Source organism: Anabrus simplex, chromosome 8 (assembly GCF_040414725.1).
Source record: "Anabrus simplex isolate iqAnaSimp1 chromosome 8, ASM4041472v1, whole genome shotgun sequence".
Taxonomy (NCBI): Eukaryota; Metazoa; Arthropoda; class Insecta; order Orthoptera; family Tettigoniidae; genus Anabrus; species Anabrus simplex.
In genome coordinates, this window is record NC_090272.1 from 185,210,315 (window position 1) to 185,354,493 (window position 144,179).

Here is a 144,179-nt window from a genome sequence, read left to right on the forward strand (position 1 = left end):
CGAGTAATTATATCACTTCTACAAGGCTCACGCGTTGTCAGTAGAATTCCCTAAGTGTGTAACGTCCGCACCGGACATTTTAAAATTGAACTAACGAATATAGTCATATGTAACGAGTAGCCTAGTTGAGGCGATGTCCTATGAATAAGAGACAGGGATGTCAGCAATACAATTGCTGCTGCACTCTAGTACAGTGGCTCCTAATTATATAAGTACTGTGTCCACCATTTCATTTCCGAAGGTCTGCTACGGAACCCATAATATTTAATAGGGATATTTATAATTTATAAAAGAGTAAATCTGTACAAACCTTTATTTATACGGTAACAAATTAGAGTTTAAACATTAACTTCTTCATTTAAATATCGTGGACACCGAGCTCGATAGCTGCTGTCGCTTAAGTGCGGCCAGTATCCAATATTCGGGAGATAGTAGGTTCGAACCCCACTGTCGGCAGCCCTGAAAATGGTTTTCCGTGGTTTCCCATTTTCACACCAGGCAAATGCTGGGGCTGTACCTTAATTAAGGCCACGGCCGCTTCCTTCCCACTACTAGTCCTTTCCTGTCCCATCGTCGCCATAAGACCTATCTGTGTTGGTGCGACGTAAAACAACTAGCAAAAAAAATATCGTGGGTGAAATCGTATGAAATTTTGTTTCAAATTAATTCCTTCATTGCATGGTTATACAAGCTGAGCGGCTCAGACAGTTGAGGCACTGTCCTTCTGACGCCAACTTGGCAGGTTCGATCCTGGCTCAGTCTGGTGGTATTTGAAGGTGTTCAGATACGTCAGCCTGATTTACTAGCAACTAAAAGAACTCCTGTGGAACTAAATTCTGGCCCCTCGGCGTCTCCGAAAACCGTAGAAGTAGTTAGTGGAATTTAAAACCATAGTACATATCCGACATTTAACCTTAAATCAGGATAAAAATGGAGACAATTTCTACGCTACTTGCTTAGATAACAAAGTACTGAAAAATACCTATATGTCGGACAAAACGTAACTAGGCATTTCTAAGCTTTCTCACCTACTTCCTTACCTAGAAACTATGAAATGTACACTATTTAAAAAAGAAAAAAATCCTTAAGTGATTCTTCAGTGATTACTTCAACAAATTCATTTTGCCCTTTCTGTTCTTTTGGTATTTCTTGCAGAAGTCTTAATATATTAGAAAGAGTTTCTGTCTCGCTGCAGTCTCCATGGCAGCAGCGAATTGTTTTACTACCTCTACCCGGGCTGTTCGGGCGTCGTAAGACATGTCCAGGGTGTTCAACCATTCCGATTATGAAAGGCCGTTCCTGTTACTTACCCAGCTATTCAGTTCAGGACAATGCTACATGTTCATGTTAAATCATCTTATTATATTAGTCTAGTATTTCTGTTATTAATATTATGTATTTCATTTCCAAAAGTTGTGTTACAATGTAAGGATGGGAGACGAAGAAAGATTATTTGCATTTTCATCTCCGTGAATGAACCGGGAGTGATTAAGTTATTTATTACAAACACTGTTTACATATCTGTAAAGTCTTCAGCTTGTAGGTTGCTTGGGTCCTCAAATAGCATCACCAAAGATTATACATTTAGCGATAAACCGCAAATACAAATGACAGCATCATAATGAGCCGTACAGAGTTTCATGAGGAATGAGGTAGTTTGTCTTCCTCCTATTCGCATTATTATTATTATTATTATTATTATTATTATTATTATTATTATTATTATTATTATTATTATTATTATTATTATTATTATTATTATTTACAAGTACAATGAATTGATCTAACATGTCTCTTCCTCTCTTTCATACTCTCTCACTCACACACACACATGCTCTCTTTGTCTTCACACAACATAAAACATAGTCTGTTTCACTCTATCCCACAGTCATCTCTTTGCGGCGAATCTCATGTGGAGTTAGTTGTTTAATTTCAGCTGAAGGCTCCCAAAGCCGAGCAGACCAAGAGTAAACTCCTGAAAGGTATTGCGTTGTTGGGGGAGAGGTATTCACCTTGCCTTTGTGTGCTAAGATAACTGGGGGAGAGTTCAATTAGTTTGTCCAGAGATTTACGGAGACATGTCGTGTCTATTTGTCTGCGTAGGTGTTTTAGGCGTGGTAGAGGCCTCGTACCTTTGTTACCTGATTTATTCGTTAGGGCCCATGCTCGTCTATGAACTCCTTCCAGCTTACTTATGACACCTCTACAATGGCGATGAGTCAAACAGCACAATAAAAGGCCCCTGGGATTCCAGCTACCCCATCAGTTATGGGTCCGATTAAACTGGATACGCACTAATCATGGATGTTGTGCTGCCATGGCATATAAATGAGGTTGGAAACCATCAGCTGCCTGCGACTGTGCGGAATGACAGTCAGACAATCTACCATGTCACCTTCGAGTGTCCTATCAGGTGTTACCCAGGCGAGAGACAAGATTTTATTGATGTGACACCTGATGTAGTTGAATGGCTCAAGAACCTGGACTGTAATTTATAACGGACTGCTGGGAAGTGTCCATCATGAACTTGTTTTTCTTTTCTTTGTTTATGTAAGTCATACGCTAAATAATAAATAATAACATAATGACTTAGAAATGAAAGCAGCTAGAAGGGAACGACTCTTGGATCACTAAAGACTCTGATGGGTAAAGCCTTGCACCTTATTTTCTCCGTGCAATGTACGTTCCTCTACAGATGATTGCAGATGGATAATTTTAACAATTTTAACGATAGAAACACGAAAAGGCAGTTACCCTTCAATGTGAGACTATGAAAAGCAGGCAGTCTGAATCTAGTGAACAAGTATATATATACCAAATTATTTTCAGGACTTTTTCCCTACACAAACTAGTTGAAATTTTATCTTAGAAAACACAAGGGGCAAGGAGAATACGTCTCCCATAACAGCGGAATACCTTACAGGATTTTGATGTCGGTCTGCAATGTTTTGTGTCATTGTGATTTCTGATCACGTAGGAGAATACGCAGTTCTGGCACATGAAATGACGGTTTTTAGGGACGAAATGATTTTCACATTATGCAGTCGTACTACAGAGTGTCAGGGTGCTGAGTGTCTCTTGGACAAACCCTACGTAAGAGTGTGATGGCATTAAGATGTAATCCTATAGACAGCCTCCCTCCAGAGGTATATGTTTTGGGTACGGTGACTTGCTTTGTGTAGACTCAATCAATCAATCAATCAATCAATCAATCAATCAATCAATCAATCAATCAATCAATCAATCAATCAATCAATCAATCAATCAATCAATCAATCAATCAATCAATCAATCAATCAATCAATCAATCAATCAATCAATACCGATCTGCATTTAGGGCAGTCGCCCAGGTGGCAGATTCCCTATCTGTTGCTTTCCTAGCCTTTTCCGAAATGATTTCAAAGAAATTGGAAATTTATTGAACATCTCCCTTGGTAAGTTATTCCAATCCCTAACTCCCCTTCCTATAAATGAATATTTGCCCCAGTTTGTCCTCTTGAATTCCAACTTTATCTTCATATTGTGATCTTTCCTACTTTTATAAACGCCATTCAAACTTATTCGTCTACTAATGTCATTCCACGCCATCTCTCCGCTGACAGCTCGGAACATACCACTTAGTCGAGCAGCTCTTCTTCTTTCTCTCAATTCTTCCCAACCCAAACATTGCAACATTTTTGTAACGCTACTCTTTTGTCGGAAATCACCCAGAACAAATCGAGCTGCTTTTCTTTGGATTTTTTCCAGTTCTTGAATCAGGTAATCCTGGTGAGGGTCCCATACACTGGAACCATACTCTAGTTGGGGTCTTACCAGAGACTTATATGCCCTCTCCTTTACATCCTTACTACAACCCCTAAACACCCTCATAACCATGTGCAGAGATCTGTACCCTTTATTTACAATCCCATTTATGTGATTACCCCAATGGAGATCTTTCCTTATATTAACACCGAGATACTTACAATGATCCCCAAAAGGAACTTTCACCCCATCAACGCAGTAATTAAAACTGAGAGGACTTTTCCTATTTGTGAAACTCACAACCTGACTTTTAACCCCGTTTATCAACATACCATTGCCTGCTGTCCATCTCACAACATTTTCGAGGTCACGTTGCAGTTGCTCACAATTTCAGTTAGTCTATTGATATCGCCCATCCATCATAATGGTTACGTCCTCTGGGTTTTCGTCCCTCTATGATGAAGCGTTTCACTACCCTTAATCTCCTGGCAATGTGACAAAATTATTGTAGTTATTCTCGCAGATAATGGTCGACAATCTTGTCCTGATGCCAATCTGTGTTCGGAGTGAAATACTATTTAAAGCACCACATATTTAGGGCATCAATTCTCCGGCATCAGCCATTCTCATCCTATACGTTTCCGATAGATAATTCGCAACAGAGAACGAGGATGTGTTTCGTCTTGATGGTGATAGAGATGTCCATCCAAATGTGACTAAGATAAGCTGTTGAATTCCTCCCTATCACAATGTGCCAAAGGATGTCAGGGTCACACAGTCTCTGGTATTTGTAGCAACAGATCCCAGTTACTAGAAGCGACTGGCAGCCTCATGATCGGCAATTATCGAGGTGCCATTTCTGTGGTTATTGGAGCCTCCTACAGTCATTGATTTGGTCATGTTGTTGATTTCAAGATCAGACACTCAAATCCGTTCATCTAGCATTCACATGATGTTTTCTATTTTAAGTTCATCTGTTGCTGTGATTAGTATGTTGTCCATCAAGCTCCATCCGCCAATTGTGATGCCTATTGTTACTGATCTTGGCCACAAATGTCAAAAAAGGGGAGAACAAACAATCTGAATTTTCCCGAAGTGTAGGAGTAAGTTGGTCAGCATTCATGAAGTTCGGATTTGTTTCGGTTAACATGAATATTCTAGTTATCATAATCAACGACGCGGACATTTTTCGAGTGAAAACCTACAACTAGGAAATGTGACCAAAGGAGGCAATCATTCGTTCACTACAAGAAACCTAACGAGCGATGGAGAGATGATACTGGATATTAGCCTGAGGGACAAGAAAAGATACGTAACAGACTAACTAAACCTAACTAACCCCGTGGCACTACACGGCCCTGAAAGGCCTTGGCCTACAAGCGACCGCTGCTCAACCCGAATGCCTGTAGATTACGAGGTATCGTGTGGTCAGCACGACGAATTGTCTCGGCTGTTATTCTTGGCTTTCTAGACCGAGACCACTACCTCATTGTCAGATAGCTCCTCAATTCTAATCGACGTAACAGACATCCTGTTAAATTAAAATGGAAGTGCCTGGACTTGTAGCGTGGCACGGATTGTTCACTTAGACCAAGTAACTGTAAATGGAATACTAAGAGAGACTTCAAAATACATGCCTAAATGGAATCAGGCAGTTACGACGTTAAAATGTCATGTAGCTAGGATCAGGAATGATTAGAAAAAATATGGAAGAGGCCTATATTCAGAAGTGGATGGTTGAGTTTAATAATAATAATAATAATAATAATAATAATAATAATAATAATAATAATGAAGAAAATCAAACTTTTAACAACGATATGAGCGGCTGTCAACTTGCATTCGAAAGAATGTAGGTTCGAACGCCGCTCTCTGAAGGAAGTTGACTTACCTGGCTTTTTCCCCTTGTTGCTTGCTGCTTGTTGTTTTAAGGGGCCTAACATCGAAGGTCATCGGCCCAGGCTTTTTCCCCTTGAACCTTCTAATATAGTGTGGAGTTGTTAGCAGAAGTATCATCAAAGAATTCGTGGGTAATTGTAGTAACTGAGCTGTCGACTTCAAGGTGGAGAGAAAAAATGACAGGCACTCCAGGTGAGTATGAACCCCTCCTACTTGTACCTGGGAGTTACCCTCAAGGAGAGGTACCAGGAATTAAACGTCATTCTGCTAGCCAATGCTCTCGAGAATTCTAAGAGGAAGTTCACTGCTTTTTTGAAAAACTTCAGGAATAGTCGAATAGACATTACACATTACAGTCATAAACCGGAAGGAAACAGAAGCTGAAACCCACGCCTTGACCTTTCCATCTCGCAGCTTTTGAATGTGAATAAAGGGGAAAGAAACATATCCGAAGTTACGTTTCAATTCTTCTGGGTGCAAGAGGAGCCAATATACATATTTGTTCAACGACCAGAAATCAACAAACTGGTAAGATATTCAGGACTAAATATTAACATAACTAAATATTAAGTAACAATAGTTAGCAGTCACTTATATGCTCTAGGCGGCCTGTGGTATAATACTGACGTGTTTACATTTTCGTGCTTGAAAAGGGTTGGCCACGGCTCCACCGTGGCTCTGCGCCTCTGTATTCGGGAGACGGAAAGAGACTGGTCCACACCGTCGGCTTCCTGAGAGTGGTTTTCCGTGGTTTTCCATTTTCCTGCACTGAGGCGAATGCCGGGACAGTGCCTAGTAGAGGCCACGGCCGCCAACCCTCTCATCTTCTCCACACATTTCCTTCTTCGATGCAAATCTCCTGGCCTGAGAGATGACGTCACCGTCTAGGAGGCCCGCCTCCTCCTTCAGGGGAGGAATGAAAATAGTTAGTAGCAGTTCCGTGCTTCATCAGCGGATAGAGAGTCGGCTTCGGCCGTAACGGTAGCCATGGCTCTACTACGGCTCTTCAGCTCTGCATTCGGGAGACGGCGAGGGGTAGTCTCCACCGTTGGCTGTCATAAGAATGGTGTTTCATGGTTCCCCATTCTCCTGCACTAAGGCGAATGCGGGGACATTTCCTAGTATAGGCCGCGGCCGCCAACTCGCTCATCTTCACCAAACATCGCCTTCGCGCCCCAAATCTCCTTGGCTCGAGAGAGGGCGTACCGGTAACCCTCTAGCAGGCCCACCAGGGTACGGAATGGAAACGATTTAATACAGGGTGATTAATTTAAAGCTCAGTATTTTCATTTGATGCTTTTCTTTCTTGCAAAAATTGTACAAGTAACGTGTTAGTGTGTTTTACATGTACAGAATATCTGGGAGAAAATCTTCGGTCCGTCTGTAGGCACAGCTGGACACGTTATTCCATCGTCATTCCATGCTTTTAGCAGTTTGCTGGAGCGTTTCGTTGTCAACACCGTTGATTTCACGTGTAATATTCTTCTTAAATCATCCAAAGTCCGAGGGCATGTAGCTTAGAATCTTTCCTTTAGGTAACACCACACGAAAAAGTCTGGTGAGATCAAGTTCGGTGATCTTGGTGGCCAAAAGTTGCTGGAGATTATGCGGTCATCGACAAATGGATCAAAGCTTACTGCACCTTCACTGACAATGGCAAGGCAATAATTGAGCCTGACGCGATCAAACGACAATGACAATGAACAACTGCAATTTGCAACTCCAACTGCGCGATCTGTTGACAAATGCTGGAAATCACGCGCGCAATGCAGTCAAAACTCCAAGACCTTCCGCGTCATTTGATAGGCAAATGAAACATTTCGGCGTATTCCTATTAAAATAATGGACGAAAAATTAGCATGACTGTTATATGAATCATCTTGTAGGAGTGATTCTTACAACGTAAAAATACCTCATTCGTTGTATTTAATCTATATATCTTTATTTTCCTTGTTGATATAAATCTGTCCTGGAGCTGGGGCTCACCGGAAAATTCCCCCTGTGAATGAGGGCTGTAGAATTACACCCATGGTATCCCCTGCCTGCCTTAAGAGGTGATTGAACGGGCTCTAAGGGCTCTTAATTGGGAGCGTGAGTTGGCGACCACGGGGCCCTTAGCTGAGTCCTGACATTGCTTCCACTCACTTGTACCAGGCTTTCATATATCATATCCGATCTCCCTTTGTCGACACTTGTTATTTTCTGACCCCGACGGTATTACGTATTGTGGCCTAGGAAGTTTTACATTTTCATGCCCTTACGTGGTCCTGGCCTTCTTTGGCCGATATCTTCATTTTTCGAAGTGTCGGATCCCTTCCAATTTTTTCCTCTCTAATTAGTGTTATATATAGGATGGTTGCCTGGTCTGTTGTACTTTCTCTTAAAACAACAATCACCACCATCAGAAAATTTGTATATCGAAACAGTGTCATGTAACAACATGTGTGACGTGGTGTTACCCAGCAACAGTAACTTGAGAGCGATACAGGCCATGGATCTGTATGTCATGGCTATCCATCAATACTTCACATCACAGCCTGCACGATTGTTAGATAACATCGCGTCACATACTTTATGATTTTCCCAAAGGGATACTTAATTACCTTTCTTTAAAAGTAGCTTTGTAAGTCATTGTTGCTGTTCATTGCAGGGTAAATAACTTATTGTGGGCGGCGTTCTTCAACAGGAAAGTTCTATATATTTGGCTCAGTGTGTGAGAAGGATCAGTGGGTAGCTACAGAAATTCGAGAGCAGCGCTCAGTCGTGAATGACATCATTTCTTCACAGGATCGTGTTCTCTGCGGAGAGAAGTTGCAAGGAGCATGGCTTGGAATTCTTAGGAAATTGCCGCTATGAAGTTCGCAGCTTTTACCTCGTGAGACGTGGAGCGTAATATTTCCACACTCAAGCGGATTTCAACAGATAACAGAAGAGGTTCTACTCCTGAACAGTTGTGCAATTTTTTTTCCTGTGTCACGTTAGGAGAAGGAATTAAACAGAGTTTTGTGGTTGTAGTAATTTAATAAGGCTGCAGCTTTGTAAAAATTATAATAATAGTAATGATTATTTTTCGACGTCCCACTAATTATTTCCGAAGGTTTTCGCAGACGCCGAGGTGCTGAACGTTTGTCCCGTAGGTGTTCATGCACGTGCCAGGCTTACGTATTTGAGCACCCTCAAATACCACCGGACTGAGCCAGGATCAAACATACCAAGCTGGGGTCAGGACGCCGGCGCCTCAAATGTCTGAGCCACTCAACCCTGCTGCAGCTTTGTAAACAAACATACTACTGCTATATTAATATTGCCAATGACTCCCATCATCACCACCTCTATTTACACCCTTATGTTGTAATAAAGGACGGGAGGGCGTGGTTTGCTCAGTGGCGTAGCTGTTGGCTTTCCACCGGAAGTATGAGGTTCGAATCGCGGTCGATCCTGGATGGAAATTTTTATCTCAAAAATCATGTGGTGTCTGAAATAGTATCTGGCCTTAAAACCACATCCAAAACCAAAATAAACCTGGATGACTAAAATAATAATAATAACGGCTATTTCATTTTTCTTCTTTTATTCTTGTTAATCTCCCTATTCTTCTTATTATTATACAATCTGCGTTAAATCCCACAGGCACACGAAGGTCTTAATTGTGATAATGGTATAGGAAAAGACTAGGAGTGGAAAGAAAGCGTCCGCGCCTTTGAATAAAGTACACCTTTCCCCAACATTTGCCTGGTATGAAAATGGGAAAGCACGGAAAACCATCTTCAAGGCTGCCGACAGTGGGGTTCGAACCCACGATCTCCCGAAGGCAAGCACACACCTATGTGACTTAAACCGCGCAGCCTCTCGTTTGGTCATTTCAATTTTAGCCCTGTTATTGCAGTAGGTATGTTAACGATATGATGACCGGCTCCATGGCTAAATGGTTAGCGTGCTGGCCTTTGGTCACAGGGTTCACGGGTTCGATTCCCGGCAGGGTCGGGAATTTTAACCATCACTGGTTAATTTCACTGGCACGGGGGCTGGGTGTATGTGTCGTCTTCATCACCATTTCATCCTCATCACGATGCGCAGGTCGCCTACGGGGGTCAAATCAAAAGAACTGCACCTGGCGAGCCGAACATGTCTTCGGACACTCCCGGCACTAAAAGCCATACGCCATTTCATTTCAACAGTATTATACTTTCCTTCCCGTTCTTCCAAATTAGAAGATTAACAATCCCCAGACAATTTTAAAAAATGGGTGAAAGAACGTCTGTTTAAAGAATTAAGCATCCGAGGCTTAGAATTAACATAGGCATTGATGTGTAAATTTGCATCAGTTTTGTTATGAGAAATCTCTTCTGCATTCACAAAATTAAAGTTACAATTTTGATGTCGTTACAAGAGTAAATGTCTTCCCTTAGTTTATTACTTTGGAAGATAGTGTCATCAGTTTGCACATCCGAAGGAATCGCTGGTGGTCTGTCGGACGGCAGCGGTTCCAGATGAATGTGCGCTCACAAACTATGGAGCCCCGCCCCTGCTTTCAGCGCACCCGATAGGATTCAACATAGAAAGGGCGGCCACCTACAAGAATATTTGACGTGATTTCAAACCAAACACGAAAGAGAAAAGGGTATTCCAGTTGATGCCAGAGGTATTATCACTATTAGAATGATTGCTGTGCTAACGACTAGCAAGACAGAAATAACGACTTGTGATCAATGTGGAAATACGCTGGGTAGAAGTACTGATTACACATGCTTGAATTTCGTCTAACGGATCTCTTTATGGTATTTATACAAACGAGCTAAACGGATACCTTCTTCCACAAGCATGGATTGAGACAATCTCATTATGATTGGTAGACAGATAAATAATGAAAATGAAAATCCACAGCCTGTTTCCAGTCATTCGACCGGGTCAGGAATGGAATGAATGAAGCCCCATCTAGCAGCGAGGATAGAAAATGTGCCGGCTGCCGAAGCCTGTCGCACTCCTCTGGGGCAGTGATAAATGACTGAGAGATGAAATGAAATGTTAATGGAGAGTGTTGCTGGAATGAAGGATGACAGGGTAAACCAGAGTACTCGGAGGAAAACCTGTTCCGCCTCCGCTTTGTCCAGCACAAATCTCACATGGAGTGACCGGGATTTGAACCACGGTATCCAGCGGTGAGAGGCCGGCGCGCTATCGCCTGAGCCACGGAGGCTTAAACAGATAAATAATACAAAATCAAATTATTATTATTATTATTATTATTATTATTATTATTATTATTATTATTATTATTATTAAATGTAAAATTTATGGATGAAATATCCAAACCATTCAGAATAAATACAGGTGTAAAGCACGGTATTGGTTTATCTTCACTCCTCTTCAACTGCGTCCTGGAAAAAAATATAAGAATTTGGAATGAAAAGCTGAAATAGCACAAGCTAGCACCATTAACACTGAAAAGAAATAACAGAGGTGTTGAAATAAACTGTCTAGCATTTGCAGATGATTTCGCCACACTTTCAGAAATCCTAAAAGGTGCAGAAATGCAAGACAATATCTTGGAAGAGAGAGCCAACAGAACATGTTGAAAAATTTATGTAGAAAAATAAAACTTATGACAAATATAGAAAATGCTCCAGAATTTCTAATGAAATAAATTGGTCGAATAAGGGAGGTAAATAAATTCTGATATTTGGGAGAAACATTTGAATAAATCGGTTTGGAAAAATGCGCTGTAGATTAAAGGATACATAATTTGGAAAGAGCATATTATGGTATAACTAGGAATATATACAACAAAATGTGTTTATCTAAAGAGCTCAAAATACAACACTAAAATACAGTAGTCAGACCGAAATATCTACACGCGAGCGAATATCTAGTACTGAGTTGCAAGATGAATAAATTAGTACTGAAAAGAAGAATTTTAGGAAAAATACTCGGTACCGCTAACAACTACTACAGAACTCTGGAAATCAAGAAGTAATGAAGAAATGTATCGGAATACAGAAAACATAACGGAAGAGGCGATTTATATCCTTTGGACATTTATACGGAGTGGTTAACCAAACAGATCTTCAAATATATTTGGAACAAGAAGTCAACAACAACCTGGATTCATGAAGTCAAGAAAGGTTTGTAAAGAAACAATATAAAGGAAGAAGAAGCAACAGAGAGAGAGAGAGAGAGAGAGAGAGAGAGAGAGAGAGAGAGATACTTTTAGAAAGAAAGTGTTAAAAATGAAGGTAAAGAAACCAGGCTTAAAATGGTTCGAGAAAAGGGAAAAAAAACCTAATGAGAAGATGGAGAATTGGAGGAAGCTAAAAGACATGCAATTTAAAAAATCATATTCACTACGTGTAAAGTAATTTACTGTGATATCCGTATATAATGTACATTTGCTACTATAATACCATCAGTTATACATCCCAATATGTACAGAATTCTCTCTTCCTTCCTTGAGTGATTACTGGTTGATTGTAGTCAATCGGATTTGACTTCTCTATTACCAATAAAAAGAGAATTAAATACTCCGATCAAACGCGATGGGATAATTAAAAGGTGGAAAATGGAACCCATTCTAGAAAAAAACTATTTCTAATCGATTCTGTAATTTCGTAAAATGTCTACATAGTGAAGGAAATCAAATCTAGAAGATTGTAAGTTTGTAGAACGCTTATCCTTCGACATTTAGTGAGTGAGCGAGTGGAAGAAGGAATCTAATCCCGGTTGTTGAAGTGACTAAAAGAAATTAAGAATTCAGTTATATTAATGCCCATCTGACATACCGACATTTGCTCACAGTCGTCTTCAACTTTACCAATAAATAATTATTTTGTGGTGCTATCTGAAGCCATTTGTTTTTAATTTTAAATTAATTTATTACTGTTAAGTTCTTCATTCTGTTGAAACTAATTAATTAGTAAATAAAATTTCGAAAATACCTGGAAAAGGAACAATTTAATTAAAATGGAATGGCATATTTCGTCTTTCAAAGAATATCATCAGATTCTACCAATCCACAGTTCTTTTACAAATAACTTACGGACTGACCAATATTATTGAGAAGTCTAAACCATTTATGTCAAGACCTTTGTCCACTCTTCCAATAATTGTTTAAATGTTATAACTGATATTTATTTATTCATTTATTTATTTATTATCCACGAAAACTCCCTACTTTGTCTAGCATATTAGGGCTGTAGGTTATAACTAGTTACCTTAAATAGTACAAAAATATAATACAAAATTTTCGAAGTGAGTGATTACTCACACAAATTTTATAAACTGGGAGTAAAGGAAAACTATTCTTAAATTATATAATTAAAATCAATGAAGCATTGTAAGTCACACATAACTTCAATCATTCAAATCCGTAACAATGCAGTTTTCAGTAGATTGAGGGGTACTATGACTTACTATGACTTGCAGTTAGTGTCGCGCAGCTGTAAGCTTGGGTTCGGAAGATGGTGGGTTTGATCCCCGCTGTCGGCAGCCCTGAAGATGGCTTTCCCTGGTTTACAATTTTAATTAAAGTCACGACTCTTTCCTATCCCATCGTCGCTATAAGACAAGTCTGTGTCGGTGCGACGTTAAGCAATTTAAAAAAAGAAAAAAGTGTTTTCTTAAATTATGTAATTCTGAATCTTGAGAACTACAGCCTTCTCCATTTTAATGTATTGTGACAATTAAGCGTGACATTTCAGTGGTCAGTGGAAGGCTTCAATGCTGGCGCTGTAGTGGCAACTTGTGTGGGAGCAGCTGCGAGCAGACCAATACTGCTAGCGAGTTGCTGAGCCTCGCGATAAGGACGCTTGTATATAGTTAGAAGCTGGTCAACATTAAGAAGGCAGTGGAAACTACGAGAATTTTCCACAGGTCTATATGAAGAGTGTAGCTCTGTGTAGTGCGGAGTCAGTCCAGAGTTGGTCGCGAAACGATCACGAGTCCGTGATGAGTCACTCAGAGAGGAGTGAGTCCGTCAGACGACTATGCGGAGTTCAACGAGGCTTGTTAGTTGCGAAGTGAACTATTCTGCAACGATAATCTGCAGTGAGAGGGCGTGTTGGAGGGGAGGATTTTGATGCGCCAAATGACTGTATGTCCAATTACATTCGTGAGTAAAAACTGTGATTAGTTGGGAAACTCAAACGCGATTGAAATTTTAAATAACTGTGAACAGTTATATAAAAGTTATTTAAAATAGTAAAATATGCTACGTCTCTGAGTAGCGTTCATAGTTCTGAGGACCCTGACAACTCGCCACTATATCATCACTTTGCTTCTCAAGTAAGCCTCTAGTAAATGAAATATGGAGTCTGTAGGATTGATATGATATTATATAGTAGTCTGCCCTCAAGTTCCCTTCATTCGTGTCCTGCAGCGATGGCACAGTTCCTTTAGGTTCCTGTCTTTGTGGAGCTTCTGTAATAGATTCAAGACTCGTTCGTAACGAGGAGAGAACGCTGAGTCTTGTGGCCCCAATTGACCCCCCCGGTATTCATATCAGTGTTTCACTTGCCAGGCACGTTCACTCGTAGCTATTGTTAACTGTACCATTATCTACATATCTACTTCAGACACAAAAACAGTGTAATTGTGTTCACAGACTCCTTCCTTCTTGTTTTATATATGGAGAGACGGGCGACAAATTGAATTAGAGCCGATGATTCGAATACGATTTGGTGCTGCGCGTGTGCAAGGAAGGTCAAACGAAAGCGCCACAGGGACGTGCTTGGCCTGCACTTTGGTAGGTCCAAGTGTGTGAGGGTGGCTAACGCATACGTGATTTTCACTTTATCTGACGACACAACACAGATGAAAAAATTCGAACGTTGCTGTGTCAGGAGCACGGCCGAAAGTTTTGACGTACAGTGCGAACCGCGTCGTAAGTACTATGTAGAAATGAAATATCTAGTCATTGTGGGTTTGAAATTTTCTTTAATATGTTAATATTAATATTTTACAAAATGGAGTAACTGAATATATTTGCAATAAATCAAAATTTACAAAGCTATAATTTTGCGCAAGTAAATGGCTGAAGGTTACGTAATTCCGATGTAATCCTCAGTAGAACAACAAAGAAAAGGAAAAAGGGATATTAGCGGGTGTATTGGAAAAGTTTGATAATTTTCACGCAGACAGTTTCTGTTTTGATACCATATATTCCTATAAGGTAGGGCAAAAAGCAAAGAAAATTCACATCTCCGTACAGGCCATGAAGGCCCTTGGATGGGTAGAAGGTAAAGGATTCCACTATCCGTAACTTCAGTACGCCATGGGGTAGTGGGGTTAGCTCTACGCCTGGCCACCCTTGCCCCCAGGAATTAACCTGGTACTCATTTTCGGTGTAGGCTGAGTGAAAGTAAGGACCATGAGCACCTCCGGAAGTGGAAATTTCGTTTCTTAAATTTTGCGACTTCCTGACGGGGATTCGAACCCACGTTCTTCCGGGCGAGCCGAGCACGCCTGTACCGCCCCGGCCAGGCAGCCCCTATAAGGTGGGGCTCGGATACTTAAGTAATTATATAATCCATACATTTACTTGTAAATAACTGAAAATGAAGACTATCGACGAATTGTGGTTCTGAAAGGGTTATACCGGTGTTTCAGTTTACAAATTTTTATTAATATTACATACTTTTACATATGCATGTTCAGTCTTCAGTCCTAAGGCTGGGTGAATCCTCAACAGCTCCGCCATCGGCTGTCGTAGATGGCCTAGGCATCGCTGAAGGGGCGTACTAGGGAAATGAGGAGTGAGTTAGTTTCCCGTTGCTTTCCTCACTTTTTACATATGAGGAAAATATAATATTTTTTGTACTTATTTAGGTAATTATTAAAAATTGAAAATTCTGTCGGCTCGTTTAATTTTCAGACTCTACTAAAATAATTGGCGAATTTCATCCCATATATAATATATTTCGTCCGCCTCTGTGGTGTAGTGGTTAGCGTGATTAGCTGCCACCCCCGGAGGTCCGGGTTCGATTCCCGGCTCTGCCACGAAATTTGAAAAGTGGTACGAGGGCTGGAACGGGAGCCACTCAGCCTCGGGAGGTCAAGTGAATAGAGGTAGGTTTGATTCTTACCTCAGCCATCCTGGAAGTGGTTTTCCATGGTTTCCCACTTCTCCTCCAGGCAAATGCCGGGATGGTACCTCACTTAAGGCCACGGCCGCTTCCTTCCCTCTTCTTTGCCTATCCCTTCCAATCTTCCCATCCCTCCACCAGGCCCCTGTTTAGCATAACAGGTGAGGCCACCTGGGCGAGGTACTGGTCATTCTCCCCAGTTGTATCCCCCGATCCAAAGTCTGAAGCTCCAGGACACTGTCTTGAGGCGGTAGAGGTGGGATCCCTCGCTGAGTCCGAGGGAAAAGCCAACCCTGGAGGGTAAACAGATTAAGATAGATAGATAGATATAATATATTTCAATCGGTAAAGTTGGCTTTAAAATTCCTTAAAATTAGGATTTCGTACCCTTTGTCTCTGAAATACTGTAAATCCGAGTGCCTCAACTGCAAACCGCAGCACGTCATCCTTTCTCAGAATCAGGGATGCCTAGGTGCCTTTCACTGGTCAGTGTCTAACAAACTCCCATCTGTGTCGGTGCGACGTAAAAAAAAAAAAAATTCCATGCTGTCTTGAAACGAAATCTCACAGTTATTCAAGCTCTGTGTATGTCTGCAAGATCATTAGTCGCGAACAAGAAGAGCCCCTTGGAAGATATTTCACCCAGCTAGTTTTATTTTTTTAAATATGCACCGGTGACTTCTCGCGATGTTCGAACGGTCCTTCTCAGCCTACAAATTAATTTTATTGGATCAGCGCCTAAACACCACAATGTAAAACAAAGGGAAGTACTTAATTACACACTGCACAACACGATAAAAATGTTACCGTACTATTTGTGGTGCTTAATAGGGGTTTAAAAACAGATTCTATATTAACTTTATTTAGTAACATTTATTTGTTTCATTTTCAGGGCATGAGGGCATCAGGGAATTAAGCTACAACAATACATGTTGTGATATACTCCGGGATTTGAAGTGCAAAACATCATATTTTATTCATAAAAATGTCTCCCAATGGTGGATTTTGATTGTGCCTTTAATTTTATTATTTAATACTGTCAGAATTAGAAATCAGTAGACGACTTTGTCATACAACATGGAGGTATTTCAAACAATTTTGTCTCGTATCGTAATCATTACTCATAATAAAAGGAATATACGAATATTTTTGTAACTTTAGTTCATTAATAATTATATTACCGAGCTCGATAGCTGCAGTCGCTTAAGTGCGGCCAGTACCCAGTATTCGGGAGATAGTGGGTTCGAAACCCACTGTCGGCAGCTCTGAAGATGGTTTTCCGTGGTTTCCAATTTACACACCAGGCAAATGCTTGGGCTGTACCTTAATTAAGGCCACGACCACTTCCTTCCAACTCGTAGACCTTTCCTATCCCATCGTCGTCATAAGACCTATCTGTGTTGGTCCGACGTAAAACAAAATGTAAAAAAAAAAAAAAAAAAAAAAAAATTATTTAATTTCTTTAAGTTTGAAGAGTGTGTCCCATTAAGGAAGATTTTGTCAATAGTTTGGAACAAGTTATCAGAACTGGCCGGCCCCGCGGTGTAGGGGTAGCGTGCCTGCCTCTTACTCGGAGGTCCTGGGTTCGATTCCCGGCCAGGTCAAGTCAAGGAATTTTACCTGCATGTGAGAGCTGGTTCGAGGTCCAGTCAGCCTACGTAATTACAATTGAGGAGCTGTCTGGCGGTGAGATGGCGGTCCCGGTCTAGAAAGCCAAGAATAACGGCCGAGAGGATCCGTCGTGCTGACCACACGAACCTCGTAATCTGCAGGCCTTTGCCTGAGCAGCGGTCGCTATGGCACTTCGGGGCTGTTGCACATGGAGGAGGGGGGCGTATCAGAACCGCGTGACTCCTATCTTGCCTGCCACGCCAACTAGATTCCTTTATAACCTCCAACGGAGCAGTTCCGTAAATAGGTGCCAATGAGTTAATTCTATACAAATTAACACATCTTCAGGACCATGAACTCTAAATTATTTACCCCCCCACTGGGACAGTCGATGTGATTGTCACTTTATGGAGTTCCTGTAAGTCAATATCCTCTCGAATCCGTTTTCGATAACTTTGAAGCTATGTATAGTACGTAGGTCTTGACATGTTGTGAAAGAAAGAAATACTTTTGGAATTGAAACCAACTTTCAACCTATTAGGTCGTGTTCCGCACGTTTAGTACGTGCTGAAGAGATGTTAAGTACAGAACAAAAATGGCCAACCGGACATCAGTGGGATCCGAACCCACAACCTCCCGATTTCACGTCGGTTGCTCTACCAATTGAGCTATGGTGGCCTAAGCCATCTTTGTTCTGTTGGAAAGGATCTAAGCTACAGGTCTGGTACTATTACCATCACACTGCAGAGTGCGTTTAAGTTGCCCGTTGAGGGCCAAATCAAAATTCAATATTCATTGACTCTTGCAATTCTTCACACCACAATTTGATCTAATATTCACTACACCGCTGTTTACGAGAGTTTAATCCTAAGGTAAACACATAGGCGGAGCACCTTGCCTTCACACGCGGACACATACGTAGTCGATTGGAGAAGCAACCGTCGCACTCACTCGACTGTATGCGAGCTCGACGAAAAGTAGTACCTGATATTAATTTTATTTTAGTTTAGTTTATTACATTTAGAGAGTCTGGAAGAGTACGTAATCAAATTAAAATATGGTTGTCATATATACCGGTACATACATATACTTCTTTTAGAAAATACTGATTAAATAACGAGAAATGAAGACACAAGGCGTGGTGTAATACAGGAAGTCCCCTCGTAGCGGGGGAAAGTCCCAAGCTGTACAGTGCGGAGATAAGGTGTTTCATCTTCCAATAGTTAGTGATTCGGTTTTCTTAGTGAGAGAAATGGAGCAAGAGGTAGGACCATCGCGTGTAGTGAAGCACAAAAGAGGAAAACCGCGTGGAGGTCGGTACTACACGCTCAGCAAATCACAACTCTTTCTTTGGCAGAGGCGTGAACATACCATGTTTATATCAGGATTAAACTCTCGTGAAAAGACGTATATTTGAATTTGTTTCACCATATAGTCATACGAGAGCTATAAATAAAGCTATGGCAATATTTACAGAACGGATCCTGTAATGAACGAACAAGTACAATTGCATTCCATTCCTTCAATGCAGTCATCCGAAAAGTCTATTACCTTTCTCCAAATGTCGGGAAGCCGTTGGAGACAGTTGGTAAAGCGTTCTCTGTTGATGACAGCGACAGAGTGCCGTACTGCGCGGGGTTCAGATGCCTCTACGGGTAATTCTCGGACAGTCCATCGATAGTCTACGGAAACGAGACCACTCAAGATATTAATCTGATCTCTGGAATGGACGGCCGAGCTGTGCGGTGAAAATCTGCAGTCTCATTCCGACTCGCACGAAACCCATCGTGCAACAATCTTATACGGTAATGCATTCTCACCATAGGCTTCACTTAGTCCTCGATAACATTCTGATGCATTTTTGTCGCGGGAACCTCGATTTTAATCCACGAACGCTGATCACCTTTTGCTTTAGTGCGGTGAAAACGATACTCTTCACTTCTACGCCACACAGCAACATCACACCCAACTAGATGCCCGTCAAATGCACATCACACATCGACAAGTGCGCCACCTGACCGCTCCCACATGCCCGATCTCCTGCGAATGTCTGAACTACGTTGGCACTAATTTGTTTACAACCCTCGTAGAACTCGCCGAGATGAATCAAACGACATCTCACACGGCGTCCTACCACACTGGTAGAACTACACTAATTGTTAGCCGCGCGGACCTGTGATTTTATTACCCAAAGTTGGTAGCGCTGGTACATCATCAGGTGACGACACACTGACGTCAGAATTTCTTACTAGATACATTGTTCCTTCTTCGTTACAATGAAAGCCACCTGCTGTCTAGAAATTATTCCGATTCGAAAATTTCCATGATTGTATAACGCTCAACGGCCGAACTTCGTTCGTAATCTGCTTACCCTCCAGGGTCGGTTTCGCCCTCGGACTCAGCGAGGGATCCCACCTCTACCGCCTCAAGGGCAGTGTCCTGGAGATTCAGACTTTGGGTCCTGGATACAACTGGGGAGAATGAACAGTACCTCGCCCAGGCGACCTCACCTGCTATGCTGAACAGGGGCCTTGTGGGGGGATGGGAAGATTGGATGGGACAGGCAAGGAAGAGGGAAGGAAGCGGTCGTGGCCTTAAGTTAGGTACCATCCCGGCATTTGCCTGGAGGAGAAGTGGGAAACCACGGAAAACCACTTCCAGGATGGCTGAGGTGGGAATTGTACCCACCTCTACTCAGTTGACCTCCCGAGGCTGAGTGGACCCCGTTCCAGCTCTCGTACCACTTTTCAAATTTCGTGGCAGAGCCTGGAATCGAACCCGGACCTCCGAGGGGTGGCGGCTAATCACGCTAACCACTACACCACAGAGGCGGACAACGGCCGAAGTGAAAAGTTTATGTCGAAAACATACCAAATACAAAAGTGAAATTTTACAGAAGGGGGGAAAACCGCTCAGAGTGCACAATTCAAACTGAAAATTCAATTTTTTCACTTTTATTATCTTCAGACAGAAAAATACATTAGCCTACTATGCAAATTACGAGGTTAAATCAATAAGTACCTGCAATTTTGGTCTAAATGTCTTTAGGTTGGCTCTATGGCGTAGTGTGCTCACCAGCCACTAGATGACACCGTTGTGGTATATTTCGGCGTTATCAGATCAGTACAGCTTGCACTGTTGCGACCTAAATATGGCCGCGCCACTCTCTGTTTGCACCAAGGAAAAACAGCGTTCCGTAATTATTTTTTTTTGTGATCTGAAGGTGTACCAGGAGCGGACATCCATAGAACAGTCACTCCTCTGTTATTCAGGATCATATCACGCACTGGTTCATTAATGGCATCAGTTACGATTGCCGATGTTTGGCCCCGCGGTGTAGGGGGCAATGCATCCACATGTCACCCATCGGCCGCAGGTTAGATTCCCGGCCGGGTCAGGGGTTTTTAGTTGTAAGTAACTAATATCCCTGGTCTGGGGACTGGGTGTTTGTGTCGTCCCTTAATGTTCCTTTCCTCACATTCAACACTTTACACTCCCGCCATTTCCAAATAAACGCAGCTTCACAACGTATGGTGCAAAGTGGGGCAAAAGATCATCTTTGGTCGACGCTCCGAATAAATAGCATTTTAATATTATTACGCCTGCAGATGGACGCCCGGATTTTTCTTCATCCTTGACGCTCGTGCGAACTGCTCAATCCACTGGTAAACACTTCGCTGTGGCAAAACATTGTCCCCGTATTGTTCTGAAAGTCTTCCATGATTTCATAAATTAACCCTTCTAAACAATGACTGATTCAATTCTTAACTTGCGAGGTTTTAAAGAACATATTAATTTGGTTTTCACTAATCAACTGTGAACATTTCCCGGCATAAGTGGTGAAAGAGAGGTCCAACAAGTAGATGGACGGAGTGTTCTCTTGTGTGCCTGTGACGTGTGGACGTCTCTCTTTTTTCACTCTGGAGGATTGTAAAGACTCCGTCCCTGGAAGTGACTTCTCGTGAAATATCGCCGTAGTTACCCCAAGTGCCGACAGATCTAAGAGTACACCTTGTTAAAAACTTCTGGCTCATTTAAAGTACTGGTCTCCAGTGAGATTGATACTCTCGTATTTGTACCGACATTCTGTGTTTACTGTGGCGTGGCGGATCTCCTCTCCGTAGATAACACCTGTGTGATCACCGCGCGCAACTCATTTTCTCCATTTTCCTTCTTTCTTCTTTCACTGCTGCTTCGTTCTCAGCCGCAGAGCTTTGACGTTACAGTCTTGGAGAAATGAGCCCATTAAAGCTGAAAATAGAACATGTTCGTGAGGCCGCTTTTAGGTGCATCCAATTTCTTCCGGAAGGACAAAGTAAATAATAAACGATAACACTGGATGATATCAACATTTCTACCCTGCAAGACTGAGTGATAAGTAAATGTACAACATGAATTATCAGATTTATAAGTATGGTGCAAAAGTCACTACTTTCTTTCATGAAGATTCTTAGTCTGCTGCATCGGTATTTGATATCTTTATTTCTCTACGTACACAAAACTCACTGTCTGTCTGTCTGTCTGTCTGTCTGAATGAATGTGTTCCACGTTTTGGTGTTCCTTTACAACGCAGACAGTTTAGATAGATTCTTAAGTGCGGTTTTCGTTGTTGACTAGACACTAGAACAGGGCCTCTCAAACGCCCTAAATCTCACGCGTGCAAATCGAGGCGCAAGAGCTCCGTGCACTGTGCATCGTTCGCGCTCGGCTTGTCTGGGACCAACGCTTCGTCTCTGGGCTACTCGGCTAAGCTCGGCTCTACTCGGCGCAACTCAGCTCGGATTTGGAGCGCTACGGGGCAAGTGTGGAAGAGGGAGACACGGGGAGCGAGCAAGACAGGCGTGAGGAAAGAGAGAGTAAGCGCTATTGCTCCAAATCGAGGAGTGGGGGGAGGGGTCTGCACTCTGGTCAACCAAGCGAAGTCGTCTTTTGCACCAAGCGCATGCACCCTGAGAGGCCCTGCACTACAGAATGGCCAGAGGGACGTTTTCGTATGTTAAATACCGTATTGAAATGTTATGAAATTTTTTCTTTCAATTTACTTTCGGTCGGACCACCACAGGTAGGAGAGGAAAAGGCTAAGAGTGGGAAGGAAGCGTCCATGGCCTTAATTAAGGTAGGCTACCACCCCAGCATTTGCATTGTTTGAAAATGGAAAAACACGGAAAACCATCCTCAGGGCTGCCGACAGTGAGATTCCAACCCATTCAGAATGAAAGCTCACAGCTGCGCGACCCTAACCGCACGGCCAACTCGCTCAGTTGTTATGAAATAAAGCCAAGCTGTAACGGTTTCTGCGAAACAAATCGGATAAAGTGGCTATATGTGATCACTTTCTCGGCTTACGATGCCTAACCGTAAACGATATCCACAAACTTTGTGCGTAAGATGTACATCCTTCGAATATTTTTTTCACAAAACAGCTTCAGACAATCGCTATTTTGCTTAACGTCGCACCAACACAGATAGGTCTTATGGCGACGATGGGAGAGGAAAGGCCTAGGAATGGGAAGGAAGCGGACGTGGCCTTAATTAAGGTGCAGCCCCAGCATTTGCCTGGTCTGAAAATGGGAACCCACGGAAAACCATTTTCAGGGCTGCCGAAAGTGGGGTTTGAACCCACTATCTTCCGCATGCGAGCTCACGTCTGCGCGCTCCTAACCGCACGGCCAACACGCAACTCCACGAAGCCGTTTCCTTACGTGCTCCCGGACAAAGTAACCATCGATACACACAAATATAAATTAACAAAACATTTATTCTACGCAGGTTATCAGTACGCATACATTGACATATACATGGAAATTTTTTCATCAACTTTCAAGGACGCACATTTGACCCCAGAACTGTGGAAATTTTTCATTGAAGACAGTAAGGTATGTCATCATCTGTGAATCTCTCACTGAGGTATGGTGCAAAATTCTGGGCTGAGTTGCACAGACTGTTGAAGCGCTGGCCTTCTGACGTCAACTTGGCAGGTTCGATCCTGGCTCAGTCCATGATTTTTTTGAAGGTACTCAAAAACGTCAGCCTCGTGTCGGTAGATTTACTGGCACGTAAAAGAACTCCTGCGGGACTAAATTCTGGCACCTCGGCGTCTCCGAAAACCGCGAAAAATATTAGTGGGATGTAAAACCAATAGTATTATTATTATTATTATTATTATTATTATTATTATTATTATTATTATTATTATAGTAGTAGTAGTTTTGTTTCTTTTGCCATATCATCTACCATTTCAGAGAGTTTAGAAGCAACATGATTGCATTTTTTGACGGCTCTGAAATAACTGAGCGCTTCATTTTTGAAGGTTTATGTGATAGTATACCTACGGTGGCAGTGAAATTTGCAGGGAATCGGATAAAAAGACAGTAGATGAAAGAAGTGAGTGTAATCATAATGAACATGATGTCCCACAAGTCAGAAACATTTTCGACAGTTTTGTGGATGAGTGGGCAGCTGGTAGTTCTGACGGACAACAAAAATAATAATAAGTAGTGATATTTGGAAGGAGTACCAGAAAATATTGATCGGGAAAGTTGACATGTGGTTAGGGGCGCGTAGCTGTGAGCTTGCACCCGAGATATAGTGGGTTAGAGCCCCACTGTCGGAAGCCCTGAAGATAGATTTCCGTGTTTCCCATTTTCACACCGGGCAAATGCTGGGGCTGGACCTTAATTAAGACCACGGCCGCTTCCTTCCCACTCCTAGATCTTTCCTGTCCCTTCGTCGCCATTAGACCTATCTGTGTCGGTGCGACTCAAAACAAATTGTAAAGAAAAAAGGAAATACTGAAACTCAACAATGGACATGAAAGACCTAAGATTCGAAAAATCATGTTTAAAGAATCAGTTTTTCTCTGAAAATTCCATTTTGCGTGGGCTAGTTAATAATTTTTGAATTCAATAAACATTAATTTCATGTTATTAAAGTATTTTTGTTACTTCGCCATAATATTGAAGCCTTTCACACTTCTGTCGGACCGAGATGAGTAGCTCAGACGGGGGAGTGCTGTCCATCTGAGCCCAGCTTGGCAAGCCCGATCCTGGCTCACTCCGGTGGTATTTGTGGGTGCTCAAATACGCCAGTCTGGTGTCAACAGACTTACTCGCACGAAAGAAACTTCTGCGAGACAAAATTCCGGCACCTTATCGTTCCTGAAAACGTTAAAATATGTAGAAATAAACCATTTCAGAACAAGTGGTGATTGAATGTGTACCTGAGGTACACCAACTCCGTACATTCAAACTAAGCGCCTTTTAAAAGGCCATCTGTAATGCAAACAGTGAAACAGTGGAAGAAGTTTGAAAGTTTATCGTCAGATGTCTCTACTGTCGATTCACGTGCCCCCTCTGGTTCGACGATAAACAATTAGTTTCCAAAGTAATTTTGTTGTGTCAAGGTTTTCAAAACGGAATTGTTTGTAGATTGTTTTTTGTGTTCTAAAGTTACTAGCACTTCTATAATTTCCCGCCTGCTCAAAATTTTAGCCAATCAAGAATTTTTGACATGTAATGAATCAACCAATAGAAATTGTGGGTGTGTGCAGGGCTTCGACTCAGAGAATTCTGGAGCCTTCATCTTCGCCATCTAAGCTGGGACCTTTTGGGCCATATTGTTTTTCGATCGCTCCAGTCAGGAGGTTTAGAGTGTGTTCATAGAAGAGGCAGGGGGCTTGCCTCGTCCAAATCCGGAAGTCCAACCAGCTCAAGGTGATGGCAGACATCTTTTAATCATGTAATAGTCTCAGAAAGCTAACTTGAGGGGAAGGTTTTAAAATTATTTCTTAATGTAAATCTTAACATCATCTTTTCAACGTAAATTTTCAAACAAGTCTAAAGAACTTAGACTAACTTAGGAGAAAGAAAGAGTGTGAATCCTGTTTTATTCCCTTTGAAATTGGTATTGAGGTGACTATGATTTTGTAAACTTTAAAATTTATCTCTTCCTTTTGTAATTTAAATTTTCTATTCATCCAATCATCTCCGTAGTATAGGCTTAGCCTCTGTAATTCTGGGCCATAAGCACACATAGGGTTTTATGAATTTCAAGTGAACTTGAAAGGAAGGCAAGAGTTCGCCTCCCCACACTTTGATTTACAGCCATTAAGTTCAATCTTTTCTTTTCCCACTAAGGCCAGGTAGAATGGGCATTTATTGCCCCAATTTAAATGTAACTTAGACTGTTGAACGGGTAAGACAGTGGAAAGTGTTTGTATTGACCTTATGTTAAAGTTAACACCCAAGGAGGATTGTACTAATCTAGTAGGAAGTGCCTTTCTTGTGTATAAAGATGAAGCAGAAATGTATTTTAAGACTATGAAACTTTCCTCCCAGTGTTCCATTTTTCAAGCAGAACTTGCTATAAAATATGCAGTTCAGTGGATAAAAGAAAGAATGTTTAGTGCATGTATACATAGTGACTCGCAAGCAGCTCTGAAATCTATAAGTAACAAATATAATTTAAATTCTTTGGCATGTAGCATTAGAACAGATCTCTCACAGTATGGATAACATATCTGTTTTAAGTGGGTTAAAGGGCATGAAGGTCTATTAGGTAATGAAAGAGCTGATGAGTTTGCTAAACTTGCAGCATTTAGTAACAATGAAACTGTATACAAAAGAGCCCCTATATCAAAAGTGAAACATGAATTATATAAATTCACAATCAATGAATGGTCAAAGCTGTGGAACTCAAGTAATAAGGGTGAAGTTAAAAGAACAATCTTTTTTCCTACGATACAGGACCGTTTGGACTACAGTTTATTGAAACCAAACTTCACCAGCACTCAGTTCCTTTCGGGTCATGGAAAATTTAAATTTTATTTGCATAAATTCAAAATTAGTAGTAATAACAGTTCTGTTTGTGGAGATGAAGAAACTGCAAATCATCTTATATTTCGATTGTCCAATCTTCAGCAAATCTAGATATATTTTGGAACAACACTTAAATAGTTGTACAGTAATGTTAGTCAAACCTATTTTTAGGATATTTCACAAGATCTGTTGTTTCAATGAATTTTGAAGTTTATGCAGTTTATTTTAGAAAACATTTAAGAATAGTTTTCCTTTTCTCCCAGTTTAATTTGTGTGTGTAATCACTCACTTCAAAAAATTTTGTAGTATATGTTTGTACTATTTAAGGTAACTAGTTATAACCTACAGCCCTAATATGCTGGACGAAGTAGGGATTTTTCATGGATAATAAATAAATAAATAAATAAATAAATAAATAAATAAATAAATAAATAAATAAATAAATAAATAAAGTTAAATTGTGCCTTGGAGAGACTTGAATCTTGTAAAATTTTGGGAGAGTAGCCTCCTAGGAATTTAAGTGTAAAGAACAAAGACGCTCTTTTGGATGTATTAAATCTTGTAGCTCAGTTTCCTGGAGAAGTAATTGAATTTGTAATCTACTCAATCAGGATTGTGTTATCAGGTGCATATGACGTCAAGCTGTCGCTTGGAGTTACCTTTTATAAATACAGTTTATTTCCAATATAATATATTCCTTTAATTAGATCTATCATAAGATTGTATATAATGAAAGTTTAGGAATACTTTTTCCCGTTGTTTTGTGCTGTATACGTATTTAATGTACGACGGTGAATAACGGAGATGTTTACGATGTATTTTTAGTCCAATTGCCGAGGAGCTCTTGGAGCATTTCACTTCAAGATGGGTTAACGGGATGAACTGGAGGGCCATTTTACTGTTTTCGATAGAACAGATAATACATTAGGTCAGGGCCTCTCAGGGTGCATGCGCGTGGTGCATGCACTGTGCACGGTGCAAAAGACGACTTGGCTTGGTTGACCTGAGTGCAGACCCCCCACTCCTCGATTTGGAGCAATAGCGCTAACTCTCTCTTTCCTTACGCCTGTCTCGCTCGCTCCGCCTGTCTCCCTCTCCCCCACTTGCTCCGTAGCGCTCCAAATCCGGGCTGAGTTGAGCCGAGTAGCCCAGAGACGAAGCGTTGATCCGAGCCATACCGAGCGGCACCGATGCACAGTGCACGGAGCTCTTCCGCCTCGCTCTGCACGCGTGAGATTTTGGGCGTTTGAGAGGCCCTGCATTAGGTTATAATCAATGGTGTGCTTTATGAGTCCTCAGCCACAGAGCATCTCCAGCGGTCAGAGAAATAACAATATGTAACCGAGAAACACGAAGAATTTCGTACTCCGTAAAATAAACTCTCTAATCGTCCTAATTCTGTCTCGACTTTGCTGATTTTTATCTTACATCAGGATAATGCTACTTGCGTTCGTAGGAAAATATGAGTTAACATGCTGTGTTAAACGTTTCAATGAAGGCATGCAAATTTTCCTGTACTAATGAAGGAAATCATTTAAAAATTTCCTTGCGAAGAACGGGTATAATTGGTAGCTCAAAATAAATTAATGATTTATGTTCTTCGGGTTTGTGAATGGAGGTTTCAGAAAGATGCTCGAGATATTTATTCGATACCTCAAAACTTATACACGTGACATAGAAGTTTTCCTTTTGCAGCTTATTTTTTCAAAAACACATTTCCCGTATCTGACTTACTGCTTAAGTCCTTGCCGGCTTACAAGTAAGTTTTAATTTCTTAGGAAGTCTTTTTCCTTACAGTATATACGGAAATAGCTGCTCCTTTCCGTGTTTTTCTAACCCAAACTTTGTGTTAAGCTGGGAAGTGAATGTACGTGTGTGTGTGTGTGTGTTCTTGCTACACTAGTCCACCAGAAAAAAGAGGACTGTCACTTGCCAGTATTTTAGCGGTCTTCTTGAGTCGACAACTCTTTCCTCTCCACGTTCGCAGGCTTTCCATCTTCCTTTTCACCAATCCCCTCCCCCTACTTTTATTGAGATTGTCCCTCCTCCTCCTCCTCCTCCTCCTCACAACTCACTGGTCAACTGTGCGGTCCTCTTTTATCGCAAAACTCTGGCGACGAATATTTCAAGCTCGGCATTAGTCTCTCCTTCTTACCCTAGTCTTCTTCTCCCTCGCAGATATACAGCCATATCCGAACGGTCTAACGGCGGAAACATATAAGCCCTCTTTTCTTGTGCCAGAGTTAACATAACTAAAAAATAAGCCACGGATATATTCTTTTAAGAAATAAGTTCTGATGTGCTGTGGGAATGTTACAGCGTTCTCAGTAACATCTAGATTAGGCCTGCCCAGCATACGACCCACAGCCGCATGCAAAGTGCAATGATCTTTATTTTTTCCCGTCTGCCTGATTGAAAATATCAATGACCGAAAACGAAAGGGTTACAATTCAAAATTCATGTTTGTTTTTTTTCGGAGGAGAGTTTAACGTTTAAGCAGTTTGCATCACTTTCTTTCTAAAATACACTTTTTACGCAATTTTTATGAAATTGGTGTGTACATACTTCTTACATCAATCATTTAATAAAATCTGGAAAAGAGTTACAACTCAAAACGTTCATTCTTTCATATCCTAAAGGCAAGGCCTTGTCGCTTCAACCACATTTGTCTTTCCTCTTCTGAGTGTTTCAGGTCAACATATTTTTTCCAATTCAGCCTGTCCATCACGGAATCCACATACTTATTCCTCGACCTTCCTCTTCCCTTCTTACAAAGAACTTTTCCTTCCAGTATAGTCGTGAGGAGTGTATTGTGTCGAAGTTTGTGGGCAAGAAATTTGGTTTTCCTCTTTTCTACAGTGTTGATCAATTCCCTTGTTTCATCTGTTTCCTCAAGGATACTATTGTTTGACTTTTTCTCAGTTTAACTTATTTTCAGTATCCTCCTCCATATTCACATTTCCATTGCTTCCAGACGTTTCATATGCTGCTTTGATAAGTCTCATATTTCGCAACCATACAACAAAACACTCCGCACAAACATTCTGGCAAATTCTTTCCTAATTTTAATGTTAATGTTCTTGGTTTTCAGAAGCTGTTTCTTGTTACTGGAGACTTGTTTAGCTAGTGCAATCCTCCTCCCGATTTATGTGGTGCATCTGTTGTTCTGAGTGATAATGCCTCCCAAGTAGCAAAATTGACTTACTTGTTGTACAGTTTCATCACCTATTTTAATGTGACCTTAATCTTAACGTACCCTTCCCAATTAAGCAAACTGACTAATATCAGAACTTTGAAATTCGCCAGAAGCGCTTCTAGGCATGAATATATTAGATTCCATGTTGTAACACTTTCGGAGGTTGTAAAGGCAGAAATAAGCTATAAATTGATGGTAAAATCTCTGCCGACTTGGGTTCAGAAGGCCAGCGCCTTAATCGTCTGAGCCACTAGGCCCGGCAAGTTTTAATACAAAAATCAAATTGGCCTAATTGAGTGTCCCCTATACGCTCATGCAATTTCTGTCACAATCATATTTCTTTCAACTGGATAAAATATTACAATCGGAGTTACTCCCACTGTTGTATTAAATACAATATCATACAGTAATTCCTTAGAAGTTTAGGTGGCGCTGGTGTTGCTGCGGAGAAATTCAAAATTAAGTCTCCGCCGGCACGGCCGACTGGATCCCTCGCTGCGCTGAGCTAGCTAGAGCGACGCATCAAGTCGGCCGTGCCGCCGTAATCACGAACGGCTTGTCTTTTACAAACGAGAACGAATTATAATACGAAAAGTTGGCCGTTCTTGGCTGACTTTGGCAGTGCAGTGGTTGGTTGTAGCTGGAGCAGTTCATTACAGAACTGTTGTCTTAACCTGGACTACTGTAGGTTCGTCATCGTTATACTTCGTAACTAATATTGTCTATCTCGACAAAATGACCGTAAATAGAAAGCGTAAAATACATTCAGAACACCGAATATTTAAACCGTTTCGAAGAACGAAATTAATATCGAATGTGTAAAAGTTGTTCCATTGTATATTTTTCTCAAGATGCGTCATATTGCAATTTTTCCTTAACTCGTCGATTTAGCCAAGTCTCCCCTAGTATGTGTACCTGATGAGCTAGATCGTGTTTGTTACTTTCAACGACCTGCCTCACAATTCTTTATGCAGCTGGTCCTTGTGACAAAAATGTGAAACTGTGTATTATAAGCCGGTCCTGTGGTGTAGGGGTACCGTGCCTGCCTCTTACCCGGAGGCCCCGGGTTCGATTTTCGGCCAGGATAGCGATTTTTACTCGGACCTGGGGGTTGGTTCGAGGTCCACTCAGCCTACGTGATTAGAGTTGAGGAGCTATCTGACGGTGAGATAGCGGCCCCGGTCTAGAAAGCCAAGCATAACGGCCGAGAGGATTCCTCGTGTTGACCACATGACACCTCGTAATCTGCAGGCCTTCGGGCTGAGCAGCGGTCGCTTCAAGGGCTGTAGTGCCATGGGAAATGTATTATAAGGAAGGTCAGTTTGTACATCTCAATGCGTTTGGCAGACTAGTAATATAATTTACTGAGGAAAGCAATGAGGCACTACCACAACCCTCCTTTCCCTCCTAGGCTTCGTAAGTTTTGTTCAGTATGTCTGATACCTACTGATGAAACTTTTTTTTTTTGCTAGGGCTTTACGTCGCACCGACACAGATAGGTCTTATGGCGACGATGGGATAGGAAAGGCCTAGGAGTTGGAAGGAAGCAGCCGTGGCCTTAATTAAGGTACAGCCCCAGCATTTGCCTGGTGTGAAAATGGGAAACCACGGAAAACCATCTTCAGGGCTGCCGATAGTGGGATTCGAACCTACTATCTCCCGGATGCAAGCTCACAGCCGCGCGCCTCTACGCGCACGGCCAACTCGCCCGGTACTGATGAAACTGATGGGGATCTAACCTGCCTTCGTGCTGAAAAATTAACTAACAAAGAAGCAAACAAACACCATAAAACAAATTAACAAAATTACAAACGGACAAGCTAGGGCACAAACACACAATTAAACAAACACTGTGCAAACAAACAAACAAACAAACAAACAAACAGTCAAACAACATATACTGTATACATCAAACAATACAAAATTTTCGTACGTGAAAATAAATTTGTAAATAATACATGAAGATAACATAATTTTACATTTTAATATTTGATATACTTAAATTATTTATCTTTTAGCACCTATATTTTCTTCACGTTTGTGTATGGATATCGTTTATTTTTATGAATATAAAACGAATAACAATAAGCTCAAAAATGCACAAACTACTTTACATATCTCTATATAATCAAGTATCCTTTGAGACTCGTAGTGTACCGTGCTCGACTAAGCTCTTTGACGCAAATTGTAATTGTTGTTAATACGTTATTTCTTGTAAACTGAACATGATTAACAGCCCAAATCTTAAAGCTATTATTGAATAAAACGATGAATGACATATTTCTTAGAGAAGACTCTTATGGAATAAAAGGTGAAGGGAAGGTGGCGTAGCACATGTTCAGCCTACGAGCCTTGCACACTCTAAACCCCGCTCTGGGCTGAGTGGACCTCGAACAAGTCCTCATATCCGAGAAAAAAATCCCTGATCTTGCCGTAAATCGAACCCAAGACCTCTGGATAAAGGAAATGATGGCTAATCCTAGACTGCAGGATCAGCTAACCTTTAACACTTTGGGTGCTGTTAGAAGACACATGCTTCGAAAACGCCGTGGTGTAGAACACACTTGCTGACTCGCATGGAGCATTATCCTTGACATCCCAAAGCACAAACTCATGGGCCTAATTTGTAACTTAAATGTGATTTAATCTCCCCCCTCCCCCAGCTGTAAGACTGTCTAATAAGCGTGCTCTGTCAGAGCGTCTTGACCCCGGGCGGCGAGGCGGTAGGTGGGGTTGACAGCCGTGATGAGGACAGCGTTCACAGTGATTACAGTTCACAGTCTGAGAATATCTCAACAAGAAGGGTTTAAGATTAGAGGAAAAGTAAAGTAAGAACAAATTACCTGTTTCGTTTGAAATTCGTGGTGTCATTTTTATCTCTACTACAATTTCAGCAATTATTTCACCATCAGAAATCTATGTCATCGTACTAGCAGATGCAGAGTGGGTCTCGGACTACAGGTGGCCACGGCTGGTCCGTTGTCCAACAGCCCTGCACTCCGACCAGCCAACCGAGCAGAAAAAGGACCTAGTCTCTACCGTTGGCTGTCCTGAGAATGGTTTTCCGTGGTTTACCATTCTCATTCAATTAAGCGAACGCTGGGACAGTTCCCAGTATAGGCCACGGCAACTAACTCCCTCACCTTCTCCGAGCATCTCCTTCATCGTAACAAATTTTCTGGCCTGAGAGACGGTGGAAAAGTATGGTTTCCTAGTTGTACTTGCTCTTAAAAGACAATAATCACCGTCTCCTGAGAAACGGCGTCTCCGTCTAAGAGACCCGCCTCCCCCTTTAGGGGAGGAATGGAAACATTTTAGTTGCGGTTGTAATAGCTTATCGGGAGAGCAGGAAGTTAAAATGTTGATCAAGTCGGAAAAATTGAGCTTTTGCTGCCTTCAGAAGTGAAAACTCTACCTGAGCAGTTAGTCTTATTAAAGAATGGAACACATCAAGTGTACTTAGAATTCAGTTTTGTACTGATAAGGCTCATACACATTTTCTTCCCTACTCCAGTAGTTGTGTAGTAAAAGCTATTTTCTTTGTTTTAGTGGATGCTTTGCCCTATGAAATCCAAAATAACCGGTGAAGTGTTAGTCATTCAGATAAAACAGGGACACACAAATTATTTAGAATTAATATTCCTATCAAAACATCTTTAAGCAATTTGTTCATAACTCTAATGGTTTCATGCTTTTGCTTGTTAAAGTAGCATTTTGAATATGAGGTTGAGGACGGTTACATGTCCAGCGCGGAGTCTGAAAATATGTAGGTAAAACTGACGGCTTAAACTTGCAGGAACGTCCAAGATATTCTGAAAATAAGCTACACCGTATGTAATGGAATTTAATTGCGTTCAGTAACATATATTTTGATCAGTCCTATTGTTCTTTTCCGGATCCTTGGCTAAATGGTTAGTGTAGAGGTGTTGAGTTCGAAGGGGTCCAAATTCGATTCCCGGCTGCTTCCGGAATTTTAACTTCACGTGGTTAATTTCTCCAGCTCCGGCACTGGCTTCTGAGTTCGTCTTAATATAAGTTTTGATTTGCATACAGCACACCACGGAAACGCGCAACAGTGAATACATCCTTCCACTTAGGGTTGGCGTCAGAAAATGCATCACTAAACCTCCTTGCATTTCCCTCAGCTATGTGTCTGAGAGTTTGTCATAAGTGTAGCTTTGCCAGCTACGCACCTACTGTCAAGATTTGTACGTTGTTCACTAATAATTGAATAATGCCTTTTTTTTTTTTTTTTTTTTGCTAGTTGCTTTACGTCGCTCCGACACAGATAGGTCTTATGGCGACGATGGGACAGGAAATGGCTAGGAGTGGGAAGGGAGAGGCCGTGGCCTTAATTAAGGTACAGCCCCAGCATTTGCCTGGTGTGAAAATGGGAAACCACGGAAAACCATTTTCAGGGCTGCCGACAGTGGGGTTCGAACCCACTATCTCCCGAATACTGGATACTGGCCGCACTTAAGCGACTGCAGCTATCGAGCTCGGTAATGCCTTGTTGAAAGGGCGTAAGTCCATAGAACCTAATTTTAAGAGATATAAACACTTTATTTATCAACCGGTTAATTTTGTTCTTGTAAACTGCACTATTCTCATGATTCGGTCTGTAATGTATAACATGTAGTATATAAGTTCTTTAATTTTAATGCAATTTTACATATAGATTAAGGTGTTTAAAGTACATGGACGTAAATCGTTTTGACAACTGACGCTTGAATACAGTTAGTATATGACATAGTTCGAAACCATACAATGTAAATTGTTTCATTACGTCTGTTTTTTAAAATATTAATACCACTGAACTGACATAGACACACCTTTTACAGGCATGTGACAAATGGTAAAAGTACTTATTATTACCGGGCGAGTTGGTCGTGCGGTTTGAGGTGCGCCGCTGTGAGCTTGCATTCGGGAGATAGTGGGTTCGAATCCCACTGTCGGCAGCCCTGAAGATGGTTTTCCGTAGTTTCCCATTTTCACACTAGGCAAATGCTGGAGCTGTACCTTAACTAAGGCCATGGCCGCTTCCTCCCCATTCCTAGGCCTTTCCTATCCCATCGTCGCCATAAGACCTGTCTGTGTCGGTGCGACGTAAAATAAAATAGCCAAAAAAGTGCTTATTAAGGTTCGTATAAAATGTTGTCATTTGCAAGGTATTAAGACATCAAAGGCTAACTACTTGAGAAGTCATGAGACTGACAATATTATTTCATTAGTCTTCGCCACTAACATCACTCCCTCTGTCTTCATTGTTCCACCGTAGAATCTCCTGGTAAAATATTCTTCTTCTGTACCACAAGCAATGTACGCTAGCACCTGTTGAATATCAGCTAGTTTTATTTGTGTTGATGGAAACACTAACCTGTGGGTATGGTTAAGTCTTTGGAAAAATGTACTGTTCTCCTGGCTGTGCAAGTCTGAAAGTATGACTGCTGATGTATGGAGAAGTAACTATACAACCTTTCATATCTGCAGAGTATTTGAGCTCTGTACTCTGGAAGCTTATTTTCTCGGAATGTGAGACAGAACGTTTCATGTTTTCCAGTAATAGTGTTGTTTTCTTAAATCCTATTAACACTTCATCTCAGAAAAGCATCTTCAATATTATGCTGCAGGATTCCAGGACTAAAGTTGTTTTAACGTAACATTGTGTACTTGTATTGATTCTTAACTCAAAATCGCTGAAAACTGGACTTAAACCCTTTTAACAAAAATGATTCAATTATCAACACTAGATCAGGAGTTTCAAGGAGTGGAATCAACCTACAGATTGATGATCCAGCTACGTATAAATGCAACTCTCTTGGCTTCACTGGACTCATGAACTAACTAAAAGCTACCCCAGGCACTCGAATGAATACTGCTTTCTTCGATGTCAGTCGCATGTTACAGCGGATGTTAAAATCAGCGCGCTCTTTTATTCTTCAGTTAAAACCACCGCAAGCTCTCTGATGTACATTAAAATCCAGAACGGTAGTGTTGCATTATATTCACAAAGCATGACCTCAGGGATGGGCTGGTTAGATTCAAAACCACTTTTAATACGTTTCTTTTTTTTTCTATCACATTTACGGAGCGCTATACAAGATTACAGAACAGTAACTTAAGTCCAAATACGGGATAGAAGATTTTCATAGCAAGCATCTCGCACTTTCAGGAGCAACTACCGAGTCTTATATTCCTGCAAGTTACTCGTGTAAGGCTCCACTGAGTGCTACAGTTGCTTTGGCATTCATCCTTATGTTCAGTTTCGTGAATTCTTACGTCATTACAGTCGACTAGAATATAAGAATTGTAACTTGTCCACCAGAATTAATGTAAAGTGAATTTAGAACCATTTATTTAAAAATTTTGCAAATTTAACGTCTACTAGCAGCTGTAAACGTTCTTCGCACAGGAATTTGCAAAGGATTACATGTTTTCTTCGTGAATTTATGCGAAGTTACATGCCTGTATTCACAAGTTTATCTATTGTTATTATTATTATTGTTGTTGTTGTTGTTGTTATTATTGTTATTATTATTTGCTATTTGCTTTACGTCGCACTGATATAGATACGTCTTATGGCGACGATGACACAGCAAAGGACTAGGAATAAGAAGGAAGCGGCCGTGGTCTTAATTAAGGCGTGAAAATAGGAAACCACGGAAAACCATCTTCAGGGTTGCCAACAGTGGGATTCGAACCTACTATATCCCGGATGCGAGCTCACAGCTGCTGCGCGCCCCTAACCGGACGGCCAACTCGCCCCGTATTCACAAGTTTTTTTGTTTGTTTTGCTGTTTGCTTTACGTCGCGCCGACACAGATACGTCTTATGGCGACGATGGAACAGGAAAGGCCTGGGAATGGGGAGGAAGCAGCCATGGCTTCAATTAAGGTACAGCCCCAGCATTTGCCTGGCGTGAAAATGGGGAAACCAGGAAAACCATCTTCAGGGATGCCGACAATGGGATTCGAACCCACTATCTCCCAGATGCGAGTTCACAGTTGCGCGCTCCTAACCGCACGGCCAACTCGCCCGGTATTTACAAGTTTAATACAGCATGTTAAACTGATATTTCTCTACGGAAGCAGGTGACAGTAACGTGAAGTACGATAAAGATGAACAAAGCAGTGACAGAACGAGAACGATTAGAGAGTTTATTGTACGGAACAGCTCCTGGTCCGAAGTTGTGCGAAATTCTCGGTTACATATTTTCGTTTCTCTGACCACTGGAGTGGCGCTGTGGCTGTAGGCTCATGAAAGCCATTGTTGATGATAATGTGACGGCCGATTTGCTATAGGTTAGGATAATGATACGCAGTGACCGTCGGTTATATTTTGATACAGTTAGATTCAGTTAATGATAGTATATTTTTTTTTGCTAGGGGCTTTACGTCGCACCGACACAGATAGGTCTTATGGCGACGATGGGATAGGAAAGGCCTAGGAGTTGGAAGGAAGCGGCCGTGGCCTTAATTAAGGTACAGCCCCAGCATTTGCCTGGTGTGAAAATGGGAAACCACGGAAAACCATTTTCAGGGCTGCCGATAGTGGGATTCGAACCTACTATCTCCCGGATGCAAGCTCACAGCCGCGCGCCTCTACGCGCACGGCCAACTCGCCCGGTTTAATGATAGTTACGATATACAGTGTTACTCTGCCACGGTTAGGTTTATATAAATACACAGTGCCGGTTAGGATTCCACCAGCACTAGTTGGGTTAATGATCAAACTTGAACATGTTGGGCACGGGAACATAAAAACATTTATAAACACTGTAAGGTGCCAGGTTAGAAAACATACCACATGAAACTCAGAGGAACTCCCTAGTTAATAATCCTTTTAGCGTAGAGAGGTGCCCAAGCAAAACAATTAACATACACTCATTTAAAACATAGTACCAAAGTAACGTAGTAGGCAACAGCCAGTTGACAGTTCAATAGCAGTAAGAAACCCAGTGCACACCGATTATCCAAGATTGTGCACCCAGTAAATCCAAATAAATTACCACGTAGAGGCACCACGCAGAAGCAGTTAATGCAATAAGTAAATACAAGTAAAAGGTAAGACAACTTACCTCAAAGGTGAGAATGTGGAAGGTGCCTTAGGATCGTTGCTATCGTGGCCTTTATAAAAAATTTCAAAGTAAACCTTAGATATTAGTGCACGACCTTTATCATGAAAGGATAAGCCGAGGATTTTTAGAGATATCGGAATTTATTTATTTATTTTTTTTTTTTTGCTATTTGCTTTACGTCGCACTGACACAGATATGTCTTACGGCGACAATGGGATAGGAAAGGCCTAGGAATTGGAAGGAAGCGGCCGTGGCCTTAATTAAGGTACAGCCCCGGCATTTGCCTGGTGTGAAAATGGGAAACCACGGAAAACCATCTTCAGGGCTGCCGACAGTGGGGTTCGAACCCACTATCTCCCGATTACTGGATACTGGCCGCACTTAAGCGACTGCAGCTATCGAGCTCGGTGGAATTTAATTAAAACGCAAAATGAACATTACACGACGTCAAATAAAAGAAGAATAAGTCAAGGTTTTTTTGAAACCAAAGATCAAAGCATGGAGCAAATAGATAATTAATTACTTTAAATCGCAACCACCAAGAAGAGAAATGAAACCAATCTCTAGCACGGTGTTATTCAAGAACAACCTGCATTAATTAACAGCCAACCCCGAAAATCAAATCAATGGAAATACACTAATACACGGAACCGGCCTGGTACAATACCAAATAGGTTGGCACGAAGAAACAGCTAAATTCAGAATTAGGAAATAAATCACAGGAAATTCCACCATCGACACCACCGAGGCAGTGGAGTCCAGGTAAGGGGTAATTCGGCAATACAATCAGAACACTTCAGGAGCATAACAGGGCAAGCAGATATTTCTGCTAAATATAATATTCATTACATAAAATCATAGGCCAAAAATCCAGAATGGCATTACAAGCACTGAGAAATAGTTACCGTAAAGGTCCACACCAACTCAGTAAGAGCTTTCCTGAATACGTAGAAGTTTCAGCCGAATTCAATATTTCACGCACAGAAATCACCAGGAGAGATGACACGGATCCCCCAAAAACAATCAGATTCCGGGCAAAGAATTAAGCAAAACCAATAATAATAATAATAATAATAATAATAATAATAATAATAATAATAATAATAATAATAATTCCCCAAAGTTCCAAGTCAAGCTCAGAACAACCAATTCCAACCGTAATCCGTGCCATTCTCCAACCAACTCACCAGTCATCGCGTAAAATCAACAATCTCCATCAATAGCATTAACAAGACTGGTCGCCAAGACGACCGCAAATTAAAATTTAAAACAGACAGTCAACGAGTGACAAAAAACCGTTGAACGGATTGGTATTCATTTTTCTCAGCTCCTTTTAAAATAATTAATAACAATTTACCACCCAGGGTGGTTGGTGATGAAGATTAACCTTACAGAACCGTTAGGCATATTTAGCTATTGCCAAGTCTTTAAAATGATGCAGAACTACTTTTTATCAAAACACAAGTTTGATGAGCCTCAGAATGGCAGGTCTAAATTAACATAACTGACGTTTTGAAAAATAAATACAAGAACCAGCAGAAATGTGTTTTAGGAAAGGGGTCAGTTATGGACGAATGATCAAATAAGTTCCTATCACTAGCGATAATGCCAGGTTGGGAAGAGAATCCAGAATGATAATAATAACGGTACAAGCACAATTTACGTTAACAGATTCAAGAAATGATAAAAACATACCAAAATTTCACCCCCAAAAGGGGTGGAAAACCAGCGTAAACCCTGGAAAAATGCAATCTCTTACATGACGCGTCTGTCTGGTACAAAGACAGGAATAAAACAGCAAGATGGCTTCTCCAACAACGGTCAAGGCCCCAGCGTTCTCGCTAGTAATAGGGAGCGAGGGGGAGGGGGAAACAATACAGAAGTACACATACAATGGTATGTATACCTCTGCTGACATCAAAAGGAGGACGAGGTTCAAGGAGATTAAACTTTAGGTAACAACCTTACAATAACCTTCATTATTATCCGTTCAAATAGTAAAATGGCTCTTAGTCCCTCCCGTCAACCCACCTTGAAGTGATATGCACCAAATATTCCATGGGACTTCGACAAAAAAAAAAAAAAAAAATCCAATTTTTTGAAAGAACCTCCATTGTTTACAGTCGTAGGCTACGATAAATAGGCCTACTTATATGACATAAACTAGAGGAAATAACATATATTTAATAGTTTTTTATATACAGACTTTTGACAGACCTAATGTAACAAGTATATATTAAGGTCGGTCATGTATACGCCGTGGGAGTGTAAAATCACTGTTTCGATTCTCCTATAAACCCTAGCCTATTCAGGGATTTAGAAATAAATTTGGCCCTAATACCTACCCAAGGACAGGCAGATTCTAAATATGAAGTTTGGTAGATATATTATCCGCGCACTTTTTAGTGATAGATTTTTGTACTCGTTGGAGAAGTAAGAAGGGTTCCGTTAATACTGCCAACTGAATGGAAATGAAATCTGAATTGAATCGATAATATGATCGATCGATATGAATTTTTATAAACCTTTATTATTTTAAGCAAACAACTGTGTAACACACACAATATTTAATACTATATAACATTTCCCGTTGCGAAACGTGTTCCTAGCATGAATTCTATAGTTTGGCTTTGTTGTGTAAACAACAACCACGGCCGACTGGATACCTCGCTGCGCTCCTTATACCGGCCTTGACAATCGCTTGTGAAGCCCAGCATAAAGCTGTAATTGGAAAGTTTCACCATAATGCCGCTGGAGCGCTGGCCTACTACCCACTGACAGGAAGCTGTATACCGCAAATTGCCGCATTTCCAGTTTTATTTTTTGGTTTTGCTGTCGTAAATGTTGGCAATGTGTTCGCAATGAGGTGCTTGTTGGCTTGATAATGAAATCTGATAGTTATGCGCTAGTGAGTTTATTTTTTATTGTATAGTGTGTTGATTATATTTTTTAAATTGTGTTTACAAATCTTGGAATTTGAGACATTCTTGTGCACCTTTTCGTACTTCGAGCAGAAATTTTATGGAAACAAAAACAAAGTGATTTCTCGCTGTAACTTCGTCCTGAACAAGGATTTTAATTTATGTGCTAATTCGTTTTCTAATGGTGTGTTGATTTGCTTTTCTTTAACTGTGTTAGGAAATATTCGAATATATATTGCTGTGTGCCTTTTTTGTATTCCGAACAGGAAAAAAAAGCAAAGGGACACTATCATTTCACGAATTCTCTGTAGACCAGGACAAAACTACGGAGTGGCTAAAAGCAGGTAACACTCTCGTCTTAGTTTTCCGTTTCTATGTCGGGTATTTACCTTCGTTCTTTCTTTCTCTTTTCTTACTCTGTTTACCCCTCCAGCGTTGGCTTTTCTCTCGGACTCAGTGAGGGATCCCACCTCTACCACCTCAAGGGTAGTATCCTGGAGCGTGAGACTGCGGGTCGGGGGATACAACTGGCAAGGATGACCAGTACCTCGCCCAGGCGGCCGCAACTTCTATGCTGAACAGGGGCCTTGTGCCGGGGATGGGAAGATTGGAAGGCGTATCCAAGGAAGAGGGAAGGAAGCAGCCATGGCCTCAAGTTAGTTACCATCCCGGCATTTGCTTCGAGGAGAAGTGGGAAACTATGGAAAACCACTTCGAGGATGTCTGAGGTGGGAATCGATACCACCCTCTACACAGTTGACCTCCCAAGGCTAAGTGGACCCCGTTTCAGCCTTCGTACCACTTTTGAAATTTCGTGGCAGGGCCAGGAATCGAACCCGGACCTCCGTGAGTGGCCGCTAATCACGCTAATAAGGTATTTTACCCATGAATTTTCTTTCATAGAATAGTCCTTTAGGCGGTGTCGTATTTGCCATATGACAGCAACACAACACATTTTTGTTCAAGATAATCTGAACTTTAACATTTAAACATTGACAAGTAAGAATCACTACTGCTATGACGGTAAGGCCAGCGTATGAAGTGTTGTTACCTGAGCAATAGGGCCGATGACCTAGATGTTAGGCCTCTTTAGACAACAAGCATCATCATCATCGAGCAGAGAACAGTTTACATTTTATTTACTCAAAATACTTTTCTCTCACTGAATTTTTATTTAAAATTCTTCTTCTTTCGCTATTTGTTTTACGTCGCACCGACACAGATAGGTCTTATGCCGCCGGTGGAATAGGAAGGATCGGCCGTGGCCTTAATTGAGGTACAGCCTGATGTGAAAATGGGAAACCGCGGAAAACCATCTCCAGAGCTGCCGACAGTGGGGTTCGAACCCACTATCTCCCGGATGCAAGCTCACAGCTCCACGCCGCGCGGCCAACTTGTTCCACCCTACTGCATTTCAAGTAAAATTTATTTTCTGAATTTAGCATAACCAGTTTGCCCGGTTTTTAATATTCTTTTTTTTTTTTTTTTTTGCTACGGGCTTTACGTCGCACCGACACAGATAGGTCTTATGGCGACGATGGGATAGGAAAGGCCTAGGAGTTGGAAGGAAACGGCCGTGGCCTTAATTAAGGTACAGCCCCAGCATTTGCCTGGTGTGAAAATGGGAAACCACGGAAAACCATCTTCAGGGCTGCCGATAGTGGGATTCGAACCTACTATCTTCCGGATGCAAGCTCACAGCCGCGCGCCTCTACACGCACGGCCAACTCGCCCGGTTTAAAATATTCTAGTGAAATGTATGAATGGAATGTAATCTGAAACTATATATATTGAAATTAACATTTAAACATGTTTGAGTCAAAATATTTATGTTCTGCATACAACGAATATGGAAAAAGTAAGACTTTTATGTTTTGTCCAGCCCCCTTCCTGAGAGCAGCGCTTGAAGAATTTTAAAACTCTAATTGAACAATGACTCTTAATCTCAATATTAACATCATAAGACAAAAGTATCGTGGTAAGTTCTGCTATGTATCTAAATGCCATGATAATAAAAACGATTACTATTATTCCTCACAATTAATTAACGTCAGTTGAACTACTCCATCCTCCGCAGTTTCATTTCACGACGTTGTTTTGGCACATATCAATGAAAGTAGCCTTTAGGATTAATCATTTTAACAATATTAGTCAATGTAACACACTATTTTATTCCCTAAATTAAGATACATCGGCAACTAGAGTCAATATCAGAACGTCAGCTGGACTAAGTCATCTCCCCCCAGTTTCATTTCACGACATCATTTTGGCAAATATCAACGAAAGTAACCTTCAAGATTAATCATTTTAACAGTATTAACCCATGTAATATTCTCCATAGCTCTAAATTACGATAAATCGGCAACCAAAGTCAATATATTTTCCATAAAGAAGTATGCATTTCTACCGAAAATAGGTCGGCCGCCAGCGCCACGTGTCGAGTTGTGTAACTACTCCGATTACAGTGCTTGGACCCGATTGTCAAGGCCGGTAAGGAGCTAGCTAGAGCGACGCATCAAGTCGGCCGTGCAACAACAGTACGAGTACTTAAAGTGTACGCCAGATGGCGCACAGCGATGATAAGCGATTCTTGGTTTGTGTTTCAAAGGTTGCCAATACGAATCTCGAAGATAACCAAAGTCGACCGCTTCAGCACTAGGGTGTAAATCTATCACTAAAAAGTGCGCAGATAATATATCTGGTAGTTTTCTATTAAAATGACTCAAACAGGCAAACAGTTACTAAAGCTAAGAAAACAGATGGTCATTATTGGAGCTAAAACAGATAACTGCACGAAAATTTCGCCAAAATATTCAATGTACAGACAAACTGTCGTTAGGATAGTATTTATATAGATAAATACAGATTGTAATTAATAGTATTTCAAATCTAAGTGTTATTTATGTATTTATTTATTATTTATTTATTTATTTATTTATTTATTTATTTATTCATACATAGGGTGGTCGTAAATAACGTATATGAGCGTTATAGGTTTAGTCATACTGATAAATGAATTTGAAAAATGTAATTCGATATCTCGTGCCATTGCCATTTTATCAGCCGTTAAGGCTAGCCAATGCCTTCGCTTCGGGGGTGAATTAAAGTGTACTTTGTGAGGCGGTGTTGCTATACTTGTGCGTGGCTTAAAACCAATCGAAAAACAAAACCTCGCCAGGGGAGGGATTTGAACACGCACCTCCGAGCTGGCAGGATCGCGCCTTAGCAAGTCCGCTACGGTGACAGCGTCTGAACCCCACGTTGTCTTTATGTTTGATGCAGACTTCTCTGAAGCTGATTTTAAACCACGTGCAGATTTTGGGAACACCGCCTCGGAAAGCCTATTTGAATTCACCCGCGAAGCGATCTGATTGGCTAAATTCAGCACCTGATAAAATAACAACGGCGCGAGATTTCAAACTATGTTTCTTCAAATTATTTATCAAGCCTCTAACGCTCATATACCCGGTTCATGTTGTTTCCGATCATCCTGTATGTATCTCCAATTTCACGTGGAATACGTACCATAGGGGCGTGATAAAAAAAAAAGTTACATTGATGGGTTTCGAATCGCATTATCTTGGTGAAAAAGCGAATCATATGACGTTACTCAGTCACCACGTCTCTCAAACGTTCGTGAAATGACATTGGTGAATCCTATGCTTACATTATCTTACGTGATGCAAACCATCCGGTTCTCGTTCGATCACCGCAGTTAAGCAACATTGGGCGTGGTCAATGCTTGGATGGGTGACCGCTCGGGAACACCACGCGCCGTTGGCTCACTTCCATTTGTTCGGCTACACTGTGTGGGGGGCAATGCGTCCGCCTGTCATCCGGCAGCCGCGGGTTCGATTTCCGGCCGGGTCAGGAGTTTTTAATAGTAAGTTATTAATATCCCTGGCCTGGGGACTGGGTGTTTGTGTCGTCCTTAATATTCCTTTCCTCACATTCAACACTTTACACTTCCGCCATTTCCAAATACACGCAGGTTAACAACATATGGTGCAAAGTGGGGGCAAAAAATCTTCTTAGGTCGACGCCCCGAATAAATAGCATTTTAAAAAGAAGCCATATAATCAACGGCATTGTAAATGGCCATTCCTGGCTACCTATTAAACCCTTCCTGCAGGAGCAAAGTGTAAACCAGACAGTTATAAAGAAAGGGAGGTACAACTTTCCTGCAGTAGGTATGGGTAATATATTATGGCATGTTTCATTTCAGAACACCGAGTACTCTTATATGACGAACAAAACCGGTTCTTTATTTTGGTCCCATAAAAATCTACAGTTTCTCTGAATCCAAATATATATATCTTGTTGGAGTTTTGACACCTGTAATACCGGGCGAGTTGGCCGTGCGTGTAGAGGCGCGCGGCTGTGAGCTTGCATCCGGGAGATAGTAGGTTCGAATCCCACTATCGGCAGCCCTGAAAATGGTTTTCCGTGGTTTCCCATTTTCACACCAGGCAAATGCTGGGGCTGTGCCTTAATTAAGGCCACGGCCGCTTCCTTCCAACTCCTAGGCCTTTCCTATCCCATCGTCGCCATAAGACCTATCTGTGTCGGTGCGACGTAAAGCCCCTAGCAAAAAAAAAAAAAAAAAAAAAGACACCTGTAATATCTTTCAGTGACAATTTAAAAATGGTATATCATGTGCCGCACCCATATTAAATGTCTCCACAGATAACCAGCCAGTTCATGAACTCTGCCTGTGGTGTGGTTACCGAAAAGGACTGGTATCAAACATTCACTTCATGAGGCAGTAATGCTTGTCATTAAACCAATTTACAAGGATCTGGGTGATGTAAAAGTCCTATCCAAATGCTTACATGGGGGGCACTCAGAATCCCAATGAGTGTTATAATCACTGTATTTGGGGGAGGATACCAAAAACTGTTCTTGTAGGACTAGATACTCACAAGATGGGTGTGTTTGAAGCAGTAATCAGCTTCAATTGTGAAGCAACAACTGAGATCAATGTTTTGAAGAACTTGGGAATAAAATGTGAACCCAGCATGGAAAATTCTCTCTTAACTATTAACAAGATGCGTGTACGGGAAGCAGAAAAGTTCACTGAAGTGATAACTAAGGAGGCCAGTAGCAGAAAAAGGAACTTGAAGAGGATAAGGGAAGAAACAGAATCACATAAAGATGTAGATTGTCCACTTGGGATGTTCTGTAGCTAAGTAGCTACGTAAAAGGTATGTTATCTTTGCCAGTTTCCAGTAACCATGCATTTTGAATATTTATTTACCTATGACTCTGCAACCATTTGAGTTGGAGCACTAATATTTTCTACATGGACTTATATAATACGTTTCTTGAATGTTAACCTAAAATAATTTCAAAAATTTGGTAACAGGCTGAGAAGAAAACGATTCAATTCACAAAATGTAAAAAAGGAGAAGTTGAGAAGGAATAATATTTTTCTTAGACACCATTGTAATTCTAATAAAACAAAAAGGTTACTAAGATGATATTATCCATTATAATTATGTGCAACAATCTAGAGAGCATTTGGTTGAAAAACAACTGAGATAATGTTTCCTGAATGAACAAAGGTTACTTATTCTGTGCTTTTTTATTTTTTAAAATTTGTATTTATTTTCCAGATTTCATAACCCCAAATACCATAACATGGCCATCATCCACCTCAGCGTAAAGTGTTTTTTACATGTTACGAGAATCTTAGTTATAGCCTTATCACAAACCGAGAAAATGCTTAGTATAATGATGCTTGTCCGCCTCTGTGGTGTAGTGGTTAGCGTGATTAGCTGCCACCCCCGGAGGCCCGGGTTCGATTCCCGGCTCTGCCACGAAATTTGAAAAGTGGTACGAGGGCTGGAACGGGGTCCACTCAGCCTCGGGAGGTCAACTGAGTAGAGGTGGGTTCGATTCCCACCTCAGCCATCCTGGAAGTGGTTTTCCGTGGTTTCCCACTTCTCCTCCAGGCGAATGCCGGGATGGTACCTAACTTAAGGCCACGGCCGCTTCCTTCCCTCTTCCTTGCTTATCCCCTCCAATCTTCCCATCCCTTCACAAGGCCCCTGTTCAGCAAAGCAGGTGAGGCCGCCTGGGCGAGGTACTGGTCATACTCCCCAGTTGTATCCCCCGACCAAGAGTCTGAAGCTCCAGGACACTGCCCTTGAGGCGGTAGAGGTGGGATCCCTCGCTATGTCCGAGGGGAAAACCGAACCTGGAGGGTAAACAGATGATGATGATGATGATGATGATAATGATGCTTGCTGATGTACATAATTCACATGTTCTTGAGTACCCAGTGTCCTTCTATATCTGTATATCTAGTGGAAATGGAATTGATCGTGTTTGCAGAAAGTGTATTTCTAATATAGATTGTGTTATTAAGATTTTGAAAACTTCACACATAGTTAAAACAAAAAATTAACAGCCTGTTTCCGGATCCGGATTGGAATTAATGAAGCCCCATATTGTGTCAGCTGCTGAAGCTTGTCGCACCCCTCTGGAACAATGATTAATGACTGACAGATGAAATGATATTGGGAAGCTTTGCTGTAATGGAAGATGACAGGGTAAACCCGAGTACCCGGAGAATAACCTGCCCCTTCTCCGCTTTGTCCATCACAAAATATCTCACATGGAGTGAAGGGGATTTGAACCATGGAACCCAGCGGTGAGAGGCCGGCGCGCTGCCGCCTGAGCCATCGGGGCTCTCAATTTCTTGACAAAATGTTAAAATAATATATTTTGCTTTCAATAAGTATTTTCCTGATAATTTTCATAGATCTATGGATATTGAAGTGGTTGTTATTTCAAATTGTTTGAAATACGTGTGTTAACAATGTGTTCTGAAGTCATTACATATCTTGGGAGATAATATTTTTATTTGATTTTAAATCATTGCTTTTTGCATTTTAATAATAATTGATGACCTCATAAATCACGACTAAAAATGCAACAGTAACAATTATAAACAATTATACGTGTCCGCATGCGTCTGTGGTGTAGTGGTTAGTTTCCCGGCTCTACCACGAAATTTGAAAAATGGTACGAGGGTTGGAACTGGACCCATTCAGCCTCGGGAGGTCAACTGAGTAGAAGGGGGATGGATTCCCTCCTCAGCCATCCTCGTAGTGGCCTCCTCAGCCATCCTCGTAGTGGTTTTCCGTGGTTTCCCACTTCTCCTCCAGGCCAATGGCGGGATGGTACCTACCTTAAGGCCACGACCACTTCCTTCCCTCTTCCTTGTCTATTCTTTCCGATCTTCTCATCCACCACAAGGCCCCTGTTCTGAATAGTGGGTGAGGCCGCCAGGGCGAGGGACTGGTTCTTACTCTCAGTTTCATTCCCGACGCAAAATATTACTCTCCAGGACACTGCCCTTGAGGCTGTCGGGGTTGGATGCCTCACTGAGCACGAGTGAAAAACCATCTCTGGAGTGTAGATGTATTAAGAAAGAAAGAAAGAAAGAAAGAAAGAAAGAAAGAAAAAAAGAACAGTTATACTTACTATATATTGTTAACCCAGATATGATGTCTACTTCTACCTCTCACTCAGTTTAACAACTGCGTTTGGACTCAGTTATTGACACTTCGTAATTATATTATTTCCAATAGCAACCATTCATTTTAAATTGTAGTAACCTTATGTGGCACATAATTTGGAAGACGAATAACACAATTATTTCTCTCAAATATTTCGGAATTACGACCATAAACATTTGGAGTTCGTGCAGTAGAGTAGAAATGAATTAACTTGAAATACTTAAGTGAACGGTCATAAGATTAATTTATAAATACAACATTTTGAAACGCTCCATTGAGATGTACAGAGAGGCGAACATCTTACCTGTCATAATGCATTAGGCATACTATGGAACACTGCTCATGTACCATTTTAAAATTGGTATCATCTCCTAAAACACAGAAATTAGGTACAGGAAATGAGTTCATAACTATCAAACTAGGTCAATAGATCAGACATACACTCTTCTTCAAGGCATGAAATAAAAATTAGAGCATATTCTGCCACGGTGTATCATATGACAAATTTCTAACTGATGTAAGGAGTATTAGAAACTTCTCACTATTTACGAGGTCTTTTTTTAATAGATTTTTACAAAAATTATAGAGAAGTATTAATTATTATCGTCATAAATAATATAATTGTTAATTATCTCCAGTGTAATGCCAATATTGTTGTGATCAACCACCATGTAATAACGTCGATTGCTCAAGCCTTGAGACAGCGAGGATGGGAGGTGCACGAAGAGGTTCACTGAATCTCTGCCGATGACTCTAAACGGAGAGCAGTTATCATAGCCATCAACAGAAGGAAGAGTAAAGCAATGGTCTTAGATCCCACCATTCACTTTGAAAGAGACTGAAATCAGGTTCGGGATGTGGACCTAGAAAAGCAAGCTATTTACGTTCAACGCTTGTCTTAACTGTTAGCAAAGTATGAGATAAATATCGATCGGTGGATTGTCAGAGGCCTGTTATTGGGAGCAAGAGGAAACCTCCCTAGTCAGACATCGACCATACTACAAAATTTGAAAGTTCCATTCTGCGAAATAGAAAAATTAGTAATCACTCATTTACACCTATACCTGAGAACGTGATTAACATTCCTACCTTACTAATCCTCAAAAAGAAGAAGATAAGAACTGCATTAAGAATTACATTTCCACTTTTTGATGTTTCTAAAGTCCGTTGAAATTGTAGAGTGATTGTATTCCGGATCTCAGTGGTCGCCCTCATTGGAGGACAGATGATTTATTTCGTTAATAAATCTCTCTCTCTCTATGAATATTAAACATTTCTCCATGTTTTCCTCCCTAGAGTAGCTCATTGGTACAATACTCGGAAATAAATAAATAAATAAATAAATAAATAAATAAATAAATAAATAAATAAATAAATAAATAAATGCCAATTCGTTTGTGGAAATTATCAGGCAAATGCTCCATAACTACATAAAAGAATTAAAGTATTAAAACATACTTTGGCATAGGAGTGACATTTAAAAATGATTAAAAATGCACTCCAAATCAAAGTACACTTCCTACAAACATGTTAAATTCCGTTTCTACAGGATATGTAGTTGATGATACTGGGATATTAATCATAGCTCCTATGTGTATCTATTTGAAGAAGAGTGGGTTTTTAATGCCACCCATGTAGCGGTAATGTACTCGAACGATACTTAACCCATGTTTAAAGGACATGACGGGGTCGTGGCGTGAACCAAACTGGAGCGCTTTGGCTTTAGCTGCGGAGTGCTGATTGCAAGGCACGGTGTGGCACTGACAGGCGTGAAGAGGATCAGTCTGTTTGCTCGCGGACCGGGACTATCGCCTCAGCGGTCTAGGAAAATCTCGTCTGCTTTGTGGAACAAATCCTCGACACGAAAGCCTGGTGATGGGCACTCACCAGAATAGAATTATATATATCATATCATTTTAGATGATTAATCTCTTTGTGAATGTTACGGACACTGTGATACCACCACCACCATCATCATCATGACCATCATCATCATCATCATCATCATCATCATCATCAATATCCTGTCATTGGTTGACGGGCGAATAATTCTTTACGCTCCTTCATTAACTGTCCAGCTCCATGGCTAAGTGGTTAGCATGTAGGGCCTTGGTCCATGGGGTACCTGATTCGATTCCCGGTTGGGTTGGGGGTTTTAACTTTCATTTACTTAATTCCTATGGCTCAAGGTCTTAGTGTTCGTGACGTTTCTAGCATTAGATTTCATTTAAGATAGGGCCCCATCCTCATACACTGACTGACAGAGCAAATGCAGCACCAAGAAGGAGTGGTTCGAAAGGGATGAAAGTTGGGGAAAAAACAGAGACGGCACGGACGAATAATTGATGTTTATTTCAAACCGATATGCAGGTTACACAATGCGCACGGCATCGACTCAGTAGGATGTAGGACCACCGCGAGCGGCGATGCACGCAGAAACACGTCGAGGTACAGAGTCAATAGGAGTGCGGATGGTGTCCTGAGGGATGGTTCTCCATTCTCTGTCAACCATTTGCCACAGTTGGTCGTCCGTACGAGGCTGGGGTAGAGTTTGCAAACGGCGTCCAATGAGATCCCACACGTGTTCGATTGGTGAGAGATCCGGAGAGTACGCTGGCCACGGAAGCATCTGTACATCTCGTAGAGCCTGTTGGGAGATGCGAGCAGTGTGTAGGCGGGCATTATCCTGCTGAAACAGAGCATTGGGCACCCCCTGAAGGTACGGGAGTGCCACCGGCCGCAGCACATGCTGCACGTAGCGGTGGGCATTTAACGTGCCTTGAATTCGCACTAGAGGTGACGTGGAATCATACGCAATACCGCCCCAAACCATGATGCCGCGTTGTCTAGCGGTAGGGCGCTCCACAGTTACTGCCAGATTTGACCTTTCTCCACGCCGACGCCACACTCGTCTGCGGTGACTATCACTGACAGGACAGAAGCGTGACTCATCGGAGAACACGACGTTCCGCCATTCCCTCATCCAAGTCGCTCTAGCCCGGCACCATGCCAGGCGTGCACGTCTATGCTGTGGAGTCAATGGTAGTCTTCTGAGCGGACGCCGGGAGTGCAGGCCTCCTTCAACCAATCGACGGGAAATTGTTCTGGTCGATATTGGAACAGCCAGGGTGTCTTGCACATGCTGAAGAATGGCGGTTGACGTGGCGTGCGGGGCTGCCACCGCTTGGCGGCGGATGCGCCGATCCTCGCGTGCTGACGTCACTCGGGCTGCGCCTGGACCCCTCGCACGTGCCACATGTCCCTGCGCCAACCATCTTCGCCACAGGCGCTGCACCGTGGACACATCCCTATGGGTATCGGCTGCGATTTGACGAAGCGACCAACCTGCCCTTCTCAGCCCGATCACCATACCCCTCGTAAAGTCGTCTGTCTGCTGGAAATGCCTCCGTTGACGGCGGCCTGGCATTCTTAGCTATACACGTGTCCTGTGGCACACGACAACACGTTCTACAATGACTGTCGGCTGAGAAATCACGGTACGAAGTGGGCCATTCGTCAACGCCGTGTTCCATTTATCGTTCGCTACGTGCGCAGCCAGCGGCGCATTTCACATCATGAGCATACCCCAGTGACGTCAGTCTACCCGGCAATTGGCATAAAGTTCTGACCACTCCTTCTTGGTGTTGCATTTGCTCTGTCAGTCAGTGTAGATGCGCACGTCGTCTATACGGCGTCAACTTGAAAGACCTGCACTAGGCCACACGCTATTATTATTATTATTATTATTATTATTATTATTATTATTATTATTATTATTAATTAACTAATTAATTAATTAATCAATTAATTTACCGTTACGGCCATGTTTTGTTTACGTTTGCACAATCTACTCGCCCTTAGTTCACTCAGACTTACAATATTTTCTTTGCTCTTTCCGCAAAGGTCCTAAAATACTTGATTTCTGCTTTCCCACTCTTCAACAGAGGAGTTTTGTGGCTTGGCAAGCTGTTTCTCTGGGTTCCCCCTAATTCCGCAGTTTTCTTTTCTTTTTTCTCTCTCTCTTCGACACTCACTTATTTTCTTTGTGCATCTCCTTCAACCACAGTGCTTGGCTTTTGCAGGGTCAGTATCGTGTGAGCCACTCGCCACTCTCTCTCCTCTTGGTGTATCTATAAAAAGCTACTCTACTTTTCCTCGTGAAAATGAAAATCCAAAGTCTGTTTCCAATCATTCGACCTGGTCAGGAATGGAATGAATGAAGCCCTCATCTAGCGGCGAGGACAGGATCTCTCCCGGCTGCCCAGGCCTGTCGCACTCCTTTGGGGCAATGATTAATGACAAACAGATGGAATGGTATTGGAGTGTTGCTGCAATGAAAGATGACAGGGAAAACCGGAGTACCCGGAAATAAATCTGTCCCGACTCCGCTTTGTCCAGCACAAATCTCACATGGAGTGACGAGATTTGAACCACGGAACCCTGCGGTGAGAGGCCGTCCTGCTTCCGCCTAAGCCACGGAGGCTCCACATATCAGTTGTTAATTTCTCAATGTCATAAATCTCCTTATTTTATCGTAGAGACACTCCTTTCTGACTACCGTACAATAATGCTTTAATTTAACTTAAATGAAGATGCACTTGAATTTATAAGTTCCCTGACGTAATTTGAAATCCATCTTTCATTAACCTCACCCTTTCTCGTAGCGCCTCTCTTTCATTCTTCATAGAGCGTGGTCATTTATCCTAGGGATTTCGAATTCTGGTCAAAGTGGATCTTCCAAAACTTGATTTCAGTTCTGTTCTTTGGACTCACTTTGTCAGAGTCTCTTCATTGTTAAACCTTTAAATCACATTATATTTATTATTATTATTATTATTATTATTATTATTATTATTATTATTATTTTACTAGCAGTTTCCCGCTGGCTCCGCTCGCAATGTACAAAGTATGGTGTTGTTCGTTACTATCCTCACGGATGTATTTACAACTTTCGCGTTAATGAAATAAAGCACATGATCTGCTGTGGTAATACGATGTAATATTATGTCAACAAAACACTTAAAAATACATCACACAAAGAAATTGAATTAAACATTCCTTGGAACAACACTACGCGCCGAACTGTTAAAAACTCCTTCAATGATCTTCGTCATGGAGACAAATGTACTCATAACTTTTCTCAGAATCTACCAATTTAAGTAGTTATTACCTAAAAAAAGCGCTAATCCACTGAGTGTTTTTAAATCAAAACGAACTGCGTACCTCAATTAGAACGAAAGGTATGATTGTTTCAATGAGGAAAAATGTTGAAGAAATGAGACGTCAAATTGAATGTGCACTCATAACTTTCCTCAGAATCAACCAATTTGAATAGTTAAGAGCTGAAATGAAAGAGATTGATCCATTGAGTGTTCGTAGGCCAAGAAAACTCCGTACCTCAGTTAGAACCAAATATATGATTGCTTCAACAAAAAATTGAAAGAATCAAATAATTTGTGGAAGGCAGAAGTTGAGTGATTTATAGTACCTGATGAAAAATCTGTGCATGAATGCCTTTCAGTTAAAAAATAAGGAAGGAAATCGACCGAATAGAATGGCCAGACTGACTGACTTTAGTTTTCATAATTTTTTTATATATATATAGATGAGGATTTAACCAAACTGTACAAGCTTATTATACTGGGAGGTGTCTGGGACGGCACATAATATGGACCCGCATTTTAAACTGTCGACGATAGAGCGAAATAGCCTAGGTTTATAGTCACACATTAAGACAGTTTTACAGCCTCCAGAAATAACAGGAACAGTGGAGAGTTCTTGAACAACATTCGCTATTCTGATCATACCGTGGTGACTCGCTGATCTCCAGTTGTTGTTATACGGAATCCGGGCTTCAAGTGAATATTATCGTTTGGATTTTAACATCAAGAAAATGAAGTAGTCGTCAGCAGAACTACAGATTTGTGGTAGGAATACAATAAATTTACGGAGTAAATTGCATTATCTACTTAAGAAATAATGTAAATCAGAACTGAGCCCGAGGGACTGAGAGCAGAATGAGGACAAGGATAATATTATTGATTATATTTCACATTAACTACTTTTACGATTTTTAGAGACGCTTAGGTGCCGGAATTTAGTTCTGTAGTAGTTTTTTTTTCATGCTAGTAAATCTACCGACACGAGGCTGACGTATATGAGCACCTTCAAATACCACTGGACTGAGCCAGGATCGAACCTGCCAAGTTAGGCTCAGAAGGCCAGCGCTCTACCATCCGAGCTACTCAGCCTGATATAAGGACAAAAATCCAAGATCCAACTATACAAAAAAGGAGGCCGTTTTGAGGCCTAACACTCTCCACAAACTCCTACGTCAAACTATAATCACAAGCATCCTGTCAAGACTATGATCACCACTACCACTACCCTATTGAGACATAAGTCACCAACAACACACTATTAATACAATAATGGCCACCATCCTCTTCCAGGACTCAATGACTCAGGAGGTTAAAGCGCTGGCTTTCCGAGCCCAATTTGGCAGGTTTGATCCTGGCTCAGTCCGGTGGTATTTGAAGGCGCTCAAATACGCTAGCCTCGTGTCGGTAGATTACCGGCACGTAAAAGAACTCCCGCGAGACGAACTTTCTGCACCTGGATGTCTCCGAAAACAGTAAAAAGTAGTTAGTGGGACGTACAACCACTAAAGTTATTATCATACCACCACCCTCATCAAACAATCACTACCTCCATACCCTCTTACTCCCTATGTGGTTGGTGGTAGAATATATATACGGTACCCCTGCCTGAAAGGCGGACCAGGATCTCTGATGTTTGAAGCGTGGGTTGGTGACATGATTCCCCCACCTGAGTCTGGAATTCGTTCCACTTTCTTGCATCAGGCTCTTCGGTTTCACCTTTCCTGACCGATCTCCCTTGTTGAACTCTTGTTTTATGCTGACCCCAAAGGTATTAGGTTTATGTGGCCTAGGGAGTCTTTCATTTTCACTCCCTTCGTGGCTCTTCACTTCCCTTGGCCGATACCTTCATTTTTCGAATTGTAGGTCCTCTTCCATTTTTTCCTTCTGATTAGTTTTAATAGAGGATCGTTGCCAAGATGTACTTTTCCTTAACACAGTAATCATCACCACCCCTCACTACTCTCTTTATACAATAATCAACACCTCTATACCCGCTTTAAAGTAATCACTACCACCCTTTTTATACAATAATAACCATCGCAAAACTACAATGTGATTTCATTCCTTTAAGGGGGAACGAACACATTTGACCGACCAAAAAATGCGATTTTTCAATTTGCTTCGTTTAAACCTGAACATTCCTCTTTATAACAGTGCAACATTTTTGTTAATAACTCCAATATTTTCGGAGTTATGTCCAAAAACGTGAACCACTGTCACCCAGTCAAGCCTTTTATCGGTAAGTTGATGGGTCGTTTCCCGTAACTTTGTTTTTCAGAGCAGTTTCCCTGATAACTCTGAAGTTTTTAAGATATTAAGATGAAGTTTCGCATGCATGTATATTTCATAAAGAAGAAGATATGATGGAATTTTTGAGCTAGCTTTAAAGGTTAACTTTAAAAAATATTTTCAAATGAAAAATTGAGAAAATTGAGTACTTGTACATAACTTCATTAAAAAAAATATTTATACTGTATGGACTTCACTGATTCTAGAAAATAAAATCTAAACCAAACCCCATGGCACTACAGCCCTTGAAGGGCCTTGGCCTACCAAGCGACCGCTGCTCAGCCTGAAGGCCTGCAGATTACGAGGTGTCATGTGGTCAGCACGACGAATCTCGGCCGTTATTCTTGGCTTTCTAGATTGGGGCCGCTATCTCACCGTCAGATAGCTCCTCAATTCTAATCACGTAGGCTGAGTGGACCTCGAACCAGACCTCAGGTCCAGGTAAAAATCCCTGACCTGGCTGGGAATCGAACCCGGGGCCTCCGAGTAAGAGGCAGGCACGCTATCCCTACACCACGGGGGCCGGCGATTCTAGTAAATACTGTAGCTATAACAATACTAATCATGATAAAAAGTAATGATAAAACATATTCATGCGTTTGGAAATTATCAGAGAAACGGTAAAATCGTGGCTATGATACACGGCCATTTTGAATAATTAATTATGTATAATGGCATGGGTTTATATCATTTCTAAATATGTAGACATATTATTAAGGAATAATGTATTTGTCATAATAATTTTCCTTTTAGTATTCACTTTCATTCCTGCAGAAACAAATATTTAATACACCCCGTTTTTCTATGTCCAAAGGTATAGGTTAAACGGCTGTCCCATATTGGAGATCGTGATCACAATTGGTATGGTAGTTTTATCATTATGACAATGAGACATTAATCACGATGTTAAAACACGGACATTATCTTTTCTGCGTGTCCACTCGGCCTGTTAATTACGTGTAGCACGCCGTATGTATGCTCGGCACGACTGAGTGTCGAGATGGTGTAATGTCAGGGCACATTACCTCGCTAACTTTCTCGACATGATGTGAGAGCCTGGCCAGCATAAATTATACTCTCTTGTCAGACTGCAAAATTACTTCGTTTACATGTCCTCAGGCACAGGTTCCTTTAGCCCACAGTTTAAGGAGGATTACATTCAGTTACGCATCTTCAAATTATGTACAGCATGAAGCCAGGAATGAGGATTCATGTTGGATTATGCATGAACTCTACAATGATGGCCAGTGCTGTTAAATATGAGCACAGGATTGATCTGAAAGGCACGCCTTAGAGGTTCGAAGCCATAGGGACACGCTGGAAGAGATCGAAAGAGGAATCTGGCATCGAAGATCAAAACTTCTACCTTAGAACAATTCATTCTTTATAATGACGAACGTTAGCTTTCTACTACCATATTGTACACAGGTTGAATCTGTCCTCTATAGGAACAGTGAAGAGGATGGAAATAAACCAAGAAGTATGGTCTACTACTCTAATGTTACCAATGTTCAGGTGTGGAAATAGAGAACTAAGATAACGAATATATCTGTAGGTAATGAATAGAGCCCGGAATTGTATGCACTAATAGGTTAGAATGCAAACTTACTGAAGCGAGAAGCAAGTATAGTCTACCTTCACAACGATTATGCTATGGGGTTTGCATAAACATTAGGGTTACGGCCCATCAGAACCCCTATATTTTATGTTACTCTTTCTACATTATGGAACAGCGGGTGGCCGGCATTTCCTACTAACCAAATTAGTTTGCAATCTAACCTATTACTGCATGAAAATCCGGGCTTTAGTAATGAATGTCACCTGTTTCTCGAAACGGTTTCGCATCCTGAATTTGATGAGATGTGGGATCTTCTAGGTATTTTCTGTGAAAATGCACTGTCATCTTAATCATTTCGTAAGTCATAAATATGAGTTGGTTTGCTGCTTGCACATTTCGTATTCTTTCCGTCTGAAGTATGGATTACGGCATCAAAGGTTTTTCACGTGCCAGTTTTCGAATCTTATCCATATTCGTAATTGAATATAAACTATCGCATAATTTTCATGTCAAAACATCCACTATCTTGGCTTTTCCTCACATGATTGTCTCCCATTTTGTCACATTTTAAACATTGAACGCACTGACCTTCCGTTACAATTGAAAGCACGGCTACATTACTGCATGCTTGGTACGCCTATCGAGTATACCAGGAGCAAGGAATACCAGTGTCATCTGCATCAGACTCCCATACTTGTGGAATTACAGCGTGAACTCGCAGCCTTACGTCCCGTTAGACTTACAACTGGTAGCAGGGTTACTCGTGAACTAACAACACCTCGGTTCCCAGTGTAGGCAACCCGAAACACAGTACTTGTACTTCCTCCGTCTCTGCTAATCTCTGCTCGCTGAAGCTGCTACTGTTCTGTCATCCTGCTCTGAAATTCCACGCTAGACCAGCCATTTTATGTCATCAACCTGGAAGTTGATGGAATCCTCCAACAGGATCACCAGAGGGAAATAGCAGAAACCATTCTTGGCGAGGTGAACTAGATAAATGCGAAATTAGGTAGTTTGGCATTGCTTCCTCACTGGGCCATAAAGAGCTATTACAGCACGATTGACACCATGAGCAGCAACTTTTATAACACTCAGATGCACTGGTCGTGCTCGAATATAATTGCTCGGTACTAACAATACCTGAGCAGCTTTCATAATGTCACAGACTTAACTGGGGCGAAACAAATGTGACACGGGCCTAACTGCCAAAATAAAAATTCGTGTCCCCTCAAACAAAGCGTAAAGCCCATGAATAACTAAGCAATTAGAACTAATGCAATATAATGTCAAATTATATGAACAAAGGGATTATTCATTACTGTAATCTTATTAAAACATAGTTTAATAGGTTTTATTTGTCTACCACCGAGCGAGTTGTCCGTGCGGTTAGGGGCGCGCAGCTATGAGCTGGCATTCGAGAGATAGTGCGTTCGGGACCCACTGTTGGCGTCCCTGAAGATGGCTTTCCGTGGTTTCCCATTTTCACACCAGGCAAATTCTGGGGTTGGACCTTAATGAAGGCCACGGCCGATTCCTTCAAACTCCTAGGTACCGAGCTCGATAGCTGTAGTCACTTAAGTGCGGCCAGTATCCAGTATTCGGGAGATAGTAGGTTCGAACCCCACTGTCGGCAGCCCTGAAAATGGTTTTCCGTGGTTTTCCATTTTCACACCAGGCAAATGCTGGGGCTGTACCTTAATTAAGGCCACGGCCGCTTCCTTCCCAGTCCTAGCCGTTTCCTGTCCCATCGTCGCCATAAGACCTATCTGTGTCGGTGCGACGTAAAGCAACTAGCAAAAAAATTCCTACCCCTTTCCTGTCCCACCGTCGCCGTAAGACCTGTCTGTGTCGGTGCGACGTTAAGGCAATTGTTAAAAAGGAGATTTGTCTGCCCCGGTGGCTTAACTTCCACCGTACACCACTTAGATATTCGTAGGTGCTTGAAATTGGTTTCCTTTTTCAGTAACTAGAATACTACACTCTGTTACCGATACGCAAGTCTTAGTTACAACAACTTATCCGATTACAACCCAGAAAAAGAATGGAAAATATTAAATAGAAAACTGTTCAAATAATGTTTGAAATGTATCAATCCTACCTTCGCGCAAAGGGAGATTGCTCGAAACTGAGTTGATTGATTGTAACCACACCAAGTTATTGTTGGAATTATACACTTTTGTCGAAGAAATGTGTGAAAAATCTTAGGCTAAAATGATAAGCAAACGTTGCGCACAATACGATCTCAGGTACACTACACATTAAGAAAGTATCATTTTTCTTCTTCTTCTTCTTCTTCTTCTCCTTAATCCGTTTACCCTCCAGGGTCGGTTTTTCCGTCAGACTTAGCGAGGGATCCCACCTCTGCCGCCTCAAGGGCATCGTCCTGGTGTGTGAGACTTAGGGTGGAGGGATAAAACTGGGTAGGATGATCAGTACCCCGCCCAGGCGGCCTCACATGCTATGCTGAGTGGGGGGTCTTGCAGGGGGGGGACATTGGAAGGGATAGACAAGGAAGAGGGAAGGAAGTGGCCGTGGCCTTAAGTTAAGTTCCATCCCGGCATTTGCATGGAGGAGAAGTGAGAAGCCACGGGAAACCACTTCCCGGATGGCTGAGGTGGGAATCGAGCCCACCTCTACTCAGTTGACCTCCCGAGGCTGAGTAAACCCCGTTCCAGCCCTCGTACCACTTTTCAAATTTCGTGGCAGATCCGGGAATCGAACCCAGGCCTCCGAGGGTGGCTGCTAATCACGCTAACCACTACACCACAGACGCGGGCCATGGCAATTCCTCTACGTACAAATTGTAAAAACAAGCTATTTCGCGCGAACTGATCTTCTGACCATCTCGGTGCAGAATGTCATTAGACTAGATACACATATTTTTTTACGAGGCGCCTGTGGGGCCCCTTAAAGGCCCGGGAACCCCTGCACTGCAAGCTCTGTAGGCCCTAGCGTTACGCCCCTGAGACTTAAGTAGCTCCTTCTGTGGATCAGTGGGGAAGAGTTCTTCGCCTTTTGGTGCCTTATCTGGTCCGAATGAAGGCGATCACCATAGCTCTCTGACTTCGTTGACGTCCCTTCTGAAGAGCTCCACGAATGTCAGCCCGAACCGCGGACGGAGGTTTCTCAACCGCGGAATGAGACGGCGACTATTCTTCCAGCCATAAATGAGACTGGAACTTTCGTGAAAGTTACACTTCACTCTGTCGTGTGCCAAAAGGTAGATGCAAAATTACTAGATCCATAAAGAAATACTAACATGCAGGTTGTCTCTGATAGAAATTCATGGCACGGTAATATTTTAGAAAATAGAACTCAGAGAATTAGAGTAAAGATCTTTTCTTTGCAAGTTGCTTTACGTCGCACCGGCACAGTTAGGTCTTATGGCAACGATGGGACAGGAAAGGGCTAGAAGTGGGAAGGAAGCGGCCGTGGCCTTCTTTAAGGTACAGCCCCAGCATTTTCCTGGTGTGAAAATGGGAAACCACGGAAAACCATCTTCAGGGCTGCCGACGGTGGGGCTCGAACCCAGTATCTTCCGAATACTGGATACTGGCCGCACTTAAGCGACTGCAGCTATCGAGCTCGGTGAGTAAAGATCTGGAATCATAGATAAGGATATTTGTGGATATTGTTATTCTGTACAGAGTAGTAAATGAGTTGCACGACTGAAGGGGGACTTAAACAATGTAGTGAGATGGATGAATGTAAATGGGGTGCTAAGTCGAGTTGTAAGTTGTAAGACGAAAAGTTCCCTCAGATTTAATTATTGTGTTGATGGGGTGATATTACTTCATGGGGAAGAAAGTCAATACCTAGGTGTTCATTAGGGTAATGTCCGGTTCCATGGCTAAATGGTTAGCGTGCTGGTATTTGGTCACAGAGGTCCCGGGTTCGATTCCCGGCAGGGTCGGGAATTTCAACCATGATTGGTTAATTTCGCTGACACGGGGGCTGGGTGTATGTGTCGTATTCATCATCATTTCATCCTCATCACGACGCGCAGGTCGCCTACGGGAGTCAAATTAAAAGACCTGCATCTGGCGAGCCGAACTTGTCCTCGGACAGTCCCGGCACTAAAAGTCATTTCATTTTTCATTAGGGTAATAATTTTAACGATGTAGTTAAGAAAGGTTACAGATCTCTTCAACATGGTTGTGACAGTACTTAGGGATTGTAGTAAGGATGTAAAGGGGAGGGCGGATAATTGTCTGGTAAGATCGTAGTTACAGTAAGGCTCCAGTGTATGGGACCCTCACCAGGACTACTTGATACGAGAAATGGAAATAATTCAGAAAAGCAGCGCGATTTGTTCTGGGTGATTTCTGACAAAGGAGTAGTGTTACTAAAATGTTGCTAACTTTGGGCTGAGAAGACTTGGAAGTAAGGAGACGACATGATCAACTACGTGGTATGTTTCAAGCTGTCAGTGGTGAGTTGGCGTGGAATGACATAAGTGGAAGTATAAGCTTGAGCGGAGCTTTTAAACGCAGGAAAGATCATAATAATTATGAAAATACAAGTTAGAATTCGAGAGGACCCATTGGGACAAATTTTGATTTTTAGGACGAAGAAGAAGGGATTGGAATACATTATCAAGGGAAACGTTTGATAATTTTCCATGTTCGTTGAAAATATTTTTTAAAAAGCTAGGTAAACAACTGATAGGGAATCTGCCACATGGGAGACCATCCTAAATGCCTATCATTGATGATTTATGAATTATTCAAAAATATTTAGTCAAAATAATATTTACTTTCTTTATTTCCCTCCTGTTTGAAATACGGTACGCTTGTCAAGCAAAATAGAGGGACTATGAACATAAATGAAACTCAGTAGAATCACATTCAAGAACTGATAAATCTCTAGATAACATATGCATAGAGCAGGGAACATTTCGGGTTTTAAAATGTTATTCTCTCCCCCTATACATCTGCTCTGGTATAAAATATTCATTTTGTCTGGAGCGCCTCTCTTCTCAAAGTAAATGCAATGTTGACAAATGAAAATTACACGCAGATGGGATTCCGTGTGTAACTTGTAAATATTACCACTAGTTCTTCAAACATTAATGTGTGTGTGTGTGTGCCTCGGAAAAATGTCGGTTGGTACACAGACGTTGAAGAAACTAGGTTAAGTGACATGGGTTCATCCCGCCTCGTGAACTGAATGTAAATAAGTATAGAGTAATTTTAACAAACCGTAGAGGAACTCGCAGAAAATTTTGTTAAAGTTCCTTTTTTAATGTTCTTTCAGTAACGTTTAGAAAAAAGATAAGGTTTGGGGCAGAGGAGAGACTGCCATGTCGGTTATTTCGTCACAACGCCAACTGCCGAAGGTCTACCTTATCTCGGTGGTCATCTTTCGACACTGATGGCCCAAGTACATGTTCCAATCCACTCAGCAATCTCAAATGTACGCTATGCGGTTTCTGCTTTTATTGTCCTGAGTCTACCTTAATGGTATGTGATATACATGTTGATTCCCATAGGGAACCTGAAACATTTGTTCTGAATGAGTAAACACCTGGAACATTTATAATGTCCATTATTAATGGTATTTGCCAAATTTCAATAAAATAATATTCAATACGGCATTAAAAAAGAAATTGACATTTCATTTCTGGTGTTTTGTGATAGATAACGTCGTGACAAAGAAAATTAAACCACACTCGTCTCTTTCCGATGTCTATACTGCACCCGCTCACCTCCTGAGTCCCAGACTAGCCTTAATCTCAGGGGTGATCAGTTCGTAAAAGATGTTAAAAATTTTAAACAATGAAAAATGAAATGTCGTATGGCTTTTAGTGCCGGGATATCCCAGGACGGGTTCGGCTCGCCAGGTCTTTCTATTTGACACCCGTAGGTAACATGCGCGTCGTGATGAGGACGAAATGATGATGAAGTCAACACATACACCCAGCCCCCGTGCCATTGGAATTAACCAATTAAGGTTAAAATCCCCGACCAGGCCGGGAATCGAACCCGGGACCCTCTGAATCGAAGGCCAGTACGCTGACCGTTCAGCCAACGAGTCGGACATTTTAATCAATAACATTTAAAAATATATATATAGGCGCACCAAATGAACACAGGGCTTGAACGGGGCATGCAAATTAAGGTAAAGGGGGACGGCTCATTCATAGATACAAATTATAGGCTCCACAATAGGACTGGGAAGTTACACTTAAATTCCATGGGCATAACTGGACTAACTACAATAAAAAGTTATGAAAACTGTTTCCTATTGAAATTGCAATGAAGAGCAATTTATTGACTGCTGATGATGATGCTTGTTGTTTTAAAGGGCCTAACATCGAAGGTCATCGGCCCCAATTTATTGACTTATTTCGCAAACTGCACGTGATGACAGTTATTACATTGAAAAACTTTCATCCTGAAAAAGAAAAGACATAATACTTGGATTCACCTCACTACTCTGGTAGTGTAAAATATTTGGTAAATTCGCCTGTACCTTAATCAAGGCCACGGCCGATTCCTTCCCACTTCTAGCCCTTTCCTATCCTATCGTCGCCATAAAAACTATCTGTGTCTGTGCGATGTAAAACAAATTCTAAACATATTCATGGCGGAAATTTCTGTTCGACTTTACATCACTATTTGGGACACAAATATTCGATTCTACGGCTAATAGGTGATCGTTTGTTTATTTTACTTTTTTGTACAATATCTGGCAACATTAACTCCCTTACGATACACTCACCCTTTGAGCCTTGAGGGATTGTCGGAGACCACAGACTTATCTTGGACTGTTTTCACTTACATTCATGTCTCAAATTGAATCCAGAGACAGCATGGAAAGAAACAGAATACTCAGCTAACTACAGAAAGGGAGCAAGGGTATTAATCGTGTCCAAGTAGATATCTGGCTTGTTTATGTCTGAAAAGTGCTTGGGTAATGGCACTCTCCGGCATTTATCATTCGAATAGAAATCTCCCTGGCTATTTTTATGCCCTCACCATATATCTGCAGTATAATGCCATTAATGACGTCACAGAATTTGTTGAACTCGTTTCACATACACACGAATGCACGAGGAACTTTTTTTTATTAGTGGCTTTACGTCGCACCGACACAGATACGTCTTATGGTGACGATGGGATAGGAAAGGCCTAGGAGTTGGAAGGAAGCTGCCGTGGCATTAATTAAGGTACAGCCCCAGCACTTGCCTGGTGTAAAAATGGGAAAATGCGGAAAACCATCTTCAGGGTGGCCGACAGTGGGATTGGAACCCGCTATCTCCCGGATGCAAGTTCACAGCCGCACGGCCAACTCGCCCGGTGCATGAGGAAGTGGTTACTGCCGTACTTTGTAGACCAGAGACAAGAGGAAGCTAGATGAGTCTAAGTTCAGGCAGAGTTACCCTTTTCTTTCTGGTATTACACATATATCCCCTCATTTTAAAGTGTCACACTGAACGGCTTAGATGGGAAAGTGCTGCTCGCCTGGCACATTAATTACAACACTTAATATCCATTTGATGTACAGCATGTTTTAATCTACATCGGTGGAGGAAGATTTGTGTTCGTCCACATGTCTCGACGCATGTCGCAACATGTCTCTCAAACCTAATCGGAAGTATCTCACTCTCAAGTAGGTTGCCGTGCTGTTATCAGCAAGTGCTGCCTGGCTGATGCTGCACTTTGGTGAGGACAAGTGCACTTAATTCATGAACATTGTAACATTTGAACACACAGTTTAGTGATGAACTGAACTAACAGAGCCTCATCTGTGATGATCAGGTTCATCACCACCATGAACCTCATAGTTGTATGTGCCGGTTAGATATTTTGGCTTCACTGCTGTCATTCACATTACATGTGCCTGAGATTTCCTCCTACTAAAATTACTAACGGAAGTTCAACGTAAAATATGTAAGAGCATAATCGTGTCATGTCCCAAAATTGGTCGTGGAACCATGATGTAATATGTCACTTGCATATTCTATCATCCGATGTATTGTTAATATTTGAAACCAAACAGGTATTGGAAATGAATCCATTCTTCTTACAGTAGGAACTACCTTAAGTCTAGACCTGACACGATTAAAATTTACATATAATAAATGTAACAACAATATGCTATTTGATAATCTTTTATTTTTACAACATTGTACGTTCATACACATAGTATAACGATAAACTTAACTATCAGAGCTCCATCTGTGATGGTTAGCTGGTGTAGTTGTGGGGCCCCAACCACGCCCCGAACAAAGCGTGACGACCAACCACACGAAGAGATTCACCAACAAGTCGCGACGTACGTCGGCCCACAGTTCGGTACGAGACAACGAGTATCCACCAACGGAGGAACAGGGAAGAAGGTACCAAATGGGGTGTATTGGTGTGAGTTGGGGGGGGGGGGGGTAGTTGGGCGGCGAGAGTTAGAGGTGTGACAAACGGTTATTTTTGTGTAACTGCTACATCTGTCACTGCTACAATAAAGTAATTGTGAAAAGTATCAGTGAAAAATAACGTCCACCGTTACTCACCTTTTACCGGTCACACATTGGTGTTCTGTGCGGTCACAGCCTGGTCACGGCTTCAAGCTTGTCCCCGTTTAACGTCCAACGTTACTCACCTTTTACTGGTCACAGCCTGGTCATGGCTTCAAGCTTGTCCCCTTACAGCTGTATTGCAAATTGCCATTCATTCACTCACACATGCGCGCACGCATCACTACACACACTGTTGAACAGCAAAACACGCATTCCAATTTGCTATAAAGTTATCAAGAGGCAGACAGGGGATGAAATGAGAAGACAACATAGCATCTTTTTCTGAAATCTAGAGGAGCGAGTTTGACAATGCCCCAGTTAAGGATGGAAGACAAGAAAACATGATGATCTGTCTGCCAAACCTTGCACAAACCGGTACAAGAGGACCGTTTAAGTAAAATGAAGAACCGATAATGTGTTATTTTGTTATAATGGATTGTGTGAAATGAATTAATAAAAACTTAAGTGGGTGAAGAGACGTTATCACGTTCGTTTCATTCATGACAGTCTGAAATGTTTATTGTACTTGTTATGAATATTCAAACAATTGTGCTCATTGTGTTCCACGGTGTAGGGGGCAACGCGCCCGCCTGTCACCTGGCGGTCCCGGGCTCGATTCCCGGCGGGGTCAGGTTTATTCAATTATAATGATGTCAAAGTGAAATAGTATTACAAAATGCATTTTATCTACGTTCATTCTATAATATCAGTTCAGTATGGAAAGTTAACATAATAATTTATTTATGGTACAAGAAAAATTATACGGGTGAAACTTATAATATTATAATGTAGGTAGCCTTGCACGAACAGTTGAATGTGTGATAACAATTTACACTTTAGTTACCACTACCAGATGACAGCAGAAACTGAAAGCAGTCTCCTACGAAACCGCTCTCACTTGGAAGACATGCGTACTATCTGAAGGTCACATTCTGTGTCTGTAAGGTGCTACTAGTGTGCAAGCTGCTACTAGTGACTAGTCCCCACTTCCCAGTTACTGTTTTCACTAGTATGTTTTTCTGTTGTCGTTACTCGATAACCTGTTATTTCTCGTCCTCGTTACATTTGTAACAGTGACAGACATGTAACTGGGACAAAGTAACTGCTACGTTATTTTTCAGCCATCTCTAGCGAGAGTAGTTCCTTGGTCGGTGGAACTCGCCGTTTCGTGCCAGAACTCGCTGTCGACGCGCGTTCCAGAGGCTGACTATAGTATCTATGAGATACTGTAATAGTGCTTCTGGACCTTTAAGGCTCGGCTTGACGGTGAATCTCACTGTCGCCCCCGCATCAAATCCTCCCGCCGCATGAAGCAGTATTCGGATATGATCCTATATCTGTTGAACGCGGACCGTACAGGGAGTGAGTCTCCACCGGATCATGACGGGTGAACGTTTGAGTTTCCTAAACATCTTAAGGGCAATTTGATGGCACCGCTAGATCACGGAGTAGAAACTGGGCATCATGTTCCTAACGTACCAGTTCCTAAGCTAGACTTAAGTAGGAAATTTCCTGGTGCCTTATGTTGGGAATGTCTTATCGAAATGAGTTGGCGATGCCTTCCTCTGTCATTCTTCTGATATTTACAATGGTTTTATTCCTATAGGTGAAATGTTTATCATTTATTCTTATAACTTAAAAGATTCTGTATATCGAACACATAAATTCAAAATATAATATACAGCACTGTAACATACCAGTATGAAATACGCGCTTTCAAACAAAGAATGATGTGTTTCGTTCTATAAGAACATGCTCAGATTCTATAAAATCACTTTAAATCATATGTAAAATACCGCATTGCTTGCGTTGTGTAAACTAATCAATGGTAACGAATTGTTGATGCTATGAACAAATAATGAATGCATTAGTAAATTATGAAAATTTTTGCGTACATATCTTAGCTGTTGTCGTCCGTACCTTCAAAAACTGTGTCTAGGCTATGTGTGGTCAACAGCAGCAGAGAAAAGTATAGAAAAATGTCCAAAATTTACTAAAGTGACAGTAGAGGACAACTTCTGTGATTATTTGTTCAGATCATCACCAATTCATAAGCATTAACTAATTTACACAGCGGTTACAGTATTGTGCATACATACACATGATTAAAGTGATTTGATAGAGTCTGAGGATGTTCTTGTGGAAAGAAACATGTTATTCTTTGTTTAACAGTGTGTATTTTTTACAGGTGTGTTATAGTGTTATATATGTTTTGAACTAGTTTATTCGGTAAACTAAAAATCGTTTAAGTTACATTGACTAAGTTAACACTGGAAAGTATGGATTCCTTCTTAACAATGTAATTCTTTTTCTTCTTCCTGACTTTTTCCAATTTATTAGACGTCGTTACTTGGTATGGTTTTGACCTAGTTTTATAGCCGGATGCCCTTTCAGACACCAACCCTATGTGGAGGACTATATTCATTATTGCGTTCTACTGTGGTGGATGGTGGTTTTACGTGTATGTATTGTATGTAGATAAAGAGAAGTGTACTAAGACGAATAAAAACATCCAGTCACCAATCCAGAGAAAAGTTAACAATATACAACTAAAATTCTCAGTCCGACCAGGAATCGAACTCGTGGCTCACTGAACGAAAAGTCACGATGCTGATCATTCAGCCAAGAAGCTGAACAAACGTCCACCATCCTATTGGACAAATATTTACGCCTTCTTAGTTTGCCATTATTTATACCGCATCTGTTAACCTCATCTTTAGAAGAACATTTTCTATAATAAACTCTATTGTTAAACAGTTTCCTAGGATACAGAATAAATATACCAAAACAACCGTATTAAATTTAGCATACTATAACAATATTTTTAAAATTCGTCAAGTATTAACCGAGTTTTACAGGCCAATCGTGGTACTGTATATGGGTGTTAATATCAAGGACATTATCCAAAATATGGGATCAATGAATGAGCGTGCACATTACACAGAACCATGAGGAAATTTCCAAACGGGAAAATAATTTCAATAATCTGAGGAAATAAACTCACTCCAGAATGATGATACGCAGTAAGACGGATTGTGAAAACACGGATACAATGCTCGACTCGACGCTTAAGTCGTGGATGTCACTTCCTTTCGGGGGAAAATTTCATAACTGAAACGTTAGTCAGTGAAGCAAAGCATTTAAACTCAGTGTTCACTTCAAACAACAGGACCTCATGGATACCTGCATGACGTTTAGAGATTTTGAGAGATGGTGTGATTACGGTTTTAATGGGAAGTATAACTAAATAATCATACCGTCTTAATTGCAATCAGAATATAACATTTAGAAAGTAGGTAAAAGAAGGGGAAGGGTATCAATGTCCAGAAAATGTAAGACATTCTACGCCACGTCAGGGTAGAAAGAAAACAAGAGTTTTTTTTTTTTGCTAGGAGCTTTACGTCGCACCGACACAGATAGGTCTTATGGCGACGAAAAGAAAAAAAGTTAATCACAGGAGACTACTGAGGAAATAGAGAGCTGGTGGACTAGAAAAAAAAATGACTGGGCGCATAAATTTCTAGAAAACGTATCTCAGATAATTATGCAGTATTATTCTGTAATTATTTAGAGGAAGGTTCTACAATGCGGTATGAATGGGCTTTATGTTTTATTATACGGTATAATTGTATCCCTTAAGTACCCTGTTACCAAGATAGAGACATAGGCATCTCAGTGCGATCTGGGAGATAACCCTGAAAATGCATTGTAAAAATTTGAAGTAAGTCATTTCTGTATCTTTATTTTCATGAATTATTGATCAGTAGGGAGCCTCCATGGTTCAGACGGTAGCACGCCGGCCTCTGACCGCTGGGTTCCATGGTTCAAATCCCGGTCGCACCATGTGAGATTTGTGCTGGACAAAGCGGAGGCGGGACAGGTTTTTCTAAGGATACCCCGGCTTTGCCTGGCATAATTCATTCTAGCAACACTCTCAAATATAATTTCATTTCATCTGTCATTCATTAATAATTGCCCCAGAAGAGTGTGACAGGCTTCGGTAGCCGACACAATTCCGATCCTCGCCGCTACATGGGAACTTCATTCATTCCTTTCTTGACCCGGTTGAATTACTGGAAACAGGCTGTGGATTTTTTGGATTGATCAGTAGGGAGCCTCCATGGTTCAGGCGGCAGTGCGCCGGACTCTCACCGATGGGTTCCGTGGTTCAAATCCCGGTCATTCCATGCGAGATTTGTGGTGGACAAAATGGAGGCGGATCTCCCTGTCATCTTTCATTCCAGCAACACTCTCCAGTATTTCACTTCATCTGTCAGTCATTAACCATTGCTGCAGAGGAGTGCGACAGGCTTTGGTATCTGGCACCATTCCTATCCTCACCACTAGATGGGGGAGTCATTCATTACGTTCCTGACCCGGTCGAGTGACTGGAAACAGGCTGAGAATTTTAAATTTCATTGTATTTCAATGTATTGCCACAAGGGAAAAATGAATAATTTAAACTATTGAGTAGAAATGTTAAATAATCTATATAAATAAAGTTTGAGGGGTTTCGCTGTCTGTAATTTCGTTTATTTTGCCAATTTTTCAAATATGTAACCGTTTTAGGTCAACTCAAGACCGTGTCAGTGGTTTTTAGCTTCCGTTTCTCTTCGATTGTTCGTCGATTTCACCATCACCGAGAAATTGCAGGATAAATCTCGACCAAACTTCATATTAGGATATACGCATCTAGGAGCTGGTGTAGATATACATATGACTTACAAATCACTGAAGAGAGTGTGGGTTTGTATGTTTTGGAATTTTCTCTTATACTATTGATTTTCTGTAAAATCCATAGACTATATGTGAAACGTTCCTTCATTTTTAACAATTTTTATGAATATAATTTCGCTTACTCTTGAACTGACGGAGAAAATTACTTTTCTGCAGGTTTCACGCTCCGCATCGCGTAACGGACACCCGCGCAGACCGACAACAAAGCTACCGGTTACCATTCCAACGTCTCTGGCTGCTTGCCAGCAGGGAAGTAATGTAATGCAATTTCCGTCATCATTCATGTAAACTCGTGGTTGTTCGTAGGGTAGAGGGCGAGAGAGACGTCAAGCTGTCATTCTGCGGGTTTTTTGCGGAATACCGTTGTAGGTTTTAATCGTCTTCGAATAGCACTAATGATGGGGTAATATTTCAACAGTACCGCGGAGTGTAGCCCATTATTTCATACCGTAAATTGTTTTTATGACATTTGCTATTTTTACTGTATTTCTCTTCTACTTCGGTTTTCTGCTTTAATTTCTTGTCTTTCTTGTATGCGAGTGCTAATGCCAAAAACTGGACTCTCTCTCTTTTGAGGAAAAATATCGAAATATGGAGGTAATTTTAATTATGTTGCAGACCTTCGTTTCGGGGCAATTGGTGGCTAAGCGGTAAATCGTATCACAACACAGATAGCACAATCGCCGCTCAATTTGGAGAGACCTGCAACCTTGGTCCTATGACTTTTCGTCGTATCTCGATCCCTTATACGTTATATAGAGCTGATTTTTCGATTGTGACAGGCATTAGGAAAAGGGGTCTGTCCTGACAATGAAAACTCCAAATCTCCACTGTGAATGGTAGTAGGCAAGTAAGCCTACTGTTACAGCAGATGCTCCCAAACTCGATTATGAATGGCAGTAGGAAACGTGGCCTGTTATTATCATCAGAACTCCACAACGCGCACCTTAAATAGAAAACAACGTCTGGTATCTTCCCCGTTGTGTTTCTCGGATTTCATATAATCTTACTCAATGCGTGTACAGTAATTGACGTGGAAATCCGTACACAATGTAGAATATCGTAGCGAAGCACGGGTACATTTGCCAGATGTATATAAATTGTAAAAAAGGAAAACATTCCCGATACCTTCATTTTTGAAGGTGTTGGCTTTTTCTTTTTCCCTACCGATTAATTAAGAGAAGACGGTTGCGCTGTGTTCTTTTTCCCTTAATCAGTAATCACACCAGTAATCATGTCACTCAACAGTTTCCGTCAACACGTGTTCAGTCCTCAGCCCGAAGGCTGGTTGGATTCTCAACAGCCTGACCATTAGCTGCCATAGATGTTCTAGGCATCACTGAAGAGGCGTACTAGGTATTGAGGTGTGAGATAGTTTCCCATTGCTTTCCTCATTCCATCAACCTAAAGACACGAATTTTTCGAAATGTATAATTCAGTTTGTATGTTCAAACCTTGTCCTGTTTCTCTACGGGGTCGAGTATGAGGTGAGATGAATCTGTCGTGGCGGGTTTTTATGACCGGATGCCCTTCCTGACGTCAACCTCAGCAGAGGAGTTAACGAGGTGAAATGAATTACATGATATATGATAAGAGGAAGGGAGAGGGTGAAATCCGGTGGTGCCACATAACCTACTCCTTTCGAATAGCACCAAGGGGTCTGCTCAAGGCTTAACGTCCCCATCCGACGGATGAATCACCATCAACAGCGTCATATGCTCTCACTCCATATGAGCACTGCGGAGAGGTTAGGAATTTAATCCAGGCTTTGGGCATGCATTCTACTGATTAGGAATTGTATATCACCACCTCCCCTACCAACATTCTGATGGTGAATTTTTTCCGACCAACGGGACTCGAACCGGCTGATCATGGTGCCATACCCTTTAGACTTCAACGCCTTAACGATCATGGCCACCAGGTGGACTTGAAATATATAATTCAGTGCTTATAAATAACATTACATTCGAACAGGACCTACGTATTTCTGTTACATGCTGCTACGTTTTCGGCTCACAAGAAGTATAAAAAAAGTGCTTGTTTTAATGAAGAAAATTTCTCGGTTCGTATATTCAGTTGATCAGCAGACCGCGAAATGTGTTCATAAACTCTCCGTGGTGGTCATAGTTTTTATGAGGCTAATCTTATCGCGGCAGCCACTGTAATTCACACGTTAGCTTCCGCACTCGGAAAGAAATCTAAACTACTCGCTATTCCAGAGAATGTTCAGGTTTACGTATTACCTCAAAGCTATTATCAGATCGAAACTAAGTAGAATATAGAAGTTTTCTGAATCCATGCTACAATTTTTGTGAAAAAGTAGTCTTATGTTTACAAGGGAATTTTGATTTAACACTTGAACTTATTTAGGGAGGGAAATTGAACATTTAAACGCGAATTAACTTCGAAATTCTTATCGAGATTTATAGTATGATGATTGTCTTGTTTAAAATTCATACACATTGTGAGGGCCCCTTTTGATACCATTTACATTTCATAGTTAAACATTTTCCTTTGTTTATTATTCTATTCTAATCATTCCCCATACTTTTCCAGCAGTTCAAAGTCAACAGATGCAGAAAGTGGCCGCATTTTAGAATCATCTGTTTTCTTTGTGCACAGCTACACAAATTTCAGGCGGTGAATTTAGTGACCTCACGACTGACTCCGTGTTTCTATTTTACATTCTCTGAACTTTTATTTTTACGAATTGTCGGACGGTTCATTCAGTGCTCTTAAAACTATATTTTCTATATTACTTTTTTTTGCTAGGGGTTTTACGTCACACCGACACAGATAGGTCTTATGGCGACGATGGGATAGGAAAGGCCTAGGATTTGGAAGGTAGCGGCCGTGGCTTTAATTAAGGTGCAGCCCCAGCATTTGCCTGGTGTGAAAATGGGAAACCACGGAAAACCATTTTCAGGGCTGCCGATAGTGGGATTCGAACCTACTATCTCCCGGATGCAAGCTCACAGCCGCGCGCCTCTACGCGCACGGCCAACTCGCCCGGTATTTTCTATATTACTGTGACTTCTAGCTTCCGAATTAAGGATGAACGTCTCATGAGTGTTGATAAAAAATTCCCTAAATCTCAATTACTCAACTGAGACTCGAAGAGTAAAGAATGTGAACTGCTACCGCTGAAGTGAGAAAAAGACCACCCAATACTGTACCCCTGCAATCGTCCGGTCTGAAAAACCTGTCGCTCTCTGATGTGGTCTGAATATGGGACATTTTAAAATCAATATCTATGACGTCCAAATGTCAATATCATCGTTGCGCCTTGCAATAACGTTGTGTGCCAATGTTCAGGGGAGAAATACTGACCCGCAGCCCATGTATAACAGAACGGAAATTCATTGATATAGTCCATGTAATACTGAACCTCAGATGACAGAACATTTCTGGCCAGAGTTCTAAGCTGAAAATTATCACAGAGCGGTTTTTTTCTGGGCGCAAAGACAAAATGTTATATTTGGTTTATCTCTTGCCATTCAACATTCACATTAAAGCATGAGACTATATGTTTGTACCATTTTACTCTGCAAAAATGATTTTTCAGATTTATGGCTCATTTCATTTTATTTTAAGCAAGGAATATAAAATAAAACGAAAATGGTAAAACGAAGTATTGTAAGAGACCGGAAATAAAATGCCAATAGCAACATTTCAAACCCGTATCGACTACATATTATATTTCGATCACATCTTCCTCGTGGTACTTATTCTGTGTCAAAACATGCGACTGTGGTCCCGATAAAGACACGTTCCATTTCTTTTCATAATGCAGTGGAATAAGAACACTGTAGGAGTTTTTTAATTAGATGTTTCAGAAAGACAATGTCTTATTTACTGATTTTGGTAACGAATATTAGAAAAGGAAACTCCATGAGAAAAATAATTTTCCTGCTTATTACTCAATTTCAATGAATAAAATATTTCAAGTATTTCAATAAAATGGAGTTCTCTTTTAAATTAAAAGAGAAAAAAGAGATATTTGTTAACTAAAACAAGGAATGGATGATGATGAATATTTAATTTTTCCTTCAAGGAAAATGATTTTCACAGTTTGTCGAATTTATTTATTTATTTATTTATTATTTATTTATTTATTTTCAGTGGTAAAGTTGGGCTCGAGTCCCTCTCTTACACTTAACCACATTATGTTTACAATCTAATATAAAATACAGTTAATAGAATTAAAATGAATGTAAATAAACCAAAACAAAATTATTATTAAAAGTAAGATAATTTGTGTTAAATTAAAAACTTAGTATAAGCATCAAGTACCCTCAAATAATTTAGACCGGGCGAGTTGGCCGTGCGCTTAGAGGCGCGTGGCTGTGAGCTTGCATCCGGGAGATAGTAGGTTCGAATCCCACTATCGGAAGCCCTGAAAATGGTTTTCCGTGGTTTCCCATTTTCACACCAGGCAAATGCTGGGGCTGTACCTTAATTAAGGCCACGGCCGCTTTCGTCCAACTCCTAGGCCTTTCCTTTCCCATCGTCGCCATAAGACCTATCTGTGTCGGTGCGACGTAAAGCCCCTAGCAAAAAAAAAATTAGATCATTAAATGTTAAATAGTGTAGCCTCCATGGCTCAGGTGATAGCACGCCGGCCTCACACCGCTGGCTTCCGTGGTTCAAATCCCAGTTAGTCTATGTGTGATTTGTGCTGGACAAAGCGAGGGCAGGACAGATTTTTCTCCGGGTACTCCGGTTTTCCCTGTCATCTTTCATTCCAGAAACACTCTCCAATATCATTTCATTTCATCAGTGAGTCATTAATCATTGCCCAGAGGAGTCAAACAGACTTCGGCAGCCGGCAAAATTCCTATCCTCACCGCTAGATGGGTTTTTCATTGATTCCATTCCTGACCCGGTTGAAACTGAGAACAGGCTGTGGATTTTCATTTTCATTTCAAAGTTAAATAGTAAGGTGTATTTTGAACTTTAATTAAAAGAATAGAACATTCTTTAGGAGCAAATATAAACACAATAGACAGAATGCTGCAATAAATTAAAGTATACAATTGCTGTTCCTAATAAATTGTAAGAACGAAATAGAAATTCATAATAAAAACTTTAATCACAGCCAAATATGTTTTCTTATAGATATAACTATACATTATTACATACGACCTACTACATTCTTTTACAAATATGTCTAACTAATCCTCAGGAACACAGACATTCATACTACAACAATTCAGTCAGCTGTCATCAACAGACAATTTTAACAAGGAGCTTTTGTCTTTGACCTGAGCTGGAAGGGAATTCCGTAATCTGGTAGTGGTCATCACAAACTCTATGAATATTCTCTTAAAGTAGATGCCCAAGTACAAACCTAAGTACATTACTATCAGAAATACGCAGAGCAGAAACTCGGATTACTTGAATTATTACGCTTACGAACTACCGTGGGACAATTAACGAATTATAAATAACACTGACGTGCTAAAATTAACTTGTTTAGTTCAATGGTGAATAACTTATATGAGGGACGCTTTCTTATGTCTAGGGAAATGACGGAGAAATAAGGGGATGAATTAAATGTAAAACCTCACCCCGTTCTTTAATAATCCCTTTTTCTTTTTAATAATTTGCTTTACGTCGTACCGACACAGACTGGTCTTATAGCGATGATAGAATAAGAGTGGAAAGGAAGTGGTCATGGTCTTAATTAAGGCATAGCCCCAGCATTTGCCTGGTGTGAAAATGGGAACAACAGAAAGCTATCTTCAGTGCTGATGACAGTGGAGCTCGAACCCACTACCTTCCGAATACAACCTCACAGCTACGCGAGCCTAACCGTACGGCCAACTCACTCGGTTTAATAATTTCATTGAGTTTCCCAGGTAGGGAGAAGACCAGGGAGCTAAAGTGCGAGTATGGCTCCTTATGCTCTCCAAGAATTAAGATGAGGGAGTCAATGGTGTGTTCCTGACTAAGCTTCCAACCCCAAGCCATAACGCATATACGTGCTCGACGGGATTGAAGGCAGGGGATTTCGTGGGTCAGTACAGCGCTGATACATCTGGGTGTTCTTTGAGCCAACTCCTGGTGTGTCACACTACTATCGTACTCGAGGCTGATAGAAGACATCTTGTTCGCTGCATAGAAGGCCCGGTGTTTGGCAGAATGCACTCCTCTAGGATCTGCGTATAGTCTACTGCTCCGAGTAGCCTACATTCTGGATGAGACCTGAACTAAGTCTCCAATTTCAGTGGCGCTCATCCATCCCCAAAATGCGAAGCTCATTCTTCCATTCGTGACGACACCGTGTTCTGGAGAGTACGCGTGTTGTCAGGCCTCAAAAATGACATCCAATCCAATCCAATCCAATCCAATCCAATCCAATCCAATCCAATCCAATCCAATCCAATCCAATCCAATCCAATCCAATCCAATCCAATCCAATCCAATCCAATCCAATCCATCTTCCGACGAATACTCCTCTTCACTGATTCTGATAATTGACTCAGAATTCCTGAGGGCACTCAGAGGAACGCTGTGAGGCAGAAGGCCAAGCTTGAATTTCTATAATCCGGCTAAGGGTTCCTTATGGTGGATACAAGCAACATGGGGACGTTGTCAGACTGTTGGGTCTTGTCGGGTATATTGGACCTAAGGTGAGAAGATAATAAAGATGAATGATGGAATGAAATTGTGTAAGATTGTGGAAGTAATTGACTGTACCCTATTAATTCGAACTGTCCCAGTATTTGTCAGGAAGTTACAATGGGAAATCACGAAAAACCATTCTCGGGACAGCTGACGGTTGGGTCAAACTAGGGAATTCGATCCCGTACTTTATTTCTAATCCCGAGATTTAGGGATTATACTTGGTCAGTCCCAGCATCCCGGGATTATCCCGGGATTGAAGGTTACAAATAAAAAATAAGAAAATCTTACAGAAATCAGCTGTTTAATCAGCAAATCGAAATTTAGACAAAATCAACATATTTTACGGTATACACCTAGCTAATGTAATCACTCTAACTAATCATACTTAGAGTCAGACTAACGATTTAAAATCACTCAGTCTTCATGTTAAAATTATTCTTTTCCAAGAATCAGTGAGATCTCTTTAAATTTACATAAATTTAAAAAATCCTTATGTAACGAACTATGCAAATAAACTTTGGAAATTAACACCAATCTCTCTGAACATATACTAAATAGATGACTGTCATGTAACAACATAATAAGTAGGTTAAAATAACATTAATCAGTCACATTTCACATTTCTCGTAAATATAAAGAAAACTAATTTAATAGGAACATTCTAATTTGAATTGCGAAAGTATGATCTGAGAAATAACAACGCGTCCAGTGTCTCATCACCAAGCCTGCTTCTCAATTTGTTGCACATACAGTATATGCAGCTGCTGAGAAAGCGCGTTCAGGTTCGATGGAAATTGGAGGAATCGTCAGTAAATACTTGTAAGCCTGCTCTAGGTTATAGCTCCAAGTAAAATTTGAAGACTCATATATGTTCATTTCCTTCTTAACAATTCTGGAAAATTCACTTTCATTTAATGCTTCAGGAGACATCATTTTCATGCTGTTTTCTATTTCCAGCTGAAGATGTTCTTTGAGCATCAAATCACTTTTTCTGTATTTGTAGGCTCGACTTGCATATTTTGTTCTTCCACTTCGTCATTTTTTTTACCATTTAATCTCTCAATTAAAGAAACAATCTGTTTTTTATCAGGACTTTGCTCCGACTTGAAAATGTACGCTTTATTTCATCGTCGAACGCCAACGCCACATTGTCATTATGAGGATTTTGTAAGTAGCATAATACGCCACTCAACTCATTTCTTCGGCGATCCTTCATGCGCTTTTCTAAATGTATCCGAATTTAGAAGCCAACTCGGAGCTATTGTCATTTAACTGCTTAAAAGTAAACTTAATTGCAGCATCAGCTGTGCATAAATTCGCATCAGTGCGACAGAGTGCTTCTACAGTTAATTTGACTGGAGCCAAGATTTTAATGATTTCATCGATGAGCTCGAAATCGGACTCTTCCAATTGCAATGGATTATTCAAACGCACTGAAAGTTTCGCTTCACACAGTATATTTTGCAAATATTTTACAAAAATGATGTCAATCCCGAAAATCCAGGGATCCGCAAAACTTAATCCCACGAACTACGGGATTAAAAAGTGGCCGGGATCCCGGGATCGAATCCTCTAGGTGTAACCCATGCGTCTCCCCAATGCAGAGATTGACTCGATATGCGTAGCGCGCTAACACGCCAAGCCACTCTGCTCTGTTGTAGGTGAAAGCGAAGTATTCATTCAATATTGTTTACGCCACTGCCATGCTCTGGGTGGTAAATATTTTATGTAGGGGTCACCATAGGTCAAGATTCTTATTGGACTGAAAGCTACGGTATTTACGAGTTCTAATAGTAACAATCTGTCCGCTCTGTATAATACCTTCCCTGAGGTCCAAAAATGCAATGAATGGTTCAATATTGAATTCCTTGTGTTGTCTCTATCAGAATGTTCAAGGCAAAGTTGTCATCGCAGCATGAAGTCTGGTTGTGAGTTTCAGGAATAGGGAAATGTCCTCTCAAGTTTAATTACTGTGTTTATGGGTTGAAAGTTCCTTATGGAGATCACTGTAAGTACTTAGTCGTTAATGCAAGGAAAGATCTTCACTGGGGTAATCATATGAACGGTATTGTAAATAAAGGGTACAGATCTCTGCACATGGTTATGAGGGTATTTAGGGGTTGTGGTAAGAATGTAAATGTGAGGGAATATACTGTAAGTCTCTGGCAAGACCCCAACTAAAGTATGGTTCCAGTGTATGGGACCCTCGCCAGGATTATTTGATTCGAGAAGTGGAAAAAGTCCTAAGAAAAGCCGCTCTATTTGTTATGAGTGATTTCCGACAAAAGCGTAGCGCTACGAAAATCTTGCAGTTTGACCTGGAAAAGTAGTATGTTCTGAGCTGTCAGTGGAGAGATGGCGTGGAATGAAATTAATAGACGAATACGTTTGAGTGGTGTTTTAAAAAGTAGGAAAGATCACAGTATGAACATCAAGTTGGAATTCAAGAAGACAAATTGGGGAAAATATTATTTTATCGAAAGAGAAGCTAGGGACTGGAATAATTTACCAACGGAGACGTTCAATAAATTTCCAAATTATTTTCAATTATTTAAGACAACATTAGTTAAAAAGCAGATAGGGAATCTGCCACCTCACCGATTGCTCTAAATGTAGATCAGTGGTGATTTGATTGATTGATTGATTGATTGATTGATTGATTGATTGATTGATTGATTGATTGATTGATTGATTGATTGATTGATTGATTGATTGATTGATTGATTGATTGATTGATTGATTGATTGATTGATTGATTGATTGATTGATTAACACTCCTTCCGGAAGTGATTTTGTTCGACTGCAGTGTCTTCCCGCTAATAGTACTTAGTTAGATAATATTGCAAATTATGGCTTGTAAACAGAAATAACCTGCCAAGTATATCTGAAAATTAATTTCCCTTGCCATTGGAGTTGCAACTTATTAAAAGGAAGTTTTAATTAGCCCTTCAGCTTTAAAGTCTTCACAATGGGGATGCAACATCCACTTTATTAGTATGTAATTAAAGCTGAGTATTTGATGTCTTCTGAGATGCTACACTTAAAGCCGCAGTTGTGTTTAGAGTTTTGTTTTTCATCGCATGCTGCTAATGGACCCTCGAGTGGTAGTTCTTTTGTTTTAATCTTCACCGGAGTGGGGGTGGGGGAAGGTTATATATTCTTAAGTTACTTGTTATGTTGGCATTAACTCGGCTTCTGAAGTCTCATTATCCGGTAATAAAATTTTGTAGGCAAGGCGATATCGACTTCCGAAGATTAAGAGTGCCTCATCAAGAAACTAAGCTCATGATCTCCGCGAGGCGAGGTATGGGGAAGAGTTTGACAACTGAGAAGCCGAGCTTACTTAGACATCCAGTCTTCAACTCTTTAACTCGAGAGGTAGTGAGAAATGTGGCGTAATCACAATTATTTATCTATTTTTTTATTTATTTATCTAGACAATAATAACATCTTCGTGCGGCTATTAGTAGCTTGATTCAGCGCCTGTAAAGCGGATCCTCCGACAAAAGTGGGCGGCGCCTGCCATATGAAGGAAGCTGCGTGTTAATGAGGGTGGGGGTGGGGTGTAGTATTGTGTGTGGTGTGTAAGTTGCAGGAATGTTTGGGGCAGAACAAATACCCATTCTGTGAACAAATGCAATTAACCGTTAAGGTCACGAGTGTCAAACCTTGTCCACCGTATCTGTAGTGCTGGTGCACGAGGGCGCAAGTCGCTTCCACTCAGTCGGCTTCTACTTCTCCACGTCGTTGACTCAGTGCTGTCCACGCCACCGGTGATAGGCTATAGGCTCCAGTAACTGTTTTGATCTACATGTATTCGGCTCCATGGCTTCATTTTTAGCGTGCAGGCCTTTAATCCAATGGTTCCCGGGTTCGATTCCCGGCCGGGCTGGAGATTTTAACCTCCAATGATTAATTCCGGTGGCTCGGGGTCTGTCTGTAAGTGCCGTCTTCTCATCATTTAGAATTCGTAATAGGTAGGGCCCCATCCTCAGAGAAGCACAGGTTGCCTACACGGGTCAACTCGAACGACATGCACCAGGCCTCTTGGGAGACCAAGCGACATTCTTCTTCTTCTTCTTCTTTTCGTTTTGGCCGACTGAGGACCACGTTAATTTGTATCAGATTCGTATCTTCGATCTTTCTCCTTGTCCAATATTCTCTCGCTCTCGAACTTTGCAACCTTCTTCGCTCTTCTTTTTTTTTTTATTATTAGTATTATCTACACGTTATGGTTGTAATATTCAGTTGCATAGGCTGTGGCATAAGAATTGCCACAGTAATTTGTTTGTGTTTGTTTGTGTATTTCTATATCAACATGGTTGCTTGAAGATAATAATAATTTCGTGTAGCTATTACTAGCCGATTGCAGCCCTTGGAAGGCAGACCCTCCGATGAGGGTGGGCGGCATCTGCCATGTGCAGGTAACTGCGTGTTATTGTGGTGGAGGATAGTGTTATGTCTGGTATGTGAGTTGCAGGGATGTTGGGGACATCACAAACGCCCAGCCCCCGGGCCATTGGAATTAACCAATTAAGGTTAAAATCCTCGACCCAGCCGGGAATCGAACCCGGGGCCCTCTGAACCGAAGGCCAGTACGCTGACCATTCAGCCAACGAGTCGGACGTTGCTTGAAGAGATGATACTTTAATCGTACTCTACCTTTTAAGTTAAAAAAAGCATGACCTTTGCTGCAGAAGCTATATAGTAGCAGCACGCTATTGGGTAGTATTCTGATTCATAGGAGAGTTGAGCATGTTAAGCCCCTAACGCATCCTTTTATTTTGTACTTCATTGCTTACGGCGACCTTTAAAGTAATGATTTATTTTTCTGGTATACAGCGCTTCAAAGCACGTTGTTTCGAGTACATTATACAAACGCCGTATTGAAAATATTTAATTATGTGATGTCCTTATATGAAATAATATACGGTATACATGTATCGAACGGTGTACCGTACTTTTGAAAGTGTAATATACGCCCATCCAGGCTTGCGCTATCTGATGTGTTAGCGCTAGTAAAAACAGTTTGTCGTACACGCAGAGATGTGAGTCAGCTTTTAACCTTGACATTGTTATTTTAGTTAAATTTTGTCGATTTGCCTAGGAATCGAACACGGTGGCCCGAGGATCGAAGGCTAAGACGCCATTTACCCAGATGATATGACACTTCTTTTCTCTCATTTTATTGTATTAAAAAGAGGCAGAGAACACTTATGGATCCAGCATAATACACCAGAAATAAGTCTAAAAAAGACCAAGATTATGAATTTAAAGAGGAGTGAAAAGAAAGAAAGAAAGAAAGAAAGAAAGAAAGAAGGAAAGAAAGAAAGAAAGAAAAAGAAAGAAAGAAAGTCCCACAGCAGTTGTTAAAGCAAACTTTGAAGTCAAGAATTTTGTAAACTTTCCATCAGTACCGCACAACAAATGTTCCTCAAATAGCGACTTATACACAAAGGAATATCAGAGAATATCTCAATTTCGTAAGACTGAGAAAGTTGGAGAGTTCCAATGTTGCCTAACAAATCTCTGTCCCAGTCAAAATCCACATAATCTCGCTTTGTGAACCATTTGGCGAAAACCGACTACCTCTTCAGAGATAGAGACCCATTATGCTACATAAACCAAACCAAACCAAACCAAATCAAACCAAACCCAATGGCACTACAGCCCTTGAAGGGCCTTGGCCTACCAAGCGACCGCTGCTCAGCCTGAAGGCCTGCAGGTTACGAGGTGTCGTATGGTCAGCACGACGAATCCTCTCGGCCGTTATTCTTGGCTTTCTAAACCGGGGCCGCTATCTCACCGTCAGATAGCTCCTCAATTCTAATCACGTAGGGTGAGTGGACCTCGAACCAGCCCTCAGGTCCGGGTAAAAATATCTGACCTGGCCGGGAATCGAACTCGGGGCCTCCGGGTAAGAGGCAGGCACGCTACCCCTACACCACGGGGCCGGCGTAATGCTAGTTACTTTAAGAAAATTGTGCGCCTATCAAAATCCAAATATCTTGTGTAAAATGTGGTGAAAACCAGCTACGTCATAAAAGTTGGAGAACCCCAAAGCTACATTCTTTAAAGGAACTCTGAGTCAGAAAAATCTACATTATTCAAACTTGTGTACTATTTGGTGGAAGCCAACTTCCTGTTCAGAGATATCATGACTGTTTATAATCTCAGAAGGATGCCGGTCTCCGCTTTGTTGCAAGAAAGAGATCAGAGAGTAGCAGAAATAGAACCGGACTTCTTAGAAACAAATGGGAGGAGTCAAATTATGCTATAAGTTACATCTACGAAGTACTAGCTGCAAATGAATTCATTGTCCAAATATGTAACCAAAGAAGATGCCACGGACAAAATGGGGAGTTAACTCAAAATGCAAGCTGTGCTGTGAGATCTGTATCCATCATAACAACAAATAAATGTCCCAAAAATATGGATCCTGAATAGGGTGCTTGAGAAATGAACAAGGGCATCTTCATCATCAGGCTTGTAAAACACCAGTCATTTTCCTGAATTCCCAATTATTTCACCGAGCGGTTAGGGTCGCGTAGTTTTGAGCTTGAATTCGGGAGATGGTGGACTCGGATCCCACCTTCGGCGGCCCTGTAAATGGTGTTCCGTGGTTCCCCCATTTTCACACCAGAAAAATGGTGGTGATGTACCTTGATTAAGACCATAACCGCTACTTTCCCCTGCTTGTGTTGCCGGAAACCTTTGATGTGTTCGTGCAACGTTAAAACTACTAGCAAATAATTATTTCAGTGTTTATTCAACACTGCTTCTGACTGCCATCCAGCTTTGTTCGTCTGTAGCAGCCTTTGGGTATGCAGGTAAATTGCGAAGCTATGGAAAGTAGTTCATAGAGTGTTTCGGGTTGAGCAGGGACGCGGTAGAAGATTGTTTTTCTAAAGAGAAAGATTTGGCCACTACCTACATGGATACTTCCACAAGAAACTGAACAGCATCGGGAAAGTATCTGTTTCAAGTAGGCTGTTCTTTGAAGGAGTGTGAATTTTTTTTCATTCTGTTTGTTCATTGAACCACCACATATTTTGAATAAAAACAACATATTCGCATACAGCACAGTAATTAAGATCTTTGTCTTCGGCATTAAAGTATTTAATCGTCGTCACTTTCGTAAGCTGTCAAGAGATACCAACAGTCGCTATCCCGCTACCTGCCATGCCACCTCATAGATCAGAGGGGTTGCTTTTTAGTAGCAGGTATTGAACGAAAATGACCTCCAAATATTTTGCTGTGTATGAATATTCATTTCAGTTAAAATTATTTTGAAATACAGATGGAATTTCTGCATAAATATGCCTTTTTGTAGTTAGTCACTCTACATGCCGATTCATGTTTCACCTAGCTCTGTATAATTCATCAGGTACAAATATTGTAAGTTTAACATACTTTCAAACCTCACTTGGATATACATTATCGATCAGCACATTTTAAAACGACCATCTGGAAAAGCTGCGTACTACGTTATGGCAGATGGATACATTGTATTCTCACATTTGTTCTTATTCATCATCTAATAAGGGAAGAGCGCATACCAGGGAAACGCCGATCTTACTTAAATTGTGCACACATTTTAAATGAGCCAAGAATAACACAGTGGCCAAAATACTTCTTTCAGAAATTAACTCGTACGGCGTACAGAAAGCGTTAAAGTTCGTATGTTTGAATTAACGCACTCGGCTACGCAGGCTACCCGAAACTCGCACTGTCCAACAGATGATTTGAGGCCACACTGATGACATACGCTTATAGTCGTTGTATGGGACCAGTGATTGTTTGTGCAATGGTAATCAACATAGGCAAACTTACACAGTTCAAAAACATTAGGGGAACATGCTTTGAACGTATGCTATGCTGCACAAAACAATACCTCACACCCAGGTATATTACCAATTAAACCTTTATTCTTTACCGTTGAAGTATACAAAAGAACATCGATGGATTCACCTTAATTTTTAGAACATAAACGTAAATGTCCAAATAGGGGCGGAAACAAAGTGATAACACTTCTCCAGGGTGGATTTTTATCACAGTTGGAGAGCTTCAGTGCTGTGTATGTCCTCCATGAACATTTATCACAGCTTGGCATCTACGTGGAATGCTCCATATAAGTCGACGGAGGTCACGTTGCGGTATCAGGTCCCATTCTTCAATGGGAGCCTGTTCGAGGTTTTGGAGAGTCAGTGGTGGAACAGGACGCCCACGAACACTTTTGTCAAGCCTATCCCACACATGCTCGATGGGATTAAGTTCGGGACTCACTGCTGGCCATTCCATCCCTTGAATGTCAATTTCTCGCAAGACAGTTATGGTGATACGAGCTGAATGAGCCCTGGCATTGTCGTGCATGAGAAAGAATTCAGGGCCAACACCGTATGCAGTAACCAATACATGCTGTAGCAGTATCTGCTCGATGTACCCCGCAGTGGTAAGATAAACACCATCAATGCTGATGCTACCCCACAGCATTACAGAATCTTGTAAGAATCGGTCGCCTTCCTGGACAACATTTGGCATGTACTGCTCACCAGGGCATCTCCATACACGTTGACATTCATCACGCTGTGTCAGGGGAAATCTGGACTCGTCCGTGAACAACACAGGCCTCCATTGGCGAAGTTGCCAGTTGACGTGGGTACGGCCAAACAAAAAGCGAGCTGCGTGATGATGCTATGTTAAACGGGGCACCCGAACAGGACGTCTGGGTCGTAAGGACACTTCTCTTAACCTGTTCCTTACTGTCTGGTCAGACACCGTGGTTCCATTGACCCTCCTGAGGTTTTATTGCACTTCTCTGGCAGTTGCTGAACGACGCCGCAACGCACAGATGGTCAGATATCGGTCATCCTGTGGGGTTCATCCACGACCTTGTCCAGCCCTCCTTGTGAACTGGCCTGTCTCACTGTAGCGATTCCACACGCGTTGAATAACTGACGGAGAGACATTGAGATCCAAAGCAACACGACGGAAAGTCCACTTTTCGTGAATCAAAGTGATGGCCCTTGAGACTTGAACCTCGTTAAAATGTCTCATGGGATGTGCTGGTTTACGTACAACGTACTCAAAAGACCGCAGTACTCTGTGTACCTCATAACGACAAACGGACGCACCGCTATTCACTTTGTTTTGAGGTGTCACCTGACAGTTTAATATATAGCTACGCCTACAGATGGGGTATAACTTCGATTTGACATACCCTGAGTAGCTAAAGTTTCAAGGTATGCTTTACAACAACTGTAACCCCATCTACCAAATTAACGTTCACATACCAGACGTTACAGAAAGTTCCCCTAATTTTTGTGAGCTGACTAGTTTTGTGTTGGAAGAAAAATATGGAACATGTGATATTAAGCCCTTATCCTGGCTTCGTTAGGTGTGGTTGGTGCAGAACTGGTCTGTGCGTTCAACATTTCTACCACGAGCATATTTGTTTAGAAACTATAATGAATAACTTGCTTTCTGTAACGTCATTGGTTATACTGATTAACCCTTGTCTTCACTGTAACATTCTTATTCTATTGCCATTACTGATCCACAATCAATGCAGGAATTAAATTATTTCTCTTAATGCCACCACATCATTTTCAAGACGTGCTACGCAATTACTTACGGAATAGAAAAGAAGGCCAGTGGCGAGGCCCTTCGATGAGCGAACTTGGCACGCACCGCAATCCTGCGTAGCCAAGCGCCCCAATTCAAACTTGCGAAATTCAACGCTTCCTGTAAGTTGCATGAGTTAATTTCCGAAAGAAGTATTTTGGCCATTGTGTTATTGTTGGCTCCTTTAACCTGTGTGAAAAATTTACGTATGGTCGGAGATTCACCGGTACGCACCCTTCCCTTGTAAGTGTTTGTTTTCTTGATTCAGGGTCAGCTTCTTGGACCCTATAACGCTACTTTGCTCGATCAAATACGTCTTCTCTTTTTAAATATAGAAGCTTCATTTCAAGATTAATTGATTCTTGCCATCACTATTTGACTTTTCCGCTTGGACAAGGTCCGTCAACTTCTAGATAGTAAGCACTGTTAGCTATAGTATTCAGTGCACCACGCAGGACATAGCCATACTATCGCATTTTCGAATGAATTGGAATGATGCGAATTTTCAGTCTGATGGCAGCATTTGGAATGTGGGTCAAGGCGTAAGATCCCCGTTGACCACTGTAGCATACGTACCCGGGTAATTTATGCTCTACTGCATTATATTTGTTCTAACATTTATTTTTATTTTTGCCATCAATCTCACTGTAGGAGATAATTATAATGTTATTGTTTTTAAGTCCCACTAACTACATTTTTGACGGTTTTCGGAGACGCTGAGGTGCAGGAATTTTGTCCCTCTGGAGTTATTTTACGTGCCGATAAATCTATGGACACGAGGCGGACGTATTTAAACACCTTCAAATACCACCAGACTGAGCCAGAATCGAACCTGCCAAGTTGGTGTCGGAAGACCGGCGTCTCAAACGTCTGGGTCGCTCACCCCGGCACTGTAAAAGATATACTGCTAATACAATGATGGAAAACAATTGCTTATCTCTAAATTTAAGGACCCATATTCCCAGGACTTCAATGTCTCTCGTCACACATTGCAGAAACCAAGATAGCTAACGCCTTGATGATGAAGAAACTTCCTGACCTCCTGTGAAGGGATCAGCTTGGAGGGTTGATATGATAGCGTACTCTACTAAACGTGAGGTTTATGCATCCAAAAGTAAGGTTTCCCCACTGTCGGCAGCCCGGAAGATGGTTTCCGTGGTTTCCCATTTTCACACTAGGCAAATGCTGGGGCTGTACCTTAAATAAGGCCACGGCCGCTTCCGTCCCACTCCTACCCCTTCCCCGTCCCATCGTCGCCATAAGACCTATCTGTGTCGGTGCGACGTAAAGCAAATAGCAAAAAAAAAAAAAAAGAGAGTAAGGTTCGAGTTGAAAAATAAACAGGATACAGAGGTACACAAAAAGGAAGAGTATTTAGGAACCAACGGCAACTTTTCTTCAAAGATATAACTATCACTTGGAGTCAATTGAGGTTTCATCGGGGTGTTACACGGAGGTTTATAAAAGGATTTGGCTTAACATTCAATATATGATATTGCAGTGACGATATTGAAGAAATCTTGCCAAATTTTAAATAACCATTTCAGTTTTAATATTTCATTAGATTCTGCCATTTTTATAGCTGTCATATAAACATTACATTAGTAAGTATACTGAGTCGTTTTGGGCCACCTTTAATGGAATCTAGTTTTGAAAACAGTAAATCAATATTATCTCCTTTCTAAATATCGCAAACATTTCCGAGCATTGTATATACCAAGAATACAAAAATCCTTTTGCTGTAAGCAAGGTATTTTCTACGATCTTGAAATTCGTTTTTCCATTAATAACCATTCCTATTATCGGTAAAAATCGAGAAAAAAGCTTCTCTTATTTAAGTCCATATTCGGAGGGTAGCATTAAAATTCGATGAGAGAAGCTGTTTTTGTTTTTTGCTGAATGTGAATTGTTGAGCATTCGCTCTGCAATGTTTGACTTGTATTTCACGCAACGTTGAACAAATGAGCTTCACTAATTGCCGCATGAATTGTTGGCTGTACACTAGATGAACCTAGAGTGAAATGGAATTCAATAACCCAGAAGTGTCGCTATGCGAACTTTAAAAGTGTCAGGGAACCTGAAAAATTATTATACTTGAACATTGTTGACATAGTTACATACTTCTAGTGCAAGGATTGAAATATTAGTCTAGACTGGGTTTAGTCAATTGAGCGTTCTCTTCACTGAGTAATTATGTTAAAATTGTTAACTGTACACCACATGAGCCTTGAGTGGAATGGAATGGAATGGAATGGAATGGAATGGAATTCAATGGCATTGAAGTGTCGCTATTTGAACTCTAAACGCGTCAGGAAAACTGCACAATTATTGTACTTGAACATTGTTTACATTGTTACATACTTTTATTGTAAGGTTGAAACTAATTCAGATTTGGCTTAGTCAGTTGAGCGTTCCTTTCACACAGCAATTATGTTAATATACTGATATGAATAGCATCGTTCAACCTGAAGTACCTTTTCAAAAGAGCTTTAGTCAAGGGCTCATGAATGCACCGGCTAGTAACGGTGAACTCCACAAAAGCTTGTTTCAATTAAACATAGTTTAAAAGATCACTGTATTACGTGCACTCAACGCTGCCATATTTCTTTCAAGATGATGATTATGCTGATGATGGTATGATTATTTTTTAAATTTCCTTCACGTCGCACTGACTATACTATAAGGCCAAATTCTCTTTAGTTAAATCATTTCTTGTAACGTACGGTTTCGTGTACCTCAATCGCAGATATGTACCTTGAATGCGTTTTCTTATAATTATGTAGCCATTAACTGTCCATTTGTCGAATGAAAGGAAATTTTCGGAATTCTTCGCACTACAGTTCCCTCAATTATTCAATATCTGGTTTATTTTTACCGTAAACTTGTAAAATCACCGTGACAAATCGATCGTCAGTTCACACGATGTGATACGACACCGGAGTCCAGACTTACACTAATTGTTACGTGGTAGGCACAATGATATTAGTACCTTTAAATGGCGGCACTACTGCATCGTGCGATGATGTCATATTGAGGCAAGCACTGATTGTTAAATACAATGCCCCTCCCTCCTTACAAATATATATAAGAGGTGATCAAAAAGTTTCCGTACCGAGCTCGATAGCTGCAGTCGCTTGAGTGCGGCCAGTATCCAGTATTCGGGAGATAGTAGGTTCAAACCCCACTGTCGGCAGCCCTGAAAATGGTTTTCCGTGGTTTCCCATTTTCACACCAGGCAAATGCTGGGGCTGTACCTTAATTAAGGCCACGGCCACTTCCTTCCCACTCCTAGCCCTTCCCTGTCCCATCGTCGCCATAAGTCCTATCTGTGTCGGTGCGACATAAAGCAAGTAGCAAAAAAAAAAGTTTCCGTTCGACGGCCGTACAGTCCACAATCAGGCAGTGAGCACTGAGGCACTCATCTCACCGACACACCAGGTTTAAGATCCCCGTGTGCTGAAAGACCGTGTCCTGCTGCACATCCTCGTCCAACAGGAAGCGTTCACACTTCAAGGCCTTTTTGAGGGGACCGAAGAGTATGGGGAGAGATCAAACTATAGGGCAGGTGCTCGAGTGTCTCCCACTTGAGTTGGCGTACTTTCTGCGTCGCCTCTCGGATCGACCGGCGGTGTGTGTCGAAACGTGACTCGCACGCCACTTAATGCACCATTCCACAATGGTGGTTTTTCGACGGACATGCTGCCCCATACACAGTCTTTATTCTCTGACGGATGTTCACCGGTGTTTGCCCTTCGGCAACCAAGAACAGAATACCAGCACGTTGGTCCTGTCTGGACATATTTGGTAATAACGTCGCCACAGTACACGTGGCAGAATTTAGCACACGAACCTCGAAATCACACGAATGCCACACTTACCCCTTTGCCTACATGTCCGTGCTTATATACTGTACCCGAATCCGAGTCGCGCTACGTTGCATGTCCGCTGCAGCATCGCCCTCAAATGGAAAAGCTTTGATCACCCCTTATATATTTAACACTGATGTCGCAGGAGTTGTCTGGAATAGACTTCTATTTTAAAACCTCCATGTTTCTCTCATGTCAACCTGTCCAAATTCGATTACAAAACTATGGGCGTATTCTACACTGACTGAGAAATTGTCATGGGATAGCGGAGCACTGACGCGCAGGTGTGTTGTCTGCGCACCACACACCCCCTGTGCCAGCGGTAGATGTATAGGAGACCTTGTGAGCAGTGGCTGTGCATGTGACAGGTGTAACATGGAACGTCGTCTTGACCTCACACTGTTCGAACGGGGTATGGTGGTCGGTGCCCGACGGATGGGAAGTGCGATTTCAGAAGTGGTGCGGGAATTTAGCTTCCCACGATCAACCGTGTCCAGGGTGTATCGTGAATGGTTGAATGCGGGTGTCACCGTCCACAACAGACGAACGACCGGCCGTCCAGTCACTCTCGATGACCGTGACCGGCGACATCTGAGGCGGATTGTCAATAGTGACAGACGGGCATCCGTGCAACAAATCACGGCTCAATTCAACACAGGCCGTGCTAGACACGTCTCCCAGTGGACAATCCGTAGGAACATGGGTTCTATGGGGTATGGGAGCCGGCGCCGCACATGGGTGCCACTGTTAACCCAACGTCATCGGGCACAACGACGCGCATTTGTCGCCAGTCACCAGGGATGGGCACTGGAACAATGGCGTAACGTGATATGGTCGGACGAGTCAAGTTTTCAACTGCACCATGCTGATGGGAGGCACCGTGTATGGCGCAGATCACATGAAGCGTTGGATCTCGTCTGCCTCGAAGGTGTGGTCCAGGGCGCTGGTGTCTCTGTTATGGTCTGGGTTGCACTTTCCTGGTATGGAATGGCCCCCCTAGTTGTTCTGGAAGAAACTTTGAATGGTACGCGGTATGTTGAGCTGCTCGGAAACCATCTCCACCCATTTATGGCCTTCCAGCGCCCAGACGGTTCTGCGGTGTTTCAAGATGATAACGCGCCGCCACATCGCTCCCACGTCGTCCGGGAATGGTTCCAGGAACATGCAGCGGAGGTCCAACGACTGCCATGGCCACCCAGGAGCCCCGATATGAACCCTATCGAGCATATCTGGGATGTCCTGGAACGCAGGCTCCGTGCCACGATCCTGCACACACGAACAGACCAGCATTGGTGGCCGCTCTGCAAACGATTTGGTGTCAACTGCGTCCAGAGGACTACCAGGGACTTGTCGATTCACTTCCACGGCGTCTCACTGCAGTTCGCAGAGCCAAAGGAGGCCCCACACGCTATTAGGTGACTATGCGATGACATTTGCTAAGTCAGTGTACATTACAGAATCCACTAGACTAATGACTAGTAAGTCGGGAGTCACAATTGAAGTAACATCAAATGGATCTTCTAGTTGGTTCCATTAGTGTTAATTAGAATTGAGCTCTGCCAACTTGTTTTAGCCATTTGACATTCTGGGCTTCATTTTGTAGTCCACATGGTCTCCAATTCTAGGTTGCACATGTCTTCTTCAGGAACAGGAGGCACGGATAATAATAATGTTGTGAGAAAGAATGTGACACCATTCAGAAGTCCTTCTTAATTCATATCCTTGTGATATACAAAGTTACACTTTAAGGGGAGACTGTAAGAATCTTACACTTTTTGAAATAGAATGACTTTAAATTGTTCACCAAACGTCTATATTTAGACGAGGCTATTTGACTGTGATAATTTAGAAGATGGAGTGCGAAAAATTGAAAATTAAAATTAACGCATAAATCTTATAACTATTTCACCAAAACGCTTAAATCTGTGAGATTGATGATTATGGTAATTTTCAAGACGTAGTGCGGAAAATTAAAAATTAACGCGTAAATCTTATAAATATTTCACCAAAACGCTTAAGTCTGTGAGATATGAATTGAGATTTTTACAGTGAATTAAGTGAGTAATTTTTACACCACAAACTAAACAATGATATAGATGGGTTTCTTCTTCTTAATTCTCAAGATGAGAAGGGAAAATATGGGGTGAATTGGTCGTGTGGTTAGGGGCGCGCTGCTGTGAGCTTGAATTCAGGAGATAATGGGTTCAAGCCGCACTGTCAGCAGTCTTGAAGATGGTTTTCCGTGGTTTCCCATTTTCAGGCCAGGGAGAATGCTGGGGCTGTACCTTAATTAAGGCCATGACCGCTTCCTTACCACTCCTAATCTTTTCCTATCACATCGTCGCCATATGACCTACTGTACCTGTGTCGGTGCGACGTAAAGGCAATTGTTAGAAAAAAGAGAAAATGATGACGCACAGTGCTCACAGAAGTACAGTGAGTTTCTCTCACCTCTTGACCCGCAGGCGCGCCCAGCTTATCTGCCTCCCGTTGACTCATCACTCCCCGCGCCGTGGAATAGAAACAAGGTCAGCGCTTCGCTCACTTTATGCGTGCATGACATGAGAAAACAATTACAATTCAGAAAATAAGAATTAAGAATGTGAATGAAACCTACAACCTGTTTTCCAGTCATTGACCGGTTCAGGGATGGAATGATGAAGCATATATAGGCTATTAGTACAATGGGGTCGCCACTCCCAAAGTAATTTATGAATGACTGATAGATGCTATGAAATGAGAATGGAGAGTGTTGCTGGAATGAACGATGACAGGGAAAACTGGAGTACCCGGAGAAAAATCTGTCCTGCCTCCGCTTTGTCCAGCACATATCTCACATGGAGAGACCGGGATTTGAACCACGGTATCCAGCGGAGCTACAGATCAACACTTAATACACGTTCTAAGCATGGACCAGAACTGCGAAGTGCAGGCATTTCCGTGCTGTCGCTGTGCTGTGTAATGGGAAATGATGAGTCAACGGGAGGCGGATAAGCTGCGGGCGCTTCCTGCCAACCGATGTGAGGAACTCATTGTAGTTCTCGATGAGAGCGTGAGTTGCCTAGGACATTCCCTTAAGTAATCTCTTCGGCGTATTTCTCAGCATTCGGAAATTTCCAACGGCTCTGAACTAACGCCCCTGATGTTAAACGACCTTCAATTACTATTATCTCTGGATTTCATTAGGAGATTACATTTAGAGTAGAAATCAACAAATATGAGAACTACTGAAGAAGATATTCCATCAATATTTCTCCGAAGCAATTAAGGAGAGTGATGGATAATTTCATTATTCGACGGCGTCTGTTCACGTCCATACGTGACATGGGTGAATACATTTCTTTTTATGTGACATATTTTTGTAATATTATTATACAAGGACTCTAGTACTGGTGTTGCTGTTTGGTACAGCTTGGACGCTTTTCGTCGTCAGACAATGTATACGGGATGAGTGGGCGATGCAACCGCTGTCGCGTGCATGGAAAATACATAATTAGTATTTTATCGCGCAATACACTGCATAAACTATTCGATAGAATAAAAAATGGGAATCACCTTCGATACTGTGCGAGGTATTTTCAACCAGGCAGCGCCAATGTATTCGAAAGCATGCAGAAGGAACATCCTCTTAACGACCACCCTTTCATGACTGATCACATACAGTTATACCATGCACATACGATTGAATGGTAAAGACCAAATCTACGTGTATTCTCTCCGGACAGCAGAATTTCAGAAAAACGAGCTCAATACGAGAGCTGAGAGCCTCCGTGGCTCAGGCAGCAACGCGCCGGTCTCTCACCGTTGTGTTCCGTGGTTCAAATCCCAGTCAATCCAAGTGAGATTTGTGCTGGATAAAACGGAGTTCGGAGAGGTTTTTCTCCCGCCGGTTTTCCCTGTCATCTTTCATTCCAGTGGCACACTGTAGTTTCATTTCATCTGCCAGTCATTAACAATTGTCCCAGGGGAGTGCGACAGGCTTCGGCAGCTGGCACAATTCCTATGATCGCCGCTAGATAGGGCTTTATTCATTCCATTACTGACCCAGTCGAATTACAGGAAACAGGCTGAGGATTTTCATTTTCATACCGAGAGCTATATAATGCGACAGATTCTGGGAATAAGGTATCCCATTTTTGTACCAAAACTGATCGGAAAACCTTCTGAATGATTCATGGAGGTAATTGAGACCTCAAGCATCACAAAGCATGCTCGATGGAGTTCGGATAAGAAATATTGGTCCATCAATCCAAAACGTGATACACACGATACATAGATTTGAATGTTGGATTATACTGGAGGTACTTTTTGCGACATATCAGATGTAAGGCTTTTCAGGCGTTTGCTCTATTAACCAGCGTTTCGTCTTAGGTCTGACACCAGACTCGTCAGAGTGGGATGTGTCAGACCCTACCCACTGACGCTGGGTGTATGCCATGCCCCAATCTCAGACTGATTCCTAGTGGGTTCCGTTGAGGATTTTAGCCCTCCGACCTAAGTGAGGTCTTGGGTGCTATCTCATAACAATTTAGCTGAAGCTGCATTGATGATGGGTAGGGGGGAAGCAGGTGAGCTAACCAGAAGCCTATATATGAGGCACAGCCTGATAACTGCATACGGGAGATAAATCTCCACAATGGAATTATTGCCCGCCTAGCAATTCCGAATGGAAAATTCTAAATTCCCATGGAGGGAAATAGATATTTTTCACCAATAGAGCATGTCAAAAACATATCAGATGTAAGGCTTTTCAGGCGTTTCTGCGACAGCAAGAAGTAGGTCAAGGTTAATGTAGAAGTCATCCACTACAGTCATCTTATTACTCCGTCCCGCAGATTTAGACAAAGTGGTTGCTTTTGTCTCAGCGTGACTGTAGTATTTCTTCTCTCTCCAGCGTTCATAATACGAAGTAAATGCTCAAAGAACTGAAGGGTATGTGATTATCCCTTGAAATGGGACGGAAGTCAAATGAATGGTATCTCGAGTCAGAGAACAATGGCTTTCGCCGACCGAATTCCTGATTAATTGCGCGTCTCAGAAAGACCTACGAACGTAGTTAATTAAGAAGTGCTCCTAATTGGACCTCTCTAATTAAGAATGAATCTACAGGAGTAAGAACGTTGAAGGCAGGCGCCTCTCTTTGTATTCAGTAGAAATATGTTATTATTTAGAAATGTTTGCAGGAGTTTAGCCTGTCTTAAAGTGCTCACAATTCTAAAATGTGACAGTCATCTGAATCTAAAGTCAAATCTCTCACTTCGCGGATTGCTGCGTTAACCATTCCACAAGGAATACCAACGCAGCCAGGTCATTGGTTATTTATGGAGACATCTGCTGGACAAGCAACTACTGCGTTACTACGAAACCCTTTGTCTTCTCTCACTCAGTTCACTTTATTACTCGTGGTAACATTTCCCAGCTGCCACACGGTAAACCTACTGCAAGCCGATGGCAAACCCATATTCGATTCTCTCATACGTTTTGTTTCTACAATAATAAACCAAATGCCCACACACATATGCGTCAGCTAATATACATTTCTATTTATTTAGGAAACCACACCAGCGAGATACAGAATGACAGAGTTCCGAGTGCGAAATTTGTTTACTATGGAGTAGCACAATGCAAAATTTTAAAAAATAAATGAATGAGAAACTAAGACAAATCAACTAATGACAAAAGTAGCAGAAGAAAATTAAAAACTAACAAGTTAACTATAGGGAAACAAAAAATAATAATAAAAATAATGGCAAATGAGAAAGAACGAGGAAAATTACAGATTAAAAGTAAAATGAAGAGGAATTTATAGCTAGAAACAGTAAGATAAATACTGATATGAATCATAAGTAACGGTACAGTACAGTGAAAAGTAAATGTATATTACATTATGTACAATTTTTTACAATTTTATTTTACGTCGCACCGACACAGATAGGTCTTATGGCGACGACAGGATAGGAAAGGCCTAGGAGTGGGAAGGAAGCGTCTGTGGTTTTAATTAAGGTTCCGCCCCAGCATTTGCCTGGGGTGAAAATGGGTTATCACGGAAAAGCAACTTCAGGGCTGCCGACTGTGGGGTTCGAACCCACTATCTCCTGGATGCAGCTCACAGCTGCGCGCTCCTAACTGGACGGCCAACTCGCCCGATGTTTTGTGTACAATAGAGGGGACAGCAACAAAAAGAAGAAAAGAAGGAATATGGAGCAAAGGAGTTAGGTTAAGTTAAGGAGATCCGGTAAAAGGAGACATACGAAGAAAAAACTCCAAATGCCTATCAGAAGATAAAGAGTTAACGAGGATTGGAATGCGGATAAATACAGTTTTTTTTTTACAAGAGAGAGTTGGGAAAACGAAATATGAATGGGTGTATTTATCTTGGTTGTTCGATTTAGGCCGGGAATAAGGACACAGGTTTAGGAGAACGAAATAAATCCCTAACAATGTTATATAGGAATCTAAGGTCGGCAACTTTCATGCGAATAGATAACGGGCGAAGGTTTAACATGTCCAGTATCCGTTTGCTGCTCAAGTTTTGACAATTAGATACTATGGCTCTAACAATGGCGCAATGTGATTGAGATCAGTGGGTGAAGAGGTAGACCAAATGGGAGACGCGAATTCAATAATCGGTAGGATGAAAGATACGTAGTAGACTCTGAGTTCGTGGATATCGGTGATGTCAGAAACTCTATACAGCAAACCGGGAAGTGACATTTCTCGTGAGGTTACATTCTTAATAACAATTTACTGTCAAACAACATTCCTAAGCCGTTTTGTTCTGTAATAGTTAGGAAAGGGTTATCGAGGAGGGAGTATTTATTAGGAATAAGGAATTTACGAAGCGTGATCGAAATAGAGGTACAATTGGCGGGAGTAGGCCTAAGATGCCATGTAGAGTACGATTCGGAGAGATAATTCTGTAAGGAGTTCACGTCTCTTAAAGAATCGATTTGTTTGAATATTTTACAATCATATGCAAATAATTCAATTTCACACGAAAAGGAGGATATAGTATTAATAAGATCGTCACCAAATAGGACAAAAATAAGTGGACCAAGGACACTGGGATAGTCTGCAATGATGTCGACATAAAATAACCTATAAATTGTAAAAGATATCAAAAACCAACTTTACTTTTAATAACATTACCGAGTGGCTGTTTATCGGACTTGCGATACTTTTCCAGAGTGTCAGTACCTGCGGGGACGACAATACTACCTTTGAATTTTAAATAGAACTATACTGTTTTCTACACCTGGAATTAAAGTAGTAGATATTGTAAATTCAGGGATGTGACTGTTTGCAAAATCCAACTACTAGCTCTCGAGGAAATGGGGTGTCTTCAAACATGCCGTGGATGATCCTATTCAAATCAGTCCCTAACCACATGACCAATGCACACGCCACACATGCATCCTGGGACTGTTGACGTAGCGAGTTCCTTCACCTTCTTCTCGTTGCTAATTTGCTCTAAAAGGTAAATACACTGTGATAACATACGATTTAAATCTTTTAGGCTATGGAATTAGTTATTCGTTCGAACCCTTGCAGTCTGGTTTGAAGACATGATATAATATCACAACAGCACTAATCAAGATTGGAGATGACATTTAATGGGCAAAGTACGAACGAAAACCGACTACACTTACCCTCCTAGATTTCAGTAGAGCTTTTGGCATTATTAATATACACATACTGTTAGCTAAGTTACAAAAAATTCGTATAGCACCTTCTGCTATGCAGCTCTTGGCTTCATACCTCAAAAATAAATGACAGCGAGTCGCATCAAACTGGATTACTATGAAATGGAAGACTTAAATATCTGGAATTCCTCAAGGATCTGTTCTTGGATCTCTCTGTTTCTTAATCTATATTCATGACATTTCATCTCAACTGAATAACTGCAGTGTCATCTTTATCCCGAAGACATTTCAATATATTTGACAATGCAATCCACCAAATGAACTCTGTTTCAAATTCAACTACCTCCTATGCAAAAGGGAACGGCCTATTAAAAAATCCGAAAAAGCAAACAATTATAACAGGAGAGCCTGGACCTTTATATGCCCCAAACATCATGCTTCTGCCTACTCTGATACTATGTGGTGAATCTTTACCTTGTGAAACGTCCGTAAGTAACCTACGTGTCATCATGATTGGATTGTATGTATGTTATATGTTGGGTATTCAGCCCGAAGGTTGGTTTGATCTTCCAAAGCTACGCCAACAGCTGTCATAGATAGCCTAGGTGTCACTGAAGGGGCATACTAGGGAAAACGAGGAGTGAGGTAGTTTCCCGTTGCTTTCCTAGCTGAACCAGAAGTTGCTATTACATATCAGTCTGCCAAGCCCACTGAAATGCATGCACCAACCAGCCCTATGAGCAACATTTTCACACCATTCATAGCAGGGACAGGATGCATAAGGAATGGTATTGCTAGCATCGCGCATACCTCGGCCACTTTCATATTGTCAAAGCCGAGGACGAGACAGAGACAGATCAATGATTGGGATATTAAAGTGGAATTAACACATAACAATTGTGTGCAGGGAAATATATGCATCATTTCATCCCTTAAAAATTAAATAATACTTTTTTGCATATAGTATGAATATAACACTTATTCAAACACTGCTTTGCTAATAATTAGTCGCTGTGATGTTTTATTAAACGACGCATTTGTAGAACAAACTATGAAACTTGAAGGCAACGAACTCCTACATAAGGTTTACTTGATACGAGAACTAGAAAAAAAAAACAGCACGAGTTGTTCATGATGATTTCCGACAAAAGAGAAGTGTTACAAACATGTTGCAAACTTTGGACTGGGGAGAACTGGGAATAAGGAGACGAGCTGCTCGACTAAGCGATATGTTCCGAGATGTCAGTGGAGAGATGAGGTGGTATGACATTAGTAGAAGAATAAGCATTAATGGAGCTTTATAGGTAGGAAAAATCATAAGATGAAGATAAATTTGGAATTCTAGCGGACAAATTAGGGCAAACATTCATTTATAGGGACAGAAATTACGGACTGGAATAATTTATCACGGGAAATATTCGATCAATTTCGAAGTTTCATGAAATTATTAAGATACTGGGTAAAACATTAATAGGGAATCTGCCACGTTAGCGACAGCGCTAAATGCAGATCAATAATGATTGATTGATTGATTGATTGATTGATTGATTGATTGATTGATTGATTGATTATTTTGTTTGAATTTTGGGACTGTCCTGGCTGAAAACTGAGAAACTGAGAAAGCTTCACACTGCGACAGTTTTATTTCGACTGCTGAATGAATCTACACCTGAATAAATATAATCAATATTTAGCTTTATCCTCTCTCTCTCTCTCTTTTTTTTTTTTTTTTTTTGCTAGTGGCTTTACGTCGCACCGACACAGATTGGTCGTATGGCGACGATGGGAGAGGAAAGGGCCAGGAGTGGAACGGAAGCGGCCATGGCCTTAATTAAAGTACAGACCCGGCATTTTCCTGGTGTGAAAATGGAAAATCACAGACAACTATTTTCAGTTCTGCCGACAGTGGGATTTGAATCCACTAGCTCCCGAATACTGGATACTTGCCGCACTTAAGCGACTGCAGCTATCGAGCTCGGTGGGGTTAATTAACGTATAGCCCCAGCATTTGCCTGGTGTTAAAATGGGAAGCCACAGAAAACCATCTTCAGGCCTGTCGACAGTGGGATTCGAACCCACTATCTCCCGGATACAGGATCACAGCTGCGTGCCCCTAACCGCATGGCCAACTCGCCCGGTAATCTCTTCTCCTTCCATGGGCATAAAACCAGGCTGACTTATACCGTTTTGATACCATTTAATAACTCGAAAGCATATAGCCGCTTCTTCCATGTGTCTGGTGCAAGACTTTGGAATTCTCTCCATGCTCTCGTAAGAATGAGCACTTCAAGAGTATCTCACAGGCGACTGGTTGATCTATTTTCTTAAACATTTTAAATACTTGCTGCAAGATGACCACACTATGTTAATGTATTCCAGTATCATATGTGGGGTGTCAGCAGATGACGAAAGCAATTGCGTGCGCATGCTTAATATCGCATCCAAAACGCTGCACAAGAAATACTGAACGGTTTTTACAAGAATACGCCCTTCGTATCTACATGGAATTAGATTAGTATTGCACATTATTTATTTATATTTAGCTCTTTGCAATACATTTTTGCAGATGTACATAGAGATATATTTATACAGATAATATCATAAATTGGTTATTTGTAGGATCATAATACAACATCTAAATTGTCCAATTTTCACCAAGTTCTCTGCAGGTACATAACAGTATGTTAAATTTTCTGATTCGTTTTGCCACAATCGCACGAAGGGAAAGAACGCATGATACATTTATGACTTTTTTGTAATTGGATTTACGTCGCACCGACACAGATAGGTATTATGGCGACGATGAGATATGAAAGGCCTAGGAGTGGGAAGGAAGCGGTGGCCCTGGCTGTAATTAAGATGTAGCCCCAGCATTTGCCTGGTGTGAACATGAGAAATCACGGGAAACCATCTTCAGGGCTGCCGATTGTGGGATTCGAACATACTATCTCCCGGATGCAAGCTCACAGCTTCGCGCCCCTAACCGCACGGCCAACTCGCCCGGCCATTTATCAATTACTGAGGCGCATTGACCATGATTGATTCAGACTCTGTTGAGGTCAATCCAGGCAAACCCTCGTAAATCAAATCCCTTTGGAAGACATTCTTGTGAACTCGGACATTGCCATTCCAAACGTCACTTAATTGCCGCACTCAAGTCTCTGGGTAGTGAATTTTTGAATATAAAGCCTATGTATATTGTCATTTGATTTTCACTATCTGTATAATATAGGGGAAAGAAATGAACCGTACGTTTATTTGAGTATCATCAGTTACGTGCCTATTAAAGGCTGTCGACAACCAGACCAGGGACTTGAGGAGCTATTAAGAGCGGCTAATGGATGTTTACTGGTGTGCCATCAGCCTGTTTGCCGAGCTGGGATGACGATGGAACACTCACTTGAAACCCGAGCAACGCAATGAGCTTTATCTTCTTGGTGACAGTGAGCGCTAATGAAAAAGTAGACCTGTTCAGAGAAGAGTAAAACACTCTCTCATTTTGGATTATGGCAAGTTTTTCCGTTCTGATGAAGTTGATTTTATAGATTTGAATTCCTTTAGAATAGCATATATCATATAAGAATTATAAGTACTTTCTTGTCTCAATAGGTAAGAGGGCAGATAAATGATATCAGCTTCAAGTCAGAGAGAGAGAGAGAGAGAGAGAGAGAGAGAGAGAGAGAGAGAGAGAGAGAGAGAGGGACAGCGAAAAATGAGACAGAGATATGTGCAAATATTTCTCATTATTAATGTTGAAAACTTTCTTAGCAGAGAAAGTAGGGGTAACGGAAAACGTGAAATTAAGCGATGTCCTCAATTGTGCCGAAAGTTGAAGGGCTAAGAGGCCCGGAAATGTTTGAAATTCTGAGACATGAATATCTCTATCAAACAAAAAACAAAAAAAAAAAAAAACTTTTCCAAAATCATTTTTGGTCTAATTGCATTTCCGGAAAATCACTCTAAAATCGCTTGTTTCTTTACTCGCTTTCTTTTCGAGTCAAATGCTAGCCATATTAACTTATTTACACAATTCCTTCTGTAATGTGTTCCTTGGTTCAATGCCTTCAGGCCTTTAGATTTTTTTGAAAAATGTCCACACCGAATGTAGTTATAAGAGCTTAAGTGAAACTCTGCATTGACTCACATTAGCGCCCGTAGTGGCGCTTAAGTGAAACTCTGCATTGACTCACATTAGCGCTCGTAGTGGCGCTTAAGTGAAACTCTGCATTGACTCACATTAGCGCTCGTAGTGGTCCTTAAGCGAAACAATGCATTGACTCACATTAGCGCTCGTAGTGGTGCTTAAGCGAAACAATGCATTGACTCACATTAGCGCTCGTAGTGGTGCTTAAGCGAAACAATGCACTGACTCACATTAGCGCTCGTAGTGGTGCTTAAGTGAAACAATGCACTGACTCACATTAGCGCTCGTAGTGGTGCTTAAGCGAAACAATGCACTGACTCACATTAGCGCTCGTAGTGGTGCTTAAGCGAAACAGTGCACCGACTCACATTAGCGCTCGTAGTGGTGCTTAAGCGAAACAGTGCACTGACTCACATTAGCGTTCGTAGTGGTGCTTAAGCGAAACAATGCACTGACTCACATTAGCGCTCGTAGTGGTGCTTAAGCGAAACAATGCACTGACTCACGTTAGCGCTCGTAGTGGTGCTTAAGCGAAACAATGCATTGACTCACATTAGCGCTCGTAGTGGTGCTTAAGCGAAACAATGCACTGACTCACATTAGCGCTCGTAGTGGTGCTTAAGCGAAACAATGCATTGACTCACATTAGCGCTCGTAGTGGTGCTTAAGTGAAACTCTGCATTGACTCACATTAGCGCTCGTGGTGGTGCTTAAGCGAAACATGCATTGACTCACATTAGCGCTCGTAGTGGTGCTTAAGCGAAACAATGCATTGACTCACATTAGCGCTCGTAGTGGTGCTTAAGTGAAACAATGCACTGACTCACATTAGCGCTCGTAGTGGTGCTTAAGTGAAACAATGCACTGACTCACAGTAGCGTTCGTAGTGGTGCTTAAGCGAAACAATGCACTGACTGAAATTAGCGCTAGTAGCGGTAAAAAATTAAGCTGCTAATCTAATCGATCGGATAACGATGGTTAAGAAAAAATATGGTAATTTCTAGGAATAAATAAATAATCTATTCTGGTACTTTATTAGCCTATACTTTATTTACCCAAAATTCGTAGCTCATATTCCTAGGATTATTTCAGCATTGACTTGCTTGCCTGAAAGGCTAGAACTGTGGGTTTTTAAATAATTTCTGTCGAACGTTCGGCAGATTTATGGTGTGTTGGCAGTATTATTGTATTTTTTTTTTTTTTTTTGCTAGTTGCTTTACGTCGCACCGACACAGATAGGTCTTATGGCGACGATGGGACAGGAAAGGGCTAGGAGTGGGAAGGAAGCGGCCGTGGCCTTAATTAAGGTACAGCCCCAGCATTCGCCTGGTGTGAAAATGGGAAACAACGGAAAACCATCTTCAGGGCTGCCGATAGTGGGGTTCGAACCTAATACTGGATACTGGCCGCACTTAAGCGACTGCAGCTATCGAGCTCGGTTTACTGTATTTTGTATAGGGAATACTTGCGCAAGGTTTGATATTATTAGCTCGGCGGGAAATCAGTAAAATCCTCTGACAGCCTGACGCATGGACAGAAAGTGTTAAAAATTTTATATTCTTCTGATAAATATCGCGCTCTGAAACCAAGTTGAAATCAACAATTACGCTTTTGGGAAACAGAATGTAGAAGCCAACGGAATCCAGTTGCAATCCCAGATGTGCACATGTTCTTCTATGGCAGAGTGGCACTAAATGGTTTTTAAACTTATAAATGAGTACGCATTAATGGGATAGTGTGCTATTATCGAGAAAGCAATCAAGTCTGATATAGAGAAAATAATATCACATAACAGATAATGGAAAGTGCAGGAGAGGTGATATTATGGTTCTATAAATTAGAGGAGCAGTGTTCTGTGAATGGCGGCTCCTAACTCTCGTGGACAGGACAACAATTGCAGCCGCTACCCACCTGGGAATGATAAACCGTAACCGACAACCCACATTGCTCTATAGTATAGTCTGCTGAGGATAAAACTGTGTCCTCACTAGTCCGCCTGAGAGAAACTGGAACATTCTTGTTTAAAATTTCGCCTGGCTGAGTGGCTCAGACGGTTGAGGCGCTGGCTTTCTGACCTCAACTTGGCAGGTTCTATCCTGGCTCAGTCCGGTGGTATTTGGAGGTACTCAAACACGTTAGCCTCGTGTCGGTAGATTTACTGGCACGTAAAATAACTTAACTCCTGAGGGACAAAATTCCGACACCTTGGCGTCTCCGAAAACCGTAAAAGTGTAGTCAGTGGGACAATTATTATTGTTTTAAATATCCCACGGTGGAAGACAGAACTGTGTAACGTGTCCGCTGTTGAGGATATGGCCATATTATATCTGAATATCAGTAGTATATCGCTAGACGATGTAGTGTTTGACTCCTTGGCTGAATGATCAGCACTGAGGCCTTCGGTTCAGAGGGATCCGATCGGGTCGGGGATTTTAATCGCGTCTGATTAATTATTCTGATTCGGGGACTGACTGTTTGTGTTTATACCAACACTTTCCTGTTCACATTCAGAAAACACACTAGACCACCAATCACCACAGAAACACGCAATAGTGAATTCAACCCTTCAAATATAGTGGGTGTCAGGAATGGTAACCGACCGTAAAACAGGGCCAAATCCACATGTGCAACATAGTTCGCACATGTTACCCGACAAGTGTGGGAAGAGCGATAGAAGATTAAGAATGTAGTATGTGATTACACAGTTACTGGGTCCAGAAGTCTTCGCTTTGGTCTCCCTCTAATTCCCTTGCCCTCCATCGCCGAGTTAATTATACTGCTCCATTCGACTCACATGAACCCACCACCAAAGCTGGTGTATGCTTTTACAGCTCCACCCAATTTAAGCCTTATTTGCTCATTTCTTGTATATACTGCCATTGTTCACACATGTTTGCACCAGCCATTATTCTGACTACTTCCATATCTATTATTTGTAACTTGCTAATAAGATATTCTTAGTCCACCCAACTTTTACTCCCAAACATCGAAGGTTATTTGAAACTAGAGCAATGTAAAATCAGTTTCGTCAGAGAACTGGCTTTTTCTTGTATAATAACTTTATTCTCAAGTTCGAACTCACAACATTAGCTTTCCTGTACCTTGTCTCGACATCATTTAGTATATACTACCACCCAGGGAAAATGCACAACCTAAATACATGGAATAATCGGCCAGTGGCAGTTTTGCGCTTCATACCTCTTAGGTTTCTTATCTGCTGACATTCATTTTATCTTGGATATACTAATTCCCATAATATTAATTATTTTTATATATACCTTATCCGCTGCACCTCTTTTCAAGCTACAAGATATTAGACTGAACAGTCTCCGACTAACAAGGGAAGGGCGCGTACCCAGGAATCGCCGATCTTACTTAAATTTTGCACACATTTTAAATGAGCCAAGAATAACACAATGGCCAAAATAATTATTTCGGACATTAACTCGTGTGACCTACAGAAAGCGTTAAATTTGTATGTTTGAAATAGCGCGCTCGGCTACAAAGCCCGCTACTCCATACCCTATCCGCAACTTGCACTGCCCAACAGCTGATTTGAGGCTACACTGATATACGCTTATAGTCGTTGTATGGGACAAGGGATTGTTTGTATAATGGTAATAAACATAGGGAAAGTTATTTTTGCGTTGGAAGAGAAATATGGAATATGTGATATTATCCTCACTTCGTTAGGTGTGGTTGGTGTGGAAACGTTTTGTATTTTCAGCATTTCTATCAAGAGCATAATTGTTTCAGAAACTGTAACTTGCTTTCGTGTGGTACTTTCGTTGTTACACTGATTAACCTTTATTTTCACCATAACAATTTTATTCCATTGTCTTTATTGACTCACAATCAGTGCATGAATTACATTATTTCACGTAATTCCACTACATTATTTTCACGACATGCTACGTCATTACTAACGAAATAGAAAACAAGATCAGTGGCGCGGCTCCTCGATGGGTGAACCCAACGTAAGCCGCAGTCCTGCGAAGCCCAGCGCGCCAATTCAAGCGTGCGAACTTAAACGCTTTCTCTAGGTGGCATGAGTTAATTACCGTAAGGAATGCTTTGTTCGTTGTGTTATTCTTAGCTCATTTAACGTGCGTCCAATGTTTACGTAAGATCCGTGATTTCCCAATACGCGTCCTTCCCTTGTAAGACCAATTCATCGACATAAGCCAAGTTGCTTATTACTAGAGCCCGGAATTTTATGCATTAATAGGTTAAAATGCAAACTTACTGAAGCGAGAAGCAAGTTTAGTCTACCTTCACAACTATCATGCTATGGAGTTTGCATAAACATTAGGGGTACAGCCCATCAGAACCCCTATAATTTATGTTACTCTTTCTACATTATGGAAGAGCGCGTGGCCGACATTTCCTACTAACCAAATTAGTTTGCAATCTAACCTATTACCGCATGAAAATTCGGGCTTTACTTATTACATTTCCAACCAAGTGAATCCCTCCCTTCTATTTTATGCCTTTGAGGGAGTGATCTATACTATAAACCAAAAAGGTGAAACATTACAGGCTTTTATATCCTCCTGTCTGAAATTCCTTAACAATTTGAACGAATATCCCCTTCATTAAGCTGTTAACAGAGTATAGTGAAGGACAAAGTTCATCTTCTGGCAAACTTCCCCGCTGTATGTGCAGATAATTTCTGGGCCGCTACTCACATGTTAACAGAGAGCGTTCCTTTTAAGTCCTTCTCTGGCGCGATAAATTCTCCGAATACATTTGCACACATTTCTATAATACGGCAGCGGAGCCGAGGGAAAAACATAAGTATTTGTTGTGTGTAGCGTGCCAAGTTACGCTGTGTACACGCGGAATGGTTAAGGGAAGAGTTGTTTGGAGCCAAAGTCACAAGTCAAAAATATTTCAATAATTTCCTAGTGATGTCAAACAAGTCGTGCAATAAAAAAGTATATTTCTAGTTTGTTAACAGGTTTAGTTAATTATTGATTCATTTCACCTCATCGTTGTGGCCAACAGTTAGGAAATTTTTCCTTTTACTCCCCTCTCCCTCAGCCCTAAGACCTCCATGTGTTCTAACACGTAATATGGGATGGCAGGCACGTATTTCTCTTTCTTCTCTTCATCAAGTTGTGCATGGGTCTTGACTCTAACAGTGGGATCGAACATGATCCAGTTTTAAAGACAATTATATCGAGTCTCCTCATTCTGTCACCGTCTGAAAGACCAATGGAATTCTTTGTGCTTTTTATGTACTATTTCTCGCAACGTGTCAGCCATGGACTACTGGATGATACGGTGATTCCAGTCCCGTAGATATTCACTATTAGGACAGAATTTCAAGGTGTGAGCCAATATTTTGATCTCATCTCATCGCCTTCGAGACTGCCCTGGAACTGCTCGCCCTCGCTTTGTAAAAGTAATCGCAGAATTGTAGTGTCATATGAAAATATATTATTAGAATTAGAGTATAAATCATCATGAAAACCCACCTGGTGGCCATGATCGTTAAGGCGTTGACACGATCTGACACCGAGGCTAACCGGTTCGAGTCCCGTTGTTCGAAAAAATGTTCACCATCAGAATGTTGGCCGGCAGGGTAGGGGAGGTAGTGTTATACAATTTCTAATCATTAGATGGGGTGCTAAAAGCCTGGATTAAATTGCAACTCTCTCTGCAGTGCTCATATGGAGTGAGTGTATTTGACTGTGTTGATGGTGATTCGTTCGTCGGATGGAGACGTTAAGCCTTGAGCAGACCCCTTGGCGCTATTCTACAGGAGCAGACTGTATGCTGGCACCGGGTTTACCCCTCTATCCTCCTGCTATGATTAACTTGACTTCTCTGATGAGGTTGACGTCAGGAAAGGCATCCGGTCATATATATCCGCCACGACAGATTCATCTCACCTCTTACCCGATCCCGTAGAGAAACGAGACAAGGGTTGGACAAACAAACAAGGATAAATTATCATGTATTATATACAACCTGTGACAATAAATTTCGGTGAATGAAGTCAGAATGGTGGATCCGACAACACTGGCTGCACGCAACGCTGCACCTGCGTAGTAGCAGGTTTTGACCATCTTCCCCCAACATTGTTCAGTTGAGCATCGTACATGTGCCGTGTAAGACCTGTTTGACACAGTGCTTGTTTAGTGCGTTGGTGTTGATCTGCGAACAGGAACATGAACGACCAAAAGATCAATGTACAGTTTTGTTTTGAGCTTGGCAAGACACTGAAGGAAACGCATCTGATGTTGGTACGTGTTTATGAAGATCGAGAACTGTCCTTGAAGTGTGTGTACGAGTGGTTCGCCCGTTTTCGAGGAGGCCAGGAAAAAGTTTCTGATAACACCCGTAGCGGAAGGCCGGCGACCGCCATCAGTGACGAAAACATTGAGAAGGTGAGGACATTAATCGCGAACGATCGGCGATTAACTGTGCGCATGATAGCGGATGAACTGCAGATTAACCGTGAATCCGTGCGACAAATCGTTACCCAGAAGTTAGGGAAGAGGAAAACGTGTCCTCGTTTTGTGCCACATCACTTGACTGACGTCTACGCAAGGTACGACCACAGTACGCACAACAAGGTTCATGGTTTTCTGTCCATGACAACGCTCGCCCACACACAGCCAATATCGCCAAACAGTTCTTGGCCAAAAAGGGGGCGGTGCAACTTGAACATCCCCCATACTCGCCAGATCTCAATCCTCCAGGCTTCTTCCTATCCCCACGACTCAAACTCGCTTTGAAAGGAAAGAGATTTGACGATATTCCTGACATCCAACGAAACATGACGAGGCTTTTGAACACCATCCCAAAGGAATCCTTCTTGCAAAGTTTCTAGGACACGTATCGCCGATCTCAGCAGTGAATAGTTATGGGAGGGGACTATTTCGAAGGACAGTAAGGTCACTGCCGTGCAATGTTCATCTATGTTGATAGTACAGGACTATTCACCGAACTTTATTGTCATAGGTTGTAAAGCTATCTCTTACCCGCGGCTTCACCCACGTTGACCAGGTTTTGCAAGTCCAAGCGATTCTGTCCCTTAAATTTCGTTAAAGATCACTAGAGAAGGTCATGGTTAGAGCCTGGATGTATAAGTAGTGATGGGTTAGAATGCAAACTTACTGAAGCGATTAAAATGTATTATCCAGTCTGCACAACGGTTAAGCTAAGAATTTTGCATAAATGTAAGCAATTCGTCTATCAGAACGCCTAGAATTCATGTTACCCACTCTGCAAAACGGAATAACGGGCTAGTCGACACTTCCTACTAACCAAATTTGTTTACATTCTATCCCACTGCATAAACATCCGTGGTCTGTACACGAAGGTGAATCCGTTTTAGCTGATGTAGGTTGTCGTTTTGCGATCGGGCTGAGTGGCTCAGACTGTTGACCGCATGCCAAGTTCGACAATTTCCGACAACAGAGTGTAGTGTTTCGAAAAAATTGCAAAATTTGAGTCGAAGACTTTAGCTAATGGAGATGAGCTGCTCGATTAAGAGGTATATTCCGAGCTGACAGTGGAGAGATTAATAAATGAAATGTCATATGGCTTTTAGTGCCGGGATATCCCAGGACGGGTTCAGCTCGCCTGATGCAGGTCTTTCTATTTGACTCCTGTAGGCGACCTGCGCATCGTGATGAGGATAAAATGATGATGAAAACAACACATACGCCCGGCCCCCGTGCCATTGGAATTAACCAATTAAGGTAAAAATCCCCGACCCGGCCGGGAATCGAACCCGAGACTCTCTGAACCGAAGGCCAGTACGCTCACCGTTCAGCCAACGAGTCGGACGAAGATAGAGTAGAATGATATTGCAGGATGATTAAGTTAAAGGTAGGAAAGATAAATATGGGATTCAAGAGGAAATATTCGGTAACATATTGGTTTATAGGAAGAGGAGTTAGGGATTGGAATAATTTACCGAGGGAGATGTTGGATAAATTTCCTTATTCTAGCCTGGAAGACTGTCCTATGTGCATCAGTGGTGATTGATTGAACGAAGTTGGCAAGTTTATTCCTGGTTCTATATGATGATATTTGAAGGTTCTCAGATACGCCATTATAATTGCAGGAAAAAAATTCACCATCTCTGCGTCAACAAGAACTGTATATATAATTTGTGGGACATAATACCTAAAACATTATTACTATTAAAATTTTATAATAATTTGTTGGTAGATAAATATAAATAAAGGACTACACATCACAACAACATGCATCCAGTTTAAAAACTAAATGTGGTATGTTTTAATGATACTTATGTGGTCTTGTCGGTATTTTTCGAAGAGAATCTTGTGCTCTATAATTCTTTTTCACATAGTTGTAGGTTGTCTTGAACAGTTTAGGCGGCGTTAAGGCGAAACTCAGTTATACCCTTCCCGTACCAAACACTGTGTTTCTCCTGGAAATACCGGGCGAGTTGGCCGTATGGTTAGGGGCGCGCAGCTGTGAGCTTGCATCCGGGATATAGTGGGTTCTAGCCCAACTGTCAACAGCCCTGAACATGGTTTCCCATTTCCACACCAGGCAAATGCTGGGGCTGTACCTTAATTGAGGCCATGGCCGATTCCTTACAACTCCTAGGCCGTTCCTATCCTATCGTCGCCATAAGACCTATCGGTGTCGGTGCGATGTAAAGCAAGTTGTGTAAAAAAAGTCTCCTGGTAACAAAATACATAAGAACTGTAATTGTCGGCGACTTTTAAAGATAGTTATGTCATCCTGGATCCTATTTTGTAGAAATGTATATGCTTCACAATTTTTAAGCTAAATTTAACGGTTTAGGCACCGTAAGCCGAGAAAGTGTCTTACGTATCGTCATTTTATTCGAGTGTCTCACAGGAACCATTATTGCACAGCTTCCTTTCATCACAGTTGTAATGTATCGAGATTATATAGGGAACAACGAAAATACGCATAAAAACCTACCAGCAGTTCTCAAGTTATAACCGGACACAGGTAAATACAGTTTATATATGTGGAGGTTGTCTAAAATGGACATAAAATAATTAAAAGCAAGCCGAGATTGTTGTTAATTAGTTCCGCCATTAAATAAACATTTGTAATAAATGATGAATTATGAAATGTGTTTTTATTTGACTAGTATATTTAGGTCCTTGGAGGGTTGTTCACGACGTTTTTCGGAACTTCTCACCAGAACCCTGCATAGCAGCTCACATTGAGCCAGCTGGTTTGCTACGCTCGTCGGTCCGAGTGTTTATCCGCTCGAAATTGTGCTGTGGCGGGCCAAAGACAACTCAGCGGCTTCGGTGTAAACAAGCTCACTTCTTCTCAGACTATATCGTCACTAGGGGTGCGGGAGTTTCTGAGCCGTGTTAACACTGGCGGCCTCTTTCGGGGTTTAATGGCTACCGACAACCAAACAAGAAAATTCAGGTAGCCAGATCACTGATAACGTATTTGACCGGGCGAGTTGGCCGTGCGGTTAGGAGCGCGCCTGTTAGCTCGCATCTGGGAGAGAGTGGGTTCGAACCCCACTGTCGGCAACCAGAAGATGGTTTTCCGTGATTTCCCATTTTCACACCAGGCAAATGCTGGGGCTGTACCTTAATTAAGGCCACGGCCGCTTCCTTCCCATTCTTAGGCCTTTCCTGTCCCATAAGACCTACCTGTGTCGGTGCGACTTAAAGCAACTAGCAAAATAAGAAATAACGTATTTGAATCATCAGGCAAAACCAGCGATAAATTTACTGTTTGATTAATATAAATGATATGGATACTTTATACATATGTGGTCTTGCGGACTTCTTCATAGAGACTCTTGTGCTCTATAATTATTTTCCACATAGTTGTAGGTTGTCTTCAACAATTTAGAGAGCGTGAAGCCGAGCATCAGGTATGCCCTTCCGTACCAAGCACTGTGTTTCTACTAGTAATACCGGGCAGGTTGGCCGTGTAGTTAGGGGCGCGCAGCTGTGAGCTTGTATCCGGGTTATAGTAGGTTCTAGCCACTCTAAGACAGAAATCTCTGTCCTATATTTTAAACAGATAATACTAAAGTGAAGCGCCTCCGTGGCTCAGACGGCAGCGCGTCGGCCTCTCACCGCTATCTATCAGTCATTTATTATTCACTTTGGGAGTGGGCGACCCCATCGTACTAACAGCCTATATCTGCTTCATTCATTCCATCCCTGACCCGGTCATTGACTGGAAAACTGGTTGTAGGATTTCAATACTAAAGTGAACGTTTGTTGGTGTTGAGATGACACTGAAAATTAAAATCGAATTGGTGGGGCATTTAAGAATTGTGTGTTCATGAAGTGAATGTACTCGTAATATTGTAAATGACTTCTTGTTATCAAGTATCTTGTACTTTCGCAGAATATCAATATCTGCCTCGTCAAACGTCTCATCCCATTATTACTACAATTTACTTTACTTGGAATCGACACTGGTAGGTCTTATAACGACAAATAAAAACGTGATCGTTTCGTTAAGACATATTGTAGAAACCTACTAGCTCCGAATATTATTAGCAAATCACGTCATAATATTTATGAAGCGAAGTCCAGATCCTCACATTGCTAACTTAATTTTCGATTGGTAATGATTTTATTTATATGTGGCTCTTGCTACTCTATGGTGTAGTACTCTAGTTAGTGTGATTAGCTGCCAACCCTGGACGCCCGGATTCTATTCCCGGCTATGCTACGAAATTTGAAAAGTGGCATGAGGGCTGGAACGTGTTCCACTCAGCCTCGGGAGGTCAACTAAGTAGAGAATGGGAGGTTGGGGTGTCGATCCCTTCCTCGAAGTGGGTTTCTGCGGTTTCCCATGTCTCCTCCAGGAAAATGCCGGGATGGTACCTAAATAATTTAAGGCCACGGCCGCTTCTTTCCTCTTCCTTGTCTAACGCTTCTAATATTCCCTCCCCTACAATGCCCCTGTTCGGCATACCAGGTGAGGCCACCTGGGCAAGGTACTCTCCTCCTTCCCAGTTGTATCCTCCAACCCAAAGTCTCACACTCCAGGATACTGTCCTTGAGGCGGTAGAGGTGGGATCCCCCGCTGAGTCCGAGAGGAAAACCAACGCTGGAGATTAAACGGATTAACAAGAGGATGATAATGTGAAGCGTCACGAGAAAACAGTCCCTATATTCACAGAGTAAACCCAAAAATAATTTTGGGGATAGAAATTTAGTGATCAAGGATTACTGCAGCACATGCTGCCTATAGACATTTTAACAACTAAAACACAGTTTTGGCCTATATCTAGGCCCGTAAATGGCACTTAATTAACACATTCAACTTTAAGCTATTTTTTCTCAAAGCGCACTTTTTCGTCCTTCAGATTCATTTGGAAATACATCTCACACTTTTAACTACTTTTAACTTCACATACTTCATTTTATTCAGCTCTTTCCAGTAACATCAATAACTCAGTATTTGACCTGAGGGAAGGTAACGTCCCATTACCGGTGACACGTCGTATATTGAGATCAATCTGACTCTTATGTTTTTTCTGCTTACATTTACTATGTTATATTGTAGTAAAACATATTTTCTTTCCATTTTCAGGTAAGCGGATGTATCCTGAGATTGCTCATGCCAAATAAATAATATAAGGTCAGTAAAATTGTCATAGATATTGATTTACCAGTTTTTAGCTGTAAATACCGTATTCTACAGTGAACTGAATAGATCGTTGCAACTAGTTATCAAGAGGTGGGTCCGCCGATGTGTTTAGGTCCCATAACAGCGGGGTGATATTTTCCTTTTTATTGTTGTTCTTTATGCGCGAGTGAGAAGTCCTGGATACGATGTGTGGCGTGTTATCTCTGTGTGGGTGGGTCAGGGGCTTGGTAGGCAACCTGCAGGCTTAGGTAGTTGTGGAGGTTTGCCTATAGTCGCCTGTCATTTTTAATCGTTTAGCTTCCCCGATGTCTCTACGTAGATATTGCGCCTTAATTTATGCAACCCGTTAAGTAAGTAATGTGATGCGGGCTGGGTAATAACGTGTGCGTGAGTGGGGATTATTCCTGTAAAGTATAATGCCAGATCTCAGCAATTTTAACGAGTTATCTCTATTCTAAGTAACGTAGATATAAGGAACGACTATGATCATTACCGTAGCGCTCTAATGACCCAGGTATTTCTACGACAAATTTATTTGGTAATAAGTTCAATATTATTCTATACGTTGTGAATCGCACAATTATCGCAGTTCTGATTTTAAAAACCTCCCGGAATAAACATATCAGGGCGTCACGACGTAAACATAAATATTCTGGGAAATCTTCGGGTGATAGTGGAATGAACAGCAAATCTGTCTTTCCCCTTTGAAGGACGGAGTGAACGAATTAAAGTGTACGGCTGATGTATTAGGCGTCTAATGAACAGCAACGGAAACTAGTCACTGTAAGCAGAATGACGCTATCTGTTACCTCAGCGCGAGTAGTACAGTTACAAAAATAGTGAATTTTCTTAGCGGTATTTTTGTCATTGTTCATGTGCAGTGAATTGCTGTTTGAGATGTGTTTGTTTTTCCTTATTTCTTGGTTAATGGAAGAGACTTGTGAAATGAAGAATCAGCATACACACACTTAAGTCAAAATATTATTATCAATATTGAGAAGGCTGGGAATGGAGGATAAAACTGATGATATTACATTTAGGGATACAACTTCATGCAGATAAACTCTGTAGTAATCATTTAATGCTGCGCATTAACCGTTAACCATTAAGATTTCGGAAGAGTGAGAGGGATTTTAATGTCTGAGGCAATCCCTATTAATTTAAGGAAAGGGTTCGCAAAGAGTTTTGTGTTGAGTGTGGTGTCATACGGAGCTGAAACATAGGCATCAATAGAGAATGATATAAAGTATTTGGACAGTTTTGAAATATGGTTGTAGAGAAGAATTGAAAAAGTGAGAAGTGATGAAATGCTAAGGAGAGTAGGAGATAACAGACAGCTGATGGAAATGGTAAGGAAGAGGAATATAACCTGGTTGGGTCACATACTACGTAGAAATTTTCTTCAACAGAGGGTGCTGGGTGGAAAATAGATGGAAGAAGAAAGTTTGGAATGTTAACAGATGCCAAGCCAGATAGAAGTTATGAATAACTGAAACAACATGCTCAGGACAGAACATCATGGAGGATATCCAGCTGATACCCGTTTCAGAGCAGATCCACAGAGGAAGAAGATAAAGATGATGATTAACCTCCGTACGGGTACAGTGACATTACGTAACAAGCCTTTTTGTGACATTTCTTCAGGAAACTCTCCTGGGCATGGTGAATTGCTTGATGCCATTTCTCTTCAGTTAGACTCTCGAGCTGATCCACTCGTCTCATTGGAGGACGTTCTCTGCGCTTTCGGTAGCAATTTCCTCTTCAGCGATGATCATGTCCAGTCCCCTGGAACTTTTGACCATGTGACCGAAGTACATGTGATTTTTCTGGTTGATAAATGTTGATCACACTGCTTTTACACCGAGCTACTTCAGATCCACTCCTTGGTTTGGAGTATCATCAAAGGTATTCGCAATATTCTTCTCTAAAGAGTAGATCCTAGTGGTGTGTCATTTCTAAGGTCCAAATTTATGTTGCGTAGTTTACCTTGGAAAATTTGAGTTCCCGCACAAGTTACGTCCTTGCAGTGATACAGGTGTCCTCCGATTTGCAAGAAAGCTTTGGTGCCGAAATACTCGCATGCATGCATATCTCATGTTCGCATTCCTCGGATTTAGTGACAGCATATTCAAGGTACTCAAAGCAGCGTCTGCCAAGAGAATCGGGTTACATAGAGATCTTAAACTATTTCCCCTTAGTGCAGGAGTGCCACTATGAATATGCTGATTAGGGCTGTCACACTCCCTTAGAAGAGCAATTGGCAGTGTGGGAGGTGCTAAGTGGCAGGTAGAAAGGTATATATCTGATATTTCTCGTAACAGAATTGAGCTGCGTATCATAGTATCTGGTGAATCGTACTGGTGTACAGTATTCTGCAGCATTGCACAAAGGCCCTAACGACAATTTTCTTAACCCATCAAGTGCCAATGGGGGAAATAAATTTCAATATTATACATCAAATAAACGGCAAGCTACTGAAAAGTTTTTATCATATTGTTTAAACGTTGTAAGAAAAATACTGACTAAGTATTAGTTAAAATATTCTTATGCTGGAAAATTTTACCCTCCATCATCTCCTTGCTGTTTCATGATACCTAAATTATGTAAATTATTAAGAACTGGGAGAGTATAAAATAAGTTCATTGTTGTGTTTTACATTATTGAATATTTGTTGCGTGTGTTTATTGCGTTATTGTCTCCTAAGTAGTATTTTAATGTATATAGTAGCAACCTCTGCTTATTTTTATTCCCTTATAGTTCTTATTTTACAAAAGGGCCTTGTTCCTCTCCCTTGTTGTGAATGTGTAAACATGTTGAAGATGAGTTGTTGTTATTTAAAAATATTAAATAAATAAGAGATTACGCATGGGAAATAAAAAGGATTTAGGACGGTAGCTTATTTGATGAAATAAATGATACTGAGGTTGCTAGTTCTATCAAATGTGAAAGTAATGAAAGTGCTTCAGGTGGAGTACTTTACCATGCTAAGAAACGTGTACCGAAATTCAGTTTGCTGGAGGGGCGTGTTCCTTGTGGCTGTAAGGTGATAGTCTATAGCAGGGCCTCTCAGGGTGCATGCGCGTGGTGCATGCACTGTGCACGGTGCAAAAGACGACTTGGCTTGGTTGACCAGAGTGCAGACCCCCCACTCCTCGATTTGGAGCAATAGCGCTAACTCTCTCTTTCCTCACGCCTCTCTCGCTCGCTCCGCCTGTCTCCCTCTCCCCCACTTGCGCCGTAGCGCTCCAAATCCGGGCTGAGTTGAGCCGATTATAGCCGAGTAGAGCCGAGCATAGCCGAGTAGCCCAGAGACGAAGCGTAGATCCGAGCGGCACCGAGCGGCACCGATGCACAGTGCACGGAGCTCTTGCGCCTCGCTCTGCACGCGTGAGATTTTGGGCGTTTGAGAGGCCCTGGTCTATAACCAAAATAGTCACATTTATGCTCAGAATTTGCTTCAAGCAATGGAAAAGTAAAATTAATAGTATTTAATAATATAATACTAATGTTAATAAACACGCGGTCATTTTCTTCTAGGAAATGGACGGCTATTAATAAACCCCTCCTCCTTGATACTACACTCATTTCATAAAAAAACAGAACACCTTGAAAGACTAGAGATAGGAAGTTCATACTCACAGGACATGTTCATTAGTATGTTCTGCAGAAACTATTAACATTTCAGTCATCTAGGTCCAGCATGTGTCCTGTTGCCTATTAGAAACGGGGTCCTCCATCGGTATTGATAACTTGTTCCACGCGTGATGGTACCGATGCGTATATGGCGCGAACGGCGTCCTGGGGTATAGCCATCCATGCTGCATTCACTTAGTTCTACAGTTCATCTTTGGTGGTTGGCATTGGGTCACAGAGTCGCACCCGTTCTTTCACCATATCTCACACATTGTCGATTGACGACAAGTCCGGTGATCGGGCGGGCCAGGGCAACGGACATCCTGTGACAACAAGAAGTCACGCGTTCGTGCAGCAACATGCATTCGCGCACTGTCCTGCAGAAATATGGCGTCTGAGAGAGGGTATGGCTACCGGTCGCAGGATGTCATTCACGTAGGTCAAACTGATCACAGTGCCCTGGACACGCACCAACTGTGATTTGTGGTTGTACCCAATATCACCCCACACCATAAGGCCTTGAGTTGGCGCTGTATGTCTTGTGTGAATGCAGTCAATGTGATGCATCTCCCACTGTCTGCGGCGAACCAAAATATGGCCAACATTTTCAAACAAATAGAACCTGGACTCGTCCAAAAACACTATCTGCTGCCATTCCTGTCCCCAGTGACGTCGTTCAATACACCGTTTCAGTCTAGCATATTTATGCATATTAGTCAAAGGTAGGTGGAGAAGTGGACGACGCGCCGGTAACCCAGACCGTGATAAACGGTGGCGGACTGCCACTCCTGATAGTGTACGATGTGTTACACTGTTCCACTGTTGCGCCAGAGCCGACGTGGACGCAGATCTGACCTGCAATGCTATTCAGATGAGGTGTCGATCTTGTCGGCGAGTGGTCTGGGTGGTGCGACAAGACCCATCTTATTGTGTTCTACGGTATCCTGTGAACCATTTTGTACACAGCAGCTGCATTGCCACCACACTTCGCCCCACACGAGCAGCAATTTCCCGGATGGATGCATCACGTTCTCTCATACAAATAATGCGCACTCATTCGAACTCACTCATTGGAAGGTACGGTTCTCAAATACGTCTCTGAGGCATCCTACACGTCTGCTCAAGTCACACTGGTTCATTACCTTCGGTTTATAGTGACAACGAGAGTCGCAGGTACATTTTACCAGTCGGTGGTGGTGCGCAGATATATCAATGTGGACCTTGAACCTGAGAGCCGACATGGTTCAAATGCTAATCATTTCTTCAGAACATACTTGTATACATGTCCTGTGAATATGAACTTCTCATCTCTAGTCTTTCAAGGTGTTATGGTTTCTATGAACATGAGTGTATGTGTTTCTAAAATCATTTTGATAATCCTAGGTTTAATGTAGATTCTGTAGATCCACATGCAGTTTCTGAATAATTTTAGTCCGAGTTCCGGTTTTTGTAGTGGTGTTCTACGTGGGTTTCGTGGAGGATAAGTTCCGTTTTAATACCTGCATCAGACTTAAATAACAACTAACAAAGGTCAATGTGGATATTGTGCGCATCAGTTACAGGGACAAAAATCACTGGGTAGAAGTTTATGTAGACAAGTTAGTAATATCGTCACGTTGGTTGAATTTAGGCCATTTCTCTGATTATCTCACGCTTGCACTCCAGGCTGCTGAACTGCCTAATAATATCCTCGAGGCGATGAACTGTGGATACCTGTCAGCTGAGGACAGAATCGATTACCCCGGAACTTCAGTAAGGGATTATCACAAGCTGGATAATCCCCGAAGAAAATACTAAAGTAATTAATAATAGCAATAGACTGAACCATTCACTCAGCAATTGCTCAGAGCTCATAAAATAGGCTTACAATGGTATTATCACCGTTTATATTTATTAACTGGAACTGTAAGGATCGATTTTCAGAAGTTCGCTTCATCATAGCGTTGAGCCCCACATAATCACTGCCATTGAAGTGCTCTAATCTCGTATCGAGATAAACAAGTCTACTGTGAATTTTCCAGATGTTGATAAATAAACACGCATTTTGAACACATGCTCAATTATATTTTTGGGAAAGGGCATGGGTTTCGTTCAAAAATTCTCAGAAAATTTTGTTGGGGACGGAAAATGTGTGTGAAATATGTGTAACTGTCATCATACTCTCACTGCAAGAGTATAGAATGAAGCTGAATGTACATTTTCTCCATAGTCAATTTCATCTTATTTAGAATCTTCCTGAGATGAGCGTCAGAATTTAACAATCAATTAAAATCCTGGTACTGGAATATAAAGGAAATTCTGGTGTTTCAAATGCTTGCAGACTATTAAGGGAACTTAAATCTGGCCATATAAAATAAATCATCGGTAAATGATTATGTATGACATTGCTGTGTTTTTATGAGATTAATTTGTAAGGAGCGCCACGAGAAACCAAATTCATGTAGAGGAAGAAAATGATGGTGGTTAAATTACGCTTGAGGTAGTGGAAAGCATGGTAAATAAACTCCATTGTCATAAAGCAGCAGGAATAGATGAAATTAGACCTGAAATAGTGAATTATAGTGGGAAGGCAGGGATGAAATTGCTTCCTAGAGTAGTAAGATTACTATGGAGTATTGGTAAGGTACCTTCAGATTGGAGAAAAGCAGTAATTGCACCTATCTATAAGCAAGGGAACAAGAAGGATTACAACAACTATCGAGGTATCTCATTGATTAGTATACCAGGCAAAGTATTCAGTTTCATCTTGGAAGGGAAGGTGTGATCAGTGGTTGAGAGGAAGTAGGATGAAAATCAGTGTGGTTTCAGACCACACAGGGGCTGTCAGGATAAGATTTTCAGTATGCGCCGGGTAATTGAAACATGTCACGAAAGGAATAGACAGTTGTGTTTATGTTTCGTAGATCTAGAGAAGGCATATGACAGGGTACTTAAGGAAAAGATGTTTGTCGTACTGGGGGACTATGGAATTAAGGGTAGATTATTGAAATCAATCAATGGCATTAATGTTGACAATTGGGCTGCAGTGAGAATTGATGGTAGAATGAGGTCTCGTTTCAGAGTCCTCACAGGTTTTAGGCAAGGTTGTAATCTTTCACCTTTGCTGTTCGTAGTTTACATGGATCATCTGCTGAAAGGTATAAAGTGACAGGGAGGGATTCAGTTAGGTGGAAATGTAGTAAGCAGTCTGGCCTATGCTGACGACTTTGTCTTAATGCCAGATTGTGCCGAAAGCCTGCAGTCTAATATCTTAAAACTTGAAAATAGGTGCAATGAGTATGGTATGAAAATGGGCCTTTCGAAGACTAAATGGATATCAGTAGGTATGAAATTCAACAGAATTGAATGTCAGATTGGTGATAAAAAGCTGGAACAGGTAGATAATTTTAAGTATTTAGGTTGTATGGTCTCCCAGGGTAGTAATACAGTAAGTGAGCTTGAATGAAAGTGTAGTAAAGCTAATGCAGTGAGCTCGCAGTTGCGATCAGCAGTATTCTGTAAAAAGGAAGTCAGCTCCCAGACGAAACTATATTTACATCGGTCTGTTTTCAGACCAACTTTGCTTTACGTGAGCGAAAGCTGGGTGGACTCAAGATATCTTATTCATAAGTTAGAAGTGACAGACATGAAAGTAGCGAGAATGATTGCTAGTACCAACAGGTGGGAACAATGGCAGGAAGGCACTCGGAATGAGAAGATAAATGATAAGTTAGGAATGAACTCAATGGATGAAGCTGTACGCATAAACCGGCTTCGGTGGTGGGGTCATGTGAGACGAATGGAGGAGAATAGTTTACCTAGGAGAATAATGGAATCTGTTACGGAGGTTAAGAGTAGAGGGGGACAAAGACGACTCAGTGTCTAACGATTTAAGGATAAGAAGTATAGAACAAAATGAGGCCACAGCACATGTTGCAAACAGAGGATTGTGACGACGTTTAGTAAATTCACAAACGCTTGCAGACTGAACGCTGAAAGGCATAACCGGGTATAATAATAATGTATGCAATATATGTATGTATGCATGTATTTGTAAGGAAAAAGAATATACATACACTGACTGACAGAGCAAATGCAACACCAAGAAGGAGTGGTCAGAACTTTATGCCAATTGCAGGGTAGACTGACGTCACTGAGGTATGCTCATGATGTGAAATGCGCCGCTGTGCTGCGCACGTAGCGAACGATAAATGGGACACGGCGTTGGCGAATGGCCCACTTCGTACCGTGATTTCTCAGCCGACAGTCATTGTAGAACGTGTTGTCGTGTGCCACAGGACACGTGTATAGCTAAGAATGCCAGGCCGCCGTCAACGGAGGCATTTCCAGCAGACAGACGACTTTACGAGGGGTATGGTGATCGGGCTGAGAAGGGCAGGTTGGTCGCTTCGTCAAATCGCAGCCGATACCCATAGGGATGTGTCCACGGTGCAGCGCCTGTGGCGAAGATGGTTGGCGCAGGGACATGTGGCACGTGCGAGGGGTCCAGGCGCAGCCCGAGTGACGTCAGCACGCGAGGATCGGCGCATCCGCCGCCAAGCGGTGGCAGCCCCGCACGCCACGTCAACCGCCATTCTTCAGCATGTGCAATACACCCTGGCTGTTCCAATATCGACCAGAACAATTTCCCGTCGATTGGTTGAAGGAGGCCTGCACTCCCGGCGTCCACTCAGAAGACTACCATTGACTCCACAGCATAGACGTGCACGCCTGGCATGGTGCCGGGCTAGAGCGACTTGGATGAGGGAATGGCGGAACGTCGTGTTCTCCGATGAGTCACGCTTCTGTTCTGTCAGTGATAGTCACCGCAGACGAGTGTGGCGTCGGCGTGGAGAAAGGTCAAATCCGGCAGTAACTGTGGAGCGCCCTACCGCTAGACAACGCGGCATCATGGTTTGGGGCGCTATTGCGTATGATTCCACGTCACCTCTAGTGCGTATTCAAGGCACGTTAAATGCCCACCGCTACGTGCAGCATGTGCTGCGGCCGGTGGCACTCCCGTGCCTTCAGGGGCTGCCCAATGCTCTGTTTCAGCAGGATAATGCCCGCCCACACACTGCTCGCATCTCCCAACAGGCTCTACGAGGTGTACAGATGCTTCCGTGGCCAGCGTACTCTCCGGATCTCTCACCAATCGAACACGTGTGGGATCTCATTGGATGCCGTTTGCAAACTCTGCCCCAGCCTCGTACGGACGACCAACTGTGGCAAATGGTTGACAGAGAATGGAGAACCATCCCTCAGGACACCATCCGCACTCTTATTGACTCTGTACCTCGACGTGTTTCTGCGTGCATCGCCGCTCGCGGTGGTCCTACATCCTACTGAGTCGATGCCGTGCGCATTGTGTAACCTGCATATCGGTTTGAAATAAACATCAATTATTCGTCCGTGCCGTCTCTGTTATTTCCCCAACTTTCATCCCTTTCGAACCACTGCTCTTTGGTGTTGCATTTGCTCTGTCAGTCAGTGTATTTTATGCATACAGTACTGTTTTCATATATACATTTTCATGACTTGTCAAATACATATCCATTTTTCTTTGTGAATTTCTATTGATTTATAGGTATAATTTATGGCAGAGGGCGTCATCAGTCGGTAGGAATGGTTTTTACATTATTATTTAGTAACTGTACTCAGAACCCGCTACAGAGCGCAGACTTTCTCGGTTGAAATAAAAATGTTACATGTACTTTGCGTACCATTATAGTCGTATTATTAAGCCTCCGTAACTCAGGCGGAAACGCGCCGATTTCTCATCGCTGGGACCCGTAATTCAAATACCGGTCACTCCATCTGAGATTTGTGCTGGACAAAGCAGAGGCGAGACGGGTTTTACTTCGCGTCCTCCGGTTTTTTCTGTTGTATTTCACTCAAGCAACACTCTCCAATATTATTTTATTACACCTGTCCGTCATTAATCATTGCCCCAGAGGTGTGTGACAGGCTTCAGCAGCAGGCACAATTCCTATCTTCACTGCTAGACGAATTCCTGATCCGGTCGAATGTATGGAAACAGCGTGCTACTGTAAAATCTTGAAAATGCTAAATTTTTAGTTGACTTATTATCACGACCGAACCCTGAGAGAAATAGACGAGAGTTCAGTTCAGTGGTCGATGATATTAACAAGAAAAGAAGAGTTGATCACTTGCAAAGCACAGAAGTCACCCTCCCTACTGGTGCCCGTGCTGCAATTCCTAAGTCATTTGAGAAGTTTCACGGGAATAATGACTACCTACAAATCTCAGAGACGGCATCGTTACTTCTATCCCTAACGATCATACACGATTTTATTTCATCTTCACAGGGCTCACTCACAAGGGACACGTCACTGCAGCTTTAATATTTAATAAAACAGTATGAAAGTTTTCTGGAGCATATTGAGTTCTTAGTGTTCAGAAATAATAGTATAACCAATGTGTTTTAAAAACAAGACTATTTCTTAGGACAGCCTCCCTGTGCTTCTTCTTCTTGAGCGTTTGTCCCGCTTGGTGGCAGGGTTCACTATGTGGATTCGTTGTCTCCATTTAATTCGTTCTCGGGCCATGTCTGGATGTAAGTCTTACAGTTTTCAGGTCGTTGTGCACTGTATCGGTCGGGGTTGGAACACTTGCACGGAGCCTTTCACTCTACCTAATGAGTCAGAAGTAGGATGGTGACACTTGCACGGAGACTTTCACTCTACCTAATGAGTCAGAAGTAGGATGGTGACACTTGCACGGAGACTTTCACTCTACCTGATGAGTCAGAAGTAGGATGGTGACACTTGCACGGAGACTTTCGCTCTACCTAATGAGTCAGAAGTAGGATGGTCATAAATTTTGGATACCTAATCTAATTTGATAGGTACTTTGACGAAGATGCACATAAATACTGGCATCTCCTGGAAATCCAATACTACACACGTAAATACTTCAACATGTAAGAAAATGACTCAAAAAGTATAGAATAGTCTTCGGCTCGTCAGATGCAGGTCTTTTTGATTTGACGTCCGTAGGCGACCTGAGGGTCGTACACCCAGCCCCCGTGCCAGTGGAATAAACCTAGAACTCATTATCGTTAAACTTCGCGACTCTGCCGGGAATCGAACTCGGGACCCCTGTGATCAGAGGCCAGCACGCTAATAATTTAGCCATGGAGCCGGACAATAAATTCCATTAAAAAACCACATAATAACTTACAACTTTATAAAATGACTTAATAAATTGGCATTTTTTATTTTATTTTTTGCTATTTGTTTAACGTCGCACAAACACATCGAAGGTTTTCGGCGACGGAAGTATGGAAGATTGGGAAGGTAGCGGCCGTGGCCTTCATTAAGGTACAGCATTTGCCTGGTGTGAAAATGGGAAACCACGGAAAACCATCTTCTGGTCTACCGACGGTGGGGTTCGAACCCACCATCTCCCGAATGCAAGCTCACAGCTGTGAGACCCAAACCGCTGGGCCACTTGCTCGGCAATTAGCATTTCTACAATGTGGGAACTATGATAAGGATTTCTATACAAGTTAGCAATGTCTATTTAGAACTAATTAAAAGATGACATGTCATCAAAATTCCTACGTCTGGTAATCACGGTTGTGCATTTAGATGCAATGTATAAGTAACTCTTCATTTATAAATGTGGTGTAGGAGTAGCGTGCCTGCCTCTTACCCGGAAGCCCTGGGTTCGATTTCCGGCCAGGTCAGGGATTTTGACTTGAATCTGAGGGCTGGTTCGAGGTGATTAGATTAGAATTGAGGAGCTATCTGATGACGTAGCAGCGCTGGTGTAGAGAGACAAGAGAGCCAAGAATATCTACCATGAACTCCACTCACCGGGTGGGCCTTCCCCTCCCATTTTTCTGCATTCCAACCCTCCTTGGACCTCTGTGCAAGTGTCACTGTTTGAAATAGCCATGCTTAGTAATTTCCGGGAATTTTTGGCTTTCCGTGCAAGTATCAACACATTCCATCTCCGTGCAAGTGTCACAACTTCGTATCGGTCCATCGCTGTGTTGGTCGTCCCTTAAGCCTATTTCCAGCAACTCCCAATGTATACGCTGACTTTGCCAATGTGTTGTCTTCTGCACGCAACACATGCCCAAACCAGCGCAGACGGTTTTCCTGCATTTTCTTCTGGATCGGTGCAACGCCAAAATATTTTCTAATATCGTCGTTTGAAATATGATCCAGTCTAGTGATGCCAGCTGTCCACCTAAGCATCTTCGTCTCCATGACGCTTAGTCGACATTCTACCTCCTTTGTAGCAGGCCAACACTCAGTGCCGTAGAGAGCGACAGGACGGATAACAGTCCGGTAGATCTTAGATTTCAGATGGTCCTTCATCCAATGGTCGCAGGTGACGCCCGTTGTCATTCGCCACTTCAGCCAGGCTGCGTGTACCCTTGTGTTGACCTCGTCAGTAAGTCTGCCATCGTCAGAGTTTGTAGAGCCAAGATATATAAATTTCTCTACTCGTGGTAGATTTTCACCATCAGCGTGGATGGTTCCAACTTCTCGAGGATCTAATGTCATGTATACTGTCTTCTTTTTATTGAGGCGCAGGCCGTACTGCGCTAGTCGGTTCTTCCACTCTTCTGTTTGGCGCTGGAGATCAAACTTATTCTCAGCTATTTACAGCTATTTATTGTGCTATTTACTGAGCCGATTTATCTAATTCTTGTTAAATTGCAGATTTTTGCCTACAGCTGCGTTATTGCAATCCTTTCTCACTGATCATGGCTTTTACGTATGGTAAGCTACTGTTTTTAATATTAACGCATATTTCACGTTAATTCACTGTCAGATTGCTCCTGAATTGTAATAACGTAGGCTGAGTGGACCTCAAACTAGCCTGTGGATTCAGATAAAATTCCCTGGCCTGGCCGGGAATCCAACACGTCTTTGAATTGCTCATCACCCAGGTGCTTCTTCAACGGTCCGAAGAGATGGAAATCGCTGGGTGCCAGAACAGGGCTGTAAGGAGGATGGTTCGGATGGCTGATTTTCTCACCATGGGAGCGAGAGTGAACGCTGCCAATTACTATGACACACTGGAGGGTAAACGGGTAGCCATTCGCAGAAAACGACCTGGACTTCTCACAACAGGTGACGTGTCACTGCACGACAATGCTAGGCCTCACGCAGCCAACCGTCCGACTCATTGGTTAATTCCAATGGCCCGGTGGCTGGGTGTTAGTGCTGTCCCCAACATCCCTGCAACTCACACACCACACACACAACTATCCTCCACCACAATAACATACAGTTGCCTACATGTGGCAGATGCCGCCCACCCTCATCGGAGGGTCTGCCATGCAAGGGCTGCATTCGGCTAGAAATAGCCACATGAAATTAAACGCAGCCAACCGCACGCGTTCAATTTATAACGAAGAAATCTAGGTTATCATTCTTGTTATAAAAATATCACCAACTTTAAGAGGGAATCCCGTCGTCATGAGACTTATCTATGTCGGTGTGACGTAAGGCAAATTGTAAAAAAAAAGAAGAAGAAGGAACCTTCCTCTAAAAATCAACTACAACTTTGTAAACGTTGACATTTTTATAGAAACAGTTTGTTAGTAAAAGATAGATCAACTTTATCATGGAAATTGAAATTAATTTTAAACACTATAATCAAAAATTCCATTTTTTTTTAAGGACTTCGATTCTCCTTAAGAGAGACACAAGACAGGTAAATTACAATTACCTTTATTCCCAAGTAGTGCTCTCTGATATGATTCAATGTTTTATTTCTATTAATTATAACAAGCCGGAGGCTCATATACAAGAATTGTACAATACAATTTGGTAAGCGTCTACAATTTATATAATACATACCGTACACATTGGCTGCATATAAGTTAATTATGTCATAATGATCTTTAATCTAAAAACAAGTCCAACATTTCCTTTACGTTACTATCATACAAACTCTTCACACAAACTTTGTCTACTTACCTAGGTACTAATTCCATAGCACTTTCTTTAATTTAGTTTTGAAAGCTGATGGACTGGACATTGATTTCAAATCTCTTGAAAGATGATTACATCATTGAATCGCTGAGAATTTAAAACAAAATTTGCCATATTTATATGAGTGTATTCGAAAGAGAGCTATGTCGTCTGTTATAATATTATGATTTGTTAATGATTTATGTATCTTTCAGACAAATTTACCTCCATCATTGACTCAAGGATGGTTTTTAGAGGTTATTTGCTAACTCCCAGATATTTTAATGGTGCGACCTAAATTCCGCTCTAATGACCAGGTCTTCATAATAAACACTTTTTTTTTTCGAACGTAACATAGCCAGTTTGAGATATTTGTTGGTATGGCTGCCCTGCTCGCTCATAACTCGGGGGAACAGTTCCAGTTATCTGTGCTCCCTAAATCACTGCAGGGAAGTAGCTAACTCTCCCACCGAGAGGGCGAGCTGGCTCACATTGCCGCAGTAACCTCAACGTCAAGCGGACTTCTACTTTCCAAAAATGATAATGGTCGCCGTACGGAATGGCGCAGTAGATGAAAGAAGCGATGCCTTCTGGTATACAGCCGTTGAATTAGTTGTTATACCGGGTTCTACTGCTCTAATTTAATTAAGAGAACGGAGCCCATCCAAAATTCGAATAACGGAGTTGAATTGTAGCTAAATGGCTTGGATCACTCTTCTCACCTTCGTATAAGTGGGTTTCAGATTTTTTACTCTCCAACTCTAATAGAACGCTGATATCAAGCGTTCATATTCAAGGAAAATTGTGCTAACCACTTGCTTCACTTTATCTAGAATTAATTTTTTAGTAAGCTGTGTCGTGACTTAAATATTGCCATTAATCAGCTGGCAAGGGACCCAGTGAAAAGTAGCATATGGCATTAAAATGTAGACGCTGAGGTGGGAACAATAATGGCACCACGAAGATGTATAACACTAGTGAACAACCGCTTCAGTCAACAATTATCCTTCGGCTGAGGGTAAGGTACAAGGAAAAGCAACAGTTAGGGAGTAAATCGAGATCGTTTGTGGCACCAGTTAGACTGTAGACCTCAATTCCAAAGGCCACCTTTCCGCTGGGAATATGACTGTTGAGAAAAATTATTTTTTTCTAATTTAGAAACTGGACAGGTATCTCTGTATTTACAGTTCATAATAATGATGGTAGATGACAGTCACAGCTTAACTGTACAAACTTCGAAAAAAATCAGTGGATAGGTTGCTAGAGAGTGAAAACTGTGCAGGGTATTTTGATGAATAAGATTACTTTCTTTCCATTCAAGGAAATGTTCAGCATTTTCCAAAGGGACTAATATAATTAGAGTTAGAAGTGAAGGAAGTTTAGGATGGATCACAACGTTGAAATTGAGGACGAAGAACTTTGTCAAGAGACTTGAGAAAATAAGTCGGATTCGGTGGAACCAAGTTTTGCAGTGTTAACTTGTTAAATAGGAAAAGTGTAGAAATTTCACAGTCACTCGAGTAGATGTCTGCTAATCTGCAGATGCTGGATATAAACATTATTAGCCATAGAAAATAATTTTTTCGTTAATAAACGGGATACCTTTGAAATTCTTAATCACTTTAATCTGTATGTATGAAAATGTTTAAAAATCAGAATCTGATAGGAAGAGACAGATGGCCTTAAGGTAAAAGTTGGACTAGATAAAGGGTCAGCCCTAATTTCCTTACTGTCCAAAATGTGAAAATGGAATGGGGAACAAGATGTACCAGTTTAAATGCAAATGGCACAGAGTAATGAGTTGAATCAAGAGAAGCTGTGTAATACAAACTGGAACGTTGGAGAAGGGTTCTTAAACGAAGGGATATGAAGTTTCTGTGCTTCAACGAATAAAATAGTTTGCAGTACAGACATCATTACTTGTATAAGAAAAGGCGCATGGTCTTCTATGGGCACCTAATCCGCACGAACCCTTTGCAGACTTACCAACAGGATCTTCGCTGTGGCAGGTAGAGGGAAGGCATCTAGGAACATGTGGATCACTTCGGTCAAGTCGGATCTGGAACAACTGCGGATCCTGCATGAGTCTATACATGGCCGTCCATCGAGGAATTCTTCCAACGTCACTTACGAGTAGGAAGAACACAGGAATCAGCAGACCTATGTGGACGGGGGACAGAAAGCAGGCTCACAGCCAGGAAATGAAGGAATACTGGAAGAGGAGAAAACAGAAAGCCCAAGTGACGAGAAGATGCGAGCCCTCTGGTCCTAAGTAGGTCCAAACGACGACGACGAAGGAAGAATAAGAAGAAGGAAATCAGTTTGCAATACATTACCTAAATCACGTTTTAAAGCGTATCGATACTCCTTAACTAATCAATACGTCGATGCTGCCTTTCGCTCCATCCACATAAACAATGTATCTTTCATGCACTGCTGAAACTCTGTTAGTTTAATTTATGCATTACATTCTCAGAACGATAACATTGCTCACAAAAATAACAACAATAGCTATTAATGGTTATTGTACATGGCATTGTTTTAGTTAACGAGAGGCTCGTACCATCACATGAGGTAGAGAGATTTTTCTTGTGTACAAATGAACAAGCCAAGCCTGTGCTCCAGAGGGACATTAAGCAGGTGGGTAGGCTTAATGACAGCGTGGTGTGTGTACGGTGGGCAGAGCTAATTCCGTTAGGCTCAAGGTACAGTGCAATTAACAAACCTCACTCAATTAGGACGGAAACCACGCCGAGCATGTCACGTTCATGTTCAGGGAGGTGCTTCCCACTGATACGACACTGCTCAAAGAAGTCAAATAAATGTATATCTAGAGTTCGTAAGTACAAATGAGTGCTGCTCCAAGTCATATCTGGCATTCTAAAAGACTTTAAATAGAAAGAAATCTGAGATAAAGGTTGCGAGGAAGAATATCAAAGAAATATAAATCAAAACACCGAGAGAGGACTCCAAAACTGGTAACGTAACAAATGAATACTTTTAATATTCAGTTCTAGAAATAAACATTCGACATATTACCTTGTGTTCAATACAAGATTTGTTAGGTACAAAACAAAAATAGCAAGCCGGACACTGAACCCACAACCTACCGATTTCGTATCGGATCCCCTTTCCCATTGAGTTATAGTGGTCTAAGTCATACTTTTCTATTCAAAAGGATCCAAGCTACAGGTCAGAAATCCTTTGTTTTTTTTTGTTTTTTTTGCTAGGGGCTTTACGTCGCGCCGACACAGATAGGTCTTAAGGCGACGATGGGATAGGAAAGGCCTAGGAGTTGGAAGGAAGCGGCCGTGGCCTTAATTAAGGTACAGCCCCAGCATTTGCCTGGTGTGAAAATGGGAAACCACGGAAAACCATTTTCAGGGCTGCCGATAGTGGAATTCGAACCTACTATCTCCCGGATGCAAGCTCACAGCCGCGCCCCTCTACGCGCACGGCCAACTCGCCCGGTAATCCTTTGTTTACTAACCGACACATCCGACGCAATGCTCTACAGTGGTACATATTTCAAAGATGTTGGAATGTACAGAACTGCGTGGGGAGCCTACCTTCAACAAATAAATTCACTAAAATGTTCACAGACAATCAATAACCCTTTCATCAATAATAAAGGACGATTTCACTGCCTTCAGGAACTGACTGTACAACACGTTGAAAATCTTTACTAAAATCAGATCTTTAAAGTATGCAATGCTCTGCTAAATCCAGAACTTGGTTAGTGGTACCATCCGATCAATATAGTATTTGTATTACTCGTGATGAGTTACAATTGGTCAGTACATGTTTCGGCTTGATTCAAACCTTCATCAGCTGACATCAAGGGCATAAAGACATAGATAAAATATTCATTAAAAAATATGAACCTTCATGAGGAACCTTAACATAAATGTCTACTCAATAAAGTGGAATGTTATGTTAAAATCAATGCATATTAAAAAATTACACTTCTTAGGAATTATTAAATAAATTGATCTTAGAAAGAAGTTCATGTTAAAAACCTTGCACATAAATTTGGTGAATAGTACGTGAATCCTCTGTTGTACCATAAGCACTCATTAGATTAATTAAGATAAATACTTTCATGTATTTTGAAGTTGAAGAAGGAGTGCTGTTCAACGCAACGGGGCTAAAGCATATTAAAATACTGCAAATCAAAGGAAATCCTTGAAAGTTAGTGCCAATACGGATCGCAATGAAATGTTTAACGATCAATGGTATCACCTCGCTTAGAAAGGTAAAGGGTTTATTCGTTTCAAGCAATACTCCCAAGTTAATAAGCAGCTCGTCTCTTTACTACCAACTCTTCCTAGACAAAAGATGGCAGCATTTTTGTAACGTTATTCCTTTGTCAGAAATCGCCCAGAACAAACTGTGTTGCTTTCCCAGTTCACATATCAAGCAATCCTGGTGTGGATCCCATATACTGCAACTATGCTCTAATGTATTACTAGACATTTCTTTACCCTCTCCTTTACTACAGCATTAAGTACTGTCATAACCATATTAAGAGATCTCTAATCTTCATTTACGACGTGTATAATGTGATTTTGCCGGGCTGTGTGGTTCAGGCGGTTGAGGCGATGGCCTTCGGAAGCTCACTGAGAAGTTCGATACTGGCTCAGTCGGGTGGTGTTTAAAGGTGCTCAAATACGTCAGCCTCGTGTCGTTAAATTTACCGGCATGTTAAAGAACACATGTGGGACTAAATTTCGGCACCTCGGCGTCTCCAAAAATCGTAACAGTAGTTAGTGGGACATAAAGCCAATAACATTATTATTGATAACTCGTAAGTACTTACAACGATCTCCGTGAGGTTCATTCGCCCCATCAACACAGTATTTAAAACTGAGAGAAATTTTCATCCTGGTGAAACTTACAGCTCTAATTAATTTTGTTTCTTAAGCATAACTTAATTAAGTGAATATAATTAAACGTATTTACTTAGAACAAGGCGTTCGTACATAAAATAACTTATTTTGTTTCCTCTCCATAATCTAATGCACTGAACAGAACGAGCCATTAGGCACAATATCAACTGTTAAAAGATAATTCTGTTCAAATACACGCCCCTTCACTAGTTGTAACTGAGAGCCGTGCAAGCAGCTACTAGGCTGTACTTGCTACTTTACCTGCCTTAGCTGGAGTGCTGCTAATTGAGCCGAATGGTGCCCGCGTTTTTCATATCTGAACATTCCACTTCATTGACTGTCGGACGCGTTCAAAATCTGTTCAGCATTCCGCGTATTCGATGGCAACCTTGTTCAACACTCTGGTGAAGTACTGCGAGGTCCGTAACGGCATATCTGACTCTAAGCCTTGTTCTAAATACGAATTCGCACCTCCTTCCAGCTAAGAATTAAAACAGGCGTAGCTCGTGAACGATCGACCGTAGGGCATATGTTCATAGTAACATATCCGAGTTATTACTGGGTTCGTTGAAGTCACCCATACTCATTTTGATCGTGCCCGAGTTTTAAGGCCAGATGTCCTTCCTGCCACCACGTCAAAGTCTCAACCCAGAATCGACCGGCACTCGAACTTCGGTCTTCCGAGTGCTGAGCTAAACACCCCCACCACCACCCAATTACTCGTGTTTACAATAGCTGATTCATAAATAATGTAAGTGAAAAGTACCTGGCTCGGACGTATTAAAGACCTTGAGCTTGAGGATGTTTCTCGTGACGTGTACTCAGCCCACTCGTAGGAATGCGTGCTACTCTAAACGCAGAAGGATATCAATCAATTTTGCACGCTTTTCTTCTTTTCCTACTACTTTTCCCCACACCTGTGAGTTCGCGGGTGTGAACTCCGTCGCACATGTGGATTTGGCCCTGTTTTACGATCGGATGCCCTTGCTGACGCCAACCCTATATGGAGGGATGTACAGTAATTACTATTGTGTGTTTCTGTGGTGGTTGGTAGTGTGCTATGTTGTCTGAATATGAAGAGTAGAGTGTTGGGACGGTCACAAATATCCAGTCCCCGAGCCAGAAGAATTAATCAGAAGCAATTAAAAAACCCCACACGGCCGGGAATCGAACCCGAGACCCTCTGTACCGAAGACCAGTGCGTTGGCCATTCAGCCAACGAGTCTGACCAACCTATTTTGAACGCTCTCGTGGAAAATCAGTTCGGTGAAGACCATTGTTTTACCGACATGACAACGCTCCGAGGCATAAAGTGTGCTCTGTCAAGCCAGTGGTTTCAGATTAATAATATAAGCTGAAGAAACATTTGTACCGAGTGAGTTAGCCGTGCGGTTAGGGGCGCGCAGCTGTGAACTTGCATTCGGGAGACGAAATGAAATTAAATGAAATGGCGTATGGCTTTTTGTGCCGGGAGTGTCCGAGGACATTTTCGGCTCGCCAGATGGAGGTGTTTCGATTTGACGACTGTAGGCGACCTGCGCGTCGTGATGAGGACAAAATGATGATGAAGACGACACACACACACATCCCCCGTGCCTGCGGAATTAACCAATGATGGTTAAAATTCCCGACTCTGCCATGAATCGAACCCGGGACCCCTGTGACAAAGGCCGGGCTGATTGGTTCAGACGGTTGAGGTGCTGGCCTTATGACCCCAACTTGGCAGGTTCGATCCTGGATCAGTCCGGTGGTATTTCAAGGTGCTCAAATACGACAGCCTCGTGTCGGTAGGTTTACTGGCACGTAAAAGAACTCCTGTGGGACTAAATTCCGGCACCTCGGCGTCTCTGAAAACCGTAAAATTAGTTAGTGGGAAGTAAAGCAAATAACATTATTATTATTATTATTATTATTATTATTATTATTATTATTATTATTATTATTATTATTATCATTATTATTATTATGCCTGTGACCACAGGCCAGCACGCTAACCATTTAGCTACAGAGCCAGGCATTTGTGAGATAGTGAGTTCGAACCCTACTTTATGCAGCCCTGAAGATGGCTTACCGCGGTCTCCCATTTTCTTACCAGATAAATGTTGGGGCTGTACCTTAATTAAGACTACGGCCGCTTCCTTCCCACTCCTAGCCCTTTCCTGCCTTATCGTCGGAGTAAGACCTAACTGTGTCGGTCCAACGTAAAGCCCAGTGTATAAAAGTTATATTTTAAAATTACATCACCGGGCAATTTAGCCGTGCGGTTAGGGGTGCGCATCTGTGAGCATACATCTGGGAGATCGTAGGTTCGAACCCTATTGTCCGCAGCCCTGAAGATGATTTTCCATTGTTTTCCATTTTCACGCCAGGCAAATGCTGGGGGGCTGTACCTTAATTAGGCCACGGCCGCTTCCTTCCCATTCCTGGGCCTTTCATATCCCATCGTCGCGATAAGACCTATGTATGCCAGTGAGACATAAAACAAAAAGCAATGAAGAAAAACATCACCGGAAGTCAAATTGTGTGCATTCGTAGGTTATAAATTCCTCTTACAGATGTCTTGATTACGTGGAAACTAACGATAACTCACGTTGAGGACTTTCGTCTGGATCGTGGCATAGGATGGAAGTGAAACTTGGACGATAACTACCACAGAAGCAAAGATAATAGAACATTTTAAATGTGGTGTTTCAGAAGAATGGTGAAGGTGAGATAAGTAGATCGAATTACGAATGAAGGGACACTCTCCTAAAGTACCTATATATAATATACCATTTCATTTTTCACTAAAATTCATATAGCTGCCAATTATGCTTGCCATCAAATTATCCTTAGCTGACTTCTTCGCTAGATTCAATTTCATAGTAAGTTCCTTCAATTTACCGTTACTTCCACAAACATTTCTAACTCTATTTCTTTCCAACCTGCACCATTTCCTTAGTCTCTTTACTTGTCTGTTACAATATAGTGGGGTCTTTACCATTTCTACCACCCTTAAAGTTACATACGTGTTTTCACATTCCTCAACAGTTGCTTTAAACCCACCCCACACTCTGGCTACATTTTTATTTACTGTTTTCCACCGTAAAATGTAACTTAAAAGCCATCCAGTCCGTACAAAACACAAGTTAAACACAAATATTGCACTATAACATACCTATCAAAAACATTATTAAAACAGGAATAAAAATACACACTATCACACTATTAAATACCACTAAAAGTAATGTATGTTAACAGATATGCAAACCCCCCCCGATGGCACTACAGCCCTTGAAGAGTCTTGGCCTACCAAGCGACCGCTGCTCAGCCCGAAGTCCTGCAGATTACGAGGTGTCGTGTGGTCAGCATGACGAATCCTCTGGGTCGTTATTCTTGGCTTTCGAGACCGGGGCCGCCATCTCACCGTCAGATAGCTCCTCAATTCTAATCACGTAGGCTGAGTGGACCTCGAACCAGCCCTCAGGTCTAGGTAAAAATCCCTGACTTGGCCGGGAATCGAACCCGGGGCCTCCGGGTAAGAGGCAGGCAGCCTACCCCTACAACACGGGGCCCGCACAGGTCTGCAACAGTGTAATATTTGTGTTCAACTTGTGTGTTCGACAGACTGGAAGGCTTTTAAGTTACGTTTAGCTGACACTGGAAAGTATGGCTTCCTTCTTAATAAATAATGTTTTCTACCGATTACAATTACGCTTTAAAAACTCCCTTCTGCCTGTCTTTCCAGCCATATGGTACTGCCTAATAGTTCTACCTTTACAACCTTCTTTTCTATCACATTTATTTTTAACTATGAACAACCCAGCTTCGTGATCTCTGATACCGTCTATTACTTCAGTTTCTCTATAGAGCTAATCTGGATTTACCAGCACCACGTCCAGAATATTATTTCCTCTAGTACATGTCTTACCTATCCGCCTCTGTGGTGTAGTAGTTAGTGTGATTAGCTGCCACCCCCGGAGGTCCGGGTTCGATTCCCGTTTCTGCCACGAAATTTGAAAAGTGGTGCGAGGGCTAGAACGGGGTCCACTCAGCCTCGGGAGGTCAACTGAGTAGAGGTGGGTTCGATTCCCACCTCAGCCATCCTGGAAGTGTTTTTCCGTGGTTTCCCACTTCTCCTCCAGGTGAATGCCGGAATGGTACCTAACTTAAGGCCACGGCCGCTTCCTTCCCTCTTCCTTGCCTGTCCCATCCAATCTTCCCGTCCCTCCACAAGACCCCTGTTCAGCGTAGCAGGTGAGGTCGCCTGGGCGAGGTACTGGTCATCCTCCCCAGTTGTATCCCCAACCCAGGGTCTGAAGCTCCAGGACACTGCCCTTGAGGCGGTAGAGATGGGATCCATCGCTGAGTTCGAGGGAAAAACCGACCCTGGAGGGTAAACAGATTAAGAAGAAGAAGAAGCCATGTCTTACCTTATGAAAACCGAAAATAATAGGAGAACGTTTAGTTCAAACATATAATAAATATGTACTTTTTGTTTATGCAATTTGCTTTACGTTGCACCGACACGGATGAGTTTTATGGCGACGAAGGGATAGGAAAGGGCTAGGAGTGGTGAGAAAACGGCCGTGGTTTAAATTAAGGTAATCCCCAGCATTTGTCTGGTATGAAAATTGGAAACCACAGGAAACCATCTTCATGGCTGCCGACTATCTCCCACTATCTCCCGAATGCAAGCTCACACCTGCGCAATCCTAACCGCACGGCTGCTAGCTTGGATAAAGAGTAAAAGGTGGAATTAAAATTTAGAATCCAACATAAAAAAGTGTGTGCATTTTCTTTGTCTCTAACGCCTCTTCAGGAATTCACACTTTTACGTGTTAAATCATGCGTTCCAGGGACTGCAGGTAAATATGAAGGTACCTAATGATCTTAAGTCTGTTTGGTTATAGGAACTTCAGCAGCCCTGGAGATGAGTTTGTGTAGTCTCCTATTTTCAAACTTTAATCAAGACCACGGTCCCATCATCGTCATAAGACCTATTTGTTCTAGTGCGACATAAAGCAAAAAAAAAAAAAAACACTATACGAAAACTCTCTACCAGATGGTTCACCAGCTCCTTATTTTTTTCGGATATAGGTAACCCGTCCGCCTCTGTGGTGTAGTGGTTAGCGTGATTAGCTGCCACCCCCGGAGGCCCGGGTTCGATTCCCGGCTCTGCCACGAAATTTAAAAAGTGGTACGAGGGCTGGAACGGGGTCCACTCAGCCTCTGGAGGTCAACTGAGTAGAGGTGGGTTCGATTCCCACCTCAGCCATCCTGGAAGTGGTTTTCCGTGGTTTCCCACTTCTCCTCCAGGCGAATGCCGGGATGGTACCTAACTTAAGGCCACGGCCGCTTCCTTTCCTCTTCCTTGCCCATCCCTTCCAATCTTCCCATCCCTCCACAAGGCCCCTGTTCAGCATAGCAGGTGAGGCCGCCTGGGCGAGGTACTGGTCATACTCCCCAGTTGTATCCCCCGACCAAGAGTCTGAAGCTCCAGGACACTGCCCTTGAGGCGGTAGAGGTGGGATCCCTCGCTAAGTCCGAGGGAAAAACCGAACCTGGAGGGTAAACAGATGATGATGATGATGATGATGATGATGATATAGGTAACCCAACTAACGTGTATTTAAGTTATCTGAAAAATTAGTTCCTGCTTCTTCATGGCCTTAGTACAACTATATCGTTTAAATAATGCTCGTGAATATGATATAAATCATTAGCGTCAGTTGTATTTCTATTATTTAAACAATAATGAATGTGCAAAACGATCACGGCTGCGAATAACACTATCTTACGTTTGGACCGGAGGTATCTATATGGACTACAACTTGCTAGCTGTGTGCCACGGCTCACGATAGCTAAGGTGGCTAAATCATGCATCACTACTATTGTTCCATCCACAGGCTGGTACACCTTTCTTTTCGATTAATGCCGTTGCCAGTGACTCCAATCTGGCCACATATCATCCTGTTACAAAGAGTGAAGTTTTATTTGGTCCTGAAAAGGACCGTTTTCATCCGATGTTACGTTACCAGGTTGGACTACGACATGATGGTCTGTAGGTAGGAAGTAGGGTACCCCACATACTCAGTGTAACAAGTGTTCGAAATGTTGACCAACTTGGTTTATGCAGATTTCAGCACGACCTTTTAAAGACATTCTTGCACGTTGTATCATGCCAGGTGTAACAACTTATCATGCCTCGGTGATCAGTTGCCGAAGGTTACCAGGATCTTAAGGCTTCTGTGCATACACTACCTGCTTTAAGTGACCCCACACGAAGAAGTCAAGTTGCGTTAGATCGACGATCAGGCGAGCCAGTGATCGGCTCCGCCTCTTCCTATCCATTTATTTGGATATGAAGCATGAAGTCAGTTCCGGACGACAACTGATGCGTGACTTGGAGCCCCGTCTTGTTAAAACCACATTCGTAATCGCTCGCGCAGTGACACGTTCTCCAGCAACGGTGGGAGTTCAATTTGAAGAAAGGGAAGGTAGCGTACTCCCGTTAGATGTCCGCTGAAGAAATATGGTCCGATGAGATAGTTACAACATATCGCACACCAGACATCTACTTCCCACTGCACTTGAAATGAGAATCCTCCGCGCTACAATAGTGCATATTGTGCCGATTCATAACACCATTGTTGGCGAAATCGTAATTCGTCTGAAAACAGCACTCTTGACAGAACACTGAATTATTGGTCACTTTGCATAATGCCCATTGATAAAATGTTACTCTTGTATTGAAATCATGTCCGTGGAGCTGCTCGTGTAACTGCAGATGGTATGGGTGAAATTTATTGTTATGCAGCATACGCATGACTGATGATGTTAGTCTGTTATGCTAGTGTCCGAGTACTAATATGAGGATTATTATAGACAGCGTCCAAAACAGCCTCTTCATTTGGACCAGACGTTATAGAAGCATCCCTATCGGAAGTTACCCATCTAAGCGTCCCAGTTGACCGCAAACTTCGTGCAAGATTTCGGAACGTATTGGTAGTCGGTAGTCTTCTGTCAGGAAAATCTTTCGAGGTAGAGATGATGCGACTGGACTGCGTTCTGACTTGTTTCCGCAAAAATGAGCAACATATCAACGTACTCGTCACTGGAATAGCCTACATCGTCAGTAAATGAATACGTGCTGTGATGTGACCCGATAAGTGTGCATATTGCGTCCGTTGAAATGGAACACTATAAGTCGGTAAAAAACAAAAAAGACATGCATAAATTATTTGGAAACGAACCACTGCCTTACTGGTAATCAAACACCTTGTGTCACCGGCTCCTAACCTACTCAGTCACAAATGCAACGTACGAGACACTCGCTAAATGATTATCACTTAAGTATGGCCGTTCGACATCGAAAGTAAATATCCATGCTAAAGTCTCCAATTGTGCATTACAGTGTTCATTTAACTTTTTACCATTACAGAGCACGTGGCATACATTTTAATACGATCGTACTTTCTCCATAAATTAGGAACAACTCAGCGTACTCTTCATAGGGATACATAGTGAGGAAATGAATAAGTGCTGTGATGTGACCTCGTAGATGACCTCGTGTGCGTGTTGGACTCAGGAGGTTGTGGATTCGAGTCCCATGCTAGCCATTCTGAAAAGAGTTTTCATTGGTTTCCCATTTTCACCACCAGGCAAGTGCCGGGACTGTACCTTACTACAAGAGGTAAGGTAAGGTAAGGTAAGGGTGTATTCTACCCGTAGGCAGGTCCGAACCTCCACAGAGGTGTACCTGAGCCGGAGTTTGCGTAGGGTAGGGTGGCCAGTTCGTTTCCGCTTCTCCATTCCCTTATCCCTACCAACAGCGCGTGGCAATCCATCCAAACGTTGACCACACCCAATGTTGCTTAACTTCGGAGATCTCACGGGATCCGGTGTTCCAACACGGCTGCGGCCGTTGGCTAGTAGAAGACCAAGGCAGATTTTCTTCCCAATCCTTCCCCCACCCATCCTTAAGGGGAATACGCCAAATCAGAGCACATCCCATAAAACCAATAGGAAAAGAAATATTGATTATTATTGTATGCCCGCTAAAGTGAAGCACCGCTGTCTTTTAAAATATTTTCCTTATGCCGGATTCGAACCACTGCGCTGCCGCTACTCACACCCCTCCTGATCCAGCCCTTAGCGGATTCGGCAACGAAGTAAACATACATGATACTTGCCAGAGGTTTAGTACTTACGTATGGTCGTTCCACCTCGACAATTAATATCCGTGTCAAAATCTGCAATTATGTTTTATAGTGTTCATTCTTCTTCCTTACATTACAGAGCATGTGGAATAACCTATTAATTCGATCGTATTACGGGTACCTGTGTCATTTCAAGGCTCAGTAAATCACATGTTTGCAGAATGGTCCTTAGTATTTGGCGTGGAATTGTGCATATTCGCTTTTCCTTTGCTAGGTCTATGGATCAATTTACAGTGATGACACACAGGTAGCGGAGAGCCTTATCAACGATAAGGAGAAACTTCAAGTTATTTGGTGTTCATTAAACTAAATTATAAGGATCTATGTTATAACCGTTATTTGGGTTGTCTATCTCAGAGAAAATAAGGGGCTGGTGAACCACCCGATATATCCATGATATAATATAGGCTATATGCTGTTTCAAATACCGACATGGAGTTTCTACAGGCCTAAAACTTAAAGTAAATCCAAAATTACGGACAACTTAAAATCAAAATTTGAGATCAGGTCGTTTAAGGGTTAAAATAACTGTCCCTGTGGATCTGTGGTGGAGTGGCCAGCCACCGGATCCCAAGATAACGGGTTTAAAATAGGCAGTGGTAGCCGGATATTTGAAGGGTGGGAGAAAGTATTTTCGACACTCTATGTCGTACTATGTCGGCTTGTAAATGATCTTTGTTGACAGATGGGTTGTTCACCCGACAAAATTAATTAAATCTCAGCCATAGATGCCCAAGAGTGATTCGGTTTTCTTTGCCATCTAGTAAGCCTGGAGTAAAACGAACGTCGACATTGACGAGCAAGCAACCAGATGGCGTGCTGAGGACATACGATTACTATTATTATTAGGGTTTAAATCCTTGGATTGCCCGCAAATCGAACCCTAGGCTCCAGCTAAAAGGCGGGCACACAATCCCTACACCCTAGGGCTGACAAGAAATTATATAACAACACTGCGAGGAATTATATTTGGTACTTTTCGTTATGGGCTACTATCAAGCTCGAAGCCCACACATAACATCCACACGAACAACCAGTATAAAACATATCCCCCTTGAATGGATTAATCAGATGGACTCTTTCAGTTCAATATTTTAAACTCCAATTTCTCTGATGGATGGACATATGAGTTTTAAACGCAATGTGGAGCATTAATAAGATGAATTTCTCCTCACAGCAAAAGAGTGCCTAAGGTAAGTCTCCTCATGAACATTTCATATGATCATCGATACACTGGAAAGAAAAATTTCTTAAATTACAAACAAATCTAACTCTTTGAAGCAGTTCAAGGCCACTGGGAGGCATAAAGGCGCATTTCATGTGTGAAAGTGAACGTTCACGTCTTAAGTCTTGCTGGGCAACTTTAAACTTCCGTATGTATAACCATATAATACTGACCCTTCGTCAACAATCATTATTACTGTATTACCTGAAGTGAAAACATTAAAGTGTCTCCTGACTATTGAGCGACGTGAGCTTTCGTAATTCTATACATCGTAGAAATTATTGTGTCGCACAAGTGGAGAGTTTATTAGATAATGAATGATGCGATATGTGCATTGTGTTCTGTGAGAATATTTCACACCGATCAGGAATATTATCCATACGAGAGTAGTAAGAATGGAGATAAAGGGATTTCATTTTACAATATTTATTTTTAATAATGCTATAGCCAGTTAGGCCATTCTCTTAATTCTCCAAAATTGAATAAAGTGTCTGACGCACGTGTTAAGTGTATGGGATACTTGTTTTTTCCGATTAAGCTTTACGTCGCACCGACACATACAGGTCCCCATGGCGAAGATGGGATAGGAAAGGGATATGAAAGGGAAGGAAGCGACCGTTGTCTTAATTAAGGCATAACCCCAGAATTTGCCGGGTGTGATAATGGAAAACCACGGAAAAGCATCTTCAGTGACAGTGGGGTTCGAACCTGACATTGATATAGCCCTACAGTAAGTTATACTCCCTTCAACGTTGATGGAAATATTACTTGTATGTTATTTTAAAATATTGCTATACGATACTATAGTGGTGCTGAAGAAAGTTTGAACAATGGACGGTGTGCGTCTGCATAGTTACAGGTTCGAGCACCACATCTGGTAATCGCAGCAGAAAAAGAAAAGAGAGAACTGTTGGCAATGATTCCTTGCCCATCTTGCCTGCGCTGGCAGTTCTATAGGCAGACTTATGAGTAAACAGTACTTCAGAAAAGGATACACAGTAGATGAACTTAGCACCACTAAACTGTAACAGTCATCGTAACTTAACCCTCCGGTGGTCGCGCTCGAAAATATAACGCCTGTAGTCGCGTGGATTACAATCGTAGTCCAATTTTCGACGGGTATTTTTAGTTTTGGAATGTAGATTTATGAAATTATAAGAATGATAGAGTATGACATAAATATACTAATCAAAGACAAGTACAAAGCAAGCAAAGTCACCTCCGTACAGGCCATGAAGGCTCTTGGAGGAGTGGAAGGTAAAGGCTTCCACCATTGTTAACCTCGGCACGTGATGAGGTAGAGTGGTTAGCTCTTCGCTCGGCCGCCTTTGCCCCCAGGAATTAACATATTACTCATTTTTGGTGTAGGCTGAGTGAACCTCAGGGCCATATGCACCTGTGGAAGTGGAAAACTCGTTTCTAAAAATTTTACGACTTCCTGACGGGGATTCGAACCCACGTCCTTCTGGGCGAACCGAGCACGTCTTATTGCCTCGGCCAGGCACCTCCTCAAAGATAAGTACACGACATATAAAATATTTTGACACACCATGAAAAATACATTTTATTTGATTTTTTAAAAGAAAATCGTCACAACGCCGGAAGTTGCTTTTCTGCGCCATCTGTTAAAATAATAATAATAATAATAATAATAATAATAATAATAATAATAATAATAATAATTGTACCGGGCGGTACACCTCCACGCCGCTAATTTAAAATATGCGCCAGTTAAAACTCCTCTGCTGGAGGAAGTCTGAACTTTATTGACGGTATTAATTTTCAAGTTCCTCAGAAGATGTCACTACTTGGAAATTTTGGAGTTTGTGAACTGTGTCATTTTCGACGTATTTTGTTTCGCTTGTTGTAAGAAGTGTGAACTTTCTCTTCTAGAGGACACTACTGAAGATCAACAATAGTGCACCCTAGTGCGGAGCAAAAGAACTAGTTTTTGGAGAAATTTTTATTTCAAAAGTTTGTTCCTTGTTAAATTTCTTTCTGTTATTGTTTAAGTTGGCTGTATACCCCTCTCCTTTCCCCTTGTTTTGTATTTAGCCAATCCCGAATTTCTTTTATTAATTCCTGACCAATCGGACCTATCTTCCCCCAACTTGAATATGTTGCTGTATCCTACCCAATAAAGAATTTGCGGGAGGGTGTTTTCATTCCCCTAACGCCTCGAACCTTCCGTGAGAGGATATAAACTGCTGATTTTAGGGTCTCCGGGCCACTTCTGTTCCATCTTTCTGTGTGCAAAGTACATAGCAGGGGGCGGGAAGCGCCTCTTTCTTCACCAGCAGTTCAACACCAGGTAATGGCCTCTTAATAACTTCTTTTCTTGCTAGGTCGGCAGTTTAACTCTCGGGGCGGGTTCGAAGCGTTCCACCATGTAACCTTTTCCTAAAATGTAACTACTCTTTTCATCTATTCTCTTTTAAAGCTACATATTGGGATAGAGAGTGCTAACCCTCTCGAGCTCCCACTCATATTGTTTTGAGGTGAACTTATTTTTCTCAACCTATTCTTCGTTAACGTAAAACAAATTGTTCTCTTCTTAAGTCACCTCTTTAGTATGGGATTAGCCCTTGTATTAACGGCCTAGTGCCAAGTAGGTCTTAATCAAAGTGTATTAGGAGTGCAAGTTCGCCT